The sequence below is a fragment of the Crocodylus siamensis genome, chromosome 1 (assembly GCF_052110815.1).
Source record: "Crocodylus siamensis isolate JL-2025a chromosome 1, ASM5211081v1, whole genome shotgun sequence".
Classification (NCBI taxonomy): Eukaryota; Metazoa; Chordata; order Crocodylia; family Crocodylidae; genus Crocodylus; species Crocodylus siamensis.
Genome location: NC_143395.1, coordinates 17,412,055 through 17,553,542, shown reverse-complemented (window position 1 = coordinate 17,553,542; position 141,488 = coordinate 17,412,055). Strand labels below are relative to the sequence as shown.

The following is a 141,488-nucleotide window of genomic DNA, read 5'->3' as shown; positions in this document are numbered from 1 at the left end:
GAGTGTTGCCTTCCGTTAGCCTGCTGTTGATGAAGTCTTTGATATTTTTTTCCAAGTTCTTTCCAGGGTTGGAGGTCAAACTGATTGGCCTGTAATTCCCTGGATCTTCCTTCCTTCCTTTCTTAGAGATACACACCACACTGGCCCTCTTCCAATCTTCTGGAAGCTCTCCCAGGCACCACAAGTTCTCAAATAGCCTCACTATTAGTTGTGCTATGATGTCAGCCAACTCTTTTAGCACTCTTGGGCACATTCTGCCTGGGCCAGCTGATTTGTGGATGTCCAGCCTCTCAAGTTGTTCCCTCACAAGATCTTCACCAATTATAGGAGTATGATCTTCCTTACCCTGGTAATCCTGCATTTTGTCAGGCAGAGTGATCCCCTTGGGCTGGTGGAAAACCGATGAAAAGTAATTGTTGAGATGAGCTTTTTCCTGGGTATCAGCTGCCCCATATGGTTTAGCAGAGGTCCGATGTTGCCCATGTTTTTTTTCCAACTTCCCAGGTATCTAAAGAAGGACTTTTTACTGTCCTTGATTCCTGTAGCCAGTCTGAGTTTGGTTTCAGCCTTGGCCTCTCTGGTCCACTCCCTACAGGTGCAGGCCAGTGCTGCATAATCCTCTTTAGTGGTATCTCCTGACTTTCATCCCTTATGAGCTTCTCTTTTCAGGTTCAGGAGGTCCATGAGTTCCCTACTGAGCAGAGGGGGTCACCCAGCCCTTTGCTACCTTTCCTGTGGGCTAGAAGGGACTTCCCTTGTGCTTTTAGGATGGCATCCTTAAGGAGTGGCCACTCATCATGGACTCCCCTCCCTGTCAAATCATGATCTCTCTGGGCCTCAACAAGCAATCTCCTGAGCTTGTGAAAGTTAGCTTTCCTAAAGTCAAGGATTTCTGCATTGCTGCTTGATTTGCTAGCTTTGCCATGGATAGAGAAACTGATCAACTTGTGATGCCTATCACCAAGCTTCCCTTCAATCCTCAGTCACTCATTAGATCATCCCCTTTGGCCAGAACCAGGTCCAGCAGTGCCTTACCTCTTGTCGGCCTGTAGACTTCTTGGGCATGTCAACACATGCAGGGACATGCACTTGCAGCAGTGCAAATAAAAATTGTGTAAATTTGAGCTGGGGCTTTTTGCCTCAGTGCACATGCCCGGACATGCACTTTGGTGTGGGGCAAATTGTCCCACTTGGGGCAGAATAATGCTCCCTGGCTCCTCTCGGATCTGCAGCCATGGGGAGCTAGAGCCTGGGGCCAGCACCTGTGCTGTCCCCAGCAGTATAAAAAGCTGCCTTATCCTGGCCACATCAGTACAAAAAGCCACCCTGTCAAGTAGCTCAGAGCTACTATCTCAGGAGCTTCTGGGCCCTGTCAATTGGTACCTGGAGACACTGCCCCTTGTGCCTGCTGGACTGCTGCAGCAGCCCTGAGGGTTCCCTGCACCCTGTACCCACTGCAGCAGTCTGGCAGTGGGGGCTGCTGCCTGGCTGTGACCTGCTGTGCACCTGCCAGACTTGGATGGGGACTGCAGAGCCAGTAAGGGAATTGGCCAGCTGCCAGTGGACTATGGTTGCAGGGTTTGCTTCTGTGCGGCACTACTGCCACGTGTGCCCCCTGCCCAGCCAACTGAGCAGCTATTGTCCGGAAGATGTTCCTAGTGTGGTGGCCTGCTTTGAACTGTCAAAGTATGTCCTCCTGGCCCTAATTGTCCAGGAGGTCAGCCACAGCCAGCTGGATCCAAGGTGCCAGCTCTGAGCAAGTAGAGTCCTGCCACTGGTCTCCCTAGCAGGAATTCTGGTGTTCCCTATTTGAAAACTGAAAAATCCCTGATAAAAAAATCCCAAAGTCACTCTGTTAAAAACTCCAAAATGTTCCTCCACAATTAAAACAAAAGACCACTAGAGAGAGATAGAGGAAGAGACAGTGATCAGTTGGGCAATGTTTTATTGATATCTCTACAGTGTTAACACAGTTTGGAAGCCTACAAGTGTCTCTATCATCATAATAAAGTGAATTCTAAATACCTTTATGTTTTACTGCCCTTCAAGGGGTTACAGCCCCCCAACTGGGGAGTTACAACCCCCCAACAGGGGCTACAGCCCCCCCAGGGGTTATAGCCCCCCCAACAGGAGCTACATCCCCTCTCAGGGGTGACAGCCCCCCTACAGGGGTTACAGCCCCCCCAACAGGGCTACAGCACCCCGACAGGGGCCACACACCCCCAATGGGGGTCAAATGGTTCCTGCAGGGGCTCCTCCCCCTGCAGGGGCAACATGCCCCCCCACATGCTCCCCTAACCCCTTGGATTGCTGCCCACCTGGCTGCATCCCCCGCCAGCTCCTGCAGCCCCCACCTGATGGCTGCCCCACCCAGCCCCACCCCCTGCTCCCACAGACCCTGCAATGACTGCTCCACCTGGCTCCATCCCCCACTTGCACCCCCAGTCCCCAATGGCTGCTCCTTCACTGCATCCTCCAGCACTTTAAAAAAAAAAAGCACCTGCTCACCCCAGGAACAGAGGCTGGAGGAGCTCTGGGGCCTCCTGGCAGCACTGGGCAGTGGGGGGCAGTAGGGCCCGGGCTGGAGCCGCTGTGCAGGGCGACCCCAGTGATCCCGATGGTAGCTGGAACTGCCAGCATTTGCTGGTTTGTTTTTTTTTAAATTGCCAGGATGCTGGGGTGGGGGGGCAGTGATGGGGGAGCCCGGGGGGGCTGGGTGGGACAGAGATCAGGGGGGCTGGGGGGTTGGGGGTGGGGCTGGGCGGGGCAGCCATAGGGGGGCTCAGGGGGCAGGCGGAGATGCGGCCAGGTGGGGCAGTGATTGGGGGGGCTTAGGGGGTTGGGGCTGGCTGAGGCACGGATTGGGAGGGCTGCAGGAGAGGGCGGGGCCAGTGGGGGTCCCCCCATGATCCTCTCTGCCCTCCTCCAGCCCCCCGACCCCTTACTTACCAGCACTGGAGCCCGGGTCCAGCTCCCTGCTGCTGGTAGACTGCCTGCTCTGCCGGGGCAGGCAGCTTGCTTCAGCACCAGGGTCATGGCTGACCATAGAGATGCTCTGGGAGTCTCTGTTTGCTTCAAGGCACAGGCCCGCATTTTCTGTCTGCAGGATTTTTTGTCCCCTGGATATCCAGGGGTCTAATCTTGCCCACGTGCTGCAAATTTGCAGCACAGGGAACTTTTTTTTGTTCCTGCATGTGCCTCTTGCAGCATCTCAAAGGAATTTGAGACGCTGCAAGAGGCATGTGTAGGCTCATCTGGACATGACCCTTGAGTCAGACAGAACACATCAATGAAAGTGAGGAAGCTTCACAACCAATCAGATTTGGCTGAATGCTCTTCCCATGAAATGTCAGGGTGGTTGAAGTCACCCATGATGACCATGCACTGAAAGTGTGTAGCCTCTAGAGAATTCATGGTCAAGCTCTTCCTCCTGGTTAGGAGGTTTGTAATAGACTCCTGCAGTTACATCCCCTTCACCACGTTCTCCCTGTATTTTAACCTAGAGGGTCTCAAGTCACCCTCTTTGGATGCCAATCTTTGTTTGTAGAGAAGCAAACTGCTCTTTTACATAGAGAGCTACACCCCCAGCCTTCCTCACAACATGATCCCTCCCGTACAAGGTATAGCCATCTATACCTGTGGTCCAGTCAGACGTGGAGTCCCACCAGGTCTCTGTTATCCTTATGAGATCATATTCATTTTTTCTTAGCAGAAAGGCCAGTTCTTCCTGTTTGTTCCCCATGCTCCTGGCATTTGTGTACAGGCAGCTAAGTCTGCCATTGGAAGTCCTGGGTTTCCCTGTGCACTTAGAAGAATCCTGTCCCTGGCCTGGGCTCAGAGTAAGTTCCCTTGTGTTACCTGACCTGCTGATTCTGTGATCATCCCTTCCTGGGTTTGCACTGGTGATTGTTTGCCTGTCCCCTGGCAATCTTAGTTGAACTTCTCAGATTCATTTTTAACTATTCAAATGCACCTTTATGCAAGTTCATAAACATAATCCCTATTAATCAGTGAAACATTTAGGGTCTGGTGGTGCCTTGTAAATAGACCAATATCGCTTTGACTTCAATGGGCTTTGAATGTGGCCCTCCCAGAATACATGATCAGGTCCTCAGTGTTGGCATCTTAAAGCCCAGTGTAAAATTAAAAGAAAAAACACCTCAAACCCAACTTTTTCTATTGTTTCTTGTATTTTGAATGTATAAAAATGTGCTCAAGTGCATCAGTATTTGTCAGCACGGCTCTGCTGATAGCACTCTAAGTTGCCTCTGGGGAAGAAGATAAATTCAAGTTCTGATGACATGTTAAAATGAGGTCTGTTCTTGCAGAACTGGCAGCCCTCCAGAAGAAAGTTAAAGGTCTCAAAGCACTTTTCAAAATGATTAGGGGATAACTATGGCATTCAGCTGAACATCCTTCTTTCATTGAAATGCAGCCTAATCTTGAAGGAGTAAATTGTGACTGGCCTTTATATGGACGCCTGAGGGAAGGTTGCAGAGTCTTCTGGTGATGCAAAATGGCCTGTGTAAATTGGTCTGTGAGGGAGAGAAGCTTGGCTCCCAGACTGGGTGGAGGGCCAGTGGCCCCAGGTCCGCAGCCCCAAGGAGCCAGGCAGAAATCTCCCTTACCCAGGTGTGTGGGGAAGGGAGCGGCCGGTACTTCCTTCGCCGGCATAAAAGAAAGGCCGGGACCGACAAGTGGGGGCAATGCGGAACCGGAAAGAGGACGTGGAGCACGCCGGATCATGCTGCAAAGGACTGTGAGCAACATTGAGCGCTGGTAGGAACCTCTGGCAAAGGGCAAAGCCCCAGCGGGGTTTTTGAACACAGTCAGTTGGCCCCTGTGGGGTATAAAACTGTTTATTTACTGACCGGGAGTGGCCGGAGCTGGGTACTGTAAAGACCCTAATAGAAGGGCAGTATTTGACTCTGGGAACCGTAGTCCCTGTAATAGAGGCGCAGCTCAACAGTGAGCTTTAACTGTGATAAGGGAAGCTGATCAAGCTCTCCAAGGGGGCTCTTCGAAAGCCAAGAAAGGGATTCGACCCCTCGGAGGGCAAGTGGGTATTGGAAGACGGCTGCAGACGGCTGGAGCAGCCGCTTTAATCAAGGGAACCCTCTTGGTCGTAGTGTTTGTTTTGATTTTTATTTTCCTTTTGTGGATCATCTGAGTGGAGGTGTGAATACATGGTTGGACCAGACAGTTGGCCACCATCCCGGTGGCGGGTGAGGGTGTAGGGGTGGTGGAGCCCTCAAACTCAGGACCCACGTGATGCTGGTGAGACTCATAATTGGACTGTGTATGTTGGACATCTGAACCAATGCCGTTAATATCAAAGTCGTGGCAGGAGAAGCAGATGCGTGTGACACCCCAATTAAAGGTGAGGATACACTAGGCGACTGGCAGGAGGTGCCTGCACAGTCCGCGGGCATTGGAAAATTACTCTGGGGACTGTGTAGGGTAATCACCATGTGCAAAATTGGGTTCAATAATACTTTTATACTTCACAGAAGTTGTGGAAGGATCAATACTTAAAGACTGTAAGGTGCTCAGAAGGTAATGGAGACTATGGAGGAGATGCAAGAGTCAGTGGAGTCACTCTATAGATTTACTCTAGTATAATTGAGAGCAAAATTTTCCCCAAGATAGTAAATGTACAAAGTGTTTTTCCTAAAAAATCTTGTAAAACATGTTGCCAGTTTGTCAGAGATCTCTTCTGTTTATAGTTACAGTTAAACAATTACCAGATCTTGTTAAATGTGGATTTTTTTACCTCATGTTAATATTTGACATTGATATAATTCCTGAAGATTAAATTTTCATTTTGATTAGCTTAACTATTAATTCCAAGAATTCATAGCAATAGTCACTAATAATCATCACTGATTATTTGACTATTTGATAAACATCAATATTTGTCATCTTAATTGCATTTATTAAAATTGTTTTATAATACTAAGTTTTAAATTTCTGTTTATATTTTTCACCTCCTCAAAATTAAAATAAAGAACAATTTTGTGGAATATTGTGGGGGGGAAAAAGAACCACAACTCACACGAAGCATGCCACCAGCTCATGCAAATATAGTATTACATCCAACTGACCCAAACAAAATGTTCCAATTGGGTTTTGATTGCAAAATTGGTTTTAGCTGCTCTTATTTTGAAAGGAGTATTTTATTTGGATTTTCCCAATTTTAACTTGAAAAATATGGATAGCATTGAAACTGTCCTGTGCAAACTACATTTACCATTGTGAAACGTTTCAGCTGAAAAAAAACCCTATCAGCCCAAATACCTACTTATTACTAGATTGAATAAGATTAAGATATGTGGTTTTTTTTGTTGTCCACTTTGTTGCCCATTATAAACGGGACAAAAAGCAGTAGGCAGTAAAGAAAGATGCCCCCACAGAAATGATACCACCTCAGCAGAGACAGTGGATGAAATTGCCTGTTAATGCTTCTTAGCTATCAGCTGGATTGCCATTTTTACTGAATAAGCAAATTCTATCATCGATGCAAAAGTTAAATCAACCCACAGCAGGAACTGATAGTCAGCTGTGGCAAGACCAAATATAAATAATCTTGCTCTGACCTGAAGAGAATTACTCTAATAGTATAACTGAAAGATCCATTATGGGTCTAAGGAAATCTCTGATTGAATTAAGGATCTGGGAACATTTATTCAACTCCTGTGAGTAAAATCCTTCTGTCTCGTACCTAAACAGAAATAACTACACGCCCTCACCAAACTCCCCTGTTACCTGTATCTGTTCACCCAGCCTGGCAACTGACTTCCATAATAAGTTTTGTTGTTTAGCTTCCTTCTGCTGATGGCAAGGGATTAATAAATCAGATTTCCAACACTGGCTCTGATCAAAGACGTAAGTATTTCAGCCTGGGTTTTTGGTTCTAAATGCAAGCTCAGCACTTCCCACTGAAATGCCCACCTGTGCTTTCTGCCTTCAGATCAGCTGGAAACTGCAGGGGCTTCTCACTGCTTATGAGAACAGTAACGTAAAACATGAGTATCTCAGCTAGCTGGTTATGATTTCTCAACACAGGAGATCAAAGGAATTCCTTTGAACCTGAAGGAAACGCAGCAGGAAGCAACTGCTGTAAAGAATCTAGAATCTGGTACTCAAATGATAATTGGGTCCTGTTTCTAATTACATGAATGATATTGTAAGGGAGATGCAAAATTCGAAGCTTGCAAAGCAAGCAGGGGTAACTGAATGTAGTTTGGGGAATACTTGCACATGTGCCTGCCTTAACCAGCATGAGATGCTGTAGGGTCTTACAGGAGTTGTAGCCTAGGTTAGGGTAACCATACTGCCAGGTCCAAAAAAGAGGACACCTGTTGGGGGGGAGAGGAATGGGGGCAGGGGGAATATGATGGTGAGGTGGGAGGGGGGCAGTGATATGCCATTGCCCTGCCCATTCTGTTGCCCCTCACTGACAAGCCACCCCTCACTCTGGACCCACTGACCCCAGCCCTCCCAGTGCCCCTCACTCCCAAAACACAGTACCCTGCCCCCCACCCCTTGCTGGTGCCCCTCTCCCCCAATCCACAGTCCCATGGTGCTGCCAGTGCCCTGTATACCCAACCCACAGTCACCCGTCCCATTCCTGGTGCTCCCCACTCCTGATCCACAGCCCCCTGCACCCCTGCCAGTGCCCTCACTCCCAACCCGCACACCCCTGCCTCACAGCCCCACTGCCCAAGTAGCTACTGCATTGTGCACGTGCCGGCTCTCTCTCTCATGCAAACACACACACTTTCTCTCTCTCCACCTGGTTGCCAGAGCCTGTGCAGGAAGCACATGATCCCTGGCAGCCAATCACCTTGTTTGCTCCTCCCAGCCCTAAGCAGCCAGCCTGGGAGAGCAGGAAACCTGGACATTTGCTCTTAATTTAAAAACCTGCTGAGACTTAGCACAAGGGTCCAAAAAAGAGGACATGTCAGGGAAAACCCGGATGTATGGTAACCCTAGCCTAGGTGCTTTCTTCAAAGGACTACTTCGTTAGTAATGTTTAAATATATGCATAAGCGTTTTCCAAACTGGAGCCTAAGACGTTATTGAACATGACTTATCTTAGTATCAGAATATGACTCTTAGTCAACTGTTGGTCTTCAACAAAGATACGTGTATGAGTTAAAGGAGCTCTCCCATGTCTGTTAGCAATACAGCTTCAATGTACAGCACTTACAGCATAAGTAATACACAAAAATAATGTACTGTCCCAGGCTTGTACACAATAGAGGCAAAACTGTCACAACTTAATGTTAAATAACAAACTAAACCTTAGCAGAACAGTTTCACCCCAAAGTTGAGACATTCCTTTTCAATGTTCTTTTAAATTAAATGGAAGCAGTGTTTCGTCGGTTTTGGGACCTGTGGCAGAGCACTTAAAGCTCTCTGCTAACCTTGAAATACTGCAGAGGTATTCCTAGCACTACAATGGATATCCTAAGGGTACTTTTAGAGCTATTGTGTGACGCTGGTTAAACCTTTTATTATTTTAAAGGAGTCTGGTTTCAACACCTTTGCAGTCTCTTTATAGTAGGGGACTAAATTACGCTGGAGACACCTTTTGGGAAAGTAGCAGTGGAGAGGCTAGTCAAGTTGGTTTTATTGCTGGTTCACTTTGCGCTTCAAACATATTTTGCTCCTCTAGGGAGTGAATCTTATTTTTGTCTTGCACAGACTGAACATGCAGTTAGTTCTCAACAACCTAGTACTTAAGTAATGATCCTTTTACAAATACAGTATAACTATAAGGCAAATCAAGGTACTTTAGGGATCAGACCGAAACTTTGGGTGCATTTGTAGGGAGAAAAGGACACAGTTTGAGAAGTTCTGTGTTAAAACATTCATCATTCATGCAAGAATCTGGATCTGATTCTACATTGCAATATGTTCTTCATTGGCATATTGTCTCATCTTCCCCTGCAGCATCAGGTAGTGAGCCTCACTGGAGAATGGAGAATGGACTAGAGGGATTTTGAATATGACCCAGAGGGGCAGCACTTTGGTTTCTATGAACAAGGTAGGTGCAAAGTGGATATAAAATAGTATTATTCTTGTCTGGGAGTTCTTTTAACATTGGACTGAAAGGGATTTTCTGGGTCAACAAGTCCAGTGTGCTGCTATCACAGGCAATTATGTAATACAATAACTTTCATAAACTGCTCAAACTTGATCTTAAAAGCAGTTAAGATTTTTGTCTCCACCATTTCGACTAGAAATATGTTCCAGACCATATTTCTTTTATGGGTAGAAACCCACTTCTTATTTCTGGTCTAAATATATCCAGAGTTCTTGTGCCAACGTTTCCCTTTAGCTTAAATCATTCCTTCTTCCTGATGTTTACTGTCTACCCCTGAGAACAATCATATCTTCTTTCCACCTCCATTTTGCTAGATTAAGCAAATTCTTTTAGTCCCCTCTGGCAAGACAGTTGGGCCATTTGCCTGACCATCCTAGTAGACATTTTCTGTACCTGCTCCAATCTTCCTTGAACCTGGGTGACTAGACTGGTACAGGCTTTTGTGGAAGAAGTCCACAATGTATACAATGTATCCATGGCATAATGACATGAATTGTTTCCTAGCTCTGGAAATACTTTTCCTAATACATTCTAGGAGTTCATTTGCTTCTTTCTTGCCTGCAGTGTGTTGGTAGTTCATAATTATCCTGTGTGGTTTATGAGACACAAGTCATTCCTTTATTTATTGTTTCTAACTTTATTGTTAAACCATGGTAGAAATTTCTGTTATTTGGCTGCAGAATCTATAAGGTCATGGAGAATCAGGCCCTTTGCGAAATAGGATTCAGCAGGCTTTGAAAGATATTCAGTTTCCAACACTGGGCTGGGTCAGCCTGGGACATGATATGACATATTATTATTGTTGTTATATTATTGTCAAGGATCAGGACATGGTCAAATTCAATTCTGTATGAACACAAAAGAAAAATATGGTCCCTACCCCAAATTGCTTACAGTCATAGTTGAATCAAAGATGAACATGAGTCGGCAATGCGATGAAATAATCCATAGAGCTAACTGCACCCTATCATGCATTAATAGGTGCATCACAAACAGGTCTAGGGAGGTGATACTTCCCTTTTGTGCAGCACTGGTAAGGCTGCAGCTGGAGTACTGCGTCCAGTTTTGGATGCCACACTTCAAGAGGGATGTGGACGACCTTGAGAGGGTCCAGAGGAGGGCCACTGCAGGATAGGTCCTATAAGGAGCGATTGAGGGACCTAGATCTCTTCAGCCTTTGTAAGAGAAGGCTGAAAGGGGATTTGGTGCCTGTCTAAAAATTTGTTGGGGGGGCCGGGGGAGGCAGGAGAGTGGGCAGCTAGGAATAGGAGATACTCTGTTTACCAGGGTGCCTCTTGGAGTAACTAGAAACAACAGCCACAGATTGACAGAGAGCAGATTTAGACTAGACCTTAGGAAGAACTCCTTTATCGTAAGGGTTACCAGAATCTGGAACGGGTTTCCAAGGGAGGTGGTGCCCTTCCCTGTGTTGGAGGTCTTTATGAAGAGACTGGACAAACACCGAGCTGGGGTCATCTGACCCCAGTGCTCTTTCCTGCCCAGGACGGGGTTGGACTAGATGATCTGCTGAGGTCCCTTCCAACCCTGAACATCTGTGAAATCAAAGAAATCTATAAAATAACATATTTTCTCTCATACAACATTCATCTTTCCTTCAAAAATCACTCCCTCTTTCCCCCACCCCCTGTATTAAGAGGGGAAGCCGACATGCAGTCCAAGCAGTCCAAGATAAAAGTACCTTGCTTTGATTCTTGATCCACAGTACAGCAATTGACATAATGGCCTTTGTTTTCACTCCATAGGTGTTATTGATGATCTCTTTTTAGAGGTATTCCACTAACAAGCTAAGTTTTCTTAAGGCAATTTTGCTGTCTGCTAGCTGCTCCTGATTGCTCTTCTACTTCACAGCTCTGGGAACCCCTTACCTCTTTTCAAGAGCATAGGTCCATCTGTAGAGCTAGGGTTTTAGTTAAGTAGGAAAGGGTGGGTGAGTCCACTGAAAATTAGGCTCTTTTCCTGCTCTCTGGAACCATAACTGTGGGGGAAAAAAATATTTTTGTCCCTTTGCCTTTCACGAACAAGGTGTGCACTATATTTGGGAGCATGATGTACATGAGAAAATTGTGGCGTAACTTAAGTGGATACTGTCAGACAGATGGATGGAGAACTGCAAACTGACAATAAGGTGATTAGCAGCTTTCAGGAATTAAAGACTTGTTAATTTAGGCATTAGTATACTAGAATCATACTGTTGGAAGGGAGCTCCGTAGTTATCTAGTCGAAACCCTGCATAAATGTAGTTGCTGTTTGTAAGCCATATCAGACAGCTCAAGAGGCTAGTCAGTCAGGCCCTCAGGGACCATGACCCCAGGGAGATGGGAGTTCAAGAAGAGTGGTTGCTTCTCAAGGAAGCGATCCTCAATGCACAAGCTAAATCTATTCCAACACGGAGGAAAGACAGCAAGAAGGCACAGCAGCCCTACTGGCTCTCCAGGGACCTAGCGGACCTCCTACGGCTAAAAAGGAAAGCCTACAAAGGATGGAGGACAGGATTCACCTCCAAGGAGGATTATTCTGCGCTGGTCCAGTCCTGCAGGGACCAAACCAGGAAAGCCAAGGCTGCAACTGAACTTCAAGCATCAAGGACAACAAAAAGTCCTTTTTCAGATATGTGGGGAGCTGGAGGAAAAGCAAGGGCAACGTTGGACCCCTGCTAAACCAGATGGGGCAACTGACGCCCAGGAAAAAGCCAACCTATTAAATAGGTATTTTGCGTCACTCTTTCATCAGTCCCATGGGACGCCCATGCCTGCTATGGGACAGGGAGATCCAGGTGATGGGGATCCCCTACCCTCCATAAATGCTGACCTCATGAAGGAATGGTGTCTACGAGGAGTGCTGCTAGGGCCTCTGCCCGGGGGGACAAGGCTAACCAGGGCTGGTCTGAGGCCTCCACCCAGACTGAGCCCATGGGGGAGCTGATGTCCCCCTACCTCCTGGCCTGTGGGGATCCCCAGCAGGGCCGGGGGGGGGCAGAGATTGGGAGCCCCCACACTTTTCCTAATACATTCTAGGAGTTCCTTTTACTCCCTATATATCTAAAAAAACAATTTCTTATTGTCTTTTACTTGGGTTGCCATCCTCAGCTCCATGGTAGCTTTGGCCTGTCTAACTGCCTCCCTACAAGCACGAGCAGAAGAGGTATATTCCTCTTTGGTGATCTCTCCCTGTTTCCACTTTTTATGTGCTCCCCTTTTGGCCCTTAGTCTGTCCTGGATTTCTCTGGTCAGCCAGGGAAGCCTCCTGGCTCCTTTCCCTCTTTTACCTCTCACGGGGATCGTCTCGCTTTGTGCTCGAAGGATAGTTTCCTTAAGGCACAGCCACCCTTCTTGGGCTCCCATCATTTCAAAACTACTACTCTGTAGTGCGTCCTTCACTAATCGCCTGATGTCTATGAAATCTGTGCATCCCACAACTTTCCTATGTTGCTTGTTCCATTTTCCCACTGTTCTTATACTCAGAAAGTTTTTCCCTACTCCGGGCAGTGGATCTATTCCGGTATAACATGTTAATGCTAACTATGCTCATCGTCTGATCGTTTACATTAAAAAACCCAAAAACTAGGGTCAGCAAGATATAATATATAATAAACAAAGAACGGCATCATAGAAGTAGCCCCCTGCACACTTGTAATATCTTTATCCAGCTCTTTTCCTGCTTTGATTTCTTTCTTGCTTCCCCCTTTCCGTTTTCTCTTTTTTCATCCATTTTATTTTGTTTCACCCTCTTTTTTTTTTTTTTTTTCTTGTTGTTCTCTTGTCTTAGCCCTCGATGTGTCTGCTCCTCTGAGTTGCAGTCAGCCATCAGGTATGGGGCAGAAAGTGGAATTTTAAAGATTTCCTTCAGCACTTAAGAGAAAAAGCAGGCCTGGGATCAATATTGCTTTATGGGCACATAGTGCTGATTATTGAGATGTAAGGGTATTTACAACTGAGTGCATTCAGCCCTGCTGTGTTCTCATGAATAATGGAAAGAGGGATATCATTCTCGTGAGTCTGTGTAAGCCAAATAAATTTCTTAGAGCAGATGAAGGGATCACTTCATCTTCATTACTCTCTTGTATTTACTATACAAGTTTGGGGGGGAAAAAAAGTAAGCTTTCCACATTTTTTGAGGATTGTGAAAATTTTTTGATTTGAGTCCAAATGTGAAAAACCCACGTTTACCAGAAAACAGATACAAGATGTACTTATTATGTAAACCTGACACACTTGAAAAAAACCTGCAACTAGATCCTTCAGGTCAAGAAATATCACTTCTTTAGCTAATATTTGTGGCTGGATCCTCTCCCTGAGGTTACTGCTGCAGGCAGCATTTCTCTGACCATGGTACAGCATGCCTGGACTTGAATTTTTAGTTACGTTAATGCATATCAATAAACCTGAATGAACTAGCATGACAGTACATTCTACCATAGATAGGATGACAGTGACAGATTCTCAGCTGCACAACTAGGAAAAACATTTATATCTAAGAACAAATTTTTTTACAGTGCCTATGCAAATATACATAATTACATTCATTATTATGTGTTAAAACATAACAAAAAATGCAGGGTAGCCACAGGGAAAAATAGAGCGAGAGACAGAATGTGCTAGCCTACTTTATTTATCAAATCTCATGGATTTTTGAGCTATCAAGAACCCTATATTGCTAAAGGCTTCATGAATCAAAATTTCACCCAAACACTTGTATATTTATATATTTCTATAATGCAGAGAAGGGCAACAGGAATGAACAAGGGCATGAAGAGGCTGCCCTACGTAGAGAGACTGAATAGAGGCTAGAATTTTTCAGTTTAGAGAGAGATGTCTAAGGAGGTTAGAAGCCTGTTAGAAGTCCATAAATCCCTGAATGGCGTGGAGAAACTAAATAAGGATTTAGTGGGTGTGTCTACATGAGCTGCCCACCGCACAGTTGTTACTGCGCAGTCCTTTAGCGCTTGTCCAACCAAGTACTAAATTACTGTGCAGTTCCAGCAATAATGCGCAGTAGTGTCCCAGCACGGTTGCCTAATGATGCTTACTGCACAGTAGTGTGGCGTCATGGTTAGTGCCCAGTGATGCTACTGAGCAGTAGTAATGAGCTACTGTGCAGTAAACATCATGTGTAGATGCGCCCAGTATTTACTATATTTCACAGTGTTAGAATTATTAGGTAGCAGGTTTAAAATGAAAGGCAGTTCTGTTTCATATTGCATATAATTAGCTTGTGAAACTCATTGCGATGAGAAATTTGCTTAAGTATTGATTTGTTTTGGCCATTCTAAATGACTAAAACATCAGTATGAATATGATGAAGTGCTGGAATGGGTTACAAACTGAAGAAAATCTACATCATTAGATGTTTTTAAGTGGAAACATTGGGATGGTTTAGTCAGACATGTTCCTGCTCTGAACAGGCTCTTGAACTAGATGATTTCTCGAAGCCACTTCCTGCCCTAACTTTCTTTGATTCTCCATGTTGTACTTTGTCTGATGTCTAGCTTGTGGGTGCTCTGTGGCAAGGCCTGTGCTTGACTTGCACAGAGCCCCAGGGAATACTGATACAAAGCGAGGTAACTGGGAACAGTACAAAAACAAGTGAAGACCTGTAGGAGTAAATGAAAAATGCACAGGATTTTCTAGGACCCACTGCGACTATCTTTGAAAAAGGTATTTTGCCCCAAGTGACAGCCTACTGAAAGGAGAACAGCTTAGGACCCCTCCCAGTGGCCTATATTATGCCATGAGTTTTTAAGCATAGATGGCATGATCTATCTCGGGGGGGCAAAATTTGGCCTGTGGGCCACGGCTATTCTATCCAGTCTGCAGGGCCTCTCTAAAATTTAGAAAGGTTACCTGCTTGTGGCTGCCTCTCTGAAAGATGGCAAGGTGCTGGCAGCAGGAGAAGCTGCGGCAGGACCCAGAAGTTACAGCAGCAAGGCCTGCCTGGCCCCCAGCCCCCATCCCCAGCTGAAACCTTCCGTCTAGGAGAGGCTTCTGGCCTGGCAACCACGGGGCTGTTTCCCTTCCCTCCCTCTGTCCAAGAATGGAAACTCAGAAAGAATGGGTAGAGGCAGGGGTAAAGGATTGCAAGTGCAGTGGGAGCCAGATTGGCTTGGCTGGCACGTGCGGTTCCCAGCTGCATGGTCGGGACCACAGAATGCAGCAGGAGCCAGCCCAGCCCCGCCTGACCCTCACAGTTTCCAGGTGGCTTCTGCTGTGCAATGCAGTCCTAGCCCTGCAGCTAGGAACTGCATAGTGCCAGCTGGACTGGGCTGACTCCAGCACTATGCAGTTGCCAGCTGCATGGCTGGGACCACACAGCAGGAGCCAGCCAGGAACCATGGGGGTTGGGCTGGGGCAGGCTGCATTCTACAGCCCTGGCCATGCAGGTGGGAACTGCGTGCTGTTGGAGCAGTGGGTGGGTAGGTGGCGGGGGGTGGTGGCAGTGGTGGGTGGGAATGTAGAGCAGTGGTGGCAGATGGGGGGGGGGAGTGGCAGCGAGTGGGCGGGTGGGAGAGTGGAGCCTGCACTAATGCCCTGGGGCCAGGGCTAGTGGGGGCCCAGGGCAGGGTGGCAGGAGCATGGAGCCCAGGCTGACGGGCTGTATGGAGCTGGGCCAGCTCTGCCCCTCTCCCTGGCAGTGGCCCAGCCACATGCAGTCCCAGGGCTCACTGGGACTGCTCACTGACAGGGGTCTCTGCCTGCGGTGGGCCGTGAGCACTCTGAGGTCTCGCTGCCTGCTGCTGCCGCTGGTGGCAGAAGCTGTGCACTATGAGGGAGGGGGCTTGCGTGGGAAGGTGTGTTTGTAGGGGAGGGTCCCACATGTATACCCCACTATACATATGTACCCACCCTCCCTTGCACCACCATGCACATGCACCCACACTCCCTCACACACCACAGCCACCCTCCCCCTCCACACATGCTTCAACTCCCTGGCCACCCTCCCCCACACACTCTCAGCCCCTCACAATACCCCTACCCAGCCACACCCCACACATACCCACATCCCCCACAAACCCCATACCCATCCACCCACACCTCTCATACCTATCCACGTACCACAAACCCCATACACACATCCACACACACCCACAACCTCCCCTGCATATACCCACAAGCCCTCTACAAACCCTGTACTCACCCACCCATACCTCCCACAGCCCTCCATCCTCCTCCCCCCACAATATACAAAAGTAAGACTTCATTGTAAGCTATTATGCCGTTGCTTCTATGTACACTATGCAAATACATGTAAATGTTTGCCAAAATTTGTTAAGTGTCCCTCCAGCTGAAATAATTGCCTGTCCCTGATGTAGCCTAATTCAACTGTGGAAGATAAACCTTGCTTCTAGGATATGTAAGTAGCAGTTATACAGATTTCAGGTGCCCAAGTAATTAAATGAAAGGTGGCTTCACTCCATGTAACAGCCTGAATCCCTCTAAGACATCTAACATTCTTACTCATTTCAATCTCCCTTTTATGTGGCTAAGCTGGCTCTATGGCAAATGTTCAGAAGCAATCCAATAGCAGCATCAAAACCTCTTGGTCTATTTATGCTGTATTGCAATTCAGTTTCATGTTGGAGAAGAATAACTCTCATGAAAGTCTCCTGAAACAAGAGGCAAGGGAAGAACACAAGTAGTAACTAACACTGCTTGTGAAGGGATGGTAATGCACACTCTAGTGATTAAGGCATTTACCCCAGATATGGGAGACCTGGATTTCAGACTTGCTTCCTTCTGAGAGGATTTGAACCCCCGCAAAAGAATGCCCTAGCTAGCAGGCCACAGGCTAGGCGAGTCCTAGGGCACTCTGCTCTTGAAATGAGGCCAACAAACCAGCAAGAGGGAAAGATTCATTGGCAGAGATGGAGAGCAAACAAGAAGCCTGACTTTGGTCCAGTGAGACAGACATTTACCCTGGGAGAGGAGTTCTTGATTCTGAAGTTGTTTGTGCATGCTTATTACACAATCTCTGGAAAAGTGCATAAACAACATTGGGACTAGAAAGGAAGCCTCTTCATATGGTACTCCAACTGCGCACAGTTCCCTTGTGGTAGGGCTATAATATATGCTGATACTGAAGAATTTGGAAATTCTATTGGTGGTTTCATCACGATACTTCTTCATGCTGGACGTGTGCCTGTTGGAAGATGTTACCTAGATTCCTTTGTCAGAGAGAAGTAGTTAGCTGTATTAGTTTGAAATTTGGCAAAAGGCAGGGTACAGATGCACAGCGTAGTCTAGAGCTGCTGCACTCTCCAGCTGCTCTGGGCAGGCCTCTGGGGCTTCTGTGTGCCCCGGAAATCCCCAGAACACGAGTGTCATGCCATACCCTGACCCAGGGTGTGATCTGCAAGTGTGGAGCAGGTAAGCCCCATGGGAATCCTCCCAGCTTCTCCCTGCACTGCCACCCCCTGCATGGGGATTCCTGGAGTGTGATTTTCATAGAAGCATAGAAAATGAGGGTTGGAAGGGAACTCTGGAGGTCATCTAGTCCAACACCCTGCTCAAAGCAGAACCATCCCCAACTAGGTCATCCCAGCCAGGGCTTTGTCTAGCTGGATCTTAAAAACCTCCAAGGATGGAGCTTCCACCACCTCTCCAGGTAACTTGTTCCAGTGCTTCATCCTCTTCCTACTGAGAGAGTTTTTCCTAATATCCAACCTAAACCTCGCTTGCTGCAACTTGAGACTATTGCTCCTTGTTCTGTCATGTGTTGCTGCTGAGAACAGTTCAGTTTCATCCTCTTTGGAACCACCCTTTGGGTAGTTAAAGGCTGCTATTAAATCCCATCTCAGTCTTCTCTTCTCCAGGCTAAAAAAGCCCAGTTCCCTGAGCCTCTTCTCAGAAGTCATGTCCCCCAGCCCCTGAAACATTTCCATTGCCCTACACTGAACTCTCTCCAAATTGTCCACATCCATTCTGTAGTGGTGGGGCCCAAAACTGGACACAGTACTCCTGATGTGGCCTCATTAATGCTGAATAGGGGTGAATAATCACTTCTCTTGATCTGCTGGAAATGCTTCTATAATGTAGCCCAGTATGCTGTTAGCCTTCTTGGCAAGAGTGGCACACTGCTGGCTCATATTCAGCTTCTTGTCCACTGTAACCACCATGTTCTTTTCTGCAGAGCTGCTGCCCAGCCAGTCAGCCCCCAGCCTGTACCAGTAAATGGGATTGTTCTGTCCTAAGTGCAGGACTTCACACTTGCCTTTGTCGAACCTCATGAGATTTCTCTTGGTCCAATCCTCCAATTTGTCTAGGTCACTCTGAATCCTAGTGCTACCGTCCAGTGTATCTACTACTTCCTCCCTAGTGTTATCTGCAAACTTGCTGAGGGTGAAATCCATCCCATCTTCCAGGTGATTGATGGAGACACTGGACAAAACCAGCCTGAGGACCAACCTCTGGGGCACCCCACTTGATACTGGCTGCCAACTAGACATCAAGCCATTGATTACTACCCTCTGGGCCCAATCCTCCAGCCAGTTTTCTATCCCCCTTGCAGTCCATTCATCCAGCCTGTACTTCCTTAACTTGCATGTGAAAATGTTGTGGGAGACCACATAAAAAGCCTTGCTCAAATCAAGGCATACCACATCCAGTGGTCTCCCTGCATCCAGAGAGCCAGTCATCTCATCATAGAAGGCCTGTTGGTCAGGCCTGACTTATCCTTGGTGAATCCAGGCTGACTGTTTCTAATCACCTTCTCTTCCAAGTGCTTAGAAATGGATTCCTTGAGGATCTGATCCATAAGTTTTCTAGGGACTGAGGTGAGACTGACTGGTCTATAGTTCCCTGGATTCTCCTTCTTCCCGTTCTTAAATGTGGCCACTATGTTTGTCCTTTTCCAATCATCTGGGACCTCTCCTGATCACTGTGAGTTTTCAAAGATGATGGCCAGTTGCTCTGCAGTCTTATCAGCCAACTCCCTCAGCACCCATGGGTGCATCCCATCCAGACCCATGGACTTGTACATGTCCAGTTTTTCAAAATAGTCCCTAACCTGTTATTTCACCACTGTTGGCTGGTCACCTCCTCTCCAAACTGTGCTGCCCATTTCAGTAGTTTGGGAGCTGACCTTGCCTGTGAAGACTGAGGTGAAAAAGGCATTCAACACTGCAACCTTTTCTGCATCTTCTGTCACAAGGTTGCCTCCCCCATTCAGTAATGGACCCACACTTTGTCTGAACCTCCTCTTGCTACTGACATACTTGTAGAAACCCTTCTTGTTACCCTTCACATCCCTTGCTAGCTGCAACTCCAATTGCATTTTGGCCTTCCTGGCTTCATCCCTGCATGCCTGAGCAATGCTCTTATACTCCTCCCTACTTATTTGTCCAAATTTCCATTTCTTATAAGGTTTCTTTTTTGTGATTAATTTACTGAAGAGTTCTCTGCTAAGCCAAGTTGGTCTTATGTCATACTTGCTAGTCTTCCTGTGTGTCGGGATGGTTTGTTTCTGCACTCTCAGTAAGGCTTCTTTAAAGTACAGCCAACTCTCCCGGACTCCTTTTCCGCTCATTCTGGCTTCCCAGGAGGTTGTGCCCATCAGCTCCCTGAGTGAGTCAACATCTGCTATTCTGAAGTCCAGGGTCCTTACTCTGCTGTTCTGCATCTGTCCTTTCCTCAGGATCCTGAATCTCAATCAACCATCCTGGGAGTCAGAGGGAGGCATGTGTACCCTCAGGAGGCCTCAAGTGCCTCTGCACTAATGATCATAGTATGGGGAGTAAGCAGGAGGAACTGTGCCTCCTGATTGTGAGTAAGAACCCAGACTTAGGGCTCACAGAAACCTGGTGGGACCCTACCTATGACTGGGTGGCAGGCATTTGGGGATACACCCTATATAGAAGAGACAGAGTGCAACCCCCCCGACCTTTCCTCTCTGTCCTATGTCAAATAGCACCTCACATCATCAAGGATTAGCTTCAGGTTAGAGGAGGGTCAGGCAGAGACACTGGGTCAAACTACAAGGGGGGCATGGTGAAAGGGACCTTACAGTGGGTGTCTACTACAGACCACCCAACCAGGAGAAAGAGCTGGAGTAGAACTTCTTCAGTCAGCTTATGGAGGTGGTTAGGTCAAGGGATATTATTGTCATGGGTGACCTAAACTACCCAGACATTTGCTGGGAGGAGCAGACAGCCAGGTCTGACGGCTCGCGTAGGTTCCTGGCTGGATTACAGGACCTTCACCTTGTCCAGGAAGTGCACACCCCCACTAGGGGTAATGCCTTGCTGGACCTGGTCCTGGCCACGAGGGATGACCTGGTGAGAGGACTGCAGGTCTTTGACCACCTGGGCAATAGCAATCATCACCTGTTGGATTTCACTATCCAACGCAGGGTATCAAGGGCTTAAACCAAGGCTAAATCCCTTGACTTCAGAAGGGCCAGCTTCAATGAACTTAGAAGACTAGTGGGGGAGGCACTGAGGTCCCAGAAGGTAGAGGAGATGGGAGTCCACGAAGGATAGTCATACCTTAAGGGGGCAATCCTCCAGGCCCAAAGGATAACAGTCCCTGAGAGAAGGAAGCGGGGTAAGAGTGCTCAGAAACCCCCTTGGCTCAGCAAGGGCATTCAGCAATGCCTGAGGACTAAAAGGGTGGTGTACAACCAATGGAAGGGAGGAGCTCTCACCAAGGAGGAGGAGTGGTCCAGGAGTGTAGGAGGGCTATTAGGAAGGCCAAGGCAGTGTCCAGGATTAAGGACAACAAAAAGTCCTTTTTCAAGTACATTGGGAGCAAGAAGAGGGCACCAGGAAATGTAGGGCCCCTGCAGGATGCAAACAGTAATCTTGCCAGACAAGAAAGCTGATATTTTTAACAGTTTCTTTGCCTCCATTTTCTTGAACAGGGACTGGGACATCCCACCTACCAGAGGTAGGGACAATCTTGGGGATAGCTCTTTCAGGTCTTCAGTCAGCACAGATGTAGTTAGGGATCTTCTGGAAGGGCTAGACATTTTTAAATCTGCAGGTCCAGATGCCCTCTACCCAAGGGTGTTGAGCGAGCTGGCAGGGGTCATTACAGAGCCCTTGGCCCAGCTGTATGAGCATTCGTGGTCGTCTGGCCAGGTACCGGGGGATTGGAAACTGGCTAATGTGGTCCCAATTTTCAAGAAAGGGAGGAGGGAGGACCCAGGTAACTATAGGCCTGTAAGCCTCACCTCGGTGCTTGGAAAGATCTTGAAGTGAATCATCAAGGAGCACATCTGTGGGGGCCTGCAGGGGAGAACTTGCTCAGGGGCCATCAGCATGGGTTCATCAAAGGCAGGTCCTGCCTGACCAACCTGGTTGCCTTTTATGACCAGGTGACTAAATCCTTGGATGATGGTGTTGCCGTGGATGTAGTCTTTCTAGACTTTAAGAAAGCCTTTGACACTGTCTCTCACCCCATCCTCATCAATAAATTAAGTGACTGTGGCATTGATGCTTACACAGTTGAATGGGTAAAAAATTGGCTGATGGGGTGCACCTAGAGAGTAGTGGTTGATGGATTGTACTCAACCTGGCGAGATGTAAGCAGTGGGGTCTCCCAGGGCTTGGTCCTCGGGTCTGCACTGTTTAACATCTTCATCAGTGACTTGGACAAGGGGGTGGGAAGCACGCTATCCAAGTTTGCTGAAGACACTAAGATATGGGGCGAGGAGGACACACTTGAAGGGAGAGAGAGGCTGCCAATAGATTAGACAGACTACAAATTGGACAGATGAGAATAGGATGGGGTTCAACATAGATAAATGCAGGGTGCTGCACCTTGGGAGAAGAAATCCACAGTGTACAAACATGCTGGGGAGTTCCCTTCTTGAAAGCACAGAGGCGGAAAGGGATCTTGGAGTCAATAATGACTCCAAGATGAACATGAGCCGCCAATGCCAGACCACAGCCAGCAAGGCCAGCTATACCTTGTCATGCATCCGAAGGAGTATCAAAAACTGGTCCAGAGAGGTGATAATCCTCCTTTATGCGACTTTGGTCAGGCCACAGTTGGAGTACTGTGTCCAGTACTGGGCGCCGCACTTCAAGAGGGATGTGGCCAGCCTGGAGAGGGTTCGGAGGAGGGCTACGTGCTTAGTGAGAGGGCAGCAGGACAGACCCTCCGAGGAGAAACTGAGGGACCTGAACCTGTTCAGCCTCAGCATGAAGAGGCTGAGGGGGGACCTGGTGGCTGTCTACAAACTCATCAGGGGAGATCAACAGCAACTAGGTAGAGCCCTTTTCTCCCCAGCACCACCTGCGGTGATGAGGAACAATGGTAATAAGCTGATGGAGAATAGGTTTAGGTTAGAGATCAGATGGCAATATTTTACAGTTAAGGTGGCCAAAATCTGGAACCACCTTCCCAGGGAAGTGGTCCTGGCCCCTACTTTGGGCAAAATCAAGAGGAGTTTGGATGATCACCTGTCTGGGGTCTTATGAACACAGCATTCATTCCTGCCTGTGGCAGGAGGTCAGGCTAGATGATCTGATCAGGTTCCTGCTGACCCTAGCTACTCATGGTCGCTGCTGTCCAAGTTGCCATCCACTACTACATTCCCCACCAATCATCCCTCTTTTGACTTGTGAGCAAGCAGCCCCCTAATTGGCTGATCTAGCACTTACACCAGGAAATTGTCCCCATTACTCTCCTAAAACTTCTTGGATTGCCTGTGCACTGCTGTATGGCCCTCCCAGCAGATGTCAGGTGGTTCAAGTCCTCCATAAGACCCAGGGCTTGTGATTGGGAAACTTCTGCTAGCTGTCTGAAGAAAGCCTCATGCCCCACTTCCTCCTGGATGGCAGACCCCAACAATACCACTCTTGTTGCTCTCCCCTCTAACCTTTACCCAGAGACTTTCAACAGGCCTATCTCCACTTTCACATTGGAGCTCTAAGCATACATGGCTCTTTTATATAAAGTGCAACTCCTCCTCCCCTTCTCCCATGCCTGTCCTTTGTGAACAGTTTGTACCCACCCATGACAATGCTCCAGTCATGTGAGCTCCCAACATGTCTATGTTATTCCAGTCATGTCATAGTGCTGTGATTGTTCAAGGACTTCCAATTCTTCCTGTTTGTTTCCCAGGCTCCATGCATTTGTGTACAGGCACCTAAAGTAACTAGTTGGTTGCCCTGATTTCTCAGGAAGTATGAGAGCACTTTCCCTGATGTCCCCTCCTGCTTACTCTTACTCCAGGTCATCCACTTTCCCCCTTACCTCAGGGCTCTAGTCTCCATCCCCTGGCAAACCTAGTCTAAGGCTCTCCTCACTAGGTTAGCAAGGCTGATTCCCTCTCTTTGTCTGGTGAATCCCATCTCTTCCCAGCAATCCTTCTTCTTGGAACAACATCTCATGGTCGAAGAACCCAAAGCCCTGCTGGCAATGCCACTTGAACAGCCAGGTATTGATCTGCAGAATCATATCAGCCAGCTCCCTCAGCAACCTCAGATGCATTGCATCCTGTCCCAAGTTGTTTGTCCAAGCTTTGACTTCTTGTAAGCTCCTTTTTTTTTTTCACACTGCCATGCCTGAGGTGGGGGTATCCTCTGCAACTGTGAAGCAGGGAACGCCGTGAAGACATGTGCTCTGGATTGGGACACAGCAATGTGACACATGAGCCCTGGGAATACTCTATCTTCAAGCTGCTGCACCCTGGTAGAATTTGGGACACAATCTTTTAATGACTTCATTAGACTATGCAACAGTGTTCATCATCATGTCTATCATTTCCTGCATTAAGGCAGGAGGTTGGACCAGATGACATTTGAGGTCCCTTCCAAACTTACAATTCAATAATTTCCCTTCTAATTGTTGTTTATTTTTTAATGCTTCATCTTTCAAGCCTATCCAAGTCCATGGCACATTTTAATGTCAATATTACTGGAGTCATAAAACCACCAGGAGTTTCCTATCTCAGTAACTTGCGGTCCATCATCTTCTATTGTATATGCTATTGCAATAATAGATTTTCATAATAAATAGAGAAGTTATCCTCTCAACTATATAAAAAGCACTTAATGTCTGTATATTTGCTTTCTCTTCCTGAGATAAAGTATTAGCTGGCACAGATGAATGAGACTCAAATGCAGGTGTGGGAGAGTATGGTTCATATGGATGTTCATTTGGATATTCTAAGGAGATGCTGCTTAATGTTAGTACCGACAGCATTGTCTTCTGAATATTTATTTTTAAATTATTATCTTTTAAAGAAGAAGGGATGTCTTATGGCTAAAACATTCGATGGTGACACCAGAGAGCTAGTTTTTGTCATGGACATCCTATTTGACATTACATAAATCACCTAATCTCCCTGCCTCAGTGGCCCATAAAATGTGTGTTTCAGGATAATGAATACCATGTTATATAACTGGGATGTTGTGAGGATTAATTAATTAGCAAATGGAAGTTGCTTGTATTTATTTAGCTTAAGCTGGTTTTTAATAGCTTAAGTTAAATAGACATAGAGCTTTTTATTTCAAATAAGAACTTCCATGTATACTAATTAACGGAAGATGTGAATTCAAAGATAAATAGTTATTTTATCACAACGTGTATAAACACTCCCAGAGTTAATAGGCCATCTCCGAAATACCTATAAATAAAACTTAGAAATGCTCTGGGTCTAATTTGCCTCTCACTTGTGCCAGTGTAAGACAAGAGTAACACAGATGGAGATGCTATCACACAATTGTGTCTGCACTGCAGCGTGTATAATCGGATATAGATGAAACAATGAACATCCAGACTGTTTGAGAACCAGACCCAAGATTCCGCAGTCAGAAAAGTGTAAATAAAAAGGGTAAGTAGCAAGCTGTGTAGTGACCTGTAAAGTGTGTAGCTTACTGACAAGTGAGAATTCAAGTAGCTTATTTCTTGGTGGTGTAGCATTGAACAATTCAGGGAGCAGAGGAAATATTCCCCCATGAACATGCACCTCCCAGGCTTGAGATGAACATGCAGGCTTCCAGCTTCTGTTGTCAGTTTATCCGTATTGTCTTTAGTTTTCAGGTAAAAGCCCATAAAGCAGATTTACTCCTCTGCATCACAACTGTACAGGTTAATTTATGAATGTTTTGAAAGGGAGAACATTGATTCCATTTCTTTTTAATACGATTGTGCTGGTGTGTACCAAGGGACAGAGTTTAGCTGAATGAAAGCAATTTAGGGAGGAAAACAAATAGAGAAATTGTGGGATGGCAGCACTTCATAAACCAAACAAACCCATGGAGACCATCATGCTTAACAGTACTTGTAGCATTATTGTTTCAGTGTAGTTTAGCTAAGGGCAGCTTTATTTTAGAGGGAGCTGTTTCATTCTTCAGAAACCCATAGCAAAAGTATAAGAATTTAGACAGGCCATATTCTTTTAGCATGGCTATATGCATGGGTGGATCCAGGGGAGGTGAGGAGGTACAATGGCACCTCCTCTACTTTGATGCCTTCATCACCCAAAACAAAGTTTAAAGACAGCTGTCCGGCAGTGACAACAGCACTTTTTATTCAGGCAGTTCTGAAAGAGTCAACTGACTTCAGGGCTTCTTATAAGACACCTTGTTTTGCTAATCTCCACAGATGTTACTGGCCCCCCTTTATTGATGATCTTGATCTTCCACTAATCAAACCATCCTTTTCAATTGCAAATTTCAAGCCTGAAATTTTCTGTTAGCTACTTTGGTAGCTGCAACTTCTGTTTCACATCCCTGTAGACTGCTTTTTGTTCTAGCTGTGCTATACTCTAAGCCATACTTAAACTGACAAAAAACCTAAGACGGGATTGAGAAGTCATACTACAAAAAGTTTCATGCAATTGCTGTTTGGAAGTACAAAATAATTTGCAAAAAGTATGAAAATAAAGATAAAATCCTTATGTACATGATGAACCAAGGAAGGTGTGCACAAGTAGAAGAAAACCAAAATAAACTTGAATTTATCATTTAGACCCTATTCTTTGTAGGTATAAGAAGGCTGGGACTTTGAGGGAAGAATGATGATGGTGAATTAAACATGAATAATATGAGTAAATCTGAAGGCATATTCTGATCAATTCTATACCTCTGTTATTAAGAGAGTGTTTTAACCTTGTGTGAACACTTACTGAAGGCACCCCAACATGCAAAATATACTAGCAAAAGCACTCTGAATGAAATTTTAGAAGCCTTTAATATCTCATTCAGAAGCAAACTAGTAAATGAAATAATCAAATCAAATTTCTTTACAGTTTAATTTAGCCCATGAATCAATGGACATTTCAAATGTGGAACAAATGTCTGTTTGCAGGGAGTGTATCAAGGAAGATCCAATTACAGTTTGTGAAAAATCTCCTGGGCCTTTTACCTGAATGGTGCCAGTTATGCAAAACGTATTTTGGATTTCTTAAGAAAAAGAGGTCTAGATTTGACAAAATAGAAGGTGCGGGGTTATGATGAAGCCACCAGTATGTCTGGCTGCATATACAGTGTACAGATTCACGTAAAATCTGATTTTCCAAAAGCTGTGTAGTCGTTGTATATCTCATGCAGTGAATCTCACCATATGAAAATCTTGCATAATACCTGGAATACAAAATACCTTAGGCAGTCTCAATAAAGTCATCAGTTATTGTAGCAGGACAGGCTGTGGGATGGCCCCTAGGGCTACCCTAATGCTGCCAAGGCTGTGACAAAACTCTGCCTGGCTCCCCAGAGTTGTGAGTTCCTGGGGAGGGGCATTCCCACAGGGGAGGAGGAATCCACCCGGGTTGGGGAAGCCAAAGACTGAAGGGGAAGCCGAGAAGGACAGGGGTCCCTAAGTTTGAAGTTTTATTTTGGGTTAAAGGATATTTTGGCTGGGCTGGGAAAAGCCTGAAGGGCACCGGGGAGCTTCTCCACACCCACTCCTAGCAAGGACAGGGATGCAGCCAAGGCTTCAAAATAGCCTAGGCCTTGGTGTTCCTGGAAGAGTTAATTATATTCAAGGGTGTTGCACCTTACATTTTATGAGTGGATGCTGGGTATTGTGTGGTTTATATTTCATGTTTTATAAGTGTAAGTTGATAAAATCTAAAATTATTGAGTTATATTGAAATCTTTAATATGATATTATGAGGCTAAGTACTTGATTGTGTGTGTGTGTGTGTGTGTGTATCTATATCTATATCTATCTATCTATCTATATATATATATATGTATATATATTGGAGACAGTGTCTTATGTATAATAAAATACAGTTCACAAAATATAAGTTTGAACTTTAATCAAGTTTAAAGTTGTATGACCTTTATTGAAATCTGTGTTGGGTGGTATAAGATTGGATGGACATTATCCATAGTTTATGTTATTGTGTATTTTATAATTGTACATTTGTAGTTAATAGAGTTTAGAGTATATGATTTTCATTGAGGCCCTGCGGGGACCCTCCTCTATTATGTATTTGGTATTTAGCAGTGACATATTTATATCTTTAGGGGTGGCAGACAAATATATATAATATAGAATAAGGTTTAAATTTTAACAGTATGTGTAAATATTGGTATTTGTGTTTATGTTTATATTTATCTTTTAATGTAAATACATTTGTACATAGTTAAGTTTATATAGTGTCCTGGCTTGGCTGTCTATAAGGAAAGGAGAGAAACTGTAGGTAGTCAGCAGTTGTCCCCCCACAGCACACCTGCCCTTCTAACATTTCTCTTCAATTGAAGAAGGGAGTACATACCTGAGTACACCTGGGTTACAAACATATTTATTAATGATTTAGATGAGGGGGTGGAAAGCTCTATGATTAAGTTTGCAGATGACACCAAGCTGTGAGAAAATGCAGGCACCTCATAGGATAGAGTAAGAATCCAGGATGACCTGGACAGACTGGTCTTATGAGCTGAATGGAATCAGATGAGGTTCAATAGGGAAAAGTGCTGGGTCTTTCATCTGGGTAGGAAAAACCTTCACCATAAGCATATGATGGGTGGTGGTCCACTGGCTAGCACTGCATCTGAAAGGTGACAATCGACCAGGAGATGAACATGAGCCAACAGTGCGAGCAAGTCGCCAGCATGACAGATAGAACTGGTGTGTATCAGCTGATGTGTTGCAAACAGATCCAGAGAGATGCTCCTCCCTCTCTCCTCGGCATTGGTGAGGCCACAGCTGGTGAGTACTGTGCCCAGTTTTGGGCGCCACACTTCAAGAAGAATGCAGATAAATTTGAGAGGGTGCAGAGAAGGGCCACCTGCATGATTAGGGGCCTTGTCTATGAGGAGATACTCCAGGAACTGGGCTTGTTTATTCTGAGTAAGAGGAGGCTGCAAGGTGGCTTGATAGCCGCCACAAGTATGTCAAGGGGGAACACCAAGATCTGGGGAAGCAACTCTTCAGGGAAGCCACCCATGGGAAGATGAGAACCAATGGTCACAAATTAATAAAGGGAAGATTTAGGCTGGATGTAAGGAAGAGGAGGAGGCGGCAGGCTCCGAAGAACCCCGCCTAGGCACAACCAAGAGCACCCCGCATGCGCCAGCTCAAAACGCACGGTGGGAACTTACCCTTTGCAGGGACCCAGGAGGAGGGAGCACTGGAGCTGGACGGACCGGTATAAAAGAGACACCGGAGCCATCCCGGGGGGGTGGATCCGGAAGGAGCAGGCAGAGGAGTCGCCATCGATGGGAGCGCCTTCAGCGGATTGGAGCTGCTGGGAGACGCGGCCAAACATTCTGGGGTAAGAGAGATTCCCCAGCGGGACTTGAAAACCAGGGGCCGCAGGCACAGCAGGGCCAAAAAAGGCTAGATGCTGCGGGGAGCGGCTAGGACCCAGCAGGGGCCAGGGACGCAGGAGACTGCAGCAGGGCGTACTCTGAGAAGTACGAGTCGCCGCCTTTTTTTTTTTCCCTTTTGTTTTCCATTGTGATCCGGGTGAAGCAGCCCGTTGCAGGGTGGAGGGGGGATTCCCCACCCTCCGGCAGACAGGGGAGCACCAGGGAAAGTCGGCTGAGAATTGAAGCCAGCAGCACGCCCTAGGTAACCTCGGCCATAGCCTTTTTCTGTTGGCTTCATCTTGTTTTTTTTTGGACCATCCTAACGGATGACCGATCCAGTTGGGCAGTCATTCCTGGTGGATCGGGCGAGGGTGTAGGGGTGGCAGAGCCCTCATTAACCGGGGACCCCAGGAGTGGAGGAGTCTCATTTTTGGACTGTATGCGCCAGAGCAACTGGACCAATCCGAATCATCATCAAAGTCATGGCAGACAAGACAGACGCGTACGAACGTCCAACTAGTGGTGAGTCACTCCTTGATGTCCAGTGGGTGGACCCAAGGCGGGGAGGCGGTACCGACCGCGGTCAAAGATCTATTCTCTGACACTGGACATAAGGAAGAACTTCTTCTCTGTAAAGGTAACTGGAACCTGGAACATGCTCTTGGCAGAGTTGGTGTGGTTGCCATCCTTGGAGGTGTTCAAGAGGAGGCTGGATAATCACTTCGTTGAGCTAGTTTTAGCTCATTAATCTCCTGCCTATGGCAGGGGACTGAACTTGTTGATCTTACAGTTCCCTTCCAGTCAATTGACCCCATGACTCTAAATACGTAATAGACACTATCAATTCCATGTGTCCAAAGAGCAGGCACAAATGCTTGTGCTGCCAGGTGGGTGGAGTGACATGTCAGTATTATAGCACTCACCGACCTCTCTGATGCTATTATTGCAATGTTGAAAACAGTGTAGACTAACCACACCAAAGCAACAGAAAAAGCAAATTTTCACTACAAAAACGTAAGTAATTTTGAATTTATTATCAAGTTCATGATCACGGGATCACTATTAGGAATCACTCTTTCGCCATCTGGGGAACTTCAGACGGTGAATGCTGACAGTGCTACAACTGGGTGAATGTAGAAGTTGAGATGTTTGAAGTTACAAAGTCCACAGTTCTAAGGATGATCTTACAGAAATATTGAATAAAACTCAGTCAGTTGCAATGAAATATGGCAGTGAAGTAGAATCACCTCAGTTTGTAGCCTGACAGCAACGCAGATGCAGTGGTCTATGTGGCAGTGTTGAGGACTAGGTTTGAATTGACAGCTACATACCATGCTTGAACTTCATGATTCAAGAACTGACAATCTAATACCCCATTTTTCAAGACAGTATCCTTGTGAAAAATATAACTGTGTTTTATAAATGCATGATAAAGACTTGTCAGGTAGCTGAGATGTAGTTTTAGCAGAATTTAAAACGTGGAAGACGTCTTCAGCACATGGAAAAAGAGAGGATTGCCAAGCATAGTCATTGATTTTCTAACAGATTGCAAAAGAAATGGTATCCAAATGCTCATATTTTACTCAAGATTCTGTCACACTCCCTGTATCTACTATCTGGCTACTATCTAATAATGGTAAACAGACGGTTTCTAATTTTCAGAGATTTAAAACTAGACTTTGATCAACAACGGGAGAAGAGCTTCTCAGTGGACTGGCCATATTATATATTGACAATTAACTAAGGTGTGGAAATAACTGTCAGTGTAGTGTTGGATGCACTGTCAAGATGTTCAGGAAGGTTAGATTGTGTTTTATCAATTTGAATAAGAGATATACATGTATGTCTAACAACTACAAGACTAAAGATGCAGCACCTTTTGATTATTTCCCTAGTTTGTTGTGTTTTATACTTAATATATAATATAGTAAATGAATACACATTCCAATAAAGTTATATTTGTTTTTGTTTCAATCTTAAACTGAACGATATAGCTTTTGGCCCCTAGCATATTAGTGAAGCTTCTAATAATCTTTTTAACTAAAGAAAAACATGCATTATGTTGTATGCAATGATGCACCACACAATCTGCACTCATCTTTTCAAAATCCTAGATCTGACCATGGCCATGTTCACTATTTCTAAACTTTTACTTCACTGAAGAATAGCCAGTTACAGGCTTCCTTGCACTGGTATTATAGAAGTATTTGGCTTACTTGACTAGAAAAACAAAGACCAGACGTGCTGATACTGCTTAATTTAAATGTTCTGAGATAGGGAATCCGCATTCCTGCATGCCTTGGGTTATCTTGATATCTTGCCCTATGCATAGATAGTTTGTTTAAGTAAGCGTCCTAAGTTTCTGTGTAATTTACTATTGTTTTGTTTCTCCAAGGTGTATTTTTTATCTCTTTCTCTGTCTTTAGTATAAATACGCTTGTAAACTTAGAGAGTCTGAGAAATCCTTTGAAACAGACAAGGGTGATTCCCCTTGCTGTATGGGATTCTCCCTGTGATCGCAGTATAGCCTTAAATAAAGAAAAGCTGGCTCTGTCAGTTCTGATTCAACCACAACGTGAAGTTTGATTTTTTCCACAGTATGTTTTTACCTTAACTGATTGCCAGTTAATTTGAGGTTGCTATCATATCTGTAAAGGCTGGATAGTCCACAAACATGCTTTGGCATACACATATTTGTGAAGTTTGTGCTATCAGTTACTTTCAAGTTAATTTAGTGTAGGAAAGTCCTACACTATGGGATAATGGTACATAAAGGCAGATCCTCCATTTTATTTACCTTGCTATGTGTACAGGTTTCTCTTGATTTATGCAGGTTCTGTATATCCAAATTCTCTCTTATGTGATGACTCTTTTTATACCCCACATCCGTTATATGCGAGGCAAATTCACTCTTATGTGATTGGCTCTGGGGCTCCACTTGTCCCGACTCACCCCAGCCTCTGGGCTGTGCCATGCCATGGTGCAGGCAGATGGGGTCGGCTGCTTCCAGGGCTGCTGCAGCAGGGTTGGGGTGAGTGGGGGGAAGCGGAGGCCTGGGGTGCAGTGAGGTAAGCCTGTAGGGGAAGGGGCAGGAGGAGGGGTGTAGCCCAGCCTGTTGACCACTTCTGGGGCTGCAGGAGGGAGCAAAGCAGAGGAAACTGTGAGTGGGACGCGAGATGGGGGGCACAGCTCTTGCTGCTCTGTGCACCCCAGGAGGGCTGTGGGCGGGCGGGGGCGGGCTGCACCGGACTCTTCCCAGGGGGGGTGCATGCCCCCAGATCTGAACGCAAGATGACAGCAGGCTGCCACTGCAGGCTCAATCTTGCAGCAGCACTGGGCTCTTCCTGGTGCTCAGGGCAGGTTGTGGCAATGGGAGGGGGACTGCTGCCACCCCAAAATTTGCTGTAGCTCCCCCGACCAACCTGCCTTCCCATCATTGCCGGCAGGAAGAGCCCAGTGCTGCTGCTGGCCCCAGCCTGCAGTGGCAGCCTGCTGTCCTCCCACACGCAGATCCAGGGGCATGTGCCCCCCTGGGAAGAGTCTGGTGCAGCCCCCTAGCCCACAGCCCTGCCAGTGTATGCGTAGCAGTAAAAGCCGCACCCCCTGTCCCATGCCCTGCACCCACTCACAGTTTCCTTTACTTTGCTCTGTGCTGCAGCCTTGGGAGTGGCTGACGGGTTGCAGTGCACCCCTCCCACCGGCCCTTCCCTAGTCCCAGCCTTACTCCCTCCTTCTCTCACTGCTGCAAGAATGTATCCCCATTTTTTACATTAAAAACTGGGTTCCCTTCATATGAATTTGATTTATGCACACTTTTCTTGGAATGCATGGAACGCATAAATTGAGGGAAACCTGTAGTAGGCTGAAGTAGGTAAAGAATGTGGTTGCATGACTAAATTACTGTTCAGGAGGCTGGGAGAAACCTGAAGGCACTTCTGAGAATATGCTGTATTTCTCACATACAACATGCACCAGAATATAGTACACACCTTGTTTTTGAAAGACAGAATAAAGAAAAAAAGATTTTTCTGGAGTTATGGATGCACAGAGCAGGGAAAGAGTCTAATCTTCAGCTGACTCTGCCTTTTCTATTAACTAAAAGCTGAAATCCTAGCTACTGGTTTCCATGAGTAGATCTGTGAATTTGAAAAGAGTTAATGAGTCTGCAGGGCTGTGAAATAGGGGAAGAGAGGCCAAAAGCAGCTAGTAGACAGCAGAATCACTCCAAGAAAACTTTGGCTGATTAGTGGAACGTCAGGACCATTCAACAGGGGGCATAACATGAAGAACAATGCCCAGCTATCTGAATAGAAGAGTAAACTCTTATTGGTATTTATTTTCATACATAATGTTACAGAACTATCAGGACTGGCTCTCCAGGTTACTATGTTAATTCTATTTTGTTTTTATGGCCTTGTTTACTAAATTATTATGTCTTATTTCAATGTTAGAACCCTAGAGCAATGGGTCAAGAATTAGGAGGAACCCTATTGCAGTCTGTTAAGTGAATGTTTTATCCAAAAGATGATGATATGTTTGAGTATATACACATATACAAACATGGATCATATCTTTAATTTAAAATGCTAATGAATTTAGTGTAGCAGGTGGTAAGCCTACCCAAAGGAAAGGAGAGGAAGGATAAAGTGGGAAGAAAGGTGGTAGACCATAGAAAGAGGATTGGTGTGTCATGGTCTTGGCTCCAGTACAGCTAAGAATAGATTAAAGGAAAGAAAGGAATGAAGAAGTATGTTTTGTGTTTGGGGAACAATAATGTGATGGGTTAGCTGGCAGGGACTTAGCCTAGGGGTTTTGAAAGGGCAAAAGATGATTGGAGGACTTGGGATTCCCTTTCCTCACCAATCAGGCCCCAGAAACTCACCCTCCATGTCCCCTGATTGACCCCTTGGGTCACCTGGAGGGGGATAAAAGGGGCAGTGCGACTGTCTCAGGGGAGACCAGCGAGGGACCACCAAGAAGGATATTCAAAGAGCTGGGCCAGGAGCAGTTGCCCCAGAAGAGCCTTAAAGAGCTGGCCCTGCAGGCAGCAGTTGGACCCTTGCAGCGTGGCTTGTGGCCGGCAGAAGACGCTCCCAGCTGAGCTCCGGGATCCCCTATGAGAGGCTGCAGCCAGCAGGAGAGGCTCCCCCGCTCCAGCAAGGATCTGAGTAGTGACCTGAGAGGTTCCCAGCTCTGCATCCAGCTCCTCCAATCAGAGGCCAGGCAGCTCCATGTGAGGCCAGCTCTGGGAAGGTCAAGACCCCTAGCAGGCTGAAGCATGCCTAGAGCTGCTGGCTGTGCGGTAGAGTTTCTGCCTGCCATGTGGGAGGTCTGAATTTAAGTCCCAGCTGGGGTGACTTGGGGTAAGTGAGCTAACAGAAAGAAATTCTTCTTGCAGTGGAAAGGGGCCATTGTGTTCCCCCTTCTTTCTGCCCCTCCAGGTACCTAAGCCCTATTTTCCTTGTCATTTGACATTTTGTATTTTGTGCCTTTTATATTTCACCAACCAGTATTGTTTGTTCTGTTGTTTGTGTTTTACATTTTGGTTAACCCTGTCTTTTGTCAACTGGATGAATATGTCTATGACTGTAAGTGTCTAGCCTTTGTTAAATCCTGCCCCTCGGGGCATTGTAGTGTCCCCTATACCCCCTGCTTTATGCTGGGTATGTTCCCAGTATTGTTCTCTCATTAAAAGGTATATGGCTAAGTCCCCATTGGTGAACTGGCTCTGCTGTATAGGGGGAGGAGAGTCCCTACACCTCCCACACTGCTCGTGCACCTGCTTTGATCCCTTTGATTGGAGAGGGGGTACCTCTTGGAGTACCGCCCGGGTTACAGTAAGAAAGGCATACATGGAAGTTTGGAGATAGATTTGATCAGTTTCTGAAACTCAGAAGAAAATGATGTATGAAAAACTTAGGGTGGATAAATCAGAACAGCAGAGAGGGGTTCTTTGCTAGCGTGAACTATTCTGCTGGAGCCAACCAGCATGGGATAGTTGTAATCTCGTTTGCAGCCCCATTGTAGATATTCTTATCAAGTGCTTGTAACTGTAACTACTATATGGATGGAGTTATTTACACATATTGTAACATTGCCACTTAATATAAAGTTAAATGTGTTACAATATTTTTAAATGTTTGCTCAAATAACTGTATAACTGCTGGTCGCCTTTGGATTTAATAACCAGATTTTAGGTTAAGTACTGACAGGATCATCTGAATATCTGAGGGGTTTTTCAGAAATTCATATCACTTTAGCCAGACACTTGTAGTTTCACTCGACAATTTAAATCCACCATTGAGTGGGCACAATTTTGTACTATTTATATAGATCTTATGCAACAAAGCTTTATTCTGGCACAATCTGAAAAAGGGAACAACACTGGAATAAGGCACCCAAGAATTGCACAGGTATAATTATATTATTAAAAAAATAAAAAATCAAGCATCAAACTCACATAGTTATACCAATGCAAAAGCTGAGCAAGCCCAACCAAAAATAATGCACTCTGGCTTTTAAGCCATACAGATTCAAGGCAGTCTAAAAGAAGAGTGATGTTGTGATCTTGTGATCACCTCCTCATTTATCAAGTTCATGTGTTTGTTGGTATAAAGCTAGAATAATGGTGCTGATGCTCCAAATATTGTTGCTCTAGATATAAAAAGCCAAAGCCTATTAAACCATTCAAAAAGAAAAAATCCTAAGCATCAGGTGAATGTTTGGAGTGAGAAAAAAAGCTTGCTTTATGTAAGGGCTATATAAACTGCATGCATCCCAATGGTGGGCACTGTGACCATTGGGATGCTCACTGTAAGGAAGGAGGAAGAAATTTATATTTCCTTTAAAAATGCTTGTGTGTGAGAGAGACCCAATGAGTGAGCACATCTATAGTGTGAGGCTATATTAGGGTCAATATGCAACATTTGTGTTCTTAATAAATAGGAGCTGATATTTGTATTGACAACCTCAACTGTGTGTCAAGTGCTTTATGATCTTGTTCATGTTAATGTATATTCTACATACTAAATGCGCTGTCAGCACCATTATCTCATGATCCTCATCCTCTGGCCTGAAAATGAAGCTGCCTGTTTGCCACATTAGCAAATCAGTAAGTTGGAAGCGATGGTAAATCGATAGTAGATCAACAGTCATTCATAGTTTCATTACAAGTGAGGCCTGATGAATAAGAAGAAAAAGGCAGGAGGTAGATCCTGCCAGTTCTTGGTGGCCCATTTCCCAGACTATTGCATCATGAGGCAAGAAGGTCAGCTGCTTCAGCTGCACCAAACAAACAGACCCCAATACATCTTGCTGCGACAATGGCACAAGACCTCTGATCAGATCATGAACATTGTGTGCCTCTGTTCATGGGGGGGCACGGTGACTGCTACTGGGGCAGCAGCAGGGGCTTGGCAGTGGTGAGCGGGGAGCTTCCACAGGTGTCTGTGGTGATGCTGACGGCGAGGGGGAGAGGGATGGCAAGTGCCGACCAGCGATTGGTGACCACCTGCAGACATTGCCAGCGGTGTCCCAAAGGGGGGAGGGAGGGGGGAATGGCGAGCGGCGACTGCCCGCAGGTGCTGCTAGCAGCAGCAGCCAATTTCAGGGGGTGCACATGCACCCGCATGCACCCCTACACAATGCCAATGGTTCAGATGCTGGATCCTGCTCAGCCCATATCATATTTACTCTGGGTTCCCAGTTATTCTAACAGAGCAGGAGAAGCTGCAGATGCACTAATATTAGACTTCACTAAAAGGAAACGTGGCCAAAAAATTAGCTTGTTCCATGTGTTACCAGCAGCTTTCTTGTACTTAGATATTTTGGGATTTCAGATGTTTGTTGAGGCTGTTTCAGTTGTTCACTCTGTTTCAGTTAGCCTATAACAGGGGTTCTTAACCTTTTCAGACTTGAGGCACCCGCAGTAGACTCAAGCCAGCCCTTGATAGATCAGAAGCACCCATTGGAAAATGCCGGCTCTTAATTTTTGCTTGTTTTTTGACTAAGTAAAAATACCAGTGTAATTCTTCCATGGGAAAGAGCTCAAAAAGATCACAGCAGGACAGAATGTTTCTCACATTATAGATTCCTATTTGAAATCTGTGGCCGTGTCTATACATTTGGTTCCCCAACGACAACAGGTGCAATGGTGCACCTTGTGCTGCCACTAGTTGTCTCCAGGGAATGCCTGTGCCACATGGCAAGTTACCCTGGGTGGGGTAGGGGAGGCACAGTGCTGGCCCCTGCAGCCTTACCTGGGGTCCTGGGGCTGCAATGGTGATCTTGCTGTGTGGAGCCTGGCTGAAAGCAGAGTTTGACTTCAGCTGGCCAGGTTCTGATTTTGCAGTGTGTGCTGCCCCAGCATGTGCTGCTCTGCTTTTCCCCCCCCCCCAGGGTTTTTTTTTTACCCCTGGATATTCAGGGATCTACCTCTTCCCCTTCCCCCCACCACTTCTTGTAGCATGGAGAACAACTGAACATGTAGTATGTGGCACTGCACATGTGTCTGCAGCACCACATACAGCAGGGCCATGCTCGTCTGGATGTGGCTTGCGGGTTTATCTTATGGATTGTGTTTGCATGACTAACAGTGCTAACCTTATGCAACACCCCTTGAAAGGATCTCAAGGCACCCCAGGATACTGTGGCATCCTAAGAATCACTAGTCTGTAAGGTGCACCTCTGTCCTGCCTTCTGTCTGCAGTGACAGTAGTTTCTGGGTTTGGGACCAACAAAGTGGTGGATCCCCGGGAAGTGCACTGGTGCACTTGCACCCACCTTTGAGTCTTGGGAGTGACAGCAGGCAGTGCTGAGTGAGTCACTTGATTTCATGGCTCGTTATCACCTACCCAAGCTCTTCTAAACTCTTCATTCCACAGGCGTTAATGGCCCTCTTCTTTCTTCCTGGCTTTGATGTCCCACCAGCCACGCTAGCTTTGGGTCTTCAATTCTACAGCCTGTTCACTGCTCCTGAAGCTCCTGTTTCACAGCCCTGTAACTTGTTTTGAACTTGTTCTGACTGTGTTAGATTTGGTTCTTGCTTCAGTCTGAATAGTGCAGCTCTGGCCCCCTAGCCTATTAGTAAAGCTCAGGAGTGACTGGTGCCTCCTGAACCTGGGTGGGCACTAGCAGAAGCCGCTGACCCTGTCAGGGGGGGCACCAGCCCTACCGATAGCATCAATATCGGCTGTCGGGGGGGGGCACTGGCCCCATTGAGGGGGCACGTGCACCCCCGTGCATCCCCTACTAGTCACCCATGGGTTCTAGTTTTGTCTTAACTAGAGAAGAAAGTGTTGTTTTATAAGTGATGCCCCACACATCTGCACTCCCCTTAACAAAATCCTAGATCACACCCTTGACCCACATCTGGCAGGATCCAGCAGTGTGGAGATCATTGGTGCAGAAGCCTGCATGTGACTTGATTTAAACTGAGAAAGCCCGTGCGCAGAAGTAGCAACCATACGATTCGGACAAAGTGCGGATCTGAGTCCAATGGCAAAGGAGAGTCCGGGCTTCTGATCAGGCATACCCAGCTGGGTCAAGCACTTGAGTCATCACATCTGCTCCTGATCCCTGGCTAATATGATAGCCTCCGTTTTCTGCAACTGGGTTGGCTCCTGAAAATGCAGCTCACTCCTCATAAGCACATTGCAGCCTTCACACAGCCTCCGTCTGTTCTGGCAAGCCTCAGGTTCACTGCTCTCTGGTTCTCCTGGCTCCTGATGCAGCCTTGGCTTTCCATGACTCTGATCTTGGATCTGTTGTGAACCTTGGCTCTGGGCCTGCTCTATGGTTTCCCAAGCACCTTGACTCACTCGGCTTCCTTGACCCTGAGCTTGGATCTCCCTTGGAACTTGGTACTGCTTCTCTGGCTCCTGACCTTGGCTTGCGTCTTGGATTATACATCTTTTGGCTCTCCCCTCTTGGCTCCGGTAACCTGTGCCCCTGCCCTGCTAACCCACAGGTCACTCCTTGTGGCCAATGTCCTGGCCAAACCCTTACAGGGAGAATCTCGGACCACGGGTGACCTCCATCTCGCTGTACCCTTCTTTTGCTGGGATCCTGACACCTTCTGCCACCTAATCTGCTGCTTGGCACTTGGGCTTGGTACGTGGCTTGTCTGGTGCTTCCCCTCAGGCCTTTTGGCCAGGGGTGACTGCCAGGAGTGTGAGGATCTGGCTGAGGGTCACGAGGACGCACAAGCCTCCCCATTGGGACGGCAGAGAAGCAAGAGTCAGCAGAGCACAAGAACTCATGGCAGCAGGCAGCCAGTTGACTCTCTCATCTCATCACATCTCATAGATGTCACAGACATCAGGGCTGGAAGGGACCTTGCAAGATCATCCGGCGCTGCCGCCCTCCTCCAAGCCACTGACCTCCTTCCCCACCCAAGACATTGGAGTACAGGGCAAAGGGTGCAGAACCAGGGGATGCTGCGATGCCTCCAGCTCAGATGGGGAAAATAAACCAGCGAGAGCAGCAGGGGACAGAGCTCAGCTCCCCATGGAGGAGCTAATGCAGGAGCGGCCGCTGCAGCAGTCTCGGACAGACGCGCCCATGGAGTCTGACCTCTGAAGTCGCAACCCAGCACCCGGAGACCCCCGCCCCGGTCCTTGAACTGGGAAGGCCGTTCAGCCACCAGAAACGCCCGCTTGTCCCGCAGCGAGCCCTCCCGGCAAAGAACCGGAGCTCAAAATTTGGGTCCAAAACAGGAGACGACCACAAGGCAGCGGGCAGCCTCACGCCTCGGTGGCCTCAGTAAGACCGCCGCGCTCAAACCGGAGGGCCTCCGCCACCCCGTGCCCGGCTGCGCCCAGCGCCTGTGGTGCCTGCAGCTGGTGCCCAGCCGGGCGGCGCCCCTGCCGCAGGCCCCGCGGGCAGCAGCAGATGTGAGGAAAGAAGTTTTCTACTCCCCTCTCCCACCGGCCCCCGCCAGCCGTGGGGCTGTTGCCAAGCCGGGCGCGCCATCACTGACACGCCCTCCCCCCCTTGATAAGCTCTCTAACTTATCACAACTTCCCGCGCTGTGTCAGCAGGCGCAGAGGGGGCCGCCCGGTCCGCATCGCGCCGGCGTCCCCAGCCCTGACACAGCAGAGCTGCCCGCACACGTGTCGGCGCGGGCTCCGGGGGGCGGCCCAGGCAGCCGGGACCCGCGGCTTTGGTGCCGCTGCCCCGGCTCTGCCTCGGGCTACCGCCGGCGGCCCCTAGCCCCGCCCCGCCCCGCGCCCCGCCCCGCCCCGCGCCGGCCCGGGCCGCCCGGAGCAGCCGCGCCGGGGGCAGCAGAGCCGCCGCGCCCAGTCGCTGCCCGCGCCCGCCAGGTAGGGCCAACCTTGCCCCCGCCCCCGCCCCCGGGGCTGCAAGTGCCCCTTTGCCCCCCGGGCTTGGCTGCTGCTTGCCGAGGGATCCTGCGCGGGGGCCATGGGCAGTGAGCGCACCTGCCTTGGGAAGGGGCTCCACAAGTTACGGAGGAGGGGGCTCGGGCCCACCACGGGCTGAGGGGGGTCTCGGGCGAGCCAGGGCGAGGAAGGGGCCTTGGGTCCGGGAAGGCTGAGAGCCGCCCGCCCAGCGAGTGGCTTCTGTGGGGACAGATCAATAGGTGCCCGGCAAATCCCTTTCGCATTGCAGAGCTGAGCCTGGCCGGTTCAAAACGGATTGAGCTCGCCGGTGAGCTGCCTTAAATCCGAGCGGGAGACCCCCAAGGCGACGGGGGTCTGAAATGACTCCCCCGGCTGCGCGTGAAATCCTAAGTTTGGAGGTAGGCTCCCTCCTTTTTGAATCAAGGCAGTTGTAGAAGTACTGTAAAAAGCCTGACATGTGCCTCCGTGCTAACCCTCGCTGGCCATTTCGGGATTCACTGGGCTCACAGCCTTGCTTCAATACTGTTTGTCCTATGCCGAATGTGAAGTACAACTGCTGCTTGCACTGTGAGCTGTAGTCGGGAACAGAAAGCTGGTGATATATCTGGCAGGAGGGTGAGTATCTCAAGACTTGAACAAGAGCAGTATATTGATTCCATTAGCAGAATTTACAGATCTACCAACAGCCCCTTTAACAGTCTCCTTCCCAGAATTAAAGTTCTTATCTATCACTTATTCTAGGCCAACATATGGCATAAGCTATTCCGAGTAACTTCTGAGGAACACAGTGGCTCTGCAGGCAAACAAAATGTGTTCTAGGTAGTCGTGAGCCAAGGTGTGCATGCGTGTGTTTTTTTTTTTTTTTTTTTAAGTGGTTAGTAATTTGGGGTGTCAGTTTTTTCTGGTGTCCAACTTCTGATCTTTTAATAGTGCCAACGCAGTTGTTCTCCATCACGGATTCTTCTTTCAGCCCTTTTCCACGGTGATGCATGCAGCGTTTTCTTAAAATGTATAATTGTTATCATCAGCCAGATTTGAATCATCTTCAGTTTCAGCAATTGCTGGCCAGGTTTCATATAGAAAGTTTGGCAAGAAACAGTGTTGCCAAATATGTGGTAGAATCAGCTAGGGAGCAGAATTGCAGCAAGCAGTTGTTTCTGCAAAAGAGTCTTCAAAACTCCTTTTACTTGACGTAAGTGTATGGGGGTGTAAAACGAAAGAATATTGGTGAATACGGGAAAATCTGAATTTTGTGTATTTAAACTGCTGTGTATTTAAACTGCTATTAAAAGAGAGAGTGCAAGGGCAAGAGACGAGGGTGTGTATGTGCCAAAAATGTTTTTTTAAAATATATTGTAAATGAGCTCTCTGTCGTTGGCTAAACAATGAAAAAGGAGAGCAGCAGTGCTGGCTTCAGTTGGCAATAATTGTGTCTACCTCTCGTGCCAGGCTTTTCATCTGTGGACTTGAAAGCACTTTATAAAGGAAAGTAGCAGCATCACTTCTGTTTTAAAGATGTGGAAACTGAGGTACAGGGAGGTGAAACAACTGGTTCAAGGTCATGCGCAGCAAGTCGGTGGCAGAGGCAGGAGTTGAACCGTGTTTCCTGCATCCTAGTTTGTTTAGTGCTCTGTTCACCAGGCCTCCCAACAATGGACAGTAAGCAGATTTTACATCCTTTAGGACCAATTTAAGCAAATCTCCTAAATGTATTGGTAACAAAAGATACAAAGCTGTTATCTTAGAGGAGCTGGTGTATTCGTCCTGGTTCCCCTGGCCTGAGAGTGTGTGTGTGCGCGTGTGTGTGGAACGGTATTTCCTAGCTTTCAGCGAGCTACAAGAATGTCAGCAGCCCTTCAGCTCGGAGTTCATAAATAGAGACAGAAGAAACAGAATGAGGAAGGGGTCGGATTCTGCTTTTAGTCGTGCTGATGTATAACCAGAGTAACTCTATTTACTTCAAGAGAGTTACGTTAGGTTTCACTGAGATGAGAATTTCTCTCTTGCACAGAAAGCCAGCTTCAGCGCGTAATGGTTCCCGACTGACCGTTCCAGAGGCATGCCAGAATATCCCAAGGGAAGAATAAAATAAACAACAGAACGGCAGAGAAAATTATATATTAGTGCTACGTCACCAAGATAACCCTAATGATGTAATTCCAGTTTCTTTCCAGAGAAATCGCAAGAGTTTCCAGGCAAGAATTTTTATCAGCATTCAAGACCAGGATTGGATTTGGCCCTGACTTGATACAAACTGCAGAATCCCTGAAGAATCTGCTTGGGGGAGAGATCTCCCTGGTCTCCCAGGGATCCTGGAGCTGGCTAATAGCATAGTTGGGTGGACTGTGATGCTCGTTCAGCATATATTCTGCCAGCAGTGCTCTGGTGGAAGCTCGTTTGCCATGGAAAGTGCTGGCAGAGCACTCTGGTGAAGTCAGTGTTGGCAACATCATCTGCCCTCTCACCTGGGATAAATGCCACCCTGGCATGCTCCTGCATCCTCTTGTGTATTACAGCCCTACTTCCCTCTGCGCAGCAGAAGTGCTCCAGCCAGTCTAAGGGGGAGGGTGCTTTATTGTCTTGCATATAATACATCCCAGAAGATAAGATGCACCTTGTTTTTAACAGGCAGCATGAAAGGAAAAAAAAAAAGATCTTTCTGAGTAAGTAACCGAGTAGCTGTTCATGAGCCTGCTGCCAGTCCTGTGTGCCAGATGGGGCCTGCCAACCAACTTTGTATGTTGTGTCCAGGGCTGTGTACTGGATTTGGCTATGGACCAACCCCAAATGCCAGCCTGATTTGGCATGCAGGGCCATATCATCCAGCTGGAGTTTGGAAATTTGGCAGTCAGGGGGGTGGCACCATTAATTGCTGTGGCTCCCAGAGCCAGGACAGTTAATGCTGCTACTGTTTTCCTGATGCCAAATTTCTGGGTATGTGGGGAGCCCCAGGGGCTGGATGACTCAGCTCCTCAGGCCAACTCTGTATTTCTTGCATATAATGCATACCCCAAATCCAACTGTTTTTTTTGGTGGGGGCGAGGGGAGGTGTATTTTGTTTGCAAGAAAATACAGTACTACAAGGTAGTTAGTATTGTGTTCTTTGCCTTTCCTATTTAAATCCCTCTCAATTTCTTTCCAGTTGTTTTGCAACTACACCCTCTGTCTCAAGGCTGCAACTACACCCTCTGTCTCAAGGGTGGAGATTGTGTTTACCTGCCACTGAGACATGTATGTTTAGAAAGCCCTGGGCAATGCTAATAGCTGTTAATGCAAGACTCAAATCCCCAAAGCAACATTAGTCCCTTACTCACAAATTTTCTGGTGTGGGACGTCTGCCAGGGATCCACAATAAAGTGGTGGCTCATGAATAATTAAAATATTCCACTAACCTACAACCTGTGGATATTTTCTAGCTTATTTCTCCCTTTGTCTTCCCTCTGTTTTTCGTTCTTTCCTTTCACCTACCCTTTTCAGTAACTCCTGATTTCATTTCCAGCCTCTTTTTTATTTTTGCTTATGTTTTCCCATGTGTTTTTGTTTTCTTTTGTAGGAAAGCAGCAAACAACAACACCAGGCTGCTCTCACTTCTTGTCTGTGAAGCATGTCTGTCAGAGTCTGGCTTCTTTTAAGATGCCAAATCCTCAGTTGGTTGAAATTGTTGTAGTCCTACTGAGGTCAATAGGATACATCACTTTACAGTAGCTGAACACCTGTCCTATAGTTTTCTTTCAATTCTCCCATTCCTTGTTTCTGTTTCCTTCCCTTTATTCTCCATCATATTCCAGACTCTCTTGGGTTTTTCTTTCTAGCCTTATTAATTCATTGTTTCTTTCCCCCTTTTCCCTGTAAGTTTTGGTTTGTTCTAGGCATGATCCCACACTGCCCTCATCCCTGTCATATTTTCCTTTTAGCAGAATTTGAAGTCACCGGATATGGTTCATTTTCTTTCTCATCCTCTTACTGGCAGGGAAACTCTGTGTGTGTGTAGGGGGGGCTAGTGCTTTGCTAGGTTGCTTATTATGTAGGCGCTGTTTTGTGTTTACACTGGAGGAGGCAGGTTGGAGAAGTGTGGTGTGCACTTGCACGGAAGGCGATGTGATTTGTAACGGTCCTTTGTTCCTACGGGAATTCATTCCACAGTTTGGATGGGCTTCCAAGAAAGCTCTGTCACCTGTTGAGGTGAACTTTCCCTTATGGTGGTGGAGTAGTATTGTCAATTAGGGTGTCATCCTGGAACTCGGGTATGCTGGGCTAAAGTCACTGAAAACCCTGAAGATGAGGACTCAGACCTTTAGATGATGTGGTAGTCTTTGTGTGTTTGCTAATATCCTTTATGCACTAAGTATATAGCTGGATCAAAAAAGAAAAAAAGCAACCCATACTACTCATTTTCCCTGGACTGTCATGGCTGCAATAATACTATGACCTTGATATTTTTTGGAAAGTTAATGTTGTGAGTGGAAGACAGGTCTGATGCGCTTGCGGTAATTTCTGAGATGCATTGCAGTATTTAGAGGTAGTTAATGTTTCCCAAAGTGATGGCTCCATCCCCTTGTCAGTGCCCATGCCCAGCTGTTTGCTCCTCTGCTGATCCATCCTGTTTCTCCCCCCTTACTCCAGTGCAGTGTCACAAGTTCCCTTTTTGTATTCTTCCTTGTTGTCTCTAAATTCCCTCCCATCACCCACCGTCATTTTTCTGGAGGATCCCACTACTCCTTTCCCTTGCTTTGAATTTACACCCTCTTTATTTTCTTTCAGTTTTTTCTTTTATTCTTTTCTTTTCCTTTTTTTCCTCCCAGTGGCTAATCCCACTTTCTTTTTTCTTACCCCTTGGAGACTTAATGTGAGTGGAGGTATGCCATGGTCTGTCTTCTTATAGCTGTGCTGCTGTCTGACACCTGGGCAGAGAAGAAGTGGGGAGAAAGTGTACAGAAGAATGCCAGCCAGTGAGAGGAAATCCATTATAATTTTCCACCTTGAACTGCCTGAAGTGGGTCTTCAGGCTCCCCTCCATGATCACAGTAGATAGCAGAGCCCACTAAAGACATAACACGCACACCCCAGTTACAGACATAAAAGTGGTTTTGATTTGCTCCCTGCCAAATATAAACAGCTATAGGTAGATCTGCATCTCAGTTTGTGAACAATGAGAGCAGCCTGGCTTCTGATGTAAATTATGATGTAACAGTCTGACAATTGCACAACATTTTATCTCTGGCATCAGCAAAAAAAAAGTATATACATTAATTCTTGTAGAGCAACACAGTCCTCTCCAGTCTGTGGGACACATCTTTTAGTCAAAGGGAGGATCTCTTGCATAATTCACCACGCCACTGGCTGATTCCCTGGCTATTTTAGGCTCCAGTTCAAAACTGCCTGACTTCTTATTTAAAACCTCCCTGGACTTGCTTTTTCCTGTCTCATTGGTTTTGTTCCTTTCTGACCTTGTCCCTCTTACTTTCCCTTATATATAGGCAGATTGGAACCTGAAGCAGTCACTTCTTTAGCCCTCCATTGGACAGAGAGGGGATATTAGGGGGCCTTGTCCTTCCAGGTTGGGAAATTCACAGCTTTCCTTTCAGCCTTTTGTAACATCACCCCTTTATTTTAGTACTCCAACAACATGCAAAGAAGATTTAAAAAGGCAGAGGCGCCTTCACCAGATGAGCCAAAAAAACACTGGGTGGTCTGGGGGAGCACCAGGACACGGAAAGGCAGCTCCTCTCTTTTTTCCCTTAACCCTCATTCCCATGCATCCTTCAGCAAAAGCATCTGTGCTAAGACCTGATACTCTTAAGTTTAGGAAGAAAATATAAAATGTCTTTTTCTCCCTCCCTTTCTTATAAGGTTGATAAAGCAATAAAGGGCACATGTACAATTTGTGTTTGCGTTACAGCTCCTTCAGTGGGTGTTTGGTGGGTATAATGAGCATAGAGTATGAAGTACAAGATGGAAAAGTTGAGCAAAAGGCTTGTCTCTCTCCCAGTTTTTATGTTTTTGTTCAGTCAACAGCTCAGTCATGGAAATCTGCAACCTTGTTAATTGTCATGTATGCTTTGTCATCCTAGTTCATTTCTCAGCTGCTGCTAGAATTGGCTTCCTTCCAAGCATAGGAATAAGTGCCCCACTGCATCCTACTTGCCTCTGTCTGTTCACAAGAAGGTAACAGAGGTCAGTGCACTTCTTAAGCCAATTTGAACACTAAGGAGTGGTAGCATGGTAACTTGCTGTGTGACCTTGCTTTTCTCTGCCTCATGGTCTCCTGGGGTGCTGCGGGACCCCAGCTGAGAACCACTTCTTTAGATTAATATGGTAAAAAACATCTGTTTTTTTTCTTGTTGTTTTCATTGCATGCATCCATTATGAGGGAGGCTGTTTGGTGTTGTGTGGAAGGGGGAGGACATACCCTGCAATGTACAGAGATGAGGGTTGAGAGAGTTGTTCAGTGTGCCTCACAGACATTTATAGTCCCTGCTGCCGGAGCTTTTTCTGTTCCTAATCCGGGCTCTTGTGCTATCTTCCTAATGCTAAAAGTTCAGTAGCACACCCGACTGTGTATATTTCAGCTCAAGTCTAATGAGATCCAAGAACACATTTTGCACAAAATAGGGAAACTTTTGCTGCTGACTTCAATAGTAGCAGGATTAGATCCATAATATATAATGTATTTCAGGACTAAGTAATTAATATATTAATGTAATATATGCTTACCAGTGAGGAGACAGGTGGTTAAAAAGAAGGCATATAATTCAGTTTGTCCTGAAAAAAAAAAATCGTCCTTTTTATTTAGGCAACTTTATTGGATCAGTTTTGTAAAAGACATTTGTTTTCAGTTGTCAAAATAAGTATAAATGCTGTTAAACTGGCTCGTGTGTCTCAGGCTGTTGTGTAATTTTATGGACTTCTGTTTACTACGACATGAATGAAGAATAAATAGTGCTCTAAGGTAGGTGCAGACTTTGAAAATGGCAAATCAGTTACTATACCCCATTTAAGTCATTTTTCTTATTTTTTAGGTTTAATGTACTGACATGTATTGAACAGTGGCTCCCGCATTATGTTGTAGTGGAAAATTTTTTTTGTCATTAACTTGGACACAAAAGAAGCCGTTTTATGGATTCCTCTCAAGCTAAGGACCTCTTGCATACATAAGGAGATGGCTAATCTAGTATTTGGTTATCCAGTGCTTTCCAGTTCAGTCAGGGTGCATATGACAAGGGAGCTTGCCCATTAAAGCCATTGAGAATCTAGGATGCACAAAGACTGTAGGATTGAATCCCACATGATAGTTTATGGCAAAACCCTTTGCAAGGTGTTATTCATGAGACCCCGATCCTGCAAACACATCGTATTAGGCAAAGCACATGCTCCTGTCATTTCGTTGTAGAGGCTACAGGTTGCTCCTTGCAAGGTAACTAGTCTCTTCCAAAGGCTGCTTGTACGTGGTGAGGCATGATCTGCTTCCTTACTGCCCCTCTGAGAAAACTGGTTACCCCTAGGGCTGAGCAAAGGTTCTGATCCATCAACGACCTGCTTACACACAGGTTTCTCTTTATGCGTGTGAGGTGCCCTATTGGTTTTAACTGACTCCTGAGCTTAGAGGTAAGAATGTCTTTAATGACCCAATCCACTTTTACTGTCATCCATGGGAACTTTTTCCCATCGACTTTAATGGCAGATGGATTGAGTTAACTTCTGTAATGGTTGGATGTTGAATCCTGCTCTTGGGTCCAGATCCTGAAAGGTGGCTAACTCCAGCCCCATAAGTAGGGGTGGACATAGAGCTTACCCAGCTGCTTAGAGGGGGTGCTTTCAAGGTCCCCTTCACTCATCTACTCTTCTCAGCATTTTCCAAACCTGGTGGGCACGCTCTCCAATGGTTCTCTGCTCCTATTATGGTGCAGTTCCTCTGAACTCTTTTTCTGCATCCCTCTTTGCACTGCCCCAGCCCTTCCTGCTCTTTGCTTGGCTCTTTGCTATAGTTCCTGCTTACCCTCATCTCTACAACCCACTTTGTATTTCCCCGGGTCTCCCTACCCTGAACGTAGGTCTTGTCTATCATTCTTGCTTACCCTCATCATCAAATTTGCCCTCTGGGCGTCCCAGTGGGTGGTGAAGTAGCCTTCAACACATGGCTGAGGCACTGCAGAGTGGGGAGAAGTGAGATGTTCGCTGGGGAGAGCTTCACTGTGTGGCTGGCAGCTGGGACCATTAGGGGGTGTAAGAATGCCCATCAGGCTTGGGAAACACTGGCCCACGGCCCACATCTTGCTAGTTATGCTTCTGGATAACTCATTGATCTCAGTGGGAGAGAGTTGCCAAATAGGAATTTGTTGTTTAAACACCTTTTGAGGATATGAACCTAAGTGTTTGAGGGCTTCTTACGTGTTACACTGGGAGCGGCACAAATGTTGATGGGTGTTAGTGCTAGCTCGAACTTGGAGCCAGTCACATGTCAGGCCAGCAGGTGCCTGGAGGACTGAAAGGTAAACCCTTGCTTCCCATTCTCACTCTCTTGCTGCTCCCCAGGGTTCCCCTGTGCCTTCTCTTGCCCCCAGGGCATTATTTACTGGTGGCTGCCTGCGCTGTCTGTTGCAGGGGAGCAGGCAAGGTGGAGTAAACCCACCTGTCCTGCCACAGCTACTGCTCGGCTGCTGCCAGACTGGGCAGGCAATTTAACCCTTCCCTGCCAGCTCGTCTCGGACAGACAGTGCAGGCCAGAGGCAGATCAAGATTTATTGGGGCCCTGGGCAAACAATAAATTGGAGCTCCCCCCACCTCTCCCCCCTACCCACAACATCTTAGTGTACCAGAGATCTGAGATAATCCTGCCCTGGAGTGGCGTAACTTTGATCTACCTAACAAATGCTTAAAACCAATTTCAGGTATTAATGTGAGGACAATCCAGATGTTAGGAGCTCCAGGATATGCCCCAAATTACTGTGTAACGACCCCTTCAGAGCCCAAGGGAAGCTACTGCCTGTGTCAGGGGGCCACACAAGCAAGACCCTTGCCTCTCCCTCTCTTGCACGGCATGAAGATAACCTGGACCTCAGCATTGCATTTGTTGTAATTAGCTCTTAGATCTTGTCTTTTAATTTACTTCACATTGGGTCTTGGCAAAATGTTCTCCTCCTGTCAGCATTTCTGTACACTGAGGTTTTACTGAAGTATGTGTCAGGATGTTCTTATTTGAGTGTAATTGAAATAAATCTACTCTCAGCAGTTCCTTTCCCCCTCCCCTTCCCTCACTAAAAAGTTTTGGTAGGGCCAATGAAAATAGTGCCATAGTTTCATAGTTAGTAGGGTCAGAAGGGACCTGAGCAGATCATCAAGTCCGACCCCCTGCCATGGCAGGAAAGAGTACTGGGGTCAAACAACCCCAACAAGGTGTACATCTAGCCTCCTCTTAAAGACCCCCAGGGTAGGAGCCAGCACCACTTCGCTTGGAACTTGCTTCCAGAACCTAGTCGCCTTGACAGTGAAGTAGCACCTCCTGATGTCTAATCTGAATCTACTCTCTGCCAACTTGTGCCCATTATTTCTTGTCACTCCTGGTAGTGCTCAGGGGAACAGGGACTCCCCCAATGCCTGCTGGTCCCCCCTCATAAGTTTATAGACAGTCACCAGATCCCCCTCAGCCTTCTCTTGTGAAGGCTGAACAGGTCCAGGTCCTCTCTTTGTAGGGCCTGCCCTGCTGCCCCCTGATCATGTGAGTGGCCCTCCTCTGGACCCTCTCCATGTTGTCCATCTCTCTTCAAGTGTGGCGCCCAGAACTGGATGCAGTACTCCAGCTGCGGCCTGACCAGTGTTGTATAGAGGGGGCGGATCACCTCTTTGGACCTGCTCGAGATGCACCTGTGGATGCATGACAAGGTACGGCTGAAAATGGTGATCCCCTCATTTTTTCAGCCACATAGGTAAATCATTATGAGAAATGGCCCTTAGTGATACTTTGCTTCCCTTCTAAACAGCTGTTTAAAGTAAATTAATAACTGATTAAATCTGATACACTATATCCTGTTTATATTCTAGATATGTAGGATATATATGTAGATATTGCTTACATCCTATATAGCAGTGGTCTCCAAACTTTTTAAGCAGGAGATCAGCTTTGGCATTTAAAAGCAACCCAAGATCTACTGTGTACCACTGCCACCTCCTGCCCAGCAGCTAAGTCTGCGGGGAGGGAAGGGATAGGGGCCAGATTAAGGCAGGCCGGGGCCCTGCTTAACTTACCCCTGGTCCTGCCTCTGTGATACTGTCCCTCACAGTGGGGGCCTTGATCTAGACCCTGCTCTTTCCCTCCTCCATGGACTGACCTGCTGGGCTCGGGCATGCACGTGGGCACTCAGCTCCCCACCCCAGCCTCAGATTGACTCCAAGAGGCTCCACCATCTTATCACAAGAGGCTCCAAGATCTACTGGTGGACTGAGATCCACTGGTTGGTGACCACTGCTATAGACGGTGTATATATGAGGACTGTAGTAATGCATGTACTTAAGTATGTGAGTAGTCTCACTGGACTACTCACATTAAAGGTACCATATGTAGGATCCTATCCTACTGAAGACATTGGCAGAATTTCTGCATTTGTCTGCAGATGGGTAATTTTAATTGGTTTGTTGTTGTTTTTCCCTCCCTGTTTTTTAATAAAAAAGAAGCTGATGGAAACTGTGTGTGCAAAGAGGGGATTACAGGGTAAAGAATGTATTTGGGTTGAGCTGGACTTCATGCAGTCCCTTTTAAAAATTGCTTAGCTTTCACACTGCATCTGTTTTTTTTCTCCCATTGGAGTCAAGCTTAATTTTAATGGGAGAAGCTTTGAACCTTGACTTTGGAAAGTGAGTATTGCTATAACCATCACATGCTGTAGGCATATCAACAGCCCCAGAACACCTTTAATGCTTTATGGAAAGGAAATCACTGTGCAACATATTGTGCCAAAGTACAGCATTATCCTGCATATTAAAATCCATGTATTAATAGCTGTTTAATGCTGTTCAAAAAGATGATGCATGCTAACCCTAAAAGAACCCCTGGTAGGTATTGCATCAATTCTTAGTATTCTTATTTGGTAAAATACTTATTTGCAGGCAATTCCTTGTCTTTATTGCTTGTGATTAGAGCTGGGATAATGCCTTAGATGTTTTTATGAATATTCACTTGAACATAACATGGAATTGCTTCACCAATGTTCACATCTTTTGCGTGTGCGCGTATACACTTTCCACAAATATTCTAGCAAATGACTTCTGGCTGAATGTTTGTAGACAGAGCAAAATGTAAATGAGCAGCAGAGATATTCATGGGACCTATTTCTGCCTCATGGGGTGCCACTCAGTTAATGGCTTCTTGGAGAGCTAGGGAGAGGGCTGGAGAATGATGATCCCTAAAACTGAAATGATTAGTGGTAAATTGTAACTCCAGGGGTTCTTGGATCTCAGAAGAGAAGGATTCCAGAAGTCTGTGTAGGAGTAATGATGTCTGTTTTCACGTCTGAATTGGAAGTGAAAAAGCAACTCTTAGGATCTAAACAGACATCAGACTTTGGGATCATTTGGACCTGGAGCTCTGGTTCAGACCCATCTCTAGGATCAGCTGTGGAATTTTCCACAGATTCTTGCTAGTTCTTTTGCCCATGAAAGTGTTCTTGTGAAATGCAAAGGTTTTTGCAGTTTTCTTTTAGTAGAAGTTTTCCCAAAACATTTTACAGCAACAGTTCTCTGTATTCTTGCTTCGTAAGAGCCTCTATAAACCCCTTGGAGATTTATGATTTGGTTAAAGAAAACCACTCTTACTTTGAGCAATAAACATCTTTCAGAACATCTGAAGAAAAAACCCTATATAACTTTAGGTGCTCAGACTGCAAAGCAAACCTATCTATCTATAGAAAAGGAAGGATCTGAATTGTTAAGTAGAATTTGGAGAAGTCTGATTTTTACCATACACCCTCAGTGACTCTATCCCAATCCAGCTCTGCTCTTTACATTTTTATGCATGTTGCCTGAAGGATTTTAATGAACTAAGCACTGAAGCACAACTGTAGCAATATTGCCTAGCAAGAAAAGTAGTTTCTTGAGCAAGCAGGTCCCAAACCAGCTAAGGTTTTTGCAGGCTAAAAGTTACTAGTTCTCTGCCTAGAAACTCTTTAGCCAGTTTGGATTCCCAAGCACTAGTTTGATAATATGCTCTTTGTGGCCGCATCAGCTCTTGGAAATGTTATACCCGTTTCCCACATGTCAGTAATGGGTTAAAATTAGCGTGCGTCTATGCTGCCCTCACTAGCTCATTTGTTAACAAAACCAGTCTAGTCACAGCATATTCAGTGCAGCTTTATTTCTTGTTTCTCTGGACAGTTTTGCAGCTTGCGATAGGCTCCATGCTGCCGTGGCTAGGCTCCCATGCTGAAGTTAGGTGGTTTAAAGCTAGTGTCTCTGCACTATATTGCAGTACTTGCTGTCATGCTATAAGCATATCCTTGGTGTAGATAGGACCTGGCCATTTTCAGCAATATGTCAGGACTGATTTTCCTGACATGGTATTACTGTAACAATTCAGGGTTTTGTGTTTAAAAACATCACTTTGCAGAATAAGGAGGAAATACCCTTCCCTTTGTGGTGCTTAAGCTATTGCTTTCAGTTCTACCTATCTCTTTACAAGGAACATATTGTCAAATTGCAGGGAGTCCATAGAAGGAAAATATGGTTAGGAGGTGGGAGTAACAGTCTAAGGCAGTGATACTCACCCTTCTGGCTCCATGGGCTGGATGAGTGGCATGGGTCTGGTCCAAAGGCCAGCTCCAGCACAGGGTCAGTCCGCAGGTGCAGCCTGGCATGCAAAGCTCCCCATCGGTCAGGAAATTTGGTGGCAGGGGAGTAGTGGCAGTGTTAATTACTATGGTTTTCAGAGCCAGTTCCAGAGCTGTGGCAGTTAATGCTACCACTGCTTACAGGCTGCCAAATTTCCTGACTTGTGACATGGTCCCACAGGCTGGATTTGGCTCGTGGGCTGGAGGTTGAGCAACATTACCTTAGGAGAAAATAATGAAAACTCAGGTCTGTGCAGTGTGGAAGCAGTGGCCTACGGGTGTGTGTTACAGACTGAAACAAAGATCTGAAGTTTGTAAACTCCAATAAGAGAAAGTAATTAAGTAAAATCATAGGAGAGAGTCCAAAGGAGAGCCACGTGCATGATCAGAGGTCAGGAAAACAGACCTTATGAAGAGATGCTGAGAGCTATGGGACTCTTCAGCCTGGAAAAGCGCAGGCTCAGGGGTGATCTGGTGGCCACCTATAAGTTTATCAGGGGTGACCACCAGGATCTGGGGGAACACTTGTTTACCACAGCACCCCAAGGAATGACAAGGTCGAACGGTCACCTACTGCTTCATGACCATTTCAGGCTGGACATAAGGAAGAACTTCATCACTGTCCGAGCCCCCAAGGTTTCATAGTTTCTAGGGTCAGAAGGGACCTGAGTAGATCATCTAGTCCGACCCCCGCCATGGCAGAAAAGAGCACTGGGTTCAAACGACCCCAGCAAGGTGTTTGGAATAGGCTGCCGCTGGAGGTGGTTCAAGCACCTACTTTGAACGCCTTCAAGAGACATTTGGATGTTTATCTTGCTGGGATCCTATGACCCCAGCTGACTTCCTGCCTCTGGGGCAGGGGGCTGGACTTGAAGATCTTCCGAGGTCCTTTCCAGCCCTAATGTCTATGAAATCTATGAAATAATTGTACCCAGGAATAAGGGATGGCACTAAGGCTTCTGATAAATTTTACATTTGTGTGATTACAAGTGAATTGCATGATAAATATGAAACATGCCACATACTCACTCAATTTATCATGAAATAAAAAGGCAAACAAGCTACAAATATGCTTCACATGTATTCATAGAAATCATAGAGAAACAGGACTTGTAGGGACCTCCATAGGTCATCTAGTCCAACCCACCTGCCTGAGGCAGGATCATCCCTATCCAAACCATCCTACACAAATCCATAATTTGCCTTCTTAGTAAAACTACCGTCAACCCTAGCACAACACAAGACATAACACTGTAACCTTCCACATGGGGGAACCATGGCAGCTGCCAACATCTTGTTTCTGTAAAAGGTAGCCAATATACACTTAGGAGATCCCAGGTAGAGGGGCATGCCCTTCTCTACAGAGGAATGCAAAACTGGTGATTGGGCAGACCTGAGTGGAGAGACAAGACCCTCTATCCAGGAACCTACAGATTTAAGTCTCAGCAGGCGCACTGGCACACCCTAGTCAAAATCCTCAGCCTTGACTACAGCCAGCATCCAGTGTAGAACATCTTTGGCTTGTTTGTGTGGTACTTTAATTTAAACATGTGGCATGTTAAATTGGGCTGCGCATATGGTTTTTAAAGGTCCTAGGACCCTGGGATTGGTGAGCTTCTCTTCAATTCTGGGGTCTCCGTGCACCAGGGGGTCTAAAACTTACACCTGCAGCTGGACTGCACACCTGGTTTTTTAGATGTCTTGGCACAATGGGACCTTTCAAAACTGTGTGTACAGCCTAGCTGCATGGGATCCTGGGACAGGGGATATCCTGGGGGGACCCTGGGATTGAGGAGGCTCAGCATACTGGGACGTTCTAAAACCCCATGTGTAGCCCATTTGCATGTTTTTATATGTCGAGGCACACCAGGACTCCAGGGAGAGGCTCCCTGGTCCCAGAGTCCTGGCACATGAGACCATGAATTTGCAGTTCAGATGATGGGAGTTGATTTACTTTCACTGACCAGCATTTGCAAACCCGTGCCCTGGGCTCCCTGCACTGGCAGTTGTGTGATTGGGATCTGACGCCTGATCCTAAATTCATGCCTCCTGCTATGCATATGTGAGTGGTATGGTAGGAGGCCTGACTGCAGGGATCAGGTCACACTATGCCATTAAATGAATGTCTGTCAGTGACCTAAAAAAGGGAAAATTTGAATTATCTCAAAAAATCTTTCTCTCAGTGAGATCATTCATAACATTTACTCTCCAAATATCCCCTTGAGCCAAATGCAAAAATGTTTTAAATGTATGTACCATGATCAGAGACTGTAAAGATGGAAAAGATGTTGTAGAGTGCAATTTACTCCCATGCAGAGGCCTAGGGAATAGTTAGGTTATATTTTGAGAGCCCCAGTCAGCCTTTTGAACAGAACTATATAAGGATTAATTTCAGCCCATGTCCCTTCTCTTTACATTAAGACCACATGTTTGTAAACCAGAAAATATATTGTGTAGATTCTCACTTCTGTCAGCAAATTCTTTGCATTCTATACTGTAGACACGCACACATTTCTTGTACCGTAGGTATGGAAAAATGTTTCAAATCTTTCACTGTTGTTCAATGTTCAACCTTGTAATGTGTTACAGAGTTTGTTTAAGAACATACTGAGTCGCATAGAATCAGTTAAAACATAACTTGTTATCCTGATCCTGCCATTGGGTCCTTGTAGATTGATGATCCCTCTGATAATTTAAACCATTGCTTTGATCAGTTGAATTCTGTAGGACTTCTTCTTGCAGCCTTAGGGTGCCATCTGCATGGATTCATTGCTGGATCTGACCCTAAGAGTCTGATCTGTAATCCTTCTACCAGTGCTTCCCTTGACCTTTGTCCACGTTACTTGGAAAGACGATTTGGATAGAGTGCTAGTGAGAGGGCCACGTCTCATGTTACACTTAGGATGTGTTAATTTCACTTAAAATGCCACCTCTACTGCAGGTTCAAGCAGCAAAAGGCATGCTAAGTGTAATTGTGTCCTGGCAAAGTTAGGACTTTTCTCCGCATTGTATTAAGTAACATGGATTCAGCTATTGTTGGACTGCTCAGCAAAGATAATATGAACAATTTGTGGTGCCCCAAGGCTTCTATTCAAATTGTAAGTGACAGTAGCAAATGGAGGGACTTATTCGTGTGGCTCTGTCCTCCTCTCTCCTCCCTTCCCTGCCCCAAGCCTCATGTGTTCTGTTCCCCTCTCTCCCATGGCCCTCTGAATGCCTTCCGTGTGCCTGTTGTGTCATCAGTAGTTCTTCAGTTCAAAGATGATCTGGACCATGGCTCATGGTTCAAAAATGATCTCTACCATGGCTCAGTGAGGTGACTTAAGAGTACAATCCTTGAGCCATAGATCCATCCACAGAAGTTGCAAATTGTTGTGCAGAATAGGCTGTAGGCTGGAATTCCTCTCTTTTTCCTTTCTCTGCTTTCTCTTCTCTGATTCAAAGGCAAGACTTTACTTTGAAATGGGCTGCTGCTTGGCTGAGGTCGCAGTGCCATTGGAGTTGGTCAGCATACAGCGCCTCTCAGCTCTTGAAGTTGTCATCCACTTCCTTGAGGTATGCTTTCAATGCGTCTCCATAACCAGAGCCATCCCTAGGGGTATGCAGGGCCCAGGGCATATCTGCCCGTGCGTGGCTGGGGGGTGGCAAGTGGCTGGAGCGCGGAGTGGAGGAGGCGAGCGGTGCGGAACAGGGTGAGGGTGGTGAGTGGCCACCACACAGTGCATGGCAGCCACAGCAGGGCCTGTACAGCACTGTTCACAGGGCCCCCCAAAGGACGGGGCCCAGGATGGTCACCCTGATTTGCACCCCCTCCAGGGATGGACCTGCCTGTAGCACTTTCTCTGGCCACCTCAATCTCAGACCATAACTAAGCTTGGAGTAGAGCCCTTGTTTTGGGAGTTGAGAGTCAGGCATCCTCATACAATGTCCAGTCTAGAGAAGCTGATGCTTGAGGATCATGGGTTCAATGTTGGTAGCACTGGCTTCAGGAAGGATACTGGTATTTGTGCTGCAGTCTTTCATTTGATATGGAGGATTTTCTGGACGCATCATTGCCACGTGTGTGCAGCCCAGCACCTCATCCCTACTGTCTGGGTGTCCCTGAGCTCTGTCCATTTTGGACCCGAAGCTGGAGCTCAGGGGAGATCAACCTAGGATAACCAAGGCCGGAAACTGGCCTGCCAGTTCCTGGGCCCCACTAAGGCCAGTATTTGCCCGCAAGTTCCTGGTCCCTAGTGGTAACCTTGACCCATGAGTACTGAGTTCTGTGTTGGGAGCAGATGTGTGCAAGGCCAGGCAGAGTGGGGAGAACAGGCTGAAGGAGTAACTATTATATGTGTTTTAAATTCTAAGTGTATGCTGTATTATAATATATTATAATATATTTTATAATATTTATTAATAGATTTAATATTATTTAATTTATAATATATTTTTTGGTAGCTTATTAGGTTTTGAAATGGGGTGCCACAAAATTCTGAAAACTTGTGGAGGGGTGGCTTGAGTCTAAAAATTTTGAGAATCGGTGCCCCAGACATTAGAGAGAGGAATATGCATAGTAAAAACACACTGTTCCATTATGGTCTTTTTTAGTCCTCTGCAACAAAAGATTTGCTCCAGTCTTTTTCTTTGGTTAAAAAATGAGTGAAACCTAGGAGTTGGCATTTTCCAAGGGGTACCTAGAGCCTGTTGAGGGGTGCCTCGAGACGATCACTGATATAGAACATTACCCTAATTTCAAATGTGCTATGGAAAGCTTTACTGCAGAGTTTTTAACAATCGTCATGTCAGACTATGTTCCTGATAGATGTAGAGCATCATTAAAACTACCTGTCAAACAAAATTATTGTTGTAAACTCAAGTCTGTAGAGAGGCATTTTCCTCTACCAGTGAACTGTGCTGATGCTGACCTGGGCATAACAATGCTCTTGGGTTCTTCTCATCTTCCTAAATCACTTTGTGCAGTTCAGTAATTGGAGCCAAGTAGCTTTTGGAAACAACACACCACTGAAAGAAGCTGAAAAGTATCTCCTCTGCCATGTCGTCGTTATTGTTAAATCAGCAGGGATTACAGGGGGACTTTAAAGCAAACTCAATTATTTTAAGCTGTCCATTACGCTTAGTAGAGGTTGATTGTGATCTTTTAATTTTAGCTGAATTCTGAACCTTTGTGGAGTTGTACATAATAGGAACAGAATGCAAATCAAGGAGCCATCAGGAGTTGCTCAGGGTGTGAATCTCATTAATTATCGTAGAGTGTTTTATCCACAGGAGGTCCCTTCATGTTAGGAAAAATGTACATTTGTTATCATTACATAAATGACATTCAGATAACTAAGTGATATTGTATAATGCTCCCAGGAGCTTTAAAGTATATTAGAAATCCACCCGAATCGCTACATAATATGTATAATGAATGCCCTCTAATACCATCTCTGCAGCTGGCATCTTTTCTGGCCTACTGGCATGTCTTCACCTCGGTCTACTTGTATATCCTGTATTGGCTAACATTCTCAGAACAAAAAATGGAAGATCTCATATCTGCATAAATATGCCCTCATTTCAGTAATTGAAATATATTCTAAAGTTGGTATACCTTTTCATTTACTATTGGCTTGCATACATATTTTGATTAAATAAAGAATACAGATTTGGACCAAAATCTTAAAGCACACAATCCAAACGAAACAAGATTGCAGTAGAGGAAGATGTGCATTAGAAACTTAGAATAACAATAATGCCAGTATATTCCTGCTTTTGATCAATCTTTCCCAAAGTATGTACTTCTACTTCAAGTTGTAACAAGAATGTTATTTCTTTTGTCACTGTAGTCCTTAATGCTCAGTTCCCTTCCTCCCCAACAGCAAAGAACAAGATCATAGAGTTTTCTTTGTAGCCTGTTTCTCCAGGGGTACACAGATTTTTTTATTTGGTTGCATGTCCTTGCCAAAAGACCTCTTAACAGTTTTTTGAAAGATGAGCTTTTGCCTTGTATTTTACTTCAAAGATGCATAAAATTTTGAATCCACTTCAGTTTCAGAGTAATTCTGTTGACATCACTGTAATTGCATGAAAGACACGTTTGGCCGAGTGAGGCTTATGGAAGTAAAAACAAACAGAGTTTGTTGGTTAGATCTCAACCCAAAGTTTATTTGTGTTTGACTCTTTTCAAGAGGAATGTAGTAATAATAATAATAATAATAATAATAATGATGATAATATTTGTTTGATACTTTACTATAAAGTTTTGGATAAAGGATGGCATTCCCTTTGGAATATGTAAAAAGTAATTTACAGCTAACCACATAATTTCTATCAAATAATGTAGCTGATTAGTTCACCCTCTAAGTAGTTGCATGACAGTTTTTTAAAATGTTCTCCCGCGCATTGCCTCTAAACATTTTAGTTTGAATACTCAATATTTGTATGGTTGGTTGTGACGATTAGTAGTAATTCTCAAAGAAAGTACAAATGTTGTTCCTGTTCTTTGATCAGATGAGCACATTAGGATTTGCACTGAAAGCAGAAGTATGGGGGGCTTCTGTTAGCCCTTTGCTAACAAAGGTAAAAAGGTATCCTTTTTTGTATTAGTGAACAGACCAGCATTACAAATTTAGACAGTACTTTTAAGATTACGTTTTAGCAGGCACTGATTCTGCTGCAGTTGAAGTCAGTGTGATGTCCCTCCTTGATTTCAGTGATAGCAAGAATTGACCCTTTGTTCATTACAGTTTATTCAATGCAGAAGGAAAGTCCTTGACATTAAAAGATCCTTTTCTCCACATTGGCCTGGTGTTTGAGGACCCTATATATACATTATACACAAGAGGAGGCACAACTATAGAATATTTAGCTAAAGAATAAAGTACTAAAAATTAAGGAGAACTTGCTGGGTTTTTAAAAAATACAGTAGTAAGACACACTGCTGAAAATTGGACCATAAATTGGTTTAATTTTTAGCACAGAGGCATTTGTTTCCTTTTTCTTGCCTGTTTATGATTGGGAGACCAATTTAAGCCAAAAAATCCTGAAAGCATTCCACCAAAGTAGTTTTGGCAAACACAGTGCCCATTAAAGTAGGGCTAAGCTGTGCCATAGCCCTGCCTTGAGAATTTTGGAGACCCTGGTTATGTCACCGGGGGATACGTAGGTTCCTGGGATTCCACAGTACACTTCGAATCATAGAAAATTTGGGTTGGAAGGGACCTCGGGAGGTTATCTGGTCCAACCCCCTGCTCAAAGCAGGATCATTCCCAAACTAGATCATCCCAGCCAAGGCTTTGTCTAGCTGGGTTTTAAGAACCTCCACGGATGGAGAGTCCACAACCTTTCTGGGTAACCTGTTCCAGTGTTTTACTACCCTGCTAGTGAGAACGTTCTCCTATCTAACCTAAACTTCCCTTGCTGCAACTTGAGACCGTTGCTCCTTGTTCTCACTTGATGCAGACTAACATGCAACACCTATGTAAGATCATGTAAGGTGTAAAGGAGACCCTAAGTTTATATGACTGGCCAGAATCTAACTCTGAATTTCCAAGGAAAAAATTAAATTCCAGTGTTTTTCCTTCTCCAGCAGCCTTCTTTCGTTTCTGGGCAAGTGGGTTTGCTTACAGTAGGTTTCTGGGTAGAGTTGTTTTGCCCTCAGTTTTAATGTTTGGAACTTTTTTCTTTGAGGTTATTTGCAGCATCTCAGAAGACGACTTTGGTCCATGTGGTAAACTTGAAGTTTTTGTTCTGTGTTTTATTCTATAGAAGTTCTAATGTGCTTGTTCCCCTAGGATTCAAGCTCCATCCAGTAGCACATCAAGGCAATTAAAGCAACTAAATGATGAACATCTGTCATGTGTTGTTTGTTCTTTTATCTTCTCCCCAGGGGGAGAAGTGTGTGCAGTGAAGTGTTTTGGCGTTTTTATGTAATATAAACACATGCTGCTATGTGTCTATATTACAGAAGGCAAGGGCAAAGAAACACACCTTGCACTTAAAGCTGAGGGCAGTGGGGTTTGATTGTTTAGCTCCCGGAGGAGTTCTCTCCACTGTCTTGAGTTCATTCCCCAAGAAAGCTTTGCCTCTTGGACAAAGAGGCTGTGCCATTGCTGTGGCAAATTCTATTGGGTCAGCAGAGTGAGGAATTGGACCATGGTTTCATCGTGGAGCTTTAGTCATATTTTCTTTTTAGATACCTGGGGCACTTGTACAATGCTTATGACAATATGATCCCAGTCTATGACTTGCTCTCCTAGATACAGCTACAATACAAAGAAGAAAAATTATGTACCAGAAAGGAACTTTTATTAGACTTCTTGAAACTTGCTTTTGTGTATTCTGGTCTTTATCCAAAGCTTGCTGATGTTGATGGAAAGACGTCAATGGGCTGTAGATAGTGGCTTTTGTAAGCAGAAGTCAGCTTTTCTGTGTACTATGAATGAATGCTGTTCATATGCTTTTAAAACAAACGGATAATGGTTGTTTTCTGGAATTATTCTACTGAGTAATAAAACGGAAGTACCACTGTAAACACGGTCTGCATAATCAATAAGCAGTTTTACTGCAGTCTTAGAAATTAAGTTCCAGAAACTAAGGCACATTTGTGCCCACTGAAGTTGGTAGCAAAGCTCCGAGCCTGATATGGCTAAGTGATTTTTTTTTTTTCTTTTTTTGGTCCCAATATTTTTCATGTTTTCTTGTTTTTAGAAAAACGAGTAGTCTTGGATTTTGTCTATTTTAATGTAGTCTGTTGTATTGTTAACCAAACTGAGATGCTTTGATCAGGAAGCTAAAGTAGTTCAGACAGAGGTAAAGTTTTACCCCAGAAATAAATAAACAAATAGGCCCAAGTGGTATTCAGAATTATACTGATGTATATTGTGACAGAATAACCGGGTTCTGCCCCTCTCATTCCATGGGTGGAGCATTGCACTTCAGGTATGCACATGTATCTGATTCAGTCCTGAAAGAATGAGCCTTAGAAAACAGTTTAAGCGTAACTCCCAGTATGGAAATTCTTAGATCTGGGTTTGTAGAATTCATAGGAGATTATAGTTAAAATCTAAATCGAGACAAATCAATTACTCCTTGCATTTTGGGTTTCCATATGTAAATATGGGGAAATAATATTTTCTTTTTAGTCTTGCTTAATTAATCTGTAGCCTCTTCCCCAGCCCCCTCTCTAGTCCTGATTTCAAACCTAGACATTTGGCAGTCAAGAGAAGGAGATATGAAGGGACAGGAGGAAAAGTGGAAGGTAGATGGCCTGTGGCTCAGCGAAATGGCTGCTGATCTGGAAGGGAACAGGCCATGGACCCTTGCTCACAACCAATGGCTATTAAATGCAGTTTCAAAAGGAGTGTTGGCGAAGGGACTGAATAATGCATAAGCAGTGACCAGAGCACTGAACTGGGAAGTCGGAGAGAAACCTCTGCCACCTCCCTTCACTGAAGCTCTCTCTATTTAGAAGTGGGAAAGTTAAGAACTGCAGTTGTCATTATTTGCATGAAAAGCTGGGGATGCATCAGCCATCAAATAGACAATGGTGAGGATGGGCAAGATTTCAGATGTAGGCAGATGTAGGGATTGGTTAGTCAGCTCCTTGCAGTTCTAACCTAAGTGCTTGAATGAATTTCACAGGCCAAAACCCCAGCCTCATTTAGGTGTCTAAGCTATCTCTTCATGTATAGGTGACTGGTTCTGTTAAGACAAAGCCAGTATAAGTAATGGGGGGGGCAACATTTTGTATAATAGGCTACTGTTAGAGCACTTGCCCAGGGAGTGGGAAATGAGGATTCAATTCCATTCTTCAGTCTTCATTAGATGACCCAGGTGCCTAAAAAGTTAAGCAGGTTTTCCATAAATCCCTGTCTTGGGGTGTAATTACACCTTACAGTTAGCACATGTTAAAGTTATCATGTACTTTGAGCAATTATTTGTTAAGGGTTAATACCCTGTAATGTGTACTGCTCTGATCTGCCCTTAAAGGGCTGGTGAGCAGGGGTGCAGCCAGGAGCCAAGTTTGCTCTGTGCTTGGCTGGCTTGCCTGGTTTCTGGGGCACTGTAGGTGGCCCAAATCAGGACCCACGCCCCTACCCACCCAGACTGGGTCCCATTCCCCGATACCTCGTATGGGTCCTGATCAAGCCTGCATTATTTCCCTGCATGCCCAGGTGGGCCTGCTGGCCTGGATCAGACTTACTGTCCTCCCCTGCCTTCTGTACCCCACAGACCTGAATTAAGCCTGCTGCTTCCTACTGCCCTGGTTCCCCTTCCCTGCCCACTCCCCTGGGACAGCACCAGTGGCACAGCGGAGGACACAGGGGGTGGGGGTGAGCCCTGAGGATGGGGGGCAGAGGGGAGCCCTGGGATGGGGGGAGCAAGGAGGGAGCCTTGGAGGTGGGCGAGGGTAAGGGAGCAAGGTGGGGAGCCCAGAATGGGAGGGGAGGGCAAGAGGAATACTTATCTTTATGACTCCCCTGCCTGCCCCTACTGTCACTCGGAGGAAAGACAGAGCATTCCCCTGGGAACGGTGCCTTTTGGGATTCCAGAGCCCAGCTCCCAACTGGCCTTGTCTAATGTGACTGCAACAGGAGCTGCCTAAAACCACTTAGAGATAATCCTTCCTGGAAGAGGATTATCTCTGAGCTGCTCAGAGGGCCCTTAGCTCTTATTTTCCTCCCCTAATGTGTGGACCCTCCTCTTTTTAGAGCCTTAACATGCAGTTAAGGAAACATATAGCAATACCTTTCGACAGAATTTAAGTTCCTACGTCCTATTTTTAGGTGCCTCCCTTCTTTTCTGAATCTCACCATTAATGCACAAATAAAACTCTTTGGCTACACGTCTGCTTTTGTAGAGTTGGAGCTACTGGTCCTTATTGGTGTGGCTAGTCCTTACACACAGATAGTCTCCCTAGCATCCTATTTCTTTCTCATGAGATGAGTAGTGGGGATAAAGACAGCTTGTGTGTGTAAAGTTCACAGCATCACATCCTGTGTTTCTACTTGTGTAGCATGCTACATGGAAAGTTACGGAAAGAAAATGTGTGAAAAGGTAGAGCAGACTTGAGTAGCTCTTACTGCTTCTGACAGTCCTAAATAAAATTCATGTGGTAAGGAATAAAGGTGAGGTGAGTAAGAGGGTAATGGCTCAGAAAGTACTTTGTAACCTTACCAGGAATAGAGGTGGATCGGCACTGAAGGTACAGTCGCTGAAAACTCTTCCCACCCTGAACTGTTGACATTTTATTTTCTCCTGTCTTAACTCTCCAGGAAATAACAGAAGTATCAAAGTGACAAAAATGTATTCAAATAGAAGTCCAGGCCTGGCTTAACTTCATGTCAGTGCGGGAGGAAATTGCTTCTTTAAGCACTTGGAGCTTCTCTTTCACAGAGGAATAAAAGCATTGCCTCTGCGAATACTACAGACATAAAGACACGGGGTCAGAGCCTTGGCTGGGGTGAGTCCGTGCGGTTCTGTTAAAACCACTGGAATTGTGCTGGTGCACACCTGGCCCAGCTCTGGCCAGCGGTTTGGTGTGGTTCGGCACATTATGGGGCTGGCCTGTGTTGCTTGAGGTTTTATTTCCACTTTCATGTACGGCTGCTCTGTGTAGCAGGTTGTCTTTTGGAGCTTGGGTTGAGTCCCAGGCTTGAAATCTTGCTGTTTTGATTGGTGGAACTCATCCCCCAATCAGGAGGCAGCCTGAGGAGTTCAGTCATGCCCCTTTCCTGAGAGGAGGGGGAGAGGAGTCCCCCCTGCCCCCTGGACCTGATTGAAGACTGCAACACTCAGGTCCGGAAGACTTCAGGGGCGGAGCTCTGGAGCATATAAAAGTTGCTGTGTGCCCAGCATGAGGGAAGCACGTCCAAGAGAGAGGAGGGGGCTTAGAGCTGAGGAGAGCTGCTCAGCAGGGCAAAGCGTTAGCCCAGAAGTGCCTCTGAAGACTTCCATCAGCAGGGAACAGTAGATGGCTCCAGCAGCTAGGCTTTTGGTGTGCAGCATGGTGTTCAGACTCTGGGAGCTGCATGAGGCGGCTCAGGTCTGCAACCTCGGGCATGTGGCTAGAGACACGATGCACAGGCTGGTGCACGGAGTAGGACCTTTGGAGCGCTTGGGTGGCTCAGGTCCTCAACCCCTGACACTTGGCTGGGAGGTCGGTGCAGGAGGTGCTGCATGGAGGGGCCAGGAGCAGACTGATCCTGGTGCTGCACGAGGCAGCCCAGGCCTCTGACCCATAGCAAAAGGTTGAGTCCAGAGAGCCAGCTGGTGATCAGGCTACCGAGCCAGCCAAGAGGGATGAGCCAGAGGGCCCAGAAGCCCTGCATAGCAGAGCCCCGTTCCAGAGGACAGCGACTCCCCACTGAAACCCACTACAGGTGAGAGAGCTGCCTGGCAGAGAGGGCGAGGACCCTCCAGGCCTGGGAGCTGTGAGCTGCAGGGAAAAGAGGATTCCCACAGGGGAGGGGAGTCCCCTTCTGGTTTGTTAAGGGCTCCTAAAAGGGGAGGTCCCACTGAGCGGGCCCCCTTAAAGTTACCAGCTTCTTTGTAGGGCTTGGGAAAAGCCCCAGGGCATTGAGGTATCCCCTTGGGATTGTTTACCTTTGAGGTTTATCTGTTTCACATCAGATACTTACCTATGACTTACCTGTATCTGGAGCACTGGTATAAGGTTTTATGTCATTTACCTAGAGGGTATTGTTTATGTCACTGGTTTAGATGCCTTATATATACATTGTACATATGTTTATATCCATGTTCCTTTCCCTTGTGATAAGTTAATGTAAATAAATGTGTATATAGTTAAGTCCCCTGACTGTCCTGGCCTGGTTCTGTAGGGACGGAGGGGAACTGAGCGGTCTGTAGTTCCTCCCCCAGCACACCTGCCAGCTAACAATCCCCTTCAGTTGGAGAAGGGGAGTATATACCTGTTTGCACAAACATCTTTTTTTTTTTCAGCAGGGGAAGTTACAACTCTGGACATAGTTGGAAGTAGGGATGTAAATATAATTTTAAAATATTTAACCTTCTCCTGGAGCCCTGTGACTGGGGGGAGGAGGAGAGAGGAGGCAAGCCCAGCCAGACAAGGCTGGGAGGCAGGGAGCACCAGTGAACCAGCAGCTAATTGCTTAATTGATGAGTCATTAGGCTGCTGGCTGTTTTCCTCTTAGGCTATGGGTATTAGTCCCCCTCCCTCCCTCCTGCCTGCCCTGCTGCTTTCTGATTATTGCTGTGGCTTCCCTTCACCAGGTTCATGCCAGACTGCACCCACCCAGAGCTAAAAGATAACTGGTAAGCTAACCAGTTATCACTGCACTTACCAGTTAAACTATTAATTGTTTAAATTTTCACATCCCTAGTTAAAAGGTCAGATATCCTAAGGGGACATCACTTCCTAAGCTTTCTTTGGCTATTTTGCTGTGTTAGCCAGCTGGACTGGTAGCAAGAAGGTACTTGGGTACTATTAGCAGTCTGGACATGAGCAACTTGCTTCTGTTTTCCCTCTTTCTCACTCTCTTTTTCCATCCAGTGGGCTCTGAGCTCCTGTTCTGCAGATGGAAGTACATTTATTCTCTGCTTCTTGTACATTTTGCTGCCTTCCCTTCTCCCTGTGCATTTGTTCCTGTATTCTTGACTCCTTTGTGTGCCCTGGTTATTTCCCCTTCCTCGGGTGGTCCTCCTTTCTTCCAGCTGTTTGCAATGGCTCCCCTTGGCCTGGTGTCCCCTTGTTTCTCATCCTCCCTATGAGAGTTTAATTCTCATCTTATGGCTCCTATATTTCCCTCGACATGCAGCATCTTTATTCAGTGGTTGAGGAGTGGAAATTCCCTTAGGTGCTCTTCTTCCCCCACATTTGGCTTATGTGCTGAACCCTGCACTTAGCAGGATGGACTCCTTGCCCAGCAGGATGGACTTCCCAGTCATAGTTTCATAGTTGGTAGGGTCGGAAGGGACCTGAGCAGATCATCAAGTCTGACCCCCTGCCATGGCAGGAAAGAGTATGGGGTCAAATGACCCCAGCAAGGTGTTAGCTAGCCTCCTCTTAAAGACCCCCGGGGTAGGAGCCAGCACCGCTTCTCTTGGAAGTTGGTTCCAGATCCTAGCCACCCTGACAGTGAAGTACTGCCTCCTGATATCTAGTCTGAATCTACCCTCTGCCAACTTGTGACCGTTGTTTCTAGTCACTCCTGATAGTGCTCGGGGGAACAGGGACTCCCCCAATGCCTGCTGGTCCCCCTGACTAGTTTGTACATGGCCACTAGATCCCCCCTCAGCCTTCTTTTGTGGAGGCTGAACAGGTTCAGGTCCCGTAGCCTCTCCTCGTAGGGCCTGCCCTGCTGCCCCCGATCATGCGAGTGGCTCTCCTCTGGACCCTTTCCATGTTGTCCACGGCCTCTTGAAGTGTGGCACCCAGAACTGGACGCAGTACTCCAGCTGCGGCCTGACCAGTGCCCGCATAGTGGGGGAGGATCACCTCCTTGGACCTGCTCAAGATGCATCTGTGGATGTATGACAAGTTGTGGTTGGCCTTCCTGACTGCATCCCCACACTGGCGGCCTATGTTCATTTTGGCATTAATAATGACTCCAAGATTCTTTTCTGCCTCTGCACTGATGAGAATGTCATATATCTTGACTTCAAAAAAGCCTTCGTTCTGGTATTCCATGATCACCTCTTGGCAAAATTGGCCAATTGTGGCCTTGGGTCCACCATGATCCGCTGGCTGGGGAATTGGCTCCGTGGTTGGCCCCAGAGGGTGGTAATTGATGGAAGTCAGTCGTCATAGTGCCCTGTGACCAGTGGGGTCCCCCAAGGCTCTGTCCTTGGACCCATATCGTTCAACATCTTCATTAATGATGTGGACATCGGAGTCAGAAGTGGACTGGCCAAGTTCACCGATGACAACAAACTTTGGGGCAAAGCATCCACACCAGAAGACAGGTGGGTGATCCAGGCTGACCTGGACAAGCTCAGGAAATGGGTGGATGAGAACCTGATGGTGTTTAACACTGAAAGATGGAAGGTTCTTCACCTTGGGAGGAAAAACCTGCAGCATCCTTATAGGCTCGGCAGTGCTACGCTGGTTAGCACTACAGAAGAAAGAGACTTGGGGGTCATCATTGACTACAAGATGAACATGAACCTACAATGTGATGCTGCGGCTAATAAGTGACCAAAACGCTGGCTTGCATCCATAGATGCTTCTCAAGCAAATCCCGGGACGTCATTCTCCCCTTGTACTCGGCCTTGGTGAGGCCGCAGCTGGAGTACTGCATCCAGTTTGGGGTTCCACAATTCAAAAAGGATGTGGAGAAGCTTGAGAGAGTCCAGAGAAGAGCCACGCTCATGATCAGAGGTCAGGAAAACAGACCTTACAATGACAGGCTGAGAGTCATGGGGCTCTTCAGCGTGGACTAGCACAGGCTCAGGGGTGATCTGATGGCCACCTATAAGTTTATCGGGGTGACCACCAGTATCTGAGGGAATGTTTGTTCACCAGAGCACCCCAAGGGATGACGAGGTTGAACGGTTATAAACTCCTGCAAGACCATTTCAGGTGGACGTAAGGAAGAATTTCTTTACTGTCCGAGTCCCCAAGGTCTGGAACAGCCTGCCATCGGAGGTGGTTCAAGCACCTACATTGAACACCTTCAATAGGAAATTGGATGATTATCTTGCTGGGATCGTATGACCCCTGCTGACTTCCTGCCCCTGGGGCAGGGGGCTGGACTAGATGATCTTCTGAGGTCCCTTCCAGGCCTAATGTCTATGAAATCTATGAGGAAGAGAGTTCCCCAGCCTGTAGGTATGCTGCTGGTTCTTCTTCCCCAGGTGCAGTACCTTGCACTTGGCAGTGTTGAAGCCCATCCTGTTCTCATCTGCCCACCCCTGTAACTTTTCTAGGTCTGATTGTAGCTTATTCCTCCCTTCTAGAGTGCCCACTTCCCCCTGCATCTTAGTGTCATCTGTGAATTTGGACAGGGTACTTTTTACCCCCTCATCCAAGTCACTGATGAAGATGTTGAACAGTGCAGGCCTGAGGTCCAAGCCCTGGGGGACCCCACTGCCCACATCCCTCCAGGTCGAATAGGGCCCATCCACCATCACTCTCTAGATGCAGCCCTCCACCCAGTTAGTGACCCATTTGACTGTGTAGGTGTCGAGGCCACAGTTCCCTAGTTTTTTAATGAGAACTGGGTGGGAGACCATGTCGAAGGCCTTCCTAAAGTCCAGAAACTACGTCCACTGCTACCCCTGTGTCTAAGGATTTTGTGACCTGGTCATAGAAGGCCACCAGGTTGGTTTGACAGGACTTGCCTGAAATGAACCCGTGTTGGTTGTCCTAAGCATAATCTCCCCTGCTGGCCCCTTGCCAGGATAATTCTCTCAAAAAGCTTCCCCAGGATTGAGGTAAGAACAACTGGCCTAATAGTTTCCTGGGTTCTCCTTCCACCCTTTTTTGAAAATGGGAACCACATTGGCCCTATTCCAGTCCTCTGGCACCACACTAGAATACCACGATTGCTCGTAACGCTGTGCCAGGGGTCCTGCAATGGCCTCTGCTAATTCTCTCAGCGCTCTGGGGTGGAGATCATCAGGAACAGCTGATTTAAATACGTCCAGTCCCTCCAGAAGTTCCCTGACTAGATCCTCACTGACCCTAGGCCTGGGTGCGCCTCTCCTGGAGCCTATGGGGGTCCCAGTAAGGGTGCTGATCCAGTCCCTGTCCAGGAAAATGGAGGCAAAGAAATTTTTAAATAGGTTAGATTGTTGCTTCAAACCGTATAGGACAGAGTGGCCTGAAGTTACACTCCAGGGAATTACAAAATTATGCACCTGTGTAATTTTGCACATAAAATGTATAACTACACAAAATCATGTAATATCGAGTATTTCTGTGGAGTGGCTGGTGAGTGGGAAGAAAAGCCCCTGGCTGCAGGGTGGAGGGTAGGTATAGGGGGGTGTGTGGGCCCGCTTGCTGCATGCCCCACACCCTACGCTGCACAGTTCCCACCACGGTGGCAGCAGCAGCAGGTGGCAGGTCCATGGGGTGTTCCTGGCCAAGGCATAGTCCCCAGCGGTGTGTGGCTGTTGTGAATACTGGGGGCTGCGTGTGACTCCTGCCTGCAGTGCTACGAGCCTCACGTTCTGGCATGGAGCAAGCATGGTCTGGCTTGAAGGTGCATGCCAGCAGGCCAGGTTGGGTTGCTCCATTCAGCCCCTGGGATTTGCCAGAGCCATGTGGCACCATGGGGCTCTGCCTGCAGCAGCCAGGAGTGTCCCAGGGGTTGTGCGCAGAGGGTGAGGCATGTGGCACATGGTGACTGTGTATGGGTGGGGCATGTGTGACAGTGGGTGCTGTGCTGGGGGTGCGTGTGGTGTCGGGACTGTATGTGGGGGCATGTTCCTTTGGGGCTCTGCTGGAGGGGGTGTGTGTGGTGTGTACGTGCCCCCCACAAACCCCCCACGCATCCACCCACAAACCCCACACATACTCTCATCCTTTCACAACCCACTTCTCACACTTCCACACACCCCAGCCCCCCAACTACACCCCCCACGCGCAAGTAACTGCATATATTTCTAAAGAAGGTTGAAATAGTGTTATATTTCATTTAATTTGTGAACAAAATAAAAGTAATTAATTGCTTATAATCTTGAATTTTTCTGTGCATAATTGCCTGGGGTGTATGAAGTTGCTGTTTTCCTCCATTCCTGAATGCTATGGAGCTAGAATTGTAGTCTAATGCAGGGGTGGGCAAAATGCGGCCTGAGGGCTGGATGTGGCCCCCAGTACATTTCATCTGACCCGCGGGACCCCTAAAAAATTTAGAAAATTAATATTAATCTGCCTCTGGCTGCCTGTCATGCGGCCCCCAATGGCTTGCCAAAGTTCAGTAAGCGGCCCTCTGCCCAAAATAATTGTCCACCCCTGGTCTAATGCAGCCGGTCTTGCCCCCTCCCACTCCCCATCTAGAGCCCCTGATCTGAGTGGCAGCAAGAGCTACTGAGAGTGATTTCTTCACCCTCTGATTCACTCACTGGGTGAAGTGTTGAGCAGGGTGGACTGTAAGACAGGATTTTTCTATTTGGGAAACAATGCGGGGAGTAACTATAAAGGAGTTACTTGATGTCTGTCAGGCTAGAGCCCTGGATATGACTGGATTGTAACTGGTTAGAAATTCACCTCTGGATTGGATTGAGGTATGGAAGAAAGTGGATTTGCGAACTAGATACAGAAACCTTTTGAGTGACCCATAGAACTCTGATTGGGATATAATGTTGATGTCCCATTATGATGGTCTCCTAAATGGCCCCAGGAATTGGCTCTTTCTTTCATTAACTCTTTTCTCCCCATCCCCTAGAGTCCTTGCATCCCCTCCCTTCAACTAGGATTATAGTAATAAAATTTTCATAGATTTCATAGACATTAGGGCAGGAAGGGACCTTGGAAGATCATTGAGTCCAGTCCCCCGCCCAAAGAATACATTTCTATTTTCAAATATAGGGAAAAGGGCGCCAGGATGGCTCAGGAGGATTAGTCTCCAGGTACAAACAGGTCACTGGGTTGAATCTAGTCTAGTCGATAACAGTCTTAGCAGGTGTTAAATGAGCCAGTGCCCCCTAGCTCAGCATTAACACAGCACTTATAGACCCATGAGGCCAATGCCTAGAACATAACTCAGACGAAGTTGGCTCTAATGCCCAAAACTTAATCCACCACTGAGAACTGGTAATAACTAGTACCCTTGCAGAAGTTCCAGGGGAGAAACAAAGGAGAAAGAGAAGTCATTCAGGAGAATTTGACCACTTGTTTTTTTCCTCCAAGCCATTAAGGAAACCCAGAACAATTCATTTAGAGCGCATGATCTGCATAGTAATACACTCTGTACGCTAACAAAGCAGAGCTGTACCTGCTCTCTTGTGGCACTTAGAATTTATTGACATCCTCATTAAATTGAAACAAATTAAATAGACATACAAGAAGCAAATGCCTTAAGTCTCATAGATCTTATGCTCTCATAGTTTTAGAAGTTGTAAAATCACAAGGCAATATTAGGAGAGCTGATACTGACTCTAAAGCAGAGTTGTTAGTAATGGTGAAAAGTAGGGATAATCATTCCTGAAGCAGTCAAAGGACCTATCAAATAATATTATATTAGATGTCATTTATATCTGATTTAACTTGAATTTTCTATTTATGGTGAAAATGTGCAGATATTAAAATGCCCCTTGCTTATCTGTCTGCAGGTACTCGCTTTTACTTGCTGAGACAAAATATTTCTGGAAGTACCATCTCTGGAAGTGACAGTATCCAGAAATGACATTTCAATACCAACTTATTATCAATGCCAGAGTACTTGTTGACATGCTGTGGCAGAGTAGGAAGAGCTTCTGGAACTGGTGAAGGTTTTAAGGAGGAACTTTTATTTCTTGAGGTGAGTAACAAAGGGGGTAGCAGAATGCTTTGAGGCAAATCTTCACGAATACAGCTATCGAAAACTGGAGTTGATCTCTAGGGGCAGGACAAGAAAATGAAACAAACCTGTTTTTAAACAGGCATCTGAAACATTTTCAGTCAACAAGCAACATGAATCAGAATGCTCTTCTGGGGTAGTGGTTGGCATCGTGAAACAAATATCTGAAAAGAATGCATGCCAAATTCTCAGCTGGTGTAAAATGATTTCACTTCAAAGCTGATTAAAACACCAGAATCTGGCCCTAAATACTTGCCCGACAGTATTTTTTTTAAAATTTATTCTTAAGATTTCTTTGTCCGTTGCAGCCAAACTTTCTCAAGAAACTTGTAATTTTGGAAAAAAATGTTAATTGAAATATGATGCTACTCGGAGACTAGATTAATAATAAATTAGCCATCCTTCCTCCACATCAGAAGAAATTAAGGATGAATGTTGAGACCAAAATCTATTTTATTCAAATTTGCTAATGCTGACTTAATAAACCATCAAACTAATTTGAATCTACTTTAGTGGAAATGTTTAACAGAGTATTTGTCATTTAATTTCTTTCTTGTTTTTAATATAGCATTTCTCAGTAACTGCAAATTAAAAATAATTGCAGCAGGAACAAAACTGAATTAAATTGTCTAATGATATCTTGTATTCTTCTAGGTTCAATGTAGTCTTTTGGGTTAGTACCGTGGAAGCTGGAAACAGAACTACTGTGCTCAAAATGGTTTATGGTGAATTTTTTCATAGACCTGGGAAAGATGAGGAACTTATTAACCTGAATGTGGGCGGCTTTAAGCAATCAGTTGATCAAAGTACTTTGCTCCGATTTCCCCATACCAGACTTGGGAAACTGCTCAAGTGCCATTCTGAAGAGGCTATACTGGAACTGTGCGATGACTACAGTGATGCAGACAAGGAATATTACTTTGATAGAAACCCTTCCTTATTTAGATATGTTTTGAATTTTTACTATACAGGTAAACTTCATGTGATGGAAGAACTTTGTGTCTTTTCCTTTTGCCAGGAAATAGAATATTGGGGGATAAATGAGCTATTTATTGATTCCTGCTGCAGCAATAGGTACCAAGAAAGGAAGGAAGAAGGTCCAGATAAGGAATGGGATCAGAAAAGCAATGATAGAAGTATGGACTCTTCCAGTGAAGAATCATCCATATTTGATAAAGAACTTGAGAAGTTTGATAACCTGTGTTTTGGTGAAATACGAAAGAAAATATGGGTCAGAATGGAAAATCCTGCATACTCCTTATCTGCCAAGTTAATTGCAATTTCCTCTCTGAGCGTAGTCCTAGCATCAATTATAGCCATGTGCATCCATAGCATGCCAGAGTTCCAAAGACTAGATGCCAATGAAAGAGAGATTGAAGACCCGGTTCTGGAAGCAGTGGAGATTGTATGTATCGTCTGGTTCACGGGTGAGTTAGTGGTAAGACTTATTGCAGCTCCAAGTCAAAAGAAATTCTGGAAAAATCCACTGAACATAATTGATTTTGTCTCTATTATTCCGTTTTATGCCACGTTGGCAGTGGACACAAAAGAAGAAGAAAGTGAAGATATTGAGAACATGGGGAAAGTGGTTCAAATCTTACGGCTAATGAGGATATTTCGCATCCTGAAACTGGCAAGGCACTCTGTAGGACTGCGGTCCTTAGGAGCCACTCTTAGGCACAGTTACCATGAAGTTGGACTTCTGCTTTTATTCCTGTCGGTTGGGATTTCTATTTTTTCAGTTCTTGTCTACTCTGTGGAAAAAGACGATGAAGAATCAGAATTGCACAGCATACCAGTGTGCTGGTGGTGGGCTACTATTAGCATGACCACTGTTGGCTATGGGGACACTTTCCCAGTCACCCTACCTGGAAAGCTTCTTGGCAGTGTCTGCATTATCTGTGGAATATTAGTAGTGGCTCTGCCAATCACCATCATTTTCAATAAGTTCTCCAAATATTATCAGAAACAAAAGGATATTGATGCAGACCAATGCAACAATGACCGTAAAGAGAAATGTAATGAGCTACCTTATTTTAACATTAGGGATATATATGCAAAAAAGATGCACTCCTTCATTTCTAGCCTTTCTTCAGTAGGAATTGTAGTCAACGATCAAGATTCAACAGACGCCTCCAGCATCCAAGATATTGAGGATGTTTATAACGCAACAGCTTTAGAGAATGGTACAGGAAAATGAGTTGAATCACTTTCTCTTCCTGTTATTTCTGTTTTCTAATAGTTGGTTAATGTGGATTTATAAACTTCAGTGAATTTGTGAAGAGCAGTTAATTCTCAGGGTACTTAAATCTCAGCCATATTTGGACATTCTTTGCTCAGAAGTTGTCACACAAGCTTCTTTGTTTAGATAAGGCTCTAAAATATGCCTCGTGTGGTATTTTAGATATTACATGGCTAGTATTATGCATTTTGGGAGGAAGGGGTAGGCAGCAGGCAGTTGATGTTGAATTCAACATTTGTTCCTGCATCAGAATAGGTTTCTGTAATTAACTGCTGTTCAGGTAACTGTATGTTACTAACCTGAAAGAAATAGGGCACAGATAAGTGAAGTTTCTACATGCAAGTATATTTACATTTTAAAAAGCCATTAAAAACATGTGAAGTATGTTTACTATGTATACATGGGAGTAGGAAGCTAATTTCCTAGTTCAGGATGATGAATGTATTGGTATGTCATGTTATTGCTCCATGGCAGGATAATATTTATGAATTTCCTTTATACGTCACAGCATATTTTAGATTTATAAGGGGAATCAATCAAGTTTTTGCCAGGGTTTTCCATTGCCCCGAACCTAGTGTACTCAGTTGCATCTATACTGAATGTGTACACACATTGTGTGAAAGATCTGTACTGCACTTCTAATAGCTTGCCTTATAGCCTACGCCCAGCACTGAACTGATACCCCAGGAGAGGCTTGGGGATATAATGTGCCTTTTAAGCACCTGTGCTATTATGATCCTGGGCTGTTCAGAAGCTAGGGAGGTATCCAGCATAGCATAGACAGCTCTGGAAGCCTACATTGGTGCCTTGCTGTCCAAAGCGCTGCCGTAAATTGTTGTCACATTATGAGTTGTCACCCTGCTCAGATATGCCCTCTCCCACCCAGCAACAAGGCTTGTGAGGGAGCTATGCAAGTGGCAGCCTTGTGGCAGTATTTCACTGTGCTTGGGGCAATCCTGCCCCAGTGGAATACAGGATTGCATGAAACTTCAGTTTATTAGCCTGTCATTAAGGAATTACAGTGGAGGTTAAATCAGGGCTCTACTGAAGTCAACGGGACTTTTTCCATTAATTCAAATGGGTTCATTATTTCACCCTATGGATCCGTTTTGGTGGTATTTTCACTTGGTTTCCCCTGCCTGTAAGTGACTTAATTAAATGTGGGGTTGTGGGAAATCAAGTCCACTGGCTTTGCTTTTTGGCTAAAGAAAAGCTCATGTTTCTTGTTTCTGCAGCAAACCTTGAAGCCTTTGTTCAATCTTTCACTCAGGCAGATGTTTGAGAAGTCAGTAATCCCTGAGGACTGAACAAAAAAAAGGAAAGCTTGATCATCTTCAGATTCTGCAAAGTTGGCTGGAGATGGTCTACTTTATTTGAACTGGTTTAGTTCAAATCCATATCAGGATTTGTGGAGTAGCAGATGAAGGCCAGCCAGGTGAAGAGCCAAAATGAGCTACTTTATTTTTTGCTGGTGCACAGATTTCTTGAAAATTGCCCTTCCCTAAAATAGTGAACCAGATGGGGCAGCAGAGTAGATCAACTCCTATATCCAGAGAGGAGGATTCCCTAATCTTTTGAACCTTTTGCATTAAGGCCTGACTACTCATGCTAATTGTGTGGAATTTGGAGAGAATCCTTTCAGCTGTGTATGGACTTTACAGGCTTTGGATCTTTCTTTATGTAGTGCCATACATGTACACAATACTTCACAAATAATTAAAAAGCCTAATTCTTCTCTTGGTGGCCAGAGGATTACCAAGAACATAACTTGGTCCTAATTACCAGTTTTATCAGGCAATTAGCATTCCAACGATGCTATGTTGTAAAGTACTATATTCATACATAGATGCATGTGCACACTTAATAGAAGCCATTCAGTATAACCTGACAGGATAGAAATTGCTCAGTGTCCAAAGAAGTCCTCTTTGTAACCTTCATATGAAAGCTTATCGCATTGTAGGTGAAGGAACTAGATTTAAAGTAGTGGAAAATGTCATGCAGCAAACTCAAGTGCTATTAGAACATTTCCTCGGTGAACTATAAGAAATACATGATAGATAGTTGGAAAAAAGTAGTTGAAAACAGTGTTCTTTGTTTTATGTATAAAGCACTATACAAGTACTACAGCTATTATGGCTTTTACATGTCAAACGTTAGCTTCAAGTGTTCAAGTGTAAGTTTGCAGTAAAAGGAAATAATGGAAAGTTCTTGGTTAGTGACATTCTTAAAATAGTGACAGGACAGTTTAACTGTTTGATTTCCTTTGAACTTTTTTTTCTTACACATGGATGGATCATGAAACAAAGCTCTGCATTTCCATAGATGTACTTCAGAAGATAGAATACGTATTTGTTCATGTGTTTCATATTATACATCTTTTTGTTTCTTGCACTGGACTCCTGAGCCATAGTTTGGGCTCCATTGCATCAATGCGAGTTTTGCCATTAACTTCAGTGGAGCCACCTGAAATTTGAAAAAAAAGATTTGACCTGTTTCTATGTACTCTGCTTGAGTACATGCAAAAACCCTGGGTTTACACAGGTATAAATGAGAACAAAATGGATCTTCCCCAAATCCATACCAACCTTCCCCATATTTTCAGGTTTCCATTGTGCTATAAGGCAGAGCTCTGCTATTTGCACCAAAGTCCTGAAACTACCTCTGGGCTTCATTAAGTGTCAGAACAGGACAAGGGAAATGTAGGACTCCTTGTCTTTCATGGAACCCAGGGGTTCCTCAGTCATATCCCTTAAGAGAGACGCTGGGGCTTCCTTCTGTTAGTAAAATATAGTGAAGGTGCTGTGTCTCAAAGGGTTTATTTCTTGCGTAATGAGACTCTTCCTTCTGCATGGTCTTGACAGACAAATGTGCACCATCGTTACTAACAGAAGACGCATCATATTTATTCTTTGCTTTCCTTCTGTATTTCCACATCACACCATTTTCTTTTTCAAGACGTTGCTGAAATTGTATCTGTATGTGTTCAGCTACTATATTTCAGATGCCAAAATACATGAGAAAGCATTGTTAGGATGTACATTCCATTTTGTCTGGGAGAAATTTGTTTCTCTTTATACAAAACAGTTCCTTAGCAGTTATTAATTTCTTTGTCTTGCTTTTAAGAGTTCTTCTTTTGATACCCGGCACAGAACATTGTTATATAAGACTATCTGTCTTTGCAAAATTACACTCTTGTTTAGTATAAATATACCATCCCAGTGTTCTTTCCTTTCTAACTTGAATGCTTACCAAGCAGAGTGATGGGAGGGAATTTTCTCAATTCCCTTATCCTAACACTTGCTTTCTTCCCCTTCCCTGACTAGTGCTTCTTGTCACCTCTTGCTGCCTATCTTTGGTTTCTTTTGACGCAGCCACAAGTTTGCTCCTGTCCCAGAAAGGCTTCAGCTTGAGACTGGAGTCACAAGTTTCATTCAGCTACTGGGCAGCAGACACAAAATAGCTGAGAGATTATTGATTTGTAATCTTGCCATACATTTAATCTGTGTTTAATGCTTTTAAGTGTTGTACTTACAGTAAGAAAAGTCAGAATACAAGTAAGAAAGACTATCTGAGAGTAAGCGTGAGCCTAATAAGTGGTGCATCCTGGTCACCTTAGATTTGTAAATAAATAAAATTCTACTTACTGGTAAGCTGGAAATAGTTGATAGACGCCATTCATTTCCATTTAGCAGAAAGCCAACTCCATAGCGATTTTCATCTGAACTGATTACTGTCAGGGCTTGCAAAGAACGCTAGTGGGGTTTATCTGGTAAAAGCGCTCACAGTGCTAAGAACTCCTGACATGATGCTAATGCATTTATTCATTTCTTCTTGTTCTGTAACACTAGAGTAAGTGACAGAAACCTGCTACACCTTGGAGAGATTCCCTAATATTCTTTGATTAACTGACAGTATTTGTGAACCTATTATTGTCTCTTCACACACAAAAAAAGACATTTCTAAAACAAAACCAACATAAGTACATCCTGAATTTGCAGCTTGGGCTGTGATACCAATGACTGTATCACAGTCCATAAATATCGTTGTCTAGTGCATTTTAGCCCCCGCCACACTGCTGATGCATACATTTCCTAAATGTTTATGCCTTGTCAATCAAGATGAAGCTGGTGGTCAGGAAAAATCTCATTGTTTTCCTGTTTTGCATTCATTGCAATGCTGTGTTATCTATCTATAAGTGCAGAAAAACATGATTAGTAGAGAGGCCTGGAACAGATCACTTTAATATTTTGTATTTATTTAGGCTAGGCTGTGCTCTTGATTGTATGCTTACCCAGGGGATTAGGAGGGTAATAGGAGCCAGCCTATGCCTCTAAATGGATTACCAGGGCTTGGGTCCAAGCTGAGTTCTTGCTTGCTTTCTCTTTGAGCAGCGAGTTGGTCAGCCCAACTGGCATGGTACAGAAAGTAGCAGTAATTCATGTCGGTATAGGCTAATAGTACCCTATTATCACCCTGTTTGCAAAAAGAGAGTAATGAGGTGTGATATGCCTGTGGTAGGGTAGCTACCAATTACCACAGATTATGGATTCTCATTCATTAAGGCACAACTTTGTCTTAATTATTTATCCCATTTATAACGATGTCTGGGGGCCTGTTGTATGCCCTGGGCATAAATTGAGCTACACAGTCCAAAGGACTTTCTATACATTTTATGAATTTCCATCAAACCTTTCTATCCACTTACTCTGGAAAAAAATGAGACAGCCTTGCACCATGCACGCATAGCTAATAATAAACCTGGACTTTTGCAGGCTGAGGTGGGAGTGCAGTCCAAAGTTGAGGACCCCTCATGGAAAACAGCATGCCTCTTTGTACCAAAGGGGATCCAGCTGATCTCAGCTGCTGCAAACTGGTGCCAGGAGGGAAGTGATCTGTTAGATTACAGCATCCCAACCTAGCTGGTGCTTTATGCATTAAAACCAACACTGTGAGCTCTACCTAGTGATTTATTGGAATCATTCTGCTTTGGCGAAGTTGTCCAGTAAAAGCCATTATCCTAAAAGTCCTTGCCTCTTGCATAATTCTTGGATCATCATGGCTACAACATCACTGTAATGCTGCTATTACTAATTGATTTCTAGGCCCAACTGAAGTTGCATTGCAACAGGCCAGCTTTTAATAGTGTCCTTTATAGCCTCTGGGAACACTATCATGTTGTAAATTAGCACCTGGTTTACATGCTAGAAATGTGTTGCCAGGCAAAAGCTGGACATGTGTTAACCATCTGCATGGGGAGGAATTTGTTATAGTGGCTCAATGTTGTATAACTAACCATAGTTCTACAAAGGGATATTTAGCCTGAATATCACAGAAAGTCATCCTAAGAGCTTATTAGAGTTATGAATAACTTCCCATTGAAGTCTGGTTTCCTGAGTAACTTAAAGCTGCATGTAATAATAAAGTATTGATGGGAATAATCCTGTATTTACAAAGAGGCATGCAAGGTTCTCAGATAGTTCTCTATCTAAAATTTTCATAAGTTCTTGGCTAAATGAAAATTACCTAAAATATTCTTGTTATGCTGTGTACCCATTAATAGAGGAAATGGCAATTTGTGGTCAAGCCTGAGTATCAGGCCTGTGAAGTTGGATGTTCTTGAGGAAAGAAAGGTGAGATGCAGAAGCAGAATTAAAATTCCTGCAGGCCATTATCCTGAGCCAGGGTGCCTCCACATGATTCACAGAGATTTCAAATAGGCATGCAAAAACAAATAGGAAGTGTCAAAAACATGCTGACCTGCTGTGGTCTTTCTGAGTTCTTTACAACAGAAGGATTTCGCTTTTATTTTTCCATAGTAAAAAAAAACAGTGAAAGCTAAGGGCTGGCATTTTCCGAGGGGTGTCTTTGGTCTAGCAGGGAGTCTTGCTTCTGATAAGACTGAAAACCACTGCTGAAGGTCATAAAAGTCCCAATGGGAGGTGAAGGGCAAGTGGCTGTGCATGGTTGCAAATCTGTGGGTTCACCCTTTCTGCCATTGCATAGGTGTGGGCATAGTGAATCCAGTTGTAGCTGGTATATGGGGTATAGAAACCTGTGAGATCCCTAAATCCTGTCCTTGGGCAATAGAGCTAAAATGTGACAGGATGGGGTGGGAATGATGGGAAGGATCAGGGCATTAAAGAAAAGCTTCCTGAGGTCTAGGACAGCATCAGCAAGTGTGATCAAAACAAACAGAAGCAAGGGAGTTGTCCATATATCAGATCCATAAGTTCAGTGTTTTGATCAGTGCTTTGCCACATGTGAATTTGCACCTAAATCAAAATGTTTTTAGTGAACCAGCTTGAGATTCTGAACTATTGTTGAATTAAACCCACTCTGTCCCTCTTGTATTTTAATTTGCAGATCCCGTATGTCCTGTTTTCTAACTGAGCTGCTCGGAAGCAGCTGATATACCCTGCTTCCACCTTGCCATAGTCTTTGAAGTTTTTTTTTAAACATTAAAAGTGAGGCTCAGAACCTCACGTCAATGCCCAGCAATACAGGATCCATTTAGCTCTTACCTCAGTTTCTTAGAGTATAGGAACTCACACTATGCTCGCTATTTTGTATGTGAACTACTGAAATGGTTCGGTGGTCCACGTAGTTTGACATCTTGTTTCTGACAGTGGCTAATACAGTGTGGTTTAGACAAGGGTGAATTTTTCTACCCCTGAACTGTGTACTACTGCACTGTAGAGAATATTTCATAAATTCATTTGACAATGGAGTTCTGCTTAGAAATGATACCATCTGGATGTTTTCCAAGCTAATATAATGACAGGTGCTATATGTGCTCACATACGTACCTACCTTCTTGTTTTGTTTTTTAGCCAACGAAGCACAAATTCTACCTGTCTGGATAGGGGAGATTCCACAAAACTGTGTAGTACATCTCTTAGTTTTAAAAGCTGGCTATAAACATTTAATAAACGGTTGCTAACAAGCATACAGAAGCTCAGTATAAAAAGGAGATTGAGCTGTTGGCTCAGCACAGCCTAGATTTGTAAGCCTGTTGGACATCTGACGAAGATGCTCCTTTTTTGTTTCCACCATGCATTTAAGGAGAATGTGGGGCCATTATCTTGTTTTTGGGACTCTGATTGGAAGTGCAAATATAAAGCTTTCTGATCATAGAATCATAGAAGTAGGGTTGGAAGGGACCATGTAGATCTTCAAGTCCGACCCCCTGTCTGGGCAGGAGAAAAACTGGGCTCAATTGACTCCAGCCAGGTAGGCATCCAGTCTCTTCTTAAAGATCCCCAGGGTAGGAGCCAGCACCACTTCCCTAGGAAGTTGGTTCCAGCTCCTTGCCACCCTGACTGTGAAGTACTTGCAGATGTCTAATCTAAACCTACTCTCCAATAATTTGTGTCCATTGTTCCTTGTCATGCCAGGGGCGCTAGGGGAAACAGTGTCTCCCTCAAACCCTTCTGGTCCCCCCTAGTGAGTTTATAGACGGTCACCAGGTCCCCCCTCAGCCTTCTCTTGTGAAGGCTGAACAGGTTCAGGTCCCGCAGTCTTTCGATGTAGGGTCTGCCCTGTTGTCCCCGGATCATGCGGGTGGCCCTCCTCTGATGAGATGGGAAGTAGGGAGAGTTGGGTTTTTACAAAAGTTAGTATTATATGTTTGCAAAAAATGTTGAAAGAAACATTTTTTTCCCATTTTACAACCAAAATAATTTATGAATGTTTTAAAACCATTTTTCATTAAGAAAACTATTTTTTGTTCCAACCATAGTTGGGAACGGAGAAGTATTGATGATATGGGGAACAGTCTGTTTACTGATAGGATTATATTGCAATGAATTTTATAATACTGTGCATTTTGGTTGCTGCTGTGGAAGCAAGGTGTTTTCATGCTAGTTTTTACGTTGGCTTACAAATCAAGAAGGAACACGGGACTGGAAGGGATCTTGTCGACCATAGAGTCCAGTTCTCTGTATTTCTCATGGAAAGATTAATGGGCAATTGAATCAGAAGGAAAAAATAGTAAGAGTCATAATTTAAACCCAGAGTGGTGTCATGTGTATTGTCATAGCCTTGCAGGACACAACTGATATTTTGCAGAGTTCTCGAGGAGCTGTGAAAGCCAGACCACTATCTTGGGGATAAATCTGCAGGGAAACATTTCAAACTTTTAACAGCTTCACTTTCAGTTGAACTATTTGGACCCTCACTCATAATGTAGACAATTTCCCAGCATTTTTTCCCAGTTTAATATAAACATTTTCAAGTTTGAAAAATGGTCCCAAAGTCTGCACTGTCTGAGTGCTGAGTTCAGGATTGTTCCCAGGGGCAGTGGAGGTGGACTGTCCTAGGTTCTTTAATGTGAAGCGATGGCTGTTTGATTTCATGCACCTGAGGAACGGATTGGCTTGTTTAAATCAACCATGACTGGAACATGCTTGAGTTTTGGTATTTTTAAATGCTGCAAGAATGTTTATGATGGATGCACGTATTACATGGTTTCAGGACCACAAAACTTAGAAACAGCTTATCCTTTTCCTGAAAAACACAAACAAGGAGTGAACCTTACTACCAAAAGCAAAAGATTATACTTAATATACATTAGTACATGATATCAGGGTAAGATACTGCTTTTCCTTAGCAGACCCAGTAGTGGCACATGGCAGCTAGCTAGATCCTGATGGAAGCTGCAGTAAATCTTTTTTTTGGCGTATCCTAGGCTCTCTCTATTAGCTGTCTCTGTGTCCAGTGCCAAATTGAGGCCATTATTGTGTATTGCACATTAGTAGCTGTATCTAGTGTCCTGAAAAGATGAAGCCTCTTTGAAATCTATACAGAATGTACTATTTCACTAGCAGCAGTACTTTTAATGAATTGTAACTTTTCAGCAAGCATGCAGTATCTTTGGAACTGTTTTAACTAAACTGGGCAGTCTTTCTGTGATTATGATGATTCACTGATTGGGAAGGACATGAGATCTGTAATTAGTGATTGTAAGTAAATCAGGAACTTGTAGCATGGATCTCCAAGAGATCTTACTAGCTCAGCATCAAGACTGGAAGTTGTGCTTTTATTACAAATATATTTAGGTAGACTTGCCTTCCAGATGCACTATGTAATTAATACTAAGTCAACCCAACAATGCCACTCAGTCTCCTGAGCAAGCAAGGGCACCTTTACAGATCTGAAAATGCCACCCCCACTTGGGAAGCTTTCTGTGATATGGCAGAACCAGCCTCTCACCTTGTGCAATTTCTTCCTAGTTAAAAACAAGGTTTTCTTGCCTAATCTTGCTGAAGTAACCTAAGGCCATGCTCCCACCCTGCAGATCATATTTAGCCACTCAATTTTTATATATAAGCATAATTTAACCATTATAAAATGTTTCCATTCCCAGAAACCAGCCCAAATGCTTTCCATGTTGCTGGAACAAAGGTAAACCTATCCCAGTAGCAGTGAAGATACCCATTTACTCTTTATTTCATAAAATTTGCTTCTTGTCTAAGCTCTTGCACTCAAAATTTAATTCCAACTCAGACTGCATTTTCAGAAGCAATGTGGATTTCATTCTACTGTAACTGGACTATTTTCTGGGTTAGTCCTGGCTGTGGGGAGATGGTTCTGGTTTGATTTAGATTGATTGAATCTTGTAGAACTTGTTTATTATGAATCCACAGCATAATGGGAAAAGGGAGTAAGAACTGCAGTTCTCTGGGTTCAGGAGCATGCATAGTTAATGCAAAAGATTCAGTCTGGAATTTGGTTTTCTTCTAGTTAGTTTTGGGGAGTAGTGTTTTCCATTTAGCCTTTTATGCTCGCTCATTAATAAAAGTCTGAGTCCTTTGATATTGTGATATGTTCTGCTAAGATGTTGTCGAAATGTAGTTGTTTAGCTTTAAAGAAATCTGGCACCAAAGATAGCCTCTGCTAATCTACCATTCTGGCATTCATACAGGAACTGCTGCATTATATGGGTGTGCAATGCATACAAAGTGGCTCTATTATAAATTGCATTGTGAGCACTAAGTTGTGATTGCAGATTTTTTTTGCCACGAAAGCTTTGAGCAAAATGTCTGAAGTTTCTATTTTCGCTAGCCTGCTTTTTGCATATTGTTGGCTGTTGAAAAGCTGCAGGTTAGTTAATATTTTAAAGAAATTCTGCTAATAATAATTAACACAGTGCAACTGGCTTTTGAAAACAAAGCCCTGCAGGGATTTAATTAATTGGCACAAGGGCAAAAAACATGGTTTAAAGAGCCAGGGTGAGATTTTGTTCTCTGATGTGGCACTGTTGCAAGAGGGCTGGAAGGCCAGGGGTAGTCAAGGATTCTCCTGTTTGGAGGGAATTCCTCGTGGGCGGAGAGCCAGCTAAGCAAACCGTTCTGGTATAGGGGAGTGTCAGGGTTGGAGGGGGAGGAGGGCAGTGCTGGCTGCAACATACTGCACTGGTGATATTTTAGTGGGGTGAGAGTCACTGTGGGGGAAGGGAGGCATTATGGACCAGTCAAGGAATTGCTGTAAAGCAGAAACGCAGCATGCTGGAATTGCAGGTACAGACCATGTACTCTACATGCCACAGAGCTATTGTATATTCTGGGGGTATGGACAAATGTACCGTTTACCCACTGTAAAAGGGGAGCAGGAACTGCTACACAGGAGCCTGCATCAGCTGTTATGACCTGTTGCAAATGCAAGATCCTGTAGCAATACAGGTGAGAGCAAAATCAATCTAACTTTGATCCTGAACAAAGCAGGGTTAAAATCAGAGGAGTTTTGGTACACGTGTATCACATCAGAATGACGTGGCAGTAACAGTTGCATCTCAACACCTTTTCATCCTTCAGTAGTGAAACAACCCTTCTTTGTTCCCTCCACCAAATCTAGGAGGTATTTGAGGATGGAGCAAAGGTATCTAGGGAGGAAGTGGGAGGAAGGTCAGTAGATCTGTAGACACTGTCTATTCCCCAGTGCAGAGCAAGGATGCAGAAGTAACAGGAGTTACTCTTTCCCAACTTTCATTTAAAATCAGTCACAAACTCTCTGAAGTTCCACAGATTTAATTTTTGACCTATGCTGTCCTGAAGCCCTTATGAGGGAGGGACTCCACCAGAGTAGTTGGATTGGGCTTCACTGGGGGGCATTTGCCAAGTCTTGGTGCTGCCTGTAATTATTTCACCTGACTCTAGGGCTAAATACAGACGATCAGAAAGCTCGAGCCTGAATCAGTTCAGTTTTCATTGGCCAGTCCAAGCTGTGTAAGTTGAACTGATAAGCAAGTGAACAGACAGTCACTTTGATTCTGGAAATGCAGCCACATGCCTGCAGTGAGCCAGGCCAGAAGGTGGTGGTGGTGGTGGGGACTAGAGCATGCCTCCCTGCTCTGCTGCAGCAGACAGCTTGGACCAAGAATAGTCTACCCACTGTATGTGGGGGTGGGGAGCAGGGAGTTGTGGGGGAGGTGGAAATCATCTTGGGATTTTGGGGTCTGAGAGTTAACTTGAATCTGGAGGGGATCTGGGAGAGAAGTTCAATAAACCAATTTAACCTAAATCAGTTAATTCTGATATTATATCCATCCAGATTATATTAAACCAGTTTTAGCCATTTTGAAAGTAGTTTGTGTGCACTGAACTTCTGTTGTGCTACAAATTTAAATTGGTTTTCAGTCACTTATTGACTGATGTATAATTTCTGTCCCTAACCTATTTGCTACTCTGCTGAGTGCTGTAGCGCATGGTGCCCTGATCTCACCTCTTCCTCAGGCACCAGCAATTGTGTTTTCAAGTTGTGGAACTCCTCTTGCTGTGGTTTTACCAGCAGAAACTTGTTAGGGCTCCAGATTCTTAATTCCAAGGGTACAGCTGGAGCAAGAAGTTGGTGAATGGTGCCTGGCGATGGGTGGCTGAGTGTGGGTGTCAGTCTGGGTGACTGGAGAAAGAAAGACTAATGCAGTAATGGGGTGAACTTCAGGGTTACTTGGAGAGGGAGGGAAGTTGGAGGGATGACTGAGGAGCAACAGAGGATGCTCCACTGCAAGGAGTCTGACTGTAGAAGGCCTTTGTTTGAAATCGTGTCCCAGACCTTACCATTCTGGCTGCAGTCCTGACTATCCTCCACTGTTATGGAAGGAAATCCTTACAAGAAAAAGAATTGCTTTCCTAGATGTAAATGTCTTCACTTGTGTCAAGTAATACTACCCCGAGCAAAGCCCTGAAGTCTTGCACTGGCAGGGGCAATAGGTCAGATCATCATCCTAGTATGTTTCTGACCTTTATGATCTTGTATCTGCTAGCATGTGAAAGAGCTTAATCAACCACAGAATTGTCTGCTTTCCCTTTTTATAGGCTTATAACAGCCTATATCCCCATGTAGTCCTAGCTGTTCTCTTACCCATTTAGTTGGTGGCAGAAGGGCGTGTATGTTCAACATTTGTAACTTTGCTCCCAGGGAGCTTTAAGTATCTTTAAAACATCAGGGACTTCCCCACGTGACTGGAACCTATGCTTAGGCAGCAAAGACATTTGAATTGTCTTTATTTTTATGTAGGTTGTTGTAAATGGAGAGACAGTTAGAAATACGTGAGACTTTTTCTGACTTAAATGAAAAGAAGAAAAGGGGGTTACAATGTGGAGGCAATAATACTATGGATGCCTTATTTTCTATAATTGCCCAAGTGATCTCTAGAAGACTAAATTGCCCTCCCCCTGCCCCCGGGAAAAAAACTCAAACCAACCAAACAAAACTTAAAAATGAGACAGGAAAAATTGCTTCCTGAGTATTTTCTGTATCCACCTTTGTGAAGATGAGACTACCTTTTTTTCTTGGCAAATGAGCTTATGAATAGATTGTTAATTAAGTAGTCAAAAATGTAGCTGAAAAAGGAGTTCAAGATCGGAATAAACTCACAGTGGAGAATACAAGTCACTTTAATCAGTCCTCTGACAGTTCCACATCTTAATTAAAGCACATCTTTGGCACTGTTAGTAGATGTGAAGGCATGTCAGTGCCAGGGGAGTGCACACCTAAGCTTTTTGCTATGGCCTGGAATGGTAGCACTATTACCCAAAAGTACTCGGGTCCAGTCCTGTTTCTGTTTACTAAGGCAAAAATTCTTGCTGACTCCTATGATAGTGAGACTGAATTCACAGGACCAGATTGAAGGTGAACAGATTGTAGCTATTCTGGGGTGGGGAGCACTTGTCTTGAAAACAAAGAGAGTTGGGCTCTGTTCTTGGCATGACTGCTGATTCTTTGTGTGACCTGAGCTACGAATTTCTCTTCTTGGTTTCCCATGCATCCTTTCTCTGTGTTCTCTATGGAGTTACTGCTCTGATGGTTTTAAAAGGTATCTCAACAACGTCTTTGTACATTGCCTACCACAGTGGAGCCCTGATGGGCTAGAAAGTGATGAATCACCTACAAGTTATAACCTGGATATCAGGGATGTTGGTAGTGCTGTTAACTGTGTGAACTGAAGCAGTATAGAGGGCTTGGGAGGAAAGATTATAAATTTAAGTTTAGTCAAGTAGTGTAAGATGACAGTGAGCCACTCGTGATGAAATGTCTAAAGAAAAAAATGTGAAAGATGAGAATTATTAGCGTTAGCAAGAAAATCACCATCCCATGCTATGCTGTCATAGTTATTGACTATAGAGGTGGGCAAGTAATAGATTTTGGTTGCTGAACCTACATATTGGGCGGGGGAAATGTTGGATTAACTTAACATTTAACTCAACCCAAACTTAAAATGAGTTGTGAGTGCATTGTAGATAGATCTCCCTCCAATCAGTAATGATTTGGCACTAGATTCTTGCTCACCAATTACAAAAATGGACAGGGAAGCTCAGGAGACAGATGATAACTAAGTATTTTTCCTGTGGTGGCTACCTGTACTGATTCTCTATTAGCTGACATTGTTGTAGCTTCAAAGACTTTCATGAAGATTTGCCCAATCAGGCCTCAATCAGGGTCTCATCATGCCATGTCTGCATGTGTGACAAAAGGCATTTCATACTGGAAGGAGCTTATGGTTTCAGTGTATGGTGAAAAACAGTGGATGAATAATGAGATGCAGCCTAGTATACTTAGATGACTGGGTTGCTCAGGTTAGTTCAGGACAGTAAGGCTGCTTAATGGCCCACTTGGAATTCATTTTCTACCTTTTTGGTGGATTTTTAACAGCACACTTGTAACTGGGATAATACATTCTCTCATCTAAGAAATAGGCCGTGATAGTTCTGATACTGAAATGATTGGCAGATATTCCCAGTATGGGTAATAGCCATGGAAGCTTCCTCATGGCAGATGACTGCTGCATCTTAAATCATGGCATGAAGGAACCACATGATAGAGAAACTGAGGAGTGAATATCATTGCTCAGACTAGGACTTTTGTTCACAGGGAACAACATGGAAATCACCTTTCTCCTGAACGTCTCTGTCCAAAAACCTAGTGCCAAACAGTTACTGATTGGAGGAAGATCTGTCTGCAATGCACTCACAAATTATTGTAAGTTTGGGTTGATTATGATACTGAGCTACCAGTTAATCACATCTTAAGTGTAATGTCTGTCAGGGGCCCTAGCAACTTGATGGGGGGAGTGTTAATTGAGATCCTGTGGAGCAATATTGTAACTGAAAAGGTGTATCAGTCCAGTTAGTGAGTGCTGCTGCTTGTTTCTGGATCTTATTAAGCATTTTTCTTTCTGTATACCTGTGGGCTACTTGCCATATTAAGGGCACTATCTGCAACAACTTCATTTAGGATGTCTGAAGCAATGAGCTATGCCTTTGGTCTGGTTGGTACTCATATTTATTAGTAGATATTTATCATGTTGGTTTTCTGTTGGTAGTGATGTATAATTGTACACTTTGCTAATTGTCACATCTGGAGGCTAATTTAGACACTATACTTGTGTTTGAAATGCGATTAGCGTCTTCCTCTCAGAATTACTGGAATGTAGCCAGCTTTTATCCATTGCTTCAGATGAAAGCTGACACTAATTTGGGCTTCAGAAATCTCTAGGTCACATAATGCTTTACATCTTCGTATCATTTAAGAAAATGCAGCGTAGGTGCTGAGTTGAGGGAAAATACCACCATTAGGTCTTAATGTACACTAAGCAGACTCAGCATATCATTCACTTTGGAGGGAGTTGCATTGACTGACTTTTAAAGTTATTTTGCTTCTGGATGCATAATTTAGAGATTGTATTTATCTGAGATTGTATCTTCTTATGAGCTTGGATATTTCTGGAGGTCATTTGTATCTGCCCTTTTGGCTGTTCTGAAATACCAATTAATCATGGAGGAAGTGGAGCTGTGTGAAACTCTGTGGTTTCATTTTGAAGAAGATTGTGCAACCTATTTATCCATTTTGAACTTCATGGCTTGTCCAGATTTACTCAGAACTAGACTCAAATTCATTCCTTAGCAGGTTTTTCGATGACATTTTCCTAAAGTTTGACATTATAGTAAAGCAGCCATGTTTTGAAGCATGCTTTGAAACATTTCACTCAACTTCACCAGAAAGCATATACTATAAGGATCATTTATTAAATTAATTTAAATGGGCAAGTTAACTATAAACTTCAGATATGTGTCTGCATATATAATGTCTACTTTTTCAGAAGTGGCTGGTGATCGAGTGCTTCATTTTTCTTACTTGAAACATTAAGGCTTCTGAATTGTCTGAGAACTTTTGCCTATTACTGTCTCAAATCAAATGTCTACAATTGTTTAGGCTGAATCTAATTCTTTATTGAGCATCATGGATTTTTAGTGTAATTTATATGGATCTCTATTAATTTGTCTCTTCTGCAATCCCTCGCAGTCGAGGATGATCGCCTTCCATAACTATCTTATCTGTGTGTCGAAAGATGGAGGGAAACCATTTCCATTTGCTCATCCTGGTGCTGCTGCTGCTGTTTAGTATGTGACTGCTTATTTGGTAGAATTACCCTTGCTTATTTCACAGATAAACTTCCCCAAAGGTCATTCCACTCTCCGCCACCTGTGGCCGTGCATTAAATCAAATGATCGTTTGAGAGGGAAATTATAATGAGAAAAAGGGCAGTTTGGAAATGACCCTTCTTCCATATAAAAGACATTCCAGATAAAATGGTGATGAAATTTATCTGAGAGTTAGTTCTGATGCAGAAGAAGAACTAGATATTACCAAATGAGAGAGAGCGGCCAAATCTGAGTACTGTCAACAGACCGAGACATCTGATGCTTAATTTGCATCTAATGATAAATTAACAGATGGTATGTCTCCTATATTCAAAAGTTACTTGATTTTCATGAATAATTATTAGTACAATAACATTTAAACTTGTTACTAGACTCTTGGCTATAATTTTGTATTCGATATTTATAAAATATGAGTCTTGCTACTGCAGGAGTTACTGTGTTGTGTGGTCCCATTGAAGTCAGTAAAACTACATGTGCCAGAGAAGACTATTTTTGAAAGTAAGTGCTTGCAAAATTGGGCATACTGGCAGAAGCCTCAAGAGCTGCATTCTTTTGTCCTTTTTAGCTGTGCCCAGACATGTAGGGGTGTGCAGTTTGTGGCACTTCAGACCTGTTTGGGGCACTGCAGACCACACATGGTGACCATTAAAATGTGCCCTGCACTGCAGATTTGCAGTGCGGGGCCAGAATTTACTGCCGGGATTTCCTGGTAGCAAAAAAAGAAACAGAACAAAACTCAGCACAAAAAACGCACAGCAAGCCTGTGCCAACACACACAGAAGCTGGGCCATCCAACCAATGCTCCGGCTGCTGCCCAAGCCTCCATGCTGCCTCACCATTTGCCCCTGCTGCTCCAGGCCACCAGGTAAGACTCTCTGGCCTCAGTCTTCAGCTCTCCCTGGCTGAAGAGCTGGGAGGGGCTGGGAAAGGACAATTTGCCCGTTGTGAGACAAATAGTCCTGCAATGAAGTGCACGTGCAGGGCTGTGCACTGTGCAATTTGTGCCACTGCAAGCACACACCCCTGCATGTCTGGACGTGGCTTTTCAGTACCAAGCCTTGTTGTACTCATGCTTTGAAGCAATTGTCCCCTACATTTCAGATTTAGATGTGGTTTAAATTCAGTACAATAGCTAATTAATAAGTCATCTTCTTTTTCAGGTTGATTTAAATTGCATTTATTGTTAATGTGGAATTCGATTTCTTATAAATGTTTAAGTGAAGCAAATCAATAATACAGTACAATGTGTTAACTAATAATACTACTTATAACCAGAGATATTTTTTCATATCTAAATTCCTGCCTTTTCTTAGATTTAGGTCTACAGAATGTTGACTTTCTTCATTTAAATCTTAACACTTTTTATTTTGTTTTTTATTTATTATATTATCACAGACCATTATGCAACTTTAAATATCTTTGTGAGTTCAAATTAAGTATACATTACTGTGGTCTGACCTTAAGTGTAGGTATTTTACTTTTACTTTCTTGTTCTTTAAATTTTATTTCTACAAAGTAAAAATGGAAGTGTTACTATGTAAAATCAAATAATGATTCTTGGGCCTACTTGTTCACTTATGTATGTTTAAACAGTGTATCCCTTACTCGCATTTTTTTATATTGAATCCATTGGGTTAAATCAGACTGCTCACTCACAAGTGCTCATCCAGCGTACATAAGGGTTGCACAATTTAACTGGAAAGGTTCACCAAGAAACATGCATGCCAATATCTGAACTTAGTAGTTGCTGTTATGTCTTCAACATTTGAAAATGCCTATATTTATTTACATCTACTCAATATATAGCCACAGTGTATGTAGATAAAGAAAAGAGGCATAGGATATCTCTCAATGGATGTACTTCTGTGGCCTCAAGTCATGAGGGTATCTGAGCACCATTTTTTCAATAGGCTGCAGTTTGCAATGTTGATTCAAATAAGTTATTATTTGTGTTACTTTAGTACCCAGAATCCCTAGTTATGGACCTGGAGCCCATTTTGTTAAACTATACTAACAAGGAATAAAATGTTAGCTCTATCCCAAACGGCTTAAAATCTAGGTGTAAGACAACAGACGGTGGTATACGACAAGGTGCAGAAAGAGGGCTGGCAGGGTAAAATGATATGACAGCCTTTGTAAATCTCAGCATGCCAGCAGATCAAGTGTTGCCAACTGTTTTGTGAGCATTATGACAGAGTAGATTTCTGAGAACATTTCTGAAGGAGAAGTGAGTAGGGTTCATAGCTGTTTCTAGGGATTCCTCAGTATGAAGGGACAGCAAGAAGAAAGCAGAAAGGTGAATGTTTGAAAAAGTAATGGAAGCTAACATTGCAGGCCAACTGGAAACACAAACCATAGATACTGAATGAGAAATTATAGGTAAAGTGTGAGTAGTCTGTCAAGGGCCTTGAAAAAGAAGACCAACAACTTGTGTTTATCATGTAAATCACAAGCTGATAAAGAAGAGGAGATTGTGGAGGGTGCAAAGAGAAGTGAAGGTGCTGAAAGCAATAGTCTGTGGAAATGAATTTTTCAGCAGTGTTCTGACCAGGCATGAGAGGCAAGATTGGATTTATTGAGACTAAAGAAATGAATATTGCAGGAATCAAAATGCAAGATTGAGAGCCTGGAGGGAAGAAAAGGCTTTAGCGTGGTGGATGGGCAGAGATGCTATACAGAAAGAATCTAAAAGATTTAGGCATATCTTGGAACTGAGGAATTAGAGTTCAAGGTGACATCCAGTGTATGGGCTCTGAGAGAGAGACAGGAGGGATATTTCTGTTTTCAATGACTGGAAAGGGAGGACTGGGGGTATCTATTCCCCTAATAGCAGTGTGCTGCATCTAGGATAGACATAAGCATCCCCTGCCAATCTATACCTGTATTTCCATGTCTGGCACATGCAAACATCACTGAAGTTGCTTCAGGGTGCCCCTTTGTGTCTGCTCTCAAGACTTCCGTTCATGACATACTTGAGAACAGCACTTGATACATTTCCAAACTTAGAGAGTATAAGCAGGAGCAGGTTGGTGAGAGATGCCTGTAAACATCCTGGTGCAGTGGTACCAACATGCCCAGCCAGCACTGTCTTACACATGTTGAGCTTGAGCAGATATGGAGATGTCATAGAGATGTTAGATTATTTTGGATATGAATTATGGGCTAGTTTAGAAATGAAAACTAGATGCTGAATGAGAAATGAAAGGTAAAGTGTGAGTAGTCTGTCAAGGGCCTTGAAAGTGTAGGCCAACAAATTGTGTTAATCATGTCTATCACAAGCAGAGAAAGAAGAGGAGACTGTACCTCTCTGCAACAGAGTATTAGTGAGATGATCCAGTATAGAGTATTGAGAGTGAGAAAGAGGGGACTGAGGACAGCGCTTTGTGGAAACCCCACAGAAATGGGCAGGTAATAGGGAAGGTTATCTAGGGAGGAGATGAGGTGTGTTCTCTGGAGAACAAACTGGATGAGCAATAGGGGTTAGTAGGAAAATGAAGAGAGAACAAGATTATAAGACCAAGACCTTGGTTGACAGTATTAAAGGTGACTGAGAGGTCAAGGAAGATAAATTATAATTAGGAAGAGGTCCAGTAGAGATTTTGATAGGAGTGGTTTCAGCAGAGTGCGAACAGGCAGAAGCTGGATTGCAGACAATGGAGGATGGCTTTGAAAGAGGAACTGCAGACTACAATTGTCAGACAGCCTAGGAATAAAATGGAGATGAGATCATATTCAGAAAGGCAAGTGGAATAAAGGATATTTGTATTAATGGTAGGAAAAATACAGTGTCCATACATTGCAAGGGGAAAGAACCAGAGAAGAGTGAGCAGTAGCATAACTCAGTGGGGGTGACTCCAGGGATGACTATAGGGGGTGGCAGAGTGATAGGGGGGAACTGTATGTGGCATGGGCTCACCCAGGCATGCCAGGATGCAGCAGCACAGATGAGTGCCTGGAGTCCCTTGCAGACCCTCACTTCCCCTCCCTCTGCTGTGCAGTCAACAGCTGCTGTGTTAACCCTGCCACAGAATTAAGACTTTTACGGTGTTGTTCCATTTACGATGTTGTTCCACATACAATTTGGTGGCAGCTGTGACAGGGTAACCTGGTAGCTGTTTCAGCAGAAGTGTTTCCCGTGGAAAAGGGCGAGTAAGGCTGACAAGGGATCTCTGTCCCCACTTCCTGCGGTGGGACCCTCTAGGTCTTGGGTGAGCCTACACCGGTCAGGCTGTGTCTGCACTGCTGCACCAGTTCTCCTGCACTCAACAAAATCCCCTCCCCTAATAGTCAGGACAGTCCCAAACCAGCTTTCCTCACTCTCTTGAACGTGGCAAACCCAGAAAGACGTGGGCTGCTCAAGGACATAACTGTGCCCTTCTGTCTCCAGCTTGGCTGAGAGTGGCCACTTGGGATAACTCCAAAGCAGCCACACCAGTATGGTCTTGCATTTGGGGCATGCAAACAACAGCAGGTTGGAGAAGGCTCCCAGCCAAGGCACATGCATATACTGCTGTAAAAGGTCAAGAAGTATACAGGAAAGGATGAGAAGATGTTTATGGGGAAGTAGGAGACCAGATAAGATGGAGTCATTGAGGTAAAAGGAAGGCAACTGATGGTAATGGGTGGGTGCAAGATCTAAATTTGTACAGGGGGGGAAGATTGGGGAGTATGGTTGGGAAGGTAGCAGGAATTGCAGAGATGTAGTGCTTACAATGAGGGGAAAATGGATAAAAACAAAAAAAAAGGAGGGAAAGATGGAGGTGGAAGAGGATGGATGATGTATTGAAGAAGAAGAGTGGTAAGAGCTGTGAGTAATTGGCAGATGGCCCAGACGGCTAATAAATGCATAATGGGCAGCTTATAATAACCAAGCAAAGGAATAGTGTTTTTGAGACATCTAAGAAGCAACAAGTGTGAAATTTCCAAATGCATTTCCTCTACCAAAAGGAAGAGTCCATAAGTTTTAAGAAAATGTAAGGGGTGGAACATTACCATAACATCATATCATAGAAATTAAGGGCAGGAAGGGCTCAAAAGATCATAGATCTCTGGGATACTACTGAGATCAAATGATCCCAACAAGGTCTCTGTCAAGTCTCCCCTTGAAGACTTCCAAGCCTGGGAAGTCTCTTCAGGAAGTCTGTTTGAGATTCTGGTCACCCTTACTGTAAAGAAGTTCTTCCTTACATCCAACCTGAAACCATCCTGTAACAGTTTATGGCCTTTGCCCCTTGTCCTCCCTTGGGGCACCATAGTGAACAGGTTTATTTTCCCCAGCTTCTGACATTCACCCCTTACATACTTATAGATGGCCACCCCCTCACTCTTCTTTTCCCCAGGCTGGACAGTTCCAGATCGTTTAGTCTTTCCTTATAAGGTTTGTCCTCCAGGCCCTTAATCATTCTTGTGGCCTTTCTCTGGACCCTTTCAAAATTCTCCACGTCTTTCGTGAAGTGCGGCACCCAGAACTGGACACAGGACTTCACTGTTGTGTGCTCTTAAATTCTGCAAAAACAGGCATGTTCCTATTAATCCACAGAAGTGCCATTTTCAATCCTGTCACTCCAGAGAGGAGATACACTTCAACAAATTTGTTTTAATTCCCACAGAAGTGTGCTAATGGAAGGTAATTATGGGCTTCTACTGAGATTTCTGATGCTCTCTCTCCTAGAAAGAACAGTTATTTAATTTGGAGGGTCAAGCTGGATAGGGGCTTAAGCATGCTCAGTTTCACATGGTGCAGAACGCGAGCCATCCCTGCTAATATGTGGTATGCATGTGAACGTGAAAGGGACTTGCACAAGATTTTAATTATTCATGTTTTTATACAGCAATGCTCTGTTATTCTGATGAGACCTCTATTATTATTTTTCTCCCTTATTCTCATGTGGAACTGGATACTTCTTACTGAATGAGGTGAGAGGTTGAAAGTCTTGGATCTCTTCAGTTATAAGACAAAGCTAGAGCCCTGCATCCAGTCTGATTTGCCCGATTGGGCATGTGTGCAGGGTCAGGGCAAATAACACAGTTTATGTGGGGCTGAAGAGTTGTTCTCATGAAGATAATTCCTTGAATTCCTTATGTGGGTGGAAGGCTGAAAGTCCCGGTAGTAGATTCACTAGTTTGTCCATACCCCAGATCTCTGCTATCCTAAAAGGCTGTGTTGGATGCAAATGCCTGTTCTCTGTTAGTCCTTTGCAATGGGAGATGTTTTTTGGAACTCAGTGGCATTCTGGGCTAACTTATTCCATAGCCAGAGAATAAATGTGCAATAATTCCTTTGGCTGGAACCTGTCTAGAGCTGTCTTGGTCTTTTGCCACTGATGCTACAGGACTCTGCTTTGCTGCTACTGGCCTTGCTCAGGTTATTAAGAATCTTCTGGGGAGGGAAGGAGGAGTGACAGGAGGAAAGGACTCTTTTAACTCACCAGCCCTTGGTCTCAATAGCCATGCTTTCTGAGCTGTGGCCCACTGGGTCATCTTCCTTCTGCAGGAGTGGAGATACCACTAGGATTGTTTTGAAATTATTCTGGGTTCCAGATCATTATGGTCTCAGCTTCTTGTAGAAACACAGGGGAGGGTCCTGCCCTCTGTATGCCGAAGATGGTGATTATAGGAAAGGGGTTATTTGTCTTTTTTGACTTGGAAATCATAGCTCCAGTGTGTTTCTCACCTGGGAGCTACCTTTTTCATTGGGGACCCTGATTTTGTTTCAAGAACTTAATTTCCTATATAGCAACTCAGCCAAACAGTGCTGTGATTCACCCTTGGGACAGAGATGTCTACAGATTTTTTTCCTTTCCTGCTCTCTGATGGTGAATATTCTTGAAACCCTATGGGATGGAAACTTCTTTTGGCTAGACTGAGTTCCAGATTTAGATAACAGCTAGAAATTCCCATTTACTTTTAGTCTCTGAACCATTGACAGGAAACCATCTCCTTGTTTCAAACTGATTTGCCCCATTTTTAATAGGCAGGAATGGATTTCTCGCTTCAAATTCTATTTACAGTTTTATGCAACCTCATACCTAATAATAATTAAAAACAGCAAACAAAAAATCTCCCACCTACTGCTACTGAAGCTCTGGTGTAAATCTCCAGATGACACAGCTAGAGAGATTACAAGAGAGAAACATGCTTGCTTTTGTGAACTCCTATTTGTATGCATAAGTTTACCTCCTGAGCTCTGAACATATATTTCATTACAGATTTTGTCACTGAATCTCTCTTTATGTCCAGTACTTGCCATTCTTTGCAGGAACTTTTTAAATCAAGTACATAATAGTATAAAAATTAGGAGGCAGTTGAGAGGAGGCAATTTGGATCTGGCAGCCTTTCTCATTGACCTTCATGATTTTAACTTTTCCTGGGAATGTATAGGACATTTAAACTAAGTTGTGTCTGCAAGCACTTCTATTTAGAACTCTAAAAAGACGCCTGTCATTCAGAGTCTGAATTAATTTTGAAGGCACTGGGATGGAGTTCACTTGTTCCCACTGCTGTAACTTAATTGGTAGTGGTAAATGTGGGCATTCTCATGCAATGCATAGCAAGTTCAAACCAAGTTATGCTGACATCAAGGACTGCAACCAGAGCTGGATGGGACTCAGAATGAACAGTTGTTCACAGAGGATCCGGAAATTCATGTTGTGTTAATCATAATATGAAATGTGACAAGGTGAAACCTCTGAACTCTTCTGTTTTCTCCTCGTATTCTGCCCCATGCAATCAATAAACTTGAGCCACTGCATATCTCAGATTCAAAAGAGGAGATGCAGCTGAAAACAGCCAGCTTGCATTTAAACAAGTGGAATACCTTAATGTATTGGCTGGGAGCCTGCGCACATTAACTGAGAGAGTAGTCCAGATATAGTTCATTAATGTAGATATCAAATACTGTATTTAACAGTGATGAATGCAAAACCTTGTTTAAATATCTCCACAATTTGAGGTTCTTCCAGACTCTGTAGGGAGGAAGAAAGCGGCGAAGTTATGAGACCTATGAACTATTCAGTAATGAATTCATTGTTTGTTGATCTACAGGTATAGCTAGGAGTAATTAACCATGTCACATTTTACCAGTGGAAGTAATATAATTCATCATTACACTGAGAATCAATGGAAGAGGTGTTGCAATTCCATTGCAAAGTATTGGGCTTGATAGCATTCATTCACATGTACAATTAATTTAAAGCAATAAGCTCTGGAGCAGTTTGAGCCAGAGTAAACTACTCCTGGGTGCAGAATTTATACGTGTGCCCAGGACAGTAGCCATCTGAGCTGGGGTGCAGCATCTTATGCCAGGACTGGGGGACCGGGGATGATGAGCCCCAGGCTCTGGATGGTTGCATTGGGGCTGGCTGGGGCATGAGGATGCTAAAAGTGTGGAGTTATGTGGCTAAGCAGCAGGCAGGAATCTGGCCTCCTACTGACTGGGTACAATTTACAGCCAAGGTCGGTGTTTACATGTGTTTAATTGTAGTTAATTACCCCAGCATAAGATAGCACTGTCAGAGATGGTACTATCTTATGGGTGGTGTTAATTAGTTTACTGCAGCCTAATAGTGTCACACATGTAGATTGTGATGATTTTCTCTGCAGCTAATTAGTCTACACTGTAGTTAAGTGCATGTGTAGAAGTGCCCAGTAGAGAAGAATAGTTCACTCATGGCTTGAGCTATGCAGGAGGCCAGACTGGATCATTTTGGTTCCTACTGGCTTTAAATCTAGGAATCTCTGCTGTTTCTTCAAGAGGTTTCAGGCGACTAGCGGCTTGGGGAAATACATGGAAGAGGAAATAATTGCTTTAATAACAAATACTTAAGTGTCTTTGCTTTTTCCGTGGCATCTGGGCTTTTTACCAGCTCCAGCAAAGATTTTTACAGAAAAATATCACCGCTCAGCACTGAGTTTTGCCAAGATCTCTCTAGGTACAGAAAAGGGATATTATTGTAAATCAGATCATATGCTACCTGCCCTGAATTGATTTTACAAAGTCAGTGTGTATCCCTACATTCAATAAAATAAGTAACTTTATATAATTTGAGGGTTAGTTATAGCTCATACTGCACAAATACATCTCAAACTATGTTATATGTCTTACACTGCGCAATGGTGCCCAAGGCCATTTCTGGACTTTCCTTGGGCAATTGTCCAGTCCTTGCCTTGTAGGCAACGTATTGCCCCCACCATCCAGTCTGATGTTGCTTATCATTCTAGGAAACTTTGCTTTCCACCGATTCACATTTCTTCAGGTTGTCAGGGAAATAACTGCCGACAGCACTACTTGCTCAGAATAGTTGCTACAGGCCACTGACTGGTTGTGGAGCAATGTCTTAGGTACCATGTTAGCTGCAGAGCTTTCATTTTCAACTATTAAAAAGTTTCCAGAAATGATTTTTTCTATGAATGTGATTTCCAATGAGATTGCATCTTCCCTTTTCTGATGGTTTTTTTTTTTTTTTAGAGGAATGTGTCTTAAAACTTTGATTTTACTATTACATCAAACATTGCTATAATTGATCAGCATTATGGTATATAGTGGTCAATGAGGCAAGAGGGCAGAAGTCTTAAAAATAAGCTGCAGATTTAGCTTTAAGGGTTCAGTTATTCTGGTATATTGAGTAAACAGTTCCTTGTCAATTGTATGTCATGAGTATTTCACTAATTGTTCTGTCTTCAAAACTGCATGGAGGGCAGTATATCTAGGCTTTGCTTTCTTCTGCTAGACTGCTGCAGGTGTTTAACAGCACTTGCAGCAGCAGGACATTGGCCACCACTCTATCTGTGGCAGGTTAGGGTGCTATGCCTTAGGGTTGATTTGTGTAGTTTTGGTAACAGTTTAGTCAAGGATTTGGATGGGATAGTTTGGGTGGAAATGATCTTGCCTCAGGCAGGGGGTTGGATTAGGGACCTTCTGGCCTCACATTTCTATGATTCTATGACCACTTTAAAATGTATGCATTTTTAAATAGTAAGTGGCAATAACAAAAAAAGAAAGTACTTGCAACTGATGCAGATAAAAGTCCTAAATCTGCTCTTGCAAGCTACCTACTGTCTCTCTGGTAAACAGTTTCTTACCTGATTTGTTTGGGTGGTTATGGGATTTTGTACATTCAGCACACAGGCATCTTCCTTAACTGTGTTTGAAAAACTGGTCTTGTCCACAAGTAGACTGAAGGTCCCATTTCTTGCAGATCCTTCTGAAAACCAATGCACAAAAGCCCTTGGCTACATCTAAACTTTTAAAGCATTCCCTGAGATTTTCACCTATTATCTTTCAAGTTCAGTACAGGATAGCACTTACTAGGGAAGGGATGACCTTACAAGATCTGAAAAACTTTGGCTAAGCCACTTTTTCCTTCCACTTTGGTTTGATCCCAGAATTTCCTCATTTTTGCAAAGATCAGCAATATATTTGAAATAGCAGGAAAGTCTATTTTTTGTGCTAATCTTAGTTTAGGTGCAGTGAGTAATGGCTGCAATTTTGGGGAGATTTCTGTGTCAGTTTCTGAAGTTGTAGTTTGAGTGAGTGTACAGCACAACTTTTGGTGCTGTAATCTAACTGCAGGCCTTGGGAATTTGCTGATTCCTTATACTTTTCCCCTTGAATATTTCAGAATTAGCTTCAGTGCAGCTGCATACTAGTTACTGTTTACCAAAAGCTACAGCTAAATTTACAACTGGAGCCTGGCAGTTGCGCCTGCAGAAGTTGGTCATTACAATTGTTTTTATGTACAAACATCTGCGTTTTGCAAGTGCAAATGAACTATTATGACATACCTGTGTGCAAAACTCCTTGCACACAGGGGGGCTTTGCACAAGAAATGCATGTGCATGCAGGTTAGTCATCAGCTTTTGCTGTGTTCTTTCTGGCCTATGACATGTACCCACATCCTCAACTTTAGTTATATAAAAGCCTTGTAATGGCTCATTTAGCACAACTCATTTCAGCTTCTGCACAACAAAATGCACTGGCAGCAAAAAAAATTGCAGCTGCTTTCTTAACACACAGAAAAATTGAAAAACAATTGTGCGTTCTTGTCCTGCAGCCAACTATAATTGCATCCTTTTGTTCTACTGCTTAGACACTTTGGGTGCTAATTTTACTAAATTGACAGGATCCGCACTAAGTGCACCATTTCCCTTACTCGAAAACGCATGGAAAGCTAAACATTTTCTGTCTTTTGTTATTTTTTACTCATTTCCTCCAATACGTTGTGGAACAGTGAGAAACTCTGGGGTTTAACTTGTAGAAATCCAGATTCTTTATTAAAAATGTGTTTGTCTCCCTTCATATAGAACGTGCATCTTTAGTCTCTTTGAAGACCCGTCTATGACTGGACCTGTACTCTCCTGGTTACTGATGGCCCTAAACAGTCAAAAAGAATCTTCCTTAAATCCTGAAGAGATACAGCAGCACCCAGCTATTCAAACTGGTTAAAAGAACTGTCTGACACAGCTCTAATGGAGAAAATCACAAGCAGTAAGTGGCATAAGAGGGCAGTATTGACAGATTTGATCCCATTATACATACACTAATAGAGCTTAATATCAGCACCCATTTCATTTAATAACAGTCCCCCATTCCCTACTGATACCATTACTTTTTATTTGCCAGGAAGATCTCTCCATAAAACTACACTTTTTTTTCTTTTTCCTTTTTCTCTAGCCACCTCCTTTCATGAATTTTCATGGTCTACTCATGTATCACAGTAATCATGCAGTCAAGCTTTTCAGGTACTTTGCAATTCTGTGGACTGCTTCATGTCATAATTATCATTTACTGCTGCCATTGTATAATAATATATTGTAATGTGTAGTTAATATTGCTTGCTGTCCCTTTGCTCTTATATTGTAAAATCTCCATATAAATGAACATTTTCCCTAGGCAAACTGTGCAAATATCTCAGCTGACTGTTTCACAATAAGGCAGGCTACCTCAACACCAATAAAATTTTGACATTGCATATTTTCTTTGGTGTGTTTCTGTATTTTCTTTGAAATCTCAGTCTTTCACTTCACTGGGTAGTCTGGTTCATTTAAATAATATAACAGATAGCAATATGCTGGTAGGTCCAAGTCCTGAGAGCCTTATAACTGCAAATGCTCACATATAGTCTTAATACAACTTGGGACCTCAGTGGTTGGTCTAAGATAGAGATAATTTTTCATTGTCACTTAATTGGGTGTGTCCCATTCTTTTCAGTTGTGACCAAATTTGAAGTAAGAAGATATTACAACTTTTATTAGTTATCCACTAGAGCAATGTTCCACTAAAGTATATTGATCTTGGACATTGAACACAGAAACACAGCCCAGAATGGGACTTCCTGTGACATTGAGTTTATGGCAGTGTTATTCCCTTTATACAAGTGATGGGGTAGGGAAGGAAGAGTAGCAGACAAAATATACAATCCTATATCACTAAATTGAAGCCTGAGTAGAATTACTATGGGAAAAATCATGGATAAAATAACACCAGTGTAAGGCATATTGGGGTAGTGTCATATCTGCAGTTTATTTTCTTCAATCAAACAGGTTGTTTCCTAATTCCCTTGCCACCTGGTAGGGAGCCACAGTAATAGCTACCTATTGCATATAGCTATCATGAAAAGTAGGGCTGTGTGAGGCTTAGGACAGAGCTTCAGATTTGGGGAAGCTTTGGACACTTTGGGGTCTGAAGCAGCACATCTGGGTCGAGGAGCTGCCTCGTTCAGCTCCCCGAAGCACTTCGGAGCTGCCTCGGAGATCCAGCCATAGGGTATAAGGGGGAAACAATAAAATATCTATAACTTTGTTGTTTTCTGCCTGATTTGGATGAAATTTGGAGGGATGGTAGACTCTGCAGAGAGCACAAAGCTTGCCAAGTTTAAAGAACATTGGTGCAGGGGTTTGGGGGAAACTGCTCCCCAAATTCTTGAAAGCAAAACTCACGTCATGTCTATGTGTTACAACATGGGGAGGGGTGTCAAAACTGAAGGACCAGTAGCTCTTGCTGAGGCCACAAATCATGCCAAGTTTCAAGAAGATTGGTGTAGCTGTTTGGGGGGAACTGCACCTCAAGCTGTGGACAAGCAAAACTCGTGCCATAGGTGACCCTGCGTGTGTTAAGGTGCAGCAGGATGACAGCTGCAGGGATGGTGGCCCCTGCTGAGGCCATGATGCCTGCCAGCTGTGGAGGAGATCAGTGCAGGGGGGTTCTGGGGCCCTGCACCCCTAGCTGCTGACAGGTAAAACTCGTGCCATGGGTGCTTGTGGGATTGACTGTCTGTCTTGGGGTGTGGGAGACACTACTGCAAGCCTGGCTGCTAAGCTACTGTGTTACCAGTTACCAATCAATTATGACTCACTCAGGGACCAGCTTAATACACAGGACCTAGCTAATGTAGCCAGTTAATTGCAATCAATTAACACCTACAAAAGCAGAGACTAAGGAGAGGAAACATTCAATACAGACAATCAACTGCCCCAAGACAGACACAGTCAGACCCACAAGCACCCATGGCACAAGTTTTGTCTGTCAGCAGCTAGGGGCGCAGGGGCGCAGGGCCCCAGAACCCTTGCACCGATCTCCTTGACAGCTGGCAGGTGTCGTGGCCTCAGCAGGGGCCACCATCCCTGCAGCTGTCACCCCGCTGTGCCTTAACGCACACAGGGTCACCCATGTCATGAGTTTTGCTTGTCCGTAGCTTGAGGTGCAGTTCCCCCCCAAACCCCTGTACCGATCTTCTTGAAACTTGGAAGGCTTTGTGGCCTCAGTAAGAGCTACCGCCCCACAGCAGTATTGACCCCCCTGTGGTGTAACACACAGACATGACAGGAGTTTTGCTTTCAAGAATTTGGGGTACAGATCCCCCCCAAACCCCTTTACTGGTTGTCTTGAAACTTGGCACATTTCATGCTCTAAGCAGAGGCTACCATCTCTATAAGCTTCATCCACATTGGACAAAAAACAACAAAGTTATAGATATTTAATTGAGTCCCCATTATACCCTAAGTCCAGATCGCCGAGGCGGCTCCGAAGCTTTGAGATTGAGGCAGAAACCCGGTCCGGAGCTGCCGTCCGAAGTGGCGGGATCCAAAGCCGGATCAGATCGCTGCCAACTCGCACAGGCCTAATGAAAAGCTCTTTGTCACAGAGCTCCCAGAGCACATAGGAGCAGCCTCCCAGCATGTCTACAGGCACCCATAGAAAAGTCAGGCTGGGATGGAACTTGAAACCTGCCTTTCTGTCATGGACCTGTTAATAATTACCTTTGCTGCTGCTGAGCCAGTCATTTTGTTCAGCCCACCTTTCTCCATTGATCTTGAGAAGGTCACGTGGGAGCTTGTTAAAAGTCTTGCTGAAGAATAGATATGTATACTATATCCACAGCACTCCCTTCATCCACCAAACAGTTACTTTGTCAAAGGAGGAGATCGAGTTCATTTGACATGATTTGTTTTTTATAAAACTGCTGGCTTCTCATGCAAATGACCTTCCCTGGGGTATAGTCCAGCAGCTTCCAGGGTATTGAGGTCAGGCTCAGCAGTCTGTAGTTTCCCAGGTCCTCCTCACATTTTAAAAAGAGGAACACTACTTTGGTCATTTTCCAGTCCTCTGGTACCTGGCCTGATCCCACAACTTTATGAAGATCATTGCTAAGGGCTCTGAGATCTCCTCTGCCAGTTCCTTCAGTACCCTGGGATGAAGTTCATTTGGCCCTGCTGACTTGAATTCATTCAGACCTATCAAAAGCTTTATCTCCTTTGTTATCTCATCTCTCAGCTTGTCCTCTTCCTTATCCAAATAATTCTTATTAAGTGTCTGGCTGCAGCTTAATTTTTTTGTGAGGACTGACAAAGTAGTTGTTGAGTAGCTCTGCCTTCTTTGCATCTTCTGTTAGGATTTCCCCCGACTTGTTAACAGTGGACCCACGGCTTCCTTGGTCCTTCTTTTCTGGTTGCCATACTTCTAGAAGTCCTTATTGTCCTTAACCTCCTTTGCCAGGTGCAGCTTGTTCTTTATCTTTCTTCCTGATTTTTGTCCCTGCAGGTTCTTACTGTTTCCTGGTATGTGTCCTTGGTGACCTGCCCATTCTTCCATTGCCGGTATGTTTTCCTTTTGGATCTGATGCAGTTTAGAAGCTCCTTGTGCAGCCACATTGGTGTCTTGCCATCTTTCTTTGATTGCATTGTGTCAAGACAGTTTCTTGTTGGGCTTCTAATACTATGCCCTTTAGAAGGCCCAGCCTCCAGGGATCTTTCTCAGTCTGTCTTCCCATGGCACCATGCCCATCATCTTCTTCAGTCAGCCAAAATCTGCCTTTTTGAAATCTGTGTCCTAATTTTGCCAACCTCATGCTTTTCCTGTCTCAGGATCTAGAATTCCACTATACTGCGATTGCTTCCCCCAAAGTTACCTAGCGCAACTTTACATCCTCCCTCAGTTCTTTGCTGTTGGTTAGGACAAGATCTAAAATAGATGGTCCTCTAGTTGCATTCTCCACCTTCTGAAACAGAATGTGGTCCTCCACACAAATTATGAACTGGCTTGACATTTTATGTTTGGCCGCATTGTTCTTCTAGCACAGGGGTTGGCAACCCCACCATGCATCCTGAGCATGGCATGCGAAGCCATTTTGCTCAGCATGCCACAGGGCATGGCTCGGCTCTGGGTAGCTGGCTCGGCTCTGGAAGCATGGCCATGCCCCAGCTCTGGGTAGCTGCTGCCAGCGATGGAGCCCAGGCTGGTCCCAACAAGGCTTGCAGCATCCCAGCTGCCTGCTAGGAGCAGCCCAGGCTCCTGGTTGGCAGCAGCTACCCAAAGCCAGGGCTGGCTGCAGTCTGGAGGCTGCAAACATCTGTGCCGGGCTCCAGAGCCCCGGCATCAGCTCTGTACCGGTGCATGCGCATGCACCTTGGGGCGGGGGGAGGAGGGGCCTGAGGCAGAACAACCCCAGTCTCTCCCTCACTCCCAGCACAGGGCCTGGTGCAGCTGTTTATAGCCAGCCTGGACTCTGGGCAGCTGCAGCAAGCAGTGGGCAGGCTGCAAACAGCTGTGCTGGGCTTCACAGCTCCAGCATCAGCTCCATGCACGCGTAGTCACCACCAGCATGAGCTGGGGTAGCTGCCAGAGAGCCCAGGATGGGGGGCAGAGGCTTTGGGTGGGGGGCAAGGGGCAGCAGGGCTGGGGGGCAGGGGCTTTGGGTGGGGGACAAGGGGCACAAGCAGGGCATCCTACCTTGTACCCCCTGCCCTTGTTTTGTTTTTCTGGCATGCTGGCACTCTGGCACCTTCCAAGGTAGGCATTGTGGGGGTTTTCGGCACTCCGGCCAAAAAACTTTGCCTACCCCCATTCTAGCAGATGTCTGCAAAAACTGAAGTCTCCCATCAGTACCAGCTTTTGGATAGATTTGCCACCTGCTTGAAGAGTGCCTCATCCACCTCCTCTTTCTGATTTGGTGGCCTATAATAAATCCCTACCATTACATCAATGCGGCATCTTTCATGTTCACCCAAATGCATTCTGCTTTACTGTCTTCCTCCTCCTGAACCAGGGAACAAGTATACATGTTTTTGACATATAAAGCAACCTTTTCTCCAATCCTTGTCCTTCTGAAACAGCGTGTAATCCTCCATGCTGACATTCTAGTCATGAGAGCTGTCCCACCGGGGCTTGGTGATGCGAATCAGATCCTGGTTCTTCTTACAGGCTGCAACTTCCAGCTCACTTTGTTTATCCCCCATAATTCTTGCACTTGTAAATTCAGATGTATTTTGCATTTTGACCTACTTACTTCCCTTTTTGTGCCACTTGTGGCAGTCCTGTATCTCTCTGGCCCTTTCCCAGAGTTAAGGTGCTTCATCAAATCTATTCTCTGCTCTGTTGCTGGATGGATTTGATCACCGCCCCCTGTAGACCCTCCTTACTAGCTTAGCCAGATAATGCCCAAAGATACTCTTTCCCTTTCTCATCAGATGGATACCATCTCTTTGATAGCATCTCCCATCCTCCTCCCAAGAACATTAAACTATTATTGAAGAAGCCTCTGGATCCTGGGGGAAATTACACTGATCTTAATGTGTCCAGGTCCTTAAGGGCATTTTTACATGTGCTCAAGGGAGGGGTGCTTTAATTAGAGTGGCTTCAGGAGCCATCTTTCAGTTGAGCCATAATTAAAGTGCCCAGAGCATCTTGTTTGATGAGCTTTAGATAAAGCATCCCTGCCACCATTCTGAAGTGTGGGGATGCTGATACATGAGATGCAGAGGCTGGTAGAAGCATAGTAATTATCACACTCCAGCAGACTCGATTAATAGAGACTACTCTGCTGTAATTACAGCATGTCGGCGCAGCCTCTGGACTCATGTACAGGCACCCTAAATGATTAAACTTTTAAGCTTCTATAAATGCATGTACAGGCACACAATGAGTTGGATTATTTTCACCAGTGATAAATGCCTGTAATTCTTATTGGTTCTAATGGACCACTGCTAGTCAAGCTTCTGATATCCAGTTAGGTGCCTTTCTATGAATTTCAGGACTAGATAAAAATAAATAAATAAAAAGAATAGAAGAAGACTTGGATGAATAAAACAGGACTGAAGTGGCCTTAAGCACACACATCCAATCTGAGAGGATCATAGGAAAGTGGCACTGGAAGAGACTTTATGTAATCCAGCCCCTTGCTCACGGCAGGATTATCCCTGACTAGACTAGGGATGATCATGATCCTGAAAACTCTGCTCAGTTGCTGCCAAACTCCAGAGGCATCTCAGCTCCACAGGCACTTTACTTGTTAACTTTAAGATTCCCAAGTGGCATTCCCAAACTGAGGGGAAGGGGAGCATGGCTTAGCTGTTACTGATGTACTGCTGTATGTGCCTGCTCCTGTAAGCAATATAAGATAGCTAAAACACTGCAGCTTTAAGCCTGCATGACACATGGTTCATGTTGCAATGGTTTTGCTGCACTTACATTGCTGCAGAAGCTTGCAGTTACATCATGGTAGCTTCCATCAATATGACCGGATAACCAGAGTTGTACCTTGCGTTACACCCACTCTTGACAGCACTAAGCCATTTGCACTTAGCTTATGCCTAAGGCCTATTGGGATTTAGAACTTAAAATAACAGCTTAGTGCCACTAGCAGAACTGGGAGATGGGGATGTGAATGGGACAGCAGCTCTGGGGGTGGGTGTGCAAAAACAGCTGCTACCATAGCTGGCTGCGACACCACTGCTGGCAGCACAGCAGTAGGCACTGCCCCCTGTGCTGGAGCCACCAAGGGCATGGAGCAACCCTGTTATGCCTCTGCTTCGTGGTTACAGTATTTATTGAGGATGTGGGAGACTCAGTTTCAGACCCATGTCTCCCCGCTCAGGTAAGTGCCTTAATTAGCAGACCCCCTCCACTCTTCTGAGGAAGCTGGACCATGGTGCAGAGAATTTGAGATTCGTTAGGCCAGTGAGTGTCATGCACATGATTAGGACACTCCCTCAGGAGCAGGGTATCCTCTATTTTAATCCAGGACTATTTATAAGTTGTATATAAAAGAGCTGAAACACCCACCGGCTGGGAATAGTAGTGAACATCTCTCTCGCTTCCTGAGTGAGTTATCTAGGCCGGTGAGGGTCAACCTTTTTGGAAGATGTGCCACAAGGTAGCCTTGCATACCTCTCCTGTGCCCAAATGGATATGAATGGGAGAGTGTCCCAGGACAATACTTTACCTGCATCCTATAGAGATCCTGGCACCACCTGCATACCTCCCCCCCTTGGTGAATATGTAAGTAACCAAAGAAAAACTGGAACAGCAATGAGGCAGAGAGAGAATGACTTGCTAACACCACTGTTAGGACATTCCCAGTGAATGATTTCAACAAAGACCCTAAACCACCCACTTTTACTTTGAATCATATTATGCCGTTACACCCATGAGACATTCTCTGTGGCCAGATGTCATTTACCTTGGGTAATAACACCTTTCCACAGTCATCCTATTAGCAGTGGGGGTCAGCCCTTTTGCCACCAATTAACCCTGCCCCCTCCCCAAGTACTGCTCTGATCCCCTTCTTTGCCCTGACCTGCTGCTTTGCTTTTTGCTCCCCACTCTGTGCTCCCTGTGCCCAGTCTCCTGCTCTGCTTTTTGCTTCCCCCTCGTCACCCTGCCTGGTCTCCTGCTCTGTCTTCTGCTTCCTGCTCTTTCTGCCACTGTGTTGCCTGTCTTTTCTTAATCTGTCATATGCCACACACACAGGCTGCCAGTGTCATTTGTGGCACACAGATCCAAGTTTGCCACCCCTGCGTTAGGCTGTCCTATAAAAGGCAGGCATCACCAGCAGCAAAGTTCAAAGCTGCACCAATATGGCAGTAGAAGTGCCCTGTGTGTATGGAGAGGTCTCGTCATTCCTATTTGCACTGGGGAGCCAAACCAGCTGTGGGAGGGAGAACTAGATTTCATGAACAGAATTGCTAGTTAAGTTCCAGCTGCAGTAACTTAGGTTAAACCCTTTTTCACCTCCCTAAGTGCCCAAGTGATACTTATGTGGCAGAGTATGTGCAAGTTTTGGATTCTATTCAAACATGCATTGCCATGCTCACTCTATGCTACCCTACTGAGCGTGCTCAAAAAGCTTCACTCTGGTTTTGTAGGATCTGGCGCAGAATTAAATTATTCAAGCATTGGCATAATGTTGTGTAAATCCCAAGATTTTAGCTGCAGAAAAACTCAGCTTATTTACAACACTTAAAAAGGGAGAAGGACCCTCTCACCTTGTAGTACAGATGCTTGGTCAAGCAGTAGGAGACCCAGGTTTAGTCCCCAGTCCTTCACAGGGGGGTTGAATCTACAGGCAACCCCCACTTAGCAGTCTTAATTGCTTCCTGAAAAACCAAGTGTTAAGTGAAATGAGTGTTAAGCGAAAATGAAAGTATTTGACAACCCAAGATAGTGAGTGCAATTCTTTTTAATGACACAAGGTGGTGACTGCGAGTGTTATAATGAAACTTGCTGAGCACTAAGTGAAATCAGGTACCCATTTAAAATGAGCCTTATAGTGAAAGAGTGCTAAGAGAAACAGCATTAAGTGGGGGTTGCCTGAATATCTCACACCCACAGCAAATGCCAGCCAATGTACTGGGTTCTTGCCACTACTCCTCTTGAAGCTGTCCCACTGGCAGCAAAACAGGAAAGCTACAAGAGCTTAGGAAGAGAAGAGTAAAAATGGGATAGTTTCTGCCCTGCTGAGGTTAGAGGCTGAGGCCTAGGGAGTTTCTCTGTCAAGGCAGCATCTATCTTTCTGAGCCACCTTTCCTCTAGTTTGATCAACTAAGGCATTTATACACATACTTTGGGGGGTGGAGGGTGCTTTAATTGGAGTGAATTCGAGAGCCACTCTAATTAAAGTACCTGGGGTGTCTCATGTATCAGCATCCCCACACTTAAAAGTGGTGGTGGGGGTGCTTTAACTAAAGCTCATTGAACAAGCTTTAGTTAAAGTGCCCCGCCACCATTTTTAAGTGCGGGGACACTGATACATGAGATGCTGGTTTCTGCTGGAGCATGGTAATTACCTGATACATGAGATCCTGATACATGAGACACCAGTGTCTTCTGGAGCATGGTCGTTAATTGAGTCTGCTCCAAAATTCTGTAATTAAAGCCCATCAGATCAGCCTTTCTGCTCATGTATAGGCGCCCCTACAGTCTGGGTCTTTTACTTCCTAAGCTAGGGCCATAATCACTAAGCTAAGCATAATCGCTAAGGGGGAAAACCCCTGCCTCCACTTCCATCTGTGGGCTGCATGTGTACCTCAAAAATTTGATTTCACTCCAGGTAGAAACAGAATCCAAACATTGTATTTATGTTCCTAAGTAAATGCCTTTAGGCATGTGAAAACAAAATAGGAGTTAGCCCTTTATCTCTTGTGATAATGAAGCAGAAAAATTGCTTGGTTTATAAGATCTCAGGGTGAGTTGGCTGCACTGGAAGAATTAAAAAGAAAGAAACAAAACACACTGCATCTGTAAACCAGACATCCATCATTTGATCCAAGATGAGAAACAATGGGCATAAAATTCCAGGAAGCCTAGAAAAACTAAACATAAAACTTTGATGCTTTTTGAGGACTGGAGGCACATTTAGTATGATTTATTACCTCCTTCTTTCAGTCTTCTAGAGTTGTTGAATTTAGACAAGATCCTTAGCTTAGTAAATCAACACTGTGCCATTGATTTCAGTATGTGTACACCAATTTATGCCAGCAGAAAGTCCAGACCTTAATCTTTTCCTTTGTAAGTAATGACAGTTCTGAAAGCTGAAAGGGCACAACAGTAATTCCTGCATCAATTAATGGGCTTTCTCTTTTTATTCTAGAGTCCTACTTTTTTAAATTAATTGATGAAATCCAAGTACATTGGCTAGTTCAAATCTGTCCATCTGTAGGACTCAAACAGTATTGGAAGGGAAAATCTAGCTAAAAAAGAGAAACAAGAAATGTCCTTTTTGATGGCTCTATCCAGGGTACCGGGCATATCAAAAACAAACATTGCACCTTCAGGCTGAAGGTCTGTCATGCATTAGTTTGGTAAAGGTTGCTCTGTGTCAAGGCCATCCAACTTCTAGGATCCTGAGGACCATAAATCCTGGGGGTTGCTTGCTGTGTGGGCTGCAACAGGTGAGCTATAGGACACTGTGCTGCAGGCTGCATGGAAACTTCCCCTCCACTGCATTCACATAGGCTTTTCCTCACTGCCTGGAGCACCCTCCCCACTGCTTCTGTGTGTGGGTGCATGGACATGATTTTCTCCCTCACTGCCACTCATGCCCACCTGTCCCATCTCTCTGCCCCAGGTGGGCATGATCTCCTCTGTTGCATGGCCCCAATTCGTCTCTGACCTGTGCAACCTGGACTCACACTAATGTCCCTGTGCTGCACCACACTGGGTGGGGGTAGGAAGAGGAAGCTGGAGGAAGAGGAGGACCCTGGGAACTCTGGCTGCTACTGCAACCCAAGTGATGGGAGGAGAGGTGGCTGAGTGAAAGAGTAATGCATGTGATTTGCAGGCCACCAGCTGGACAACCCTGCCCTACATCTTCTTTGCACTCCTTTCCAGAAAGAAGCTAGTGATGAAAAAACCAGATTCTTGCTCAAATGCCACTTGGGAAGCACAAGCCCCCATGAGAAAAGCTAACAAGATATGGCTCCATTTGGGAGCGACGGTGCTCACAGAGGATGAAACAGGGTTTCCACACTGTGAAGAACTTATTTTTGCCTTGCATCACTGAAGAAGTGGATGCAGCCTCACAATGTGCCTGCAGTTTTCTCAGCATGTAGATAAGGTGATTGACAAATACTAGGGCAGCAACAGGAGGGTTCCCTTATACTTGGCACCACAGAGGTATTCAGATGCAAATCCTTCTCTGAAGGGCTGACCATAATAAGCCACACTAAGGTGGGAGGGAGGTGAAGAGGTAGCTTATTTGCTTTTATATGCATAAGTAGCACTTACATAGCTGTGCAAGTGCACAGCTGCAGCAAGGGAAGTTGCAGCAAGAGAAGTTCAAGTTCTGCAAAGGAAGTTTAGGTTAGATATTAGGAAAAACTCACTCACTAGAAAGGTAGTAAAACACAGAGAGGTTGTGGAATCTCCACCCTTGGAGATTTTTAAGACTCGGCTAGACAAAGTCTTGGCTGGGATGGTTTAATTAGGACTGGTCCTGCTTTAAGCAGAGGGTTGGACTAGATTTGACCCCCTGAGGTCCTTTCTAAACCTCATTTTCTATTATTTTGAGTGCAATTTTTGGCTAAGTAGGAGGGACACATTGCTGGAAAGTGGGAGATATACATTCAAATCCCTGTTGGTGAAGGGCGCCTAAATCCCAGGTCTTCCAGCCTCTGGGCAAGTGTCACTAGGCTATAGGGCTAAAAGGCAGGAGGGCTTGACACTTCCTTCAAACAGTCGCTAGTCAGAGCTGCAGGAAATTTGGCGCAAAGAGCAGCTAGCAGTGACTTAGCTGCTAAATGCCTCACTGGCAGATTGGGGCAGGGGCCTGGGATCTACCCCTCCCCTGCAACTCTTTCCAAGTTTCCTGTCCCTGAGCTGGGAGCCAGAGCGAGTAGCTCCTTGCTGCTTGGGCAAAGGGACATTGTCCCCCCTCCATCAGCAGCAGCACCCCTCCCCACTGCCAGCCCTTGGGCTAGCCCCTGGGGGAGCCTGGAGCTCTACCTGGTGGTAGCAGGGGTCCATTGCAGGGCTGCAGGAAACTTGGTGCAAAGAGCAGCATATTGGCTCTCTAATCTTTGCATGTGTAGATGCCTGCCTGAAAGCACTTACACCAGAGTAAACTTCGGCCAGATCAAATGCATGTGTGTATGTACCCACTCAGCAGAAATGGACTCCAATATCTGCATAAAGCTGAAATACGAATTGATCCTAGCAGTCATTGTTCTTATTGTATTTTACAGTGCATCCCTAGAGACTTGTACGGAGTCCTTTTATTTTAAAGCAAAACAGCTAAACTTTAAAAATACTGAACAAATTTTTAAACCAGCAATCTATGAAATCCAACCTTCTCAATGAAAAGCCACTTAGCACGTTTAACATGACCTAGAATCCCAGATTTACAGAATGGCTCTTGCAGTGTGAGTCAGCCCTTTAAGAGGGCTGGGGGATCAGTGGCTTCTAAATCTGATTTGCCCTGTCACCCATAACGCAAAGAGTCATTTGACAAGAGATCAGGTGACTTAAGAGCTGAGCCTGCTGGGAGATGAAACTGCAGCCCTGAGAGCTAAGATAGAAATGCAGAGACTTATCTGGGAGTTTGGGTAATGTTTTACAAGGAGAAGTGGGAAGATAGCCAGGAGTCTTGTTTTTGAGCCTGGTTCTTGGTGCCCAGTCATGATACTAACCTGCCCTTTCTTTGTAAGCCATTAGTCATGGTACTCCTTGTCGAAACTTAATTATACTGTATTCATTAAAACAAAACCATCCTTATGGGACATCTTCAGCCTGAAATTCTGTGGTTAGCTCTATACCAGGGGTGGGCAAAATGTGGCCCAGGGGCAGGCCATTCTATCTGGCCCATGGGGGATCCCTAAAACATTTAGAAAATTAATATTAATCTGCCTGGGGCTGCCTGTCACGTGGCCCTCCATGGCTTGCCGGAACTCAGTAAGCAGCCTTCTGCCCAAAATAATTGCCTGCCTCTGATCTATACTCTATCTTTATTGTTGCTTTATAAAATACTAAAACAAGACTCTGGAACCAGAATTGCTCAGTAAATTTCATAAATGAAAATGAAAAAGAATACAATCCATTCTACCTCTTTATGAAAAAGGTGGTGTATCAAATCATCCATCTAACTTTCATTTCCCTCTGTAAAATGACAGAACTGATTGCTACTTGTACTACACCATTAACTCACTGATACATGTTTATATTTAATTAGTTTGTGTTAGTCCATATGACTGGAATAGGTTTCTAGGTTTAAACTCTTCTCCTTAAATTACATCTCTCAATTTGGTATGGAGTGGAAGTGAACTTGGATTAGGTAGGAGATTTAGGAAAGGGTAGTTGTAATGCCCAATACAGCATTGTTTATACTGTCTATATGGCATTCATTATGTGGATTTTCTTGTATTATGGTAAGTTTGGGAGACATCAAATCTAGGCACTATACTAAAGCACCCTCTATAGTTGAAATAGCCAAAAAGAAAGGAGAAGAAAAAAAAGGCCTTGAGGAAGTGAGGCACAGAGAGACTAGAGATTTCCCCTTAGTCATAGATGAGTTTAATGATAAAGCCACAAGTTCAACTAAATAGGGATTAGCTGTCTAAATACATTTGTCACCCTGGATTCCAATTCCAAGTCTCAGAACAATCTCTAAATAATAAAATTACTTTTCCCATCAGGGATCTACATTCATGGGGACATATAGGGGGCTTATTTCCCTAGGCGTGGGGTTACATTCACCCCTATTACCTTGGCATTACTGTGCAGTTTAGAGTGAGTGAGCCACTTGTAAAAAGTTGCTTTGAATAAAAGAAACTTGCAAGTGAAATATAATGGGAAGGAGTATCTTCACCATGTATAGTGACCAAGGTTGAAGGCAGGGGTGTGCAAGCCTTTCAGGATTAAATTTGAGATGGTGTTTAACAATTGGAAGCTGCAATTTGGTCAGGAACCAGTGTTGTCATTATCCCACGGGAGTCTGAATAAAATATCTTTACCTCTAAGGAGCATTCTCTCTTTGTCTCTCTTCGTCCCATACCTCCACTACAGATGTGTTGTCCTCCAATCTCTAACAATGTTTGAAGCATTTTACAGGAGTCCAGTAAAATAGTGAGATTTCCCCATCTTTCCAGGGCATTAACTCAGTGGGATAGGAAGAGTTCCTACCTAGTTACTGCATTATTAGTCCCTCAGCCTCAAACAACCTGTTTCCTGCAACAGGTGATTTACCTCCTGTTGTCACCAAGGCAACAGACCCAGCAATGGACCAAGATGTCAGCTCTGCCTCCTCATCAACACAGATAACATCATCACTGGAACAAAACAACGTGGATTATAACATGTAACAGACATTCAAAAAGCCTGCAGCTGAATTGATTCAGTCTTTGTAGGTTGGTCTAAATTGCATAGATTGAACCAATAAGCAAGTGAACAGACATTCACTTTTGATTCTGTAGATGCAGCCACATGCCTGCAGTGGTGCAGGCCAAAGCCAAGGGGTGCTAGAGCACACCTCCTTGCTTGGCTGGAGCAGACAGCTTGGGCCAAAGCTAGCCTGCCCACCCTGTGAGGAGGGGATGGGTGTTGTGGAGGAGGTTCAAAGCATCCTGGGATGCTGAGGGACTGTGAATTAACTTGAATATGGAGGGGATCTGGGACAGAAGTTCAATAAACCAGTTTAACCTAAATCAGTTAAGTCTGAAACTATATCCATCCAGGTTTATCTCAAACCAGTTTTGGCCTTTTTGCAAGCAGTTTATAGTTTCATAGTAGGTAAGGTGAGGAGGGACCCGAACAGATCATCTAGCCTGACCCCCTGCCACAGGCAGGAATGAAAGCTGGGTTCACAAGACCCCAGACAGGTGATCATCCAACCCCTCTTGCATTGGCCCAAGGTAGGGGCGAGGACCACTTCTCTGGGAAGCTGGTTCCAGATTTTGGCTACCCTAACTGTAAAATATTGCCTTCTGATCTCTGACCTATACCTATTCTCTATCAGCTTATTACCATTGTTCCTCGTCACCCCAGGTGGTGCTGGAGAGAAAAGGGCTCTAGCTATTTGCTGTTGTTCTCCCCTGATGAGTTTGTATGCACTGAACTTCTGATGTGTGTGATTTGAACTGATCACTTATACCAGTTTATGTGTAATTTCTGTTCCCAGCAATGGTGTGCATTCACCTGCTTCTCTACCAATGTCATACCTGCCACCACCTGATTACAATGCCCCTCTGCTGTCTGCATTGGACAGGTGGGGTGATCCCTATGTGAAAGAATGAAAGAACATTGATCTGACATCAAGTCCAGAACTACATCAAAGCTGGTGGCTGAACATTTTAACCTCTCTGGACCTTCCACAGGTGACCTCAGAGTAGCTGTTCTGAAGCCCAGAACTTTAGAACTGCAAGGATCTGTGTGGGTGCCACCTTTTATTAGGCCAACTGCATGGGCATTTTAGACAAGCTTTTGAGATCACAGTGCCCTTCCTCAGCCTCCAGGAGAGAAACAGATGCAGCAGAGCTAAGTAGCAGATGGAACAAGAGCATGTGCAGAGCTTCATATTTAAAAAAAAACAGGATATGAGGGAATTTACTAAGTAGTCAACAGACAAGAGAGATGATGTAAAAACCTGATAATGGAAGAAGAGGTTCATTCAAGAGGGAAGTTATTCCTATGTATTCCAACTTTTAGTATGGAGTGCTGTTGGAAATGAGTGAAGTACAAATATCGAGTTAAACAACTCTAAAAATACAACTGTTAAGCAGATTTCTTTTGATGAAATAGACAACATATTGTACATAGAAGCAGGAGTTCTAAAAGTTTCAAGACTAGTTCATGATAGTCAGGAAATACATTCTTTATGTCCTTATACAACCGACTCTCCAGAATCATGTGATAAATCATATTTAGGCCCAAATCCTGCAAAAAGATCCCATATACATTATTTTCCTGACTTCCCCAATGCCTATATGGGTGCAGAGGTTTGTCTGTATGAACCCAGCTTCAGGATCAGAGCTTGGTTTATAACTTACTCTACTTTCTTTCATTCAGCAAACTGATCCTTATTCACTGGAATTATTTCCAGTATTCCAATCTTTTCTGCAGCTTTCAAGCAGCTGCTTCTTTCTTTACTTAGTAAGAACTGGTTGCAAAATGCTATCACTAATTCTTAGGTCTGAATTCATGGGCATTTAAATTACATTATCTCATAAGCTACCAGGTAAGGCTGTGTGAAGCTTCAGTCACTGATTCAATTTGGAGGAGATTCAGCTTGATTCAGCGGCCGAATCTCTGAATCTGAACTGAATCAGGAGACCCATTAATCTCTCTGAATCAAATCAGAAGCCTCCAATTCAATTCAGAGAGATCCAGAGAGATTCAACGATTTGGCCATAGACACAGCTTTGTATGTTTTTTCTAAGTACCTTGAGGTAGTAGGTGCGGCTCGTGAATGCTGAGATGGTAGGGCAGATAAAGTGTCCTATGCGAGCATGGGGTGGGGTCCCCTGCGCACTCAGCAGTGGATCTGGAAGTAGTCCAGAAGTACTTCCAGTCCACTTATGGGTCCGCTGTGGAGCGTGTGCTCTGCGACTGGTGCCTCCTGGGTTTGGGGGGGCACTCAGGGTCCCCCCATGGCTGATCGCTGAGCCAGGGGAGGAGTGTGGGGGGGTCTCCATTGTGCTTTGTGATGGACCCAGAAGTGACTGGAAGTACGTCCAGTTCTCTTTTGGGTCCGCCACTGAGCATGCACGGGACCCCCCCGCCCCATGCTCCTGTGGGACAATACATTTGCCCCGCCATGTCAGTGTTCATGAGCCATGCCTGGTACCTTGAAGTGTGTAGGAAAAACATATAAAGCTGTCTCTATGGTCGAATCACTGATTCTCCCATTCAGAATTGAATCTTCAGATTCAGATTTGCCTGAATCGAATTGGGACAGTTATCCGAATCAGTGAATTGAATCATTGTCTCCTGAATCAGGCCAAATCTGAATCCAAACTGAATACTGCCTGCTTCCCTACTACCAGGCTGGAAACAACTGTAGATGATACGGATTCTACAATTTCAAAGATGCATGTATGTGGATATATAAATGTACATACATAGAATATACAACTATGTATAGGTATACTACAACATGAATCTAGTCCTTTGTTGGATAGTGAAAATCAAGATACTTTGATATATAAAACCTTTGTGTATTTTTCAAGTTTAAAAAAAATGTATTCAAGTACTCCTTTCACTGAATTGCCCAAAGATAGTTTATGAAGAAATCTGGATTTATAACGTGACAGATATATAAAGATTGTACCAAGTAAAATTAATAAAATGCCTAAAATGTATATTATAGAGCATATAGAGTTTTATACACATCCCTAGAGATGCAATTCACCAGTGCTTGTCAGTGATATAGCTCTCCTTCAAAGAAAACTTTTGTATACTCTAAAAATTGCTTATTCTGTATAAGTGCAACACTGATGTTTTATTAAATCTATTTAAAATTAGTATAATTATTTAATAACTGTTGGCTTTATTCAATGTAATAATGTCAGCAATTAAAATCTCAATGATAGTTGACCTTGTCTATTTGATTTATGCTGTTTTAATTCAGCAAGAACTTACAGGGTGAAAATCAGGAAAGCAAAGGTCAAAAGGATGAGAAGGGTTTTGTGAACACTTTGATCAGAAAAGAATAACCAAAGAAGCAGTAGGTCCACTACTAACTCGGAAAGAGTTAGAAAGAGAAAGAGCTGCTCAACAGCTGCTTTGCTTTGATCTTCGGGAAAATAAATAAATAAATAAATAAATAAGTAAAAATGCCACCAGGCAGACAGCAAAAATTATGTAGATAAAGAAGGTGTTACCACACCTACCCATTGCTTTGGGGTGGCTCATTTATTAGGGATACATTTCCATGGTCTTTGTAATTCTACTGATGTGCTGCTTGTGTTACTTGTGTTTCTATATGGAGCTGTATCTCTCCCTTCTGCAAGTCCTCACCCCCAGTGGAGCTATCTTGCAGGATTCAGTTTCAGTGGGGCTGGGTTCCTCCAGCCACCAAATCAGTCAAATACACACACGCACACAGATTAACGTGACACGCCTGACCTGGCCGGGTTGATCAGCATGTACAGGCTGACACCCTTATATGCCAGGAATCAGTTCATTAAGATAACAATAAAATGCAGTCAGACACAAGCACACAGGTGACCAGAATCCTTCTGAATCCATCTGCATGTCCAGCTGACACCCTCATGGGCCAGCATTCAGTTCATTAGGGCACGTCTTAGCCAAACTGGGTCAATCAGCCTGTAGAAGCTGATCCCCTATGTGTCTCAAACTCAGTGCGTCCTAATCTTTTGCCCTAACTGTCTTATTAGTGGTAGACTCTTGATGAGTGGACCCCACAGTATTTCTGGGCTTTACAGGGGTCTTTGGCTTAGGTAAAACAAGCGTTGCTGCAGAAAAAGTGGGGAAGGGAAGTGGAGAAGGAAAAATACACTGGGTTAAAAGTTATTTTTTGCTAAGTATATGAAATGTATAATGGTACTAGTAGTGATAGACATACAAGGGAAAACAAACAAAACAATTATAATATTACCCTGTTTTAATTGAGTATTTGGGGAAACCTAGCTGAAGCTTATCTAATACAATTTAGGTTCAGAAAGCTATAGCTAGAGAGAAGAAAAAAAAGGGAGAGAGAGAGCGAGAGCTGGGATCTCACCGTTCCAAGGCACTCGGGTGGTTTGTTGACCAGCACAATTCCCAGCACGATCGTGGAAGGGAGACGATCTGTTTCTCCCAGATTCTCGAGAACAACAGCGGATGGTGTCAGAGAGATTGCTTTCTCTGGAAGCACACTGTTTGCTGCTTTACAGCTTTCTTATACCCTTAGTCCAGCCTCTTCAAAGCATTCTTTTAATTGTGTAAATCAAGAGGGTCCCAAGCCACAATTGACAGGGAAAATCCTATTATATAAACAGTTTAAATTTAAATGAATTACCTTTTTCAGTGACAAGGGGTTATCTGGTTTGAAAAATCTCAATAAACTGATTAAAAACCAGGAAAAACATTAAGTTTTAAGGAGTAACCAGATAACTAGGAGCCAGCTTGAAATTATTATTAATATACTGGAAAGGATCTTCTCAGATGGCCTCGCTATGCTTGCACTGTGAAGTCAGCATCAGTGTTTTGTATTTTACCTGTTGTGTATAAGCTTCAGCTTAATATGACTCGGATTTTACTGTAGTCTTTTAACAGACTTAAGGGAATTACTTGGAGTGTCATAACCTTTGTGGGGAGGACTTCCACCAGTCATCCCAGGAAAAGTATGACAGCATTTGTGGTCAGAGCTCCAATGGGCTGGATGCTGTGATGAACCATTATTCAAATGTTGCCCATACCCCCCCGACTCACTCTCTTGCTTCAGCATTCCCTAACCTGGAGACTGAGTTTTAGTCAATCAAGTTGAAATAGGCCTCTCATACTGAGACCGGGGAATGTATGGCTTGGGATGCCTACTAAACTTTTATTTTGCTTAGTTCTGGTTAGATGAGGTGCGTGGCAGGGGGGGAAGAGGGAAGGGGAGTAGAAAAATTCCTTTGTAAGTCCAGCAAGCTGGGTGCCAAGGCTCCCTCAGGAATGCAGAGCTGACAAGTAACAAAGGAGAAAGTCATGATAACTACTGAGAGTGTCAGACAGTTTTTGATTGGTCTGGATAAATTTAAGTCAGCAGGGCTGATGAACTTCATCCTGGGTGCTGAAAGATCTAGCAGCAAAGATCTCAGAATCCTTGGCAAAAATATTTATGAAGTTCTGGGAGGTGAGTGAGGTTCCAGATGACTGGAAAAGGGCCAACATAGTGCCCATCTTTTAAAAATGCAAAAAGGAGAACTGGAGAATTACAGACCAATCTGCTTGACTTAGTACTTGGGTAATTACTGGAGCAATTATAAAGAAATCAGTTTGTAAACATCTGGAGGAGGAAAAGCTAATCCCTAGAAGCCACCATGGATTTTTTAAAGAATAAATCATTAGGCCAGTGCCAATAGGGCATCCAACTTGGATTTGGATTCAGCTGATTTGGAGGATAGTGTTTTGATTTGGATCACTGTCCTGTATCAATTCAGCTGAATCAGCTTTGGAAGATTGATCACTGATTCAGAGAGATTCAATGATTCAGCCATAGACTGTAATGGGGAATCACTGAAATACCTATAACTTTGGCATTTTTTGGCAGATTTGGATGAAAACAGCAGAGATGATAGCCCCTTTTGAGGGCATGAAGCCTGCCAGGTTTCAAGGAGATAGGTTCAGGGGTTTCTGGGAAACTGCACCTCAAGGTGCTGACAAGCAGAACTCATGACGTGTGACTTTGTGGGTATGTTAAGGTTCAGCAGGATTTAAGCAACAGGAATGGTATCCTGTAACAGGGGGCCTTCCCAGTGCTCAGGCAGAATCAGCTCACAAAAGGGACAGAAAGGCTGCAGACAGAGGCTTATGTGCTGTTTCCTTATCCGTGCCCCAGAGCACTGTGATTGGAAGGGGGCTCAGGGCAAGATCGCAGTCACTGAGCAGCTACAGATGTCAGTCTTCCCCCCCCTTCCCCCTTCCCCTGTTCCCCCTCCCTTTTCTCAGTTTCTGTTTCCCTGCAAGACTGCCTTCTGAACTGCTGAATCTCCAAATCTTTTCTATATCAATTCAGAGGGTTTTTTTGGTCTCCTTATTTAATTCAGATTTGGCAATTTGGCTTCCGAATCGGGCCGAATCTTCTCCAAATCAAATTGGCGAATGAAGCTTTACACACCCCTATAAATCATACCAGACTAACTTGGTCTCCTTCTTTGACAAAGTAACCAGTTGGGCAGAAGGATGTGGAGAAATTAGAGAAGGTCCAGAGGTGGGTGACAGAACGATGAAGGGGTTAGGCAGCCAGCCAGAAGAGGAAAGATGGAGAGAACCAGGTTTGGGGGACATGATAGCAATCTTCAATAGCTGAAAGATTGTGATAAGGAATAGGGAAAACAACAGGTCTCCCTTGCTGCAGACGGTACACTTAAATTGCAGCAAGCTAGCTTTAGATTAGATCTCAGGGTGTGCATCTACATGAGAAGCTATGTCACCATGGCGACAGGCTATGGCGACGTAGCTTATCGGTATGGTGGTGTAGTGTCAATGGGCACAAACCTTGACACTGATGCTACTGCACAGTAACAGCACTTACTGTGCAGTTATTTAGTGCCTGCTAAAGCAAGCACTAAATGACTGTGCAGTAATAACTATGCAGTTGAGTGCACATGAAGAAGCACCCAAGGAAAAACTTATTTGCTGTTAGGACAGAAATGCAGCACAACAGATTACTCAGGGAAGTTGAAGAATCTCCTTCATGGAACATTTTCAAGAGGAGCCTGGGTAATCATTGGACACGGGTGATTTAGAAGTAGTATTTCTACATTTGTGCAGAGGGTTGGACCAGATGATCCTTGTGGTCTTTTCTGACGCAGGGTGGATTCAGGGGTACAGGTGCACCCCTCTTCAACTGTGCAGCTAATGTCCAGTCAGCTGTCTGAATTCATTAGCTTGTCAGGACAGCTCCAGAACTGAGGGGGTAAAGGCTGCTGTTGCTTACTCCCCAATCTCTTTGCCTGCAGCTGAATTAAGCTGCAGGAGAAAAGAGGGGGTGGGGGAAAGCAGGGCTGGACATAGGCATGGGCAAACTGGGCAGCTGCCCAGGGATCAGACAGAAAGGAGGCCCAAAAATGGCAATTTTAATTATTATTATTATTATTATTATTATTATTATTAATTATTATTATCATCTCTGGCAAAGGGGGGCCTGATACTAAAGGTTTGCCCGGAGCCGCCAGGAGTCTCAGTATGGTGCTGGGGGAAGTTGAGCAGCTGCGGTGTTCATCCCCTAGCGTCCAGAGCTGTGCTAAAGAAGAGGTTCCAGCTAGAGCCATGCTGACAAGCTGGTGAACTAAGAGAACTCACTGTGCATGAGGAGCAAAGCCAGAGGGGATGTGTGACCTCTTCCAAATGTGGCCTCTTCCAGACTCTCTCCTCCTGGATCCATCCATACTCCCAATCCTTTGAAAATGGCTTTTTTAAAAATCAGTTTTGTACCTAGATGCAATGTATCATTATATGTTATTTCTATTTTAGGAGCTCCTTGAAAACCTAGTCATGGACAAAAGATGCTAGGTGCTGTACGAGGAACATAGCACCTCCCCCGAAACGTTCAAATGTGCCTTTGGGTCAGATTTGTGCAAAGTGGGTAAGAGAGAAAAAGAGGCAATAAGGCTGACAGAATTAAAGGGTTACACATACGTTACATAGCATGACATTTTCAGACTAGTAAATGTGGGTTTAAGACATGGTAAAGAATCTAGAGTGAAATCCTAGGCCCAGTGAAGTTACCAAACAATTGAATGGGGCCAGGATTTTCCCCAGGGATGAAGAAGTTGGGTGCTCCACTTTTTTTAATGTTTTAGGTCTTTCAAAACCAAGGATCCCAAAATGGCTAATCCTATTTGGAAATCTCTAGCCCAGCACTTCACATGTACAGTGACATATTCAGACTCTGCAGTTATACAAGGACAGCTCAATGCAGTTTTAATGATAGAAATTACTGAAGCGCTTTAAAGGAGATGAGACTACATTTTTATGGATGACCCCAGCACCTATCATTTATAATCCATCTACTCAGTGGATTTAAAATGATCATGTCAGCTGATTCAGATGACTTCTATCATCACCTTTCGCAATGGGAAGCACACTCTTTTTTTCCCTTTCATTTTTTAGTGTTTTAATTTTAAAATGAGCTTTTGAACCATCTGGCTCATGAACAGTAGGAAAATAATGTTTCTTCCTGATTGATTATGCAGCATAATCTTAGGTAAGTGTACCATGACCAGTTAAATGTAAATTGCCTTCCATTTTGAATTTGCTCTGTGCAAGCCAATCATAAATAATTATTTTATCTACCTCATTTCACATTATACACTTTTACTACTCTTCTCTATTTTTTAAAATCAAGCAATTATTCTCTATCCCATAATTTTTTTAATGGTTTTTTTCATGTAGTGGTGCTTTATTCTCCTATTTACAGTTATTTTTCTCTATGATTTGCACTCATGCAGAGAGATGGGGAAGGCAGAGTATTAAATTTGTGTGTCCTTGCTGCCCTCAAAAGTGTCCTTTGTTAGAGAGCTGTTCAGAGAACTGAAGAAAACATTTGATGGGACTATACTGAAACAGGCACTATATCTTGAAGAGGTGTGTTGAGTTTTCGGAGGAACTTGTGGGAGAAGATTAATGTCCAAGGACAGAAAGCAAGGGATTGTAGACTTACTATATCTAGAGTCATGCAAAACAATTTCAGTGTAGTTTGAGAAATTGCAAGGTTTGTCTGATTTCTGACTTTATTTCAGATTCAAAATACAGACCAACTTCATTGTCATGGTAGTGAAGAGGTGACCTGGCTCATTCTCAACTAAACAAAAGCCAGGGTATAGATTTGCATTGTAACTACACAGAAATTATGCTTTGATATGAAACCAGGTAGATCTGAGTTATTTGGGTTGTATTTTATTTGGGAATTTTAGACTTGTTTGAGCTATGACACAGTAAAGAGTCAAATTCACATGTATGCCTATGTACAGACAATATTTATCTTAAGAATTATCATGGATAATCCTACCTCTAAGGGATGATGGGTAGTATTGGTTTTACTTGTCAACTCTTCCTCCTTCCTCCTTCCTGTGCATTACACCTGCTTGCTCTGTCTTTAGATATTTCTAAGCTGCTTGGGAAGACTGTGTTTACCTAGGGCATATGTTTATTAGCTTCTAGCACCTAAGGTTGGGGTTTCTGGGTACTACTGCACTTAATAACAAAAATTTACAAATGAGATACTGATTCTGCTTAACATTCAGCCTGTGACTGACAACAGAGAAAACAACATGCAAAATGACTGCTTACTGGTAAGCTGGTAAAGGATAGACTAAATTCCTCTCACCAAATTAGTGAAGGACAAGATCTACAAAAAGTCACGTTTTGATTCCCTAAAATGTCTTGGAGGATATATTGCAAAAAAGAAACAACAGACAGAGGAGTCATAATATGGTTAGTGATTTGCATCTGATAGGAAGAGATAATAGACAAAGAGCTCAATGGAGTGAGATTCATATTGGGCATAACAGTCCTTTCTCATCCAATGTAATTGAAGGCCTATGCAAAGCAGCTTATGACCGAGAATGTGATGACATTATAGGGTGAGCAGAGGAATCTTCAATTCCCTTTCTCAGATGTGTAATATTTCCATTTTGAACAAAATGGATGGCTTCCTTTTTTTGTAGCAAGGCACATCAGCAAGTGCCTCATGAAAAATGGCAGCTTCAGACAGATTTGAGAGCGCACGATGGATCCCACCAGAAATCGTTTAAATTAATTGAGGGCAGTCACAGACTTTTAAAGGAAAATAGCATCTTCAGTCACTACCTGGAAACATTAACTCAATACCAGGTCTCAGATTCTCTGTGGAATTCTGCATGTCACAAACCGGTCAGAAACCTGTAATAACAGAAATCCTGGAGAAATATTGGAATTGCTCACATTGCTAGGAAAACTTACCTATATGGATACAGCTCGTTGCAAAATGTTGGCTGCCATTGCACTGTTTCCCTCTTTATTTTCCTACAGTAAAGACTAATACGTGCCTTGAAGAAGGGGGGAGATCGCAGTCTTTTCTATAGTTATGTCTGAGGCTATGCATTGTGAAACAAAACACCTTGTGTTCATTTAATTCAATGTAATCTCTATATAGAATATAAACACTTCTGAGACACATATGTTCTTGAGCAATCTGAGATCTCAAGTTCTGAAAATGGAATGAAAAGTGTATCTTGGGATAAGAAGACAGTGAATATTAATATAGGTGGGTTGAAAAATACCTGAAACAAGTTGAAAATCCCCCAGTCAAAGTGATAACTTCTTTTTACATCTATCACTAACTAGTGTCTATAAAAAGTTCTATATTATTAGTAAATTAAATTGACCACATTATTGTTAATCTTACAAACCCTTGCACAGAAATAGAAAGGAACCATAGGGATGGAGAGGGAGCAAATGGCTGTATTACATTTTAATCGGCATCACTAATACATTTTTTTTGTAAATCACTTATTGTTACTTACATCAAACCTTCTTCAGTTATCAGTTAAATGCCCCATCTAGCAAAAACAAAGGAAGAGCTATCAAGAGTAATGCTCTAACTTGATTCCTTTTCTCTTTTGGAATATACGCCTCCACTTCTTCTCAGGTCAGTGCCGGTCTCAGACCACTGAGATTAAACACTGTTGGGAAGCAAGAGGTATGGGTTCAAGTGCACCTCAGGGAGAAGGGGGGCTAGGAGGTGAGTCTCCCATACAGTGGGTAAATGCTCTAACCTAGTAGGATGACTAGGGCAGGGCAAGGGTGGCCACCTGCCCCCCCAGGTGCTGACTCTGAGGGGGCACCAGGAGTCTTTGTTAAAGCAGGAGAATCTCTACACTACCTTTGCCCATCCATGGGAACCAGGCAGGGCAGCATCACACTGATCAGTGTATCTGCAGGGGGGAGGGAGATGATTGGGATGAGCAGAATGGTACCCCTCCCATCCTTCACCCTAGGTGCCCAAAAAGTGCCCTATGCCACTCCCTTCACCACTAGATTATTGTCCTAAATGGTGGGAGAGACATCTTTGTCTTCTGGGAGTAATGCTTCAGGGAGCCATGTGCTTCCTGAGTGTGCCATTGGAGTATCAATGGCCTTCTGGGCATGGTCAGAAAGATGAGTTGTATGTCGGGGTGTAAACTGTATGATCCATGTCAAGGGTCCAGAATACCAATGACATGGCTGAAGTTAGCTGTGGAAGTGCTCCTTTCTCACCTGAAGGGTAGCCAGGTTTGGCTTTAAATATTGAGGTGGGAGTTAGACTTTAGTACTGTTCCTGGCTTATTCACTCACCTGCTGTGTGTTCATATTTCTGCTTCTGGTTTCATTGTCTCCTCCCTTGTATGCCAGGCCTATTTAGATAGCAACGTCTTCAGCTTGGGATCTACTACTAACTAAGCGGCATTGCCTAAGGTAGAGAAGTGGACTGGCACTTAGGAGACCTGTGCTCTAGTCTCTGCTCTGCCACTTGCTTTCCAGGTGACTTTGGGCAAGTTTCTTCCTGTCTTTATGCTTCATTTTCTTTTTTGGTAAAATGTGGATAATCTGTTGTCCCTGGGACAGTACTTTGAGACCTAGAGATGAAAAGGTCTGTGATAGGGCTAGATAGTATTATTACTGTGCATTTGGATTATGCCTAAATAAAGAGAGCCCTGATCTCAACTCTAGGCACTACTGTAAAAAGAGATTACCTGTAAATCTTGACTCCCATCAGTGGTTTAGGTAGTAGATCACTCTTCTCTGACTTAGCCATCTCTAAAACTACTCGAAACTGTTACCTGGAGGCTTCAGTGGACAATAAGCTGAATATGAGCCAACACTGTGACCTTGTTGCCAAGAAGACTAACAGCATACTGGGCTTAGGCTGCATTATTAGGGGTGTTTCCAGTAGATCAAGGGAAGTGATTATTCCCCTCTATTCAGTGTTAGTGAAGCCACTCCTGGCGTACTGTGTTCAGTTTGGGGCCCCCACTAGAGAAAGGATGGGGACAAATTGGAGAATGTCCAGCACAGGGCAACAATAATGGTTAGAGGTCTGGGGCACATGATATTTGAAGAAAGGCTGAGGGAACTCGTCTTATTTAGTCTGGAGAAGAGAAGACCAGGGAGGATTTAATAGCAACCTTCAAATAACTGAAGGGGGGCTCCAAAGAGGATGGAGCTGGACTGTTCTCAGTGGTGGCAGATGACAGAACAAGAAGTGATGGTCTCAAGTTGCAGCAAGGCAAGTTTAGGTTAGCTATTAGGAAAAAACCTTCTCACTAGGAAGGCAGTAAAGCACTGGTTTTTCACATTCCAGGCTTTTTATCTGGCCTCTCCAAGAGACCATGACTAGCTGGCTATAGAGTAAGAGTGTGGACAGACTTGAACCATTCCAAGTATGTCACTGACTTGGAACCAGTTCACAGTTGCCCCTGGATAGAAGTGTCTGTACATACACTACTAAGGGTCCTACATATAATTGTCACTTTTTAGGGATTACGTGCTGCCAAATGCCACCAGGGGTAGTAGAATCTCAGACCATCATAGCTTTCAGGGGTCATTGCATGGAGTTTCCCTCAGATTCCCCTAGAGAGGCAGGAAGACCCTGACTGGCTGGGTCGCCAAGGAAGAGGAAGACATCATTGCCTGCAATTGCAGTTTTTTGCTCCCCGTTCTCAAAACCAATGATTTTAAAAAAGATTGATTAAATTTATTAAGGAGCATTGTTACACTGTACCAAAATCTACATGGCTGACTGGGGGTGCACAAGTGTGCAGGGGAGGAACAGGCTGGACCCCATCATTGGAAACAGACTCCATGTGAAGGAGTCCCAGGCTTATTTAGGGCAGGAGTGAGATTAGAAGTGAAAGGGTTGCCAGTGTCGGGAGGGCTGTGATCCCCTGCTTGTGGTGGGTGGGTGGTTGGTTGGTCTCTGTGACAGTAGATCCCTGTTAATTGCCAGGTGTGTGTGTGTGGAGGGGAAACAGCCATTGCACAACGGGCAGTTAATAGAACCAAATGTCTGTCATTTCCAAGCTCAGTGTGAAGTGAATTGGCCTACTGTTCCTTGCAACTCTGTGCTACACTCTTGCAGTCAGTCCTGGGACCCATAGCAAGGAAGTAAAATTGAGAACATGTTTTTCAGTGCAAGCCAAAATGACGGAGTTATTATGGGGTGGAGGGGGGATGGGGACTCTTGAATGCCGTGGTCTCTGTAGGCAATAGATCTTTGGGCAGTAGAGTCTGGCTCAAGATAGTACTTGATTTTCCCAATGTGCTTTCAAAATATTGCAGGAAGTTCAAGCTGTTCTTAAGTGGTGTGTACATCTAGATTTTTGGGGTTTAAAGTGTATTTAGAATATCCTAAATGTTACATGTGTCTGCACCCTAAATCATTTTAGGGTAACTCTCTCAGATTTCAGACTTGAAATACCTCTAGAATGATTTAAGTATGCCTTTCATCAGGAAAACAGCATTCAGAGATCTTTTTTCATAATGAAGAGCTTCTGCATTAAGATGAGAACCCAAAGTGGGCAGGTACACAGTGGTTTTTGTTCAAGCTTGAAAATTAATTGCAAAGATTGAAAAAGGGTTAAATAATAAATTGTAATTGCAATTGAAATGGATAAGTTGCATCCTATAGATGATACCATAATGGGAATCTGAATTTCAGAATATCATAAAAATGACTTTGGGCAATTATTCCCTGCAATAGATATTTCTTCTTTGTAAAACTCTCTGACACTTGAATGTGTTGCTTCTGTACCAGGGGAATCTAAATTGAGTTAAATTCATTTTTTATGTTGTAGTTTGTAGCTGGCTCCAAAAGCCCGCTGAAGTAAGCACACGACTTTCAACTGACTTCAGGGGGTCTGGATCAGTCCTCTAGAGAAAGATGTGGGGAAGGATCATAAATCATCATATATACAAAAGTTCTGGAACTGACTACAGATCAAAACATTTGGTTGCACACAATAAAGCTTACAAAATAACTTCAGTTCACAGGTTGTATGGAAAGCTGGTCTTTGATATTCTGAAGACAGTGCCCCAAAACTGGAAAGCAATGAAAATGGATATTTATTCAACAATATTACCAAAGAAATGTACTGTCATACATTTATGCTTTCAGAGGAAATACTACATGAACAGCATTTTAATACCATTTCTAATTATTCTTATTTAGTTTGTATTCATCATTCCGGATTTAATATTTATTGACACAAATAGGAAAGAACCAAAAGAATGCTATTCAGAATCAAATATGGTGTACATACCATCCTGTTTCTGATCATTATTTTCTGTTATGCATATACAAATAATGCATACAATGCAGCTTTCCCTTTCAGAATATTAAACAATCATTTGGTTTTAAAACTGGGTGAAGTTTCAGAGTGGGAGTAGTTTTACAGCCTGACTCTCTTACTCCTGCTTCTACTCAGCTTTATAGTCTGAGGCCCCTACACATGCCTTTCCCAAAATGTTGTATATTTAACCATCAAATGTCCTCACAGTAATTATGTAGGTGAAATTATACAAAAACTTTATGACATACTATAATCTATGAGCAGAGGAACATAGTTAGCTGTGTTAGTTTGAAGTTAGGTAGAAGGCAAGATAGATTTGCACCTCATAGACTAACCAAAGTATATAAATGTGTGTGCATCTGTATAGATATAAATATTAGGGCTGTGTGAAACACCATTGTTTCATTTTGATGTTTGTTTTGCCCTTGTCAAAGGGACAGTGTTTTGTTTCACTGTTTTGTTTTATTTCAAAGCACTATCCCATTTTGAAACAGTTTTGACGCATTTCAATGTTTTGCCCACAGGCTATAATGGGGAATCATGAAAATGCCTACAACTTTTTTGTTTCTTGCCTAATTTGGATGAAAATTGCAGAGATGGTAGCCCCTTCTGAGGGTATGAAGCCTGCCAAGTTTCAAGGAGCTAGGTTGAGAAGTTTCTGGGAAACTGTGCCTCAAACTGTTCAGAACACAACCCCAGACACTTGCTGGCGGCAGCAGCCTCCTCTCATCCGGCGCACAGATCCAGGGGCCTGCACCCATGGGAGGGCTTTTGGACTGTGCCAGACTCCTCCTGGGGGTGCAGGACCCTGGATCTGTGCACTGGATGAGAGGAGGCTGCCACTGCCACCTGGGACTGGCACTGGGCACAGCCCACACCAAGCACTGGAGAAGATTGCTGCTGCTGCCTGGGACTCCTCTCATCCAGTGTGCAGATCCAGGAGCTCACACCCCCGGGAGGAGTCTGGCACAGCCCAGCAGCTCCCCCTGGGGGTATGAGCCCCTGGATCCATTCCCCAGATGAGAGGAGGCTGCCTCTTCCCTGGGACTGGTGCTGTGCCCAACACCAGAGAAGATTGCTGCTGCTGCTGCTCCTCTTATCCGGCTAACAGATCTGGGGGCTTGCACCCCTGGGAGGAGTCCAGCACAGCCCAGCAGCAATCTTCTCCGATGCTGAGAGCAGCCCGTGCCCAGCACAAGTCCCAGGTGGAAGAGGTAGCCTCCTGTCATCTGCGGCACAGATCTGGGGGCTCACACCCCCAGGAGGGCTGCCGGACTGTGCTGGACTCCTCCCGGGGGTGCAAACTCCAGGATCTGTGCACTGGATGAGGGGAGTCTGCCTCTGCCTCCTGGAACAGGCACTGGGATCAGCCCATGCCCAGTGTTAGGGACGATTGCTGCTGCTGCCAGTCCCAGGCAGCCTCCTCTCATCCGGCACAATTATCTAGGGGCTTGCACCCCGGGGAGGAGTCCAGCAGAGCCCTGCATCCCTCCCGGGGTGCAGACCCCCGGATCTGTGTGCTGGATGAGAGGAGGCTGCTGCTGCTGCCTGGGACTGGTGCTGAAGCCAAGTAAGCCTGGCTTCGAAACTAAAAACGTTTTGAAACTTTTGAAACATTTTGGGTGCCCTTGTTTCATTTAAAAGCTGTTTCAAAGCCTTTTGTTTCATTCTGATTTCACTGTTTTGAGCTCAAAATGCATCAAACCAGCTTCAAAACAAAACACCCAGTGACATTTTGCACAGCCCTAATAAATATTTATATATATGAGTATACTAACACTTTGGTTTGGTTAGTCTGTAAGGCAGGAAATCTACCCTGCCTTATACTATAATCTACTTGATTCCTGAAAATCCTTCTTCATACTCCAGGTGATAATGACCCTCTTTCCTTTTGAAAGGTTTTGATCTCCAGTCAATCAAGCTATCTTTTCTTCTGTTAATTTGTGTGTCTCCTAGGCCTGGGGATTTATCTCTTATCCAGTTTTACAGCCTGCCACACTGCTTCTAATCACTGCTGTGCCTACTACTTCCATCAGACCTGATGAAGATGAAGAATGCTTTGCATTTGAAAGTTTATCCAAGTCTATCCCAACCATGCAGTTGGCTCTATAAAAGTTGTCCCTCACAAAAATCCTTGCCTCTCGCAGGACGATTCATACTTATTCATCATAATCAGTTGATAATACTCTGAGGCAAGATTAACTAGGTTATAGAGAGCCAAGGAATTGTGTGTGTGTGTGTGCACGCAGACACATGCACACACATGTGCGCACACATACAAACTCACACACACACTGCAAATGAGAAATGTCATTGTAGTTCTGCTTTGACTGTTGACAACAGTGCACTGCCAGCACTCTAAATCAGTGCAATATCATATCATTATCCTTTTTAATGAATATTAATGCATACTGAATCATCTAAATGGGTATTGCTTAGCTAGAATATTGCAGAACTGTCAGCTATTTTGAATAGTAAATTTGCCATCTGTCTTCTATAGTGTATTAAAAGAACTAAGAAAATAAAACTATAAAGCTGCTAGTTCACTAGGACATTGTTTATTATAAAAAATTTTGCAGGAAGGCACAAAATAAACTTATCCCCAGCACATTTCTCTAACACTTTACCCATTCCCCTACTGTGTATAGGAACTATTGTTGAGCCTTGTTATACATTGCATTTTGAGTTGCTCAAACTGGTGTTAGTGCTAGTTCAAGTCTGGTAGAGTTGCATCTTAAGGATGGCTGTCCTCCATTTGCACAGCTGTGACTTGTCGCTTGAGGACTGGCAAGCCAGAACAGGATCAGAGATGACTCTGTTCTGGAGTGGTGAACTTTAAGCCACCTAAAATGTGCTTAAAACTAATTTCAAGTGTTAATATGTGGGCAATCCAGGGGTTCAGAGTTCCAGGAGCCACCTAAAATTAATGTGTAACAAGGCCCGTTGTTAAACCCAGGTCTTTAGCTGATATTGTGGTATTGGTTGTAAATCCATTAAGTTTAGTGGAGCTATATTAAAGTATCCTAGCTGAAGATCTGTCTCATTTTTGTTAACTACCACATGGTAAGTCTTTAGTCACAAGCTACGCTTCACATAACAATAGCATGGCCTTCCCACATTTAACATGAATAGCACAAAAAGTTTCAGTTGAAAACAGTTGATTTGCTGAACATTTGGAAAAGAAAGTGTTAGATGTTCCAGCTACTATGAAGCAGCATGAAGTCACATGCTTGCATAGGTCTTGGTATATTGAGTACCACTTCAATGCCTTGTCAAAGGAAAAACATGATAGTGCATATATGGCATTGAATGCCTAGTTAAGGGCCTTTTGAATTCCTGTTTTGTTATTTAATTTCTGTGTTTTGCAGTATTCCTCAAAGGCAAGTATTTGAACCCTGGCATATTTAGGCCAAGTCTAGAAAGAAAAACTTACCATGCTGCTGTGCATGACCAAGCCCCAGCTGGAAACAGTATAGTGCCAAGACTAGGATAATTAGCACTCCTGAGTGCCAGTGAGAATTAGCCAGCTGCTGTGGCATGCTGTGTCTGGCCTGGTCAGTGTTTGGGGGGCAGTGAGATTTGCAGTCTTGACATGGCCTGATAGTCTTGAACATAAGTCACTTGGCTTCAAGTCTATCCCTACCCTCTGTCCCATCTCTCATTCAGTACTGCAAGGTTGATGCTCACTCCAGTAATTCTAGGTGCCTGCCTCCATTGTCCAACATTTTCAAAAAAGCACTTTCAGGCTCCAGGCAGCAGTAGGGTAGCAGCGGAAGTGGGGCTGCAGCTGTGCGGGAGCCCAGAGCATGGGGCTGGGGCTGGTGGCAGTGCAGAACTTGTGCCTAGGGGGATAGGGGGCAGCAGCAGCATGGAGCTGAGGTGGGTAGCATGTGGGTATGAGGGAGAGTGGGGGATGTGGAGGAGTCCCACATAGTGTGCAGCTCTGGCAGGTGGTGGCAGCAGCAGCAGGCAGGGCGCTCAGGGTGCAGGCACCCAGTAGGACGTTGCTCCAGCCAGCGCTACACATTACAGCGAGGCATGCAGCCTCTGTGGGGCTTTCTGTATTGCTGGCACTCTCTGCCACTCACGCAACCCCTGCACTCGAACATCAAGGAGGGAAGCCCCACGTGCTGGAGCCAGGTGCCTTCCCTGCCGGGGCGGCACAGCACTGGAGAGAGGCTCTAGGCTCTGGAGCTCGCTGCCTTGTAGCTTGTGTATTGCGCATCAGATTCTATTACGCCTTCACCTGAAAGTCTGACAGGGGCCGAAGGATTATATCTCCTCATTATTAGAAATTCACATGTCAGTGGGCATTAGACTAATGTAGATATCTACATGTGCAATTAATTCACTTGAATTTTCTGTCCAGAAAATTCAGGCTTATTAAAGCAATCACGTGTGCTTCCATTGGGAGCAAATTGAGCCCAACAGTCAGGGCTGCTTCTGCCCTGTTCTGCCCCCTGCAGCAGCTAGGGGCAAGGCTCCTCCGGGTGCCAGCTCTGGGCTGGCAGAGGTCACAGGGGCTTTAGCTCTGGTGGGCAGAAGGCAGCTGTCATGGCTCAGTGGGTAGCTCTGTCCCAGCCGGGGGGGCTGGCCCCGAGCGGGGGGAGCTGTCCCAGCTGGGTGGGTAGCTTCCTGCCAGCCATGTGAAGATTGGGGCCTGTCAAGAAAAGATAGCTGTCCCAGCCACGTGGAGGTTGGGATGGGTCCTGCTCTCCACTTGAGTGGCAGTCAGGACAGCTCTCTCAGCCACACGGAGTTCAGGACCTCTCCCGATCTCCATGTGGCTGGCGAGCAGCATCCTGATGAGCTGAGACAGCTCTCCCTGCCCCCTGTGGCTGCCTGCTGGCTAGGCTGAGCAAGAGCAATTTGCTCCCACTCAGCCCCTACACGCGCAGTACGGTACATTAGCCAATGCACTGTTTTCTAGTACCTGTATCAAAAGGTACTAGAAAATGGCTTATTAGACTAATATACTGTGCAGTAATTGCTGCGCATGTGGAGACGGTAACACTTTAGATTAGTCTCATGCACAGTAAAGCATCTCGTGCAGACACTCCCAGTACGACTCCTTTCTTGACTAATTGTTCTGGAGAAACTACAGTTCCTCCCAATAGTAAAGACCTTTTTTTCTGACTATGGTGCTGATAATCTGCAGCAACTGACATAAAGAGCTGAATCTGAAGCCCAAATAAAGAAAGAGAAGAATAACAAAAAGATGAATTTTACTTGAATTGCACTTCTTATTCTAAAACTCATTTAAATGCAGAGATAACACTCAAATTCACCATCTTGGGAAATTAGAGAATAGCTATAAGCTTATTCTCCTGCAGAGTGTTTTATAGCTAGGAAAAGCTATGGAAAATGCTAAAGGCCGTAAGTGGCTTCCAACATTCAGAAACTTAGGGCGCATGTTTCGGAAGTGGCAGGGGGTGGTGCTTTAATTAGAGTGGATCCGAGACTGCTCGTCAGTGTCTCATATATCAGCAGTGATCAAGACTTACTTCAAGTGTCCCTGCCACCCTTTTTAAGATGCAGGAAGCTGCTGGAGTGTGGTAATTGCCACATACCAGCAGACACAATTAATCGAGTCTGCTCCAGTGTGCTGTAATTATGGGGCTTCAGAGCAGCCTCCATGCTCATGTACATGCACCTTTATTGCCCAGTTGATAGCTTCATTTTTATTTATTCCCTATCAGAGACAGGCCTGGTGACTTGAGGAGAAGATTAAAGGGCAACAGGTCAAATTCTCTTGGCTTAACTCCAGGGAATTCCCCAACCTAACTGTGATGAGTCCCTAGCCTATCCATATGTTGAATCCCAGAATCCCCCTGGGAACTAAAACGGTTTGAAAAGCCAGCCCCAGTAGAATTAAATACTCGAAAAATAAACATAAATATATGTTAAGAGCAAAATTGAGCACCACCACCACCACCATATTGCCATTTAGGAGCTCAGGCCCACTACAATCCACACTTGGAAGTGGTTCTCTGACAACATCCACAAAGCTAACATGGGATAATTCAAACAAAAAATTAGGAAGTTACAAGATTTTAAAACATTTATTAAAACTGATTTAGCTGCACCAGCACAAACACGTCTGCTCAGTTTGGATTAAGTAATTGAAACCTGTTCCAAACTGATGTAAAAACAAACTAAATTGTTTTAATCTACATCTTAAATTAAACACTTCCAGTTTACTTGTCTATATAAAAGCTACTCTAAGAAAGGTGCAGACAAATGGGAGAGAGTCAAGAGGAGTGCAACAAAAATTCTGGGAGATTTGGAACGAAAAAACAAGAACTGACGAGAAGGTTTAAGGAACTGGGCTTGTTTTATCTGGAAAAGAGAAGTTAGGGTTGAGACATTAACAGTTTTCCAGTACATAAAAGATTGTCATAAAAGAGACAGATCTGAAGAGTGTTCATCAGAGGGCAACAAAAATGGTGAGGGGTTTGCGGAGCATGACTTATGAGGAGAGGCTGAGGGAACTGGGCTTATTAAGTCTAGAGAAGAGGAGACTGAGAGGGGATTTAATAGCAGCCTTCAGCTACCTGAAGCGGGGTTGCAAAGAGGATGGAGCTGAACTGCTCTCAGTGGTGACAGATGACAGAACAAGGAGCAACAGTCTCAAATTGCAGTAAGGGAAGTTTAAGTTAGATATTAGGAAGAATTTTCTCACTTGGAGGGTGGTAAAACACTGGCACAGGTTACCCAGAGAGGCAGTGGAAGCTCCATCCTTGGAGATTTTTAAGACCCAGCTAGACAAAGCGTTGGCTGGGATGATCTAGTTGGGGATCGTCCAGCAGGTTGGACTAGATGACCTCCTGAGGTTCCTTCCAACCCTAATTTTCTATGATTCTAGGTCAGTGCGGTCAACTGTTTTAGCAAGTGTACCAAAAATGAAGTCCCATGCCCTTCCCATGTAGCTTTCTGATCCGCTTCCTACAGCCCGATCAGCTGCTCCTTGCCTTATGCTCCCTGCCTAATCTCTTGCTCTGTTCCCTGCCTTATATGCTGCTGTGCTGCCCACCCTTTCCATGATCTGCCACATACCACACACACACACACACACACACACACACACACACACACGTTTGGCACATATGCCACAGGTTGGCCACCCCAGTATACTTGATCCTGTTTAACAGCAGGGGAACTGGTTAGATGATCTCTCAATGAGTCTTTTAAGCCTTCATGTTTGTGATTACCTTTCTTCACATCCTTCCTTAAAAATTTCCTCTGTTGTGATGACTGTAAAAAACCTGGTAATAAGCAGCTGGTTTGCAAGGACCCCTGTACCATGCCATATATAACCATCATGTTGCTGCCTTGTGCTTTCCTTGTCTTTCTTTTGTATACACTTGTCTTGTCTTACATTTAGATTGTGAAGTCTTCAGCACCGGGGTCATTGGTTGTTATGTGTTTGCAGAGTGCATTGATCCATCAATGAGGAATCAAGGACTTTTTGCAAAATAAATAATAATAAAAAATAAAGGATCTGACCCAATGTTCCTGTTCTTCGGAGCTTGCAATTTATTTTATATAAAGAAACAGGAAAAAGGTTGACAACATCAGCCAGGTCTTTTATTATTACCTTTATAGGCAACATTTGTAATGTACTTTAAGGACATCTGTCAGAAGAAGAACAAAATGGGTACAGACTTGCAGTGCTTACTGACTTGGGTATGTTTGCAAATTTGGTCTTAGGAGGGAAAACTACTACATGCCAATCAACAAGGATCTGGGTTTTCCGTTTCCCACGGAAGAACAGAAAAAAACCTTGTAACTGAGAAAAAAGCAGATTTCTCATTTTAGCGGGCAACCGTGGGTGACTGGTGCCTCCTGAGTCTGGGAGGCTGATTGCTGACCAGGGCGGGGGAGGGCCATTCTGGAGTGCACTTCCGCTTTTGCAGCTGGCTCTTCCAGGGGTGCATGGTCGATCTCAGGGCATGCATGTGTGGACAACCACATGGATTTTCCACTTTTGCAAGGAGCTGTCTGCAGGCTGGCAGAGTTCCAGCCTTCAAGGGACTGGTGGGAGTGGGAAGAGGGCAGTCAGGCAGCGGGCATCGTGTGCACATGCACACTTACACATGCACATGGCCACCAGGCAGCCTAGGCAGTCTAAGCTGGAAAGCAGCTCCCGCAGGTAAGTCTGGCAGGGGAATTGAGGCTCCCATTGGGAAACAGTGATTTGGACAGGGCTGGGGCTGCTGCCCAGCTGGGTGGTGCATGAAGCTTGGGGCCAAGGGCCGGAATACATGGCCACAAGGCCCAGGCAGAAAGCTGGACAGGGCTATGGGCGGCTTGTCTGGGGTGGAGGTGCTGGCTCCCTGCCACTGTGTGCACTCCTGGAGGGGCACATATCCTCACTGCTGCCAGGTGAGAAGGGGTCACTTTTCCAGGGCAGTGCAGGGCTTGCAGTGACAAGGAGCTTCACCAACCTGCCCTTCCACGCTGGGTCCCACCTGCTGGGCCATGGATGCCCTGGGGGGATGTCAGCAGTGCTGGGAGCCTGAGCCTGCATTGGGCAACACCCCCACCTTCTCCCACGGGCTCCACTCCAGCCATGCCACCCATGAGGGAGGGGAAGCTGGGCTTCATGTTCTGCTCTGCTGCAGAAATCACTGCCTCCCATGGGCAGCAGCTGGGACCTGGGTACTGCTGGAGGGGCAGGGGGCTGTGGACCTGGGTCCCTGACCCGTAGCCCTGGCAGCTGGGAGGGCAGAGGGCTGTGGGTGGGGAGTGAGGGGCACCAGCAGGACCAGGAGGCAGTGGCTTAGGAGTGAGGAACCTGGACCTGTGTCCTGGTGAGCAAAGTGAGCAGGAGGACCTCTGATTTTCCATGATAAAAAAACCCAGAATCAAATACCAATATTTATAGGTACTTAGAATTTATTTTATTATAGTGATTGAGACACTGGTAGGCTTCCAAATTGCTTTAAAATTGTAAATCTATCAACAAACATTGTGTTCAATTGATACCTATATATATATAGTGGCATTTCATTTTAATCCGGCTTTTAGGTTTTTTATCAGATAATTTGTGGGTTTTCATCAGAGAATTAATGATTTTTAAACAGAGGAAACCACGATCTCTCATAACTAATCCTTTTTCATGTATTTCTCTGGCTGCGTGCTTTAGGTGATTTCTAAACTCAATAGAGTGGGACCTACCTCATTATTCTTGATGATATATCATAGATCATTCAAATATGAGGGATGATAAATGTCCAATGTAGTGCTCAGCTCCATCATTAACATTTCAAACACGCATGAGCAGATTATATAGATCTGCTCTGTTTATTCAGCTTATTCTAAGGCTGCTAGCTGTATACAGATACTAAGGAAGCAGGTACCAAGACCACGTGTTTTGCAGAGGACAGCCTGAAATAAAACAAGTAGTATGACTTCACATGTGTTTCTAAAAGTAAAACACATTTAAGGAGTGGTTTCTGATGTTGGAAGTGTTCCCTTGGAAAGTGTCAGATAAAATAAGAAAAGCATTCTGGTTGCTGTGTCTCATGGCTTGAAGAAAATGTCACATTGACACAGGCATAACCTGCATCAGTTCTGCATGCCAGTGCGAGTTACACTGTGAGTTACCAAACAGAGCCATCTCAGCGGTAACTGGCACAATAGGTACTATTGCAATGTCTTACCCCTAGGCAGTGGAGAAACTAGTTATAGCCTGTTTGCATTGAAAATAAGGTTTCTCTCAGATAGATGCAGCTTCATGGCACATCTGCTGACATAACTTACACCAATGTAGTCAGATTCCAGAGTTTTCCTAGAATAAATCTACATCAGAATCTAGTAAATTAGACTACTGCAGGGCTGGGCATGAGTCTGGTCCTTTTTTACACCCATCTAGGAGCAGATTATGCTGGTGTAATTTGGCATGTGTCCTCACTCTTAGGGACTGGAGCTTCTGTAGGTCCAGCTGTTAGCAATAATCTATAGCCAGGCCACCGCTCCCACCTCCACAATGGCTCAACAATTTTACATTTTGACTTCTCCTTGATGACATCCACAATGGGATTTTCAAACTAGGCATTCACCTACCTACCTATCTCTCCAGAGGAGCCCAGGGTGGTGGGCATGTTATGGGTATACCTATGCACACCTACAGGATTCAATTCCATGCAAAACACAAGAGTGGGCACTGCAGTCTTTCAAGAATGGGGGGATAGTCGTGTCCTCCTTCTTTCTATTATATCCTAGTGGTAAGAGCAGTCATCCAGGTCCAGTTTTCCTGGAGTTCAACCCTACAACAACTTGGCTATTGTGAATCTCATTCTGAGGTTCCTTGTGCAACTGTACGGACCACAGATGCCTAACTGCAGTGTTTTGGGAAGCAGTGGTTCCCCTCCACACTCAGCATCTCAGTGCTTCTGTGGATCCATCCAGGATGGGCAGTGTTGCAGGATCAGAGCTATCACCATGTAATGAATAAAGATGACTAGGACAATTCAATTCCGACTGCTTTGAATAAACAACCTTATGTGTTATACATCAAATGTCCTTAATCTCCCATAATCAATATGGGTCTAATATTACATCTGTTTAGCAAACTTCCATTCCTACTTCACTGCAAACAATGGA

At 44.5% G+C, this 141,488-nt stretch overlaps 1 protein-coding gene and 2 pseudogenes across 12 annotated transcripts; all 3 read left to right on the top strand.

The window, feature by feature from the left end:
• The first annotated feature begins 25,056 nt into the window (after window positions 1–25,056).
• LOC149872614 (52 kDa repressor of the inhibitor of the protein kinase-like) lies at window positions 25,057–26,767 on the top strand (annotated as a pseudogene).
• Window positions 26,768–28,745: 1,978 nt separating this feature from the next.
• Window positions 28,746–30,663, top strand: LOC149872613 (52 kDa repressor of the inhibitor of the protein kinase-like; annotated as a pseudogene).
• A 9,233-nt stretch (window positions 30,664–39,896) lies between these two features.
• On the top strand, window positions 39,897–102,630 carry KCNS3 (potassium voltage-gated channel modifier subfamily S member 3). Of its 12 annotated transcripts, none has more exons than XR_016440060.1 (5): window positions 39,897–40,159; window positions 72,256–72,443; window positions 73,137–74,668; window positions 101,964–102,147; window positions 102,334–102,630. XR_016440060.1 is itself a non-coding variant. In XM_090031818.1 (5 exons), the coding sequence occupies exons 4-5, from the start codon at window positions 73,198–73,200 to the stop codon at window positions 101,999–102,001; spliced, it is 1,509 nt and encodes a 502-aa protein (XP_089887944.1). In that variant the 5' UTR covers window positions 39,897–40,159; window positions 64,275–64,462; window positions 72,256–72,443; window positions 73,137–73,197; the 3' UTR covers window positions 102,002–102,630. The 12 variants fall into 12 exon arrangements, 6 of the variants coding, with proteins under 6 accessions (XP_089887944.1, XP_089887950.1, XP_089887948.1 ...); XM_090031818.1 differs by adding an exon at window positions 64,275–64,462 and having other exon boundaries at window positions 101,964–102,630; XM_090031824.1 differs by adding an exon at window positions 42,210–42,861 and having other exon boundaries at window positions 101,964–102,630.
• The last annotated feature ends 38,858 nt before the right edge of the window (window positions 102,631–141,488 follow it).

Excerpts from the sequence above, each read along its gene's own strand:
- KCNS3 (XM_090031812.1), top strand. The coding sequence starts at position 73,198 with ATGGTTTATGGTGAATTTTTTCATAGACCTGGGAAAGATGAGGAACTT. Across the intron at positions 74,669-101,963 it reads CGCAACAGCTTTAGAGAATG|AACGTGCATCTTTAGTCTCT; the intron begins GTACAGGAAAAT and ends CCCTTCATATAG.